Source organism: Bemisia tabaci, chromosome 4, assembly GCF_918797505.1.
Source record: "Bemisia tabaci chromosome 4, PGI_BMITA_v3".
NCBI classification, from domain to species: Eukaryota; Metazoa; Arthropoda; class Insecta; order Hemiptera; family Aleyrodidae; genus Bemisia; species Bemisia tabaci.
The window spans coordinates 16,469,277-16,613,455 of record NC_092796.1 but is presented as its reverse complement, the minus strand read 5'-3'; the positions used below and the strand labels follow the sequence as shown (position 1 = coordinate 16,613,455).

The 144,179-nt window shown below is 42.9% G+C and overlaps 1 long non-coding RNA gene across 1 annotated transcript; it reads left to right on the top strand.

Moving 5' to 3' along the window:
• The first annotated feature begins 44,242 nt into the window (after positions 1-44,242).
• On the top strand, positions 44,243-135,304 carry LOC109034290 (uncharacterized). The gene is made up of 3 exons (XR_011899712.1): positions 44,243-45,721; positions 122,999-123,049; positions 134,886-135,304. It is a non-coding gene; the product is annotated as an uncharacterized lncRNA (long non-coding RNA).
• Positions 135,305-144,179: the final 8,875 nt, after the last annotated feature.

The following is a 144,179-nucleotide window of genomic DNA, read 5'->3' as shown; positions in this document are numbered from 1 at the left end:
CTCTGTCATTTTGAATCACTTGCATGCAATGTTCGTCATTTTTTCTATCATCAGAGCTCCACGAAGCATAAGGTAAACGAACCAATTAGAAATGAATCCTTTTGTGATGATTCTCTCCTCATGAAGGTTCTCCACTTCACTCTTCTCTGCTTTTAGAGCATCATCCTGAAAACTCTTGCGCCACTATCTAGTTGCTGGCCGTTCACCGAGTTTCGCAATTTTTGTGACAAGCAACAAATTGTAGAGCGCATTATTCACAAAACAGCTGAACTTACAGCGACGAGGTGAATCTGACCCTCTGTCCGCGATTTCCTCACGTGTTTCGAGATGTTAAATCAATGTCCTTTTTTCCCTCTCAATTTTTCAGAATACATGGAACCAAACCAAAATGGTACCAAAATATCAACTTTTTTGCACTTTATACTATTTAAGCACTATTTTTTCTTTTTTTCTTTTTTTTAAAAAAAAAAAAAATTGGGAAATTAAGAATTATTTTTGTTTTTAATCAACGCATTGTTAAATTTTTGTGGCGAGTCGATATGGAAACAAGGCCTCACACATTTCGGAAAATGTTTGAAATTCCCGTCATAGTTGGACAACATCGGAAGGCTCCGCATTGTCGAGTCGTAATTGCACCCGCATGGGCCTGACGAGACTCGAGCACTGACAATGAGCATTGCTGGATTTTCATCGTTTAACGACGCAGGGAATTCCTCAAAAAGCTGTGTATCAAAGGTCCGAGCTTTTTAGCTCGGGCTCTCCGTCTCAAAATGGGGATTATTTCAAGCCAGACGTTACTGTTTCAAACATACACGTCACATGCGGGGATTCATCACTTGAAACATATCGACACGTTCAAAGCACTGAAGACAAAAATGAAATAAATTAAATTGAAGTTTAAAGTGGAAAAGTCGAGCTAAATTTTGAAAGCATTTTCTGCATATGAGCTAGGAAAGCACTTCTTTTCCAAAAATGGAAAGTTAATCATCAGTTCGGTATAATTAATGTAAAACATGCGAACTTGAAAAAGAAAATAGTGCTAGCGTTGAAATTGTGAATTGAAATTGAGAAGGATTCGCTTAAGTACTCGGGTTTAAAAGAGACATACTGCCCAGTGATGTCACAAAGAAGTCCATTTTCTAAACTGGGCGTATTTCTGCCTAACTATGTGCATTATGATGTGAGCCCTGTTATGCATATATTCTTATGGGTCTCAGGGCTCATGCTTTAATGCACATAGTTCTGTTTTGCAGAAATACGTCCAAATTTTAAGCAACTTAATCTCCTTGATCCGATGTCGGGAAAGAATTTTAAATTCAGACCATTTTATAATTATACATGAAGCAGTAAAATTTTAATGTGCCATCGACCCACCCTGCCAAGACCAACGAAAGAGCAGAATTTTTTCACCAAAAAACCCGACACCTTCAAGTTAAGCTCGGTCCAACCAGTCCACATCTTTTTACCGGAGTAAACCGGGGGTAATCAGGTACAAGCCGAGAGCAACCGAAAACTAATCGGACTTTATGCTGAAAGGAACTATGCTGCGCGCGAAACCCTATGCACATAGTTCCTTTCAGCATAAACACGTCTAATCGAAATCAGCGCGATGCACGATCATGCAACGTGACCCGGGCGTTATTTTACAACCATTAAGCACGCCATTTTATCAACGGCGTTGCAACCCCCCTCCCCGGCGAACGCCTGACATTCACCCCCTATCGAAGGCGAGTCCGGCAAGTTCTCTACCTCGACCGTGGCCGGGGCACTTAATTTAGATGTATGCAAATACTTGTGCAGCTACAACTTATTGTTCGGCCGGGCTCCGAGCTTGCTCAAATACTGCCGTGCTCGGCGGAAACCGCGTAAGCCCCGCAAGGCCCGCGTTGAAGATGCGGGGTTTTTGTTCGACCGGGCGGAATAATCGTGACTCTTTAATTAATACCACGGTGCATCGGCCGAGAACATGCACACTCGCACTTGGTTTTGTTCTCACTCGTGTGAAGCCGTTCTCAGCGGGACTAAGATCGGGAACGGTGTGAATTTTATCAGGTGGATTTTCGTCAACACCTTATCAGAGTCAACACAGTCTTAGTAAGTTTATGAACTATTTGCTCCTAAATGTTTTAGATATTAATCTGCATCACGGGGGAAAAAAGGTAAGGGTAATCCCCTAAAATTGGATTTTTCTCTGAAAAAATTTTTATAATCTTGATTTATTTTTCCGTGAAAATAATCATAGGCGGTTCTACGGGTGCCAGTGGGTGCCGGGCACCCCCAAGCAAAAATTACGTACGGTTATCGGAACCGTGAAATTACTGCTTTTAAAGATTCTGTATTCGCTCACACTGAGGAAAAATCCCAGCGATTGATTGAAAATGTTTTAAACAGAATTTTGATTGATTTTTTATTGATAGCCGTGTTTTACAAAGATTCTACTGTTTTTTTATGGTAAGATTGTAGTTTTGATGGAAAGTTTTGCTAACATTTTCTACATTGAATTTATAGGTATTTATGTAGAAAGGAAGGAAAGAAAAAGAGAAAGGAGGGTAGGAAAGGGATAAAACTTGAGGGCCGAAACTTAGACCTCCCCTAAGCGACTGTCCCCTTCGGGGCCGGTCTCCGACATTTTCCACCTCTGGGCACCCCCAAGCATGAAGGTCTAAGAACTGCCTATGAAAATAATTAGCATGCATGTATAACTTGGTTTGCTGCAAATTGTATTCAAAGTCGCACAATCTTAGCAGAATTGCAAGTCCTACACGCCCTTGCTCCAAAGATCTCCTCAATTCTGCTAATGGTGTGTATGAATCAAAGCTAAGAGCATTTTACAAACGAAAATAATTGCTGATTTGTTTGTCAAATTTTAGCCGTGTAACGTACTCTCTTTTTGTGACACTAATGGAATTTAATGTGAAAAATTCCCTCTGATAATCGCGGATTAAATTCCACACCTTCTAGAATGAACTATAACACTCCTACATCGCTCAAAAGGCTTGTGTCAAATTGAGTCCACAACACACTGCCTCTACGCCGAAAATGCATCGGACGGACCTGCAGAACCATTAGAATAGAGGAATGGAGGTGCTTCCATGCACTCCGACCATGGCGCTCACATCACTCTTACCCGGCCCCACTTCGCCGACAGAAATTCGCTCCAGGGTTTCTCCTGATCCCAGTGGTGTAGATTTCCAATCCGGCGAGACCCTGCTCACGGCCCTGAGGGTCCGAGTCGGCGGAGGATTTGACAACGGAGCCGTCCGGCGCAATCTCCTAGAAACACAGTGTTAATGATAATGTTCTTGTCGGGATAATCTGGAATCCAAAATAGAACAATAATCACTCATTCGTTAGGTTAGACTGCACGGGAGAGGATTAGCATCCAGGCGCGGAGGGGTGGGGGTGCGGGGGGCCGGAAGGGGAGCGAGGCTGTCAGGAGGGTGGTTAACGCCTAGCCGGTAACCAACCTGCACTCCCCCTCTCGACGATGTCACGTGGTACACTACGGAAAACAGCAGTAAGCGAATCGCAAGGTGAGCCTCGAAGCGCTTCAGCACGAGTGTTAATCAGGACCCACGCTCAAACGCAGTTACTGTTGTCTTCCCGTGTGAGCCCTCCTCGTTTAGTTACCGTTGATTTGCCCGCTCAACCTGGGCGAATAAAACCACGCATCTGCAATGGAAATGCTGGGTTGATGGGAGGTTTATGCCTTCGTGCGACGGCTCTTAGCGCGTATCCAACTTTTAATCATTCAAAGCCTCGACGCGGCGATCCTCTTTTTAACCTCCCCCTCCTCCCCCGTCCCCTCCTCGCCCCCCCTCCCCCACGACCCCGCCACGTGGAGCTCGGCGCTTTCATGCGTCCTTTTTTAGAATCCCACGCGGTCACTTTGTTTGATGCTTTAATCCTCTTCCGTGCATTTGCGTACACCTAACCGTTTCAGAGCGATTTGAGCGCAGGTTCAGAGATAGCGAATTGCGGGACGTTGCAGGGATGGCTTTTTTTAGCGGCAGTTAATACATGCCGGCGGTGAATCCAAGGGGACGGGTACGAAGCTCTCCCCTCCCCCGCTCTTCCTCTCGGGCTGAAAAAAGGGGATGGAAGGGAAGGACGAAACAGAGAAAAAAGCGAGAGACCCAGAGGAGGAGGAAGAAGACCATATTTAGAGAAAAAGAGGGTTTGCAACAAACATTTTAAGCTTCAAGATGTAAATTGATATGATCATAAGAGAAATTTGTTTCTGCCTTATTCGTTTTTGTATCATCATCTTTTGGTTGATAAACTTATCCTCAGCAAAATTAACATTTACGATCAAATTTTCGAGAGATGAGGGGACGGAATCGAAAGGGTCATTTTGGGATTGGAGCGAAATAGGGGAGGTAGAAACAATTTTTGGGGGGAGGAGGGAGGTGTAACAATTTTTTTTCTAGGGGGAGGGTATAGACAAATGAGAGGGAGGAGCAACACTCCACTACGCCACAGAGGAAAGTGCTGACTTCGACTTCCATCGATCATCATTAGGCAAATTATATGCTCAACCAATCGCTCACCAATCATCATTAGGCGAAAAAGAGCACTGAACTCGAAACTTACCTATTGCCTGACCCGATTAAACTGCTTAGATCGTTGATTTGGGCCTCAAAAACGTACATATTTGTGCAAACGCCCTTTTACCGAGAACCGCCCCTATTCCCTCATGACCTGTATTTGATGAAATCGCATAACCTCATTCGGACGCGGCGCGAGGTGACGGGACCGAGCCGGGCCGGGCATTGTAGCGAAAAGTCAACAAATTTTCCCGAACGGGTCGGTTAATCCGGGAGCCCCGAATCGGCGCACAGTGGATCGATTCAATTAGAGAGGTCGGACTTGACTAAAGCAGCAAATTTTGATGTTCATTTCGCCACATTGTACATTTCAAGGGGTGGTTTAGGTAGGAAATTTCACGAGGAAACTAATGGAACCACTTTTACAACCTTAAACTTTTGTAAAAACGGAGTTATAAGCGTTTCAAGTTTCCAAATTTCGTCCGAACTTTCCGATTGACTCGATCCACCGCGGCGGTGGCGGGAAACCGGGGGCAGGGTTACCAACCCGGGCGCTCGGCGTGGCTCGGCGCGGGCGTTTTCCGCGGGCTCCAGCGCGGCCGGACGGTGGTTAATGTTGCGTTTATGAATAATACGCCGAGGCCCGGGCCAACGAGCAGATTGGGCCGCAGTCGCGCTTGCATAATTAAGCCGCTAATTGCGCCCGCTCATTACTTACGGCTTCGGGCCCCGGGTCCCCCGCGCGGATCCGATTCGCAAATCAGCCGGATAAATCACTACATGCTTTTACCTTTTGTTCGCAGGTTTCCTTGCTGCTTTCCATGGAGCAGCCTCCGCAGACGGATGCAGAACTTTTTTGGTAAGTTTCGAATCTTTCATCTCCCGCTTGAAGCCTTTGGTGACTTTAGCGCTGCCATGATAGCGAAAAGAGCAGTAGGTGCATGCTGGAATGAGCCTCGAGACACGTAAAAGCATGTGCTAATCATGGCTTATACATCACGGAGAAAAAAACCTCCTGCGTGGGACCCCAAGTTTAGGTCATATGGATCTCTGAAGTTTTCGGATTGAGCATCTGAACACTTTAGGGCTAGCTGTCGATGTTCGGATCACACATCTGAAACTTCAATTCTTACATACATGAAGTACTTCAGATGTAAGAACTGAAGTTTCAGATGTGAAAACCGAAGTACTTCAGATGTAAGAACTGAAGTTTCAGATGTATGATCCAACCCTCAGCAGCTGGACCTAAAGTGTTCAGATGCTCAATCCGAAAACTTCAGAGATCCATATGACCTAAACTTCGGGTCCCACGCACGAGGTTTTTTTCTCCTGTACCTATGGTGTTGGTACAAGATTTTTGTGTAACACAACAACAAAAGTAGTTCAGGAGCCGTATTAATAGAGTCTTTTTTGCGTGATCCTCAAATGATAAATCGTACATCAAGACCTCCTAGAAATTATGCAATCGCGAGTTGAGAAACTGCCAGCATCCATCTTTTGTCTCTCAATTTTCACGTTGATATTTCGTAAGTTCAGCTGAAATATGGTAAATAGAAGTCTAATTGCCCGCCGAGCGTATTTACGAGGTGAGATAACTATTCGCCGGGTTAAATAGAGTGCACTCGGAATTATTTCCTTACAAAAGACTATATTTTACACTCCGCTTCCCCGAAATTCAAAATATGCAGGTTCATATCGTTAAATAAATTCCCAGACGTGAGGGGATCGAGGAAGTGCGCTTGAAGTTTTAACTGGGCTTACAAAAGTTCTCCAACTTATTCAACTTGTTTCAGTTGTCTTCAGTTAGGATGCAGAAAAGTTTGCAACATATTTCAACTTCGCACGTAGGTTTGGTGTTTTTACTGTTTTGCAAGCGACAGTGCTGCCAAAACTGAGCCGCGTTACACATTCTGCTCCGCACAGTGAAAACTTTAAGTTCGTTGCAGTCCTTTTGCCGCCGCAATTAATTCTCGTTGTCAAAGCCATGCCCGTTAGAAACTAAACTAATGCATCGATGGATGTTAAAACCCAATATGCTCGCTGTCTAATGAGCGCTCGATCGATCCGCTATCGAACGTTCCTGATCGATAAATTTCTTTCTTAGAAATGTTATTTAACGATTCGAACAATCCAGTCGCTCATGCTTTATCACAGAGAGACACATTATAATCTTCATTTAAAAAAAAAATCTTGATGAAGCGATATCTGTAGCGCCTTCAATTTTGCGTATATACACCACGCGCATCTCTCGGACACGAATAGTTGCATCAATGCGTTGCAATCATTGTTGCGTTGAGGTTTTAACATCGATTGTTCAAAACCTATTGGGTATAATGTCCGTTCACATATGCGGACTTTGTAGTCCGTAAGAATGCTCATATTTTAGGACTTACTACTTAGTTAAGCGACATGACGGGATTTATCATCGATTGGTTCAAATAATATGGGACGCGTGATGCTGAAAAAATCAAAGAATGAAGGAACGATAAAATTGGACAAGGTCCTTAAGATGATGAAAAAGTAGAGCAACTACCAAGTCCATCTAATCCTCAGTTCCATGCGTTCACAGTGCGTGAACACGTGTGACGACAGTTCATGTCTTCGAATAGTGTCACCCTTTCAATTCATAAGTCACATTCTCTTAATCCATACAGATTCCAATTTGGCCGTGTCTCGGTGCGGTAGCAACAACGTGCTGAAGAAAAACAGTTCATGTGCATTCGAATAGTGTAAATTCTTTACAATGATGTACAAATTGTCTTGAGTATTTATAGATATTTTTCTTTAAGATTCTTCGACATTATTTCTCACACTTCAATCTTTTATAGCAAAATTATTTGTAAATTGTTCTCACAAAAAAACACTTTTCTCGGAGGAATTTTACAACTTTCAAATTATGAAAACGCCGTATAAACTTTCATGCGTTGGCAAACTTCCTTTGATAAAACGAGAATTTTCTGGAAAGCTTGTGACTATTTTCCGTCCAATTTTTCAGATTCAGAGAATTTTCTACACAATGTAATCTTATGCATTTAAAAATTACAAGTGGGATTATTAATGATTTGTATCAAAAATTGACATTTTAAGAGGGGTTTGGCAACATGTGGCTTCATACGGCATTTTTCCATAGCAATAACAGAGGAGGTGTGCAATGCGCGGCCACCAACTCGTAAGAAGGGAGCCGGGTGCGGATGAGGCAGAAAGAACTTTAAGTAGAATGATTCAGCATTTCGGTGGCTCGGAGACAGTGGCATGGCGCGCTTTGCGATATATCGATTGATGCGTCATTTAAACCTATGGAAAAGGATCGATAAACATGGTTCACTTAAAAAATCGATTCCTTACCATAGTTTCAAATGGGAAAATATCGATAATCGAGAGAGGGATGCTGCTCGGAGAGGGAGGCGAAATAAAGGGCGAGGGAGGAAACTCTGGCGGGGCCTCGGGAAGTTGGCATTCCTTAAATATGTCACACTTGTTATCGGCTATCGGCTCGAGTAATCACATAAATTGTTTGTTTGAGTGTCATACGAAGGAGCGTACACGCTCGGCCGCCGAGCACTCGACTCGGGGCTGCGGCCGAGATACAAACGAGTCTTCCGCCATCCATACGTATGCAGCCCGCATAACAACTTACCTCCGTTCGGGTTTTTGTCATCGCTTTTCGAGAGGACCACCGATCCCCCGTTGCCGAACTTTTGCACATTTTTTAAAGAACGAACCGATTCGGCCGAATTCGGTGTTCTTGCCAGGGGCAATATGTCGTCACCATCCGGCCAAAGTGTCACATGCGCTATGCGACGTTTCAAAATTTTCGCCACTATTTTATTTTTTTTACAGAGAATTGTTGGTTGAATCTGTTTGAAAATTTCACTGAGTTTAATCGGCACCGCAAAAAAAATTCAGTGAAATTTTCGGACAGCCTCGTTGAACAATTTCTCTGTAAAAAAATTAAATGGCGGCGGAAATTTTTAAAAGTCGCATGATGCTTGTGATACTTTGGCCGGAAGATGACACGATATATTTTAGGGACCCGAGTTTGTTTCCTCCGCTGTAGTGAGTCTATGGTGTAGACGTTACCTTCGGAATGCTTGATGATGGCTGATTAGAAGTTTGTATAGCAAACCTAATTTGCGGAAACCTATGAGCAGCTTCATTTTCACCCCGACATTCACATGGCATCATCAGGCGAGTTACTCTTATATGCTCATGAATTATCAGCAGGCGAAAAATGGCTTGAGCTTAACATTCGCTTAATCCGACTTTGTTTGTGTTGACATTGTTTACGCTCTTAGTGCGGGGTCTGTAATATGCATTAGTAGATGAAAGTACATCGTAAGATTTGAAAAGCCGATGTTAAAACCTCACCGCAAACAACGCAAACAACGATGACAACGCCTTGATGCAACTATTCGTGTTCTAGAGATGCGCGTGATGTATATATGCAAAACCGAAGGCGCTAAAAATATCGCTTGATCAAAGAACACACCACCATGGAAGATTATAACATGTACCTCACGAGCGTGATTAGCCGTGAGAGCGATCGGATTGTTTGATCGGTATCGAACGAGCTTCATTGTTAGAGTGGGGTAAGTGGAGAAATATATTGTCAGTTTTTGCCGGAGACGATATTTATTTTAAAGACCCCGGATACTTCTATGATGGAATGGGGCGAGGTAAAAGTGAAGCTCAGGGGTCAACGCTATTTTTCGCCTGATGATGATTCAAGAGCAACTCATTGAGCATATGATTCGCCTAACAATGACTTGTGAACGTAGGGGTAAGCATTTAGTTGGGCGAGTTTTCGCTAATTAGGGTAGGTTTGCCATACTAATTTCTCATTTGATGGAGTCATCATCAGGCAAATCTGAATGTTTATTTATTGATATAAACTTCATTCAATAGGGAAGAAAGAGGTTGCGATCCCTAAAATCGATTAACTATGGTGCGTGAAATGGCGTTGTCTATGTATGTTACGTTACAAAAAAAGGTTCATAATTCAAACTTTGAATAAAGTGAACGCATCTACAATTAATACCCTTTTGACCAATAAATTTTCGAAATCGATCTATTAGACGGTTATAGCGATAACCATGACAACGTGTGATGGAGTCAAGTAAAATATGTCTGAAAGTGGGGGAAAATGACGAAACTATACCGCAACTTATGATGTGCTAATTCTGCTTCATCTGGTACAATGAACACTTAAAAATTTCAAACATTTATCTTTTCGTTTCAGTGCAAAGTTTAAGGAGGGAATTCGAGAAAAACGCTATTAAACCGTCAAAATTCCGGTTTGGTTTTGCTCTTTTGGGTGTTTTTCCGGTGAACGATTATATTTTAACACTTAAATTACCCCTTTACTTACTTGATGCAATACTATGCGCGCATTAATTCATCGAACTTTTCCCCTTATTCTTCGATTCCACCGAACAAGGGAGGATTAAAGGGGTGGGGGTTGTGTATTTATTTTAGAAGTTTGGCTACTCGGTTAAGGAGTTGAAGCAGCGACGACAAAGACGGGAAACGAAACGTGGAGTTAATACGTTATGCGGGTCATCTACCGATCCAGGAATCACGTACACTCTTCGCTCTCTACTTTTGACATCGGTTCTCGAGCTGAATTCAAAAGAGTCCTCTTGCCCCCGCTCACTCATCAAAAGTACATTTGTTTATTACTTTATTAATACCCTTCCCTGCGTGCTTCAATGACCCCGTGCCGTTATTTTCTGATTTCCCGTTTTCCTCGAGCTTTCTCTGCACTTCCTCGTGCTCTTGCTTTTATTCCAAAAACGAATTGCAGGAAAAGATTAAACTTACTCGTAATCTGTGATTTCTTATTGGGCCCCGAGGATGACCTAGTTTGGAGTTCAAATTTTGAATAAAGACAATCTATAAGTTTTCCGATTATATAACCGACAGAAAGGTCCTTTAGGTCACCAAGATATTTCGCTCTTAAAAAACCGCTTTTCAGGACATGTAATATTTTCTTTTCTTTATGAATGAAAAAACCATGAAAAAATTACCCTTGTCCAAAAAAGAAATTCCGTCCCGATAATACTCAGAAAAGGAAACATCCCTTGACTGAAAGGGAAGTATATCTCCTCGTGACGGATGCTCCAAACTGCAAGTCAACACTTGAAGGTGTTCGTAAATGTTCAGGTACTGAAATGATTTTTTTTCTTTTTCAAGTTATTTGAGGTATTTAATCCATTTGAGGATCTTGCAACCTACTAAAAAGATTTTCCAGTGAATATGAAAAATCTAGGCATTTTTTTACTCCACACGGTTTGATCCAAAAGTCCCACCCCATCCCTATAATCCCTAGGGTTCTTCCACCTTTTAAGAGGGATCTCCTTAATTTTTGAAAGAGGAGAGTCCCAAAAATCGTTTCCTTTGACCTTAGGGCACTCAAAAACTTTCAAGTCTCCTTCTCAATTTGTTCAAAAGTTACACGCGTGATGCCTGGTATTGGTGGTGTGGGACTTTGGATCACTCTGTACAGCTGGATTTGTCTTTATCTTTTGAGATTTTACTACTGGGAGAATAAAGATGTTGGGAGATAGTAATTTTCCCTTTTTTCTTTTTCTTTTTCGTTGCTGAAAAGAAAACTGAGGATTTTCCGGCGAGTTTTACATATAAGTTATGCTACGAAGAATCGCTCTTTTTTGGGGCGCATGATGGTTTGTCCCACGAAACTTCGGAGAATTGTTTTACCTGAAATATGTGGACTACCTTGAATCTACCCCTCCCCTTCCTAATGGGAAAGGAGAAAAATAAGGCAGTCTTGTCAGTTTTTTATTAGTTCGTAAAACCCCCCTCGGGAAACTTTTCTTTGACCTACTTTTCCGAGGGCCTGCTGCCTGATTACTATGAGAGATCTAGACCTCCCACGAAAGAACAAAATTTCGTAAAATTGACTAAGCGTTATAAATGTTTTAAGTTTCAGATCTTAAGTCCAACGCCAAAGCAGGTTAAAACTGTGCTGAATAAGTTTAGCGGGATCAGTTAATTCAGATTTATTTCTTGTGTTTCACGTACAGGAAAAAAGAACACAAATTGAAAAATAAATGAATAATTCGAGGGCTCTCGGCATTAGAAGGTTTTTAAACACCCAGCCCCAGAAATACATGTTCCATAATTTTCACACACACAACCTTGCAAAATTTCGTAAAGTCTCACGAAAATTCCTGACCTCTCATATTACATCCTTCCTTTCCAATCTTTTTGTTGGACACTATTGTGGATTAAAATCCTCCATTCCATTTATTTCTCTTTCGTTCAGACCAGTGCGCCTTAAATTTCACGATAGGCAATGTAAGCGGCTTGGGAGTAGTAGTAGTTACTTGCAGCCTTCAAGTTCACTTAATAGTTCACTTAAAGTTCGGCTTATTTAATAGCTGAAGGGGTTGAACGCAGCACTCTCAATTCAGCAACTTAGACTATTAATTTCTTTACAAAGAATATGAAAGATGGGTGCATATACAAAAATTCAGATGTTTAAATTAAGGGAGGCAAAAAGTTTCAGGAAACCAAGCTAGGATGCACGGTGTGCGCCGTGCAGCTATGCTGCTATGCTAGGGAAAAACGCAGTATGAGCCTTCAGGCGTTGCCAAATTTCCTCTGGTAAATCACAAATTTTCAGTGACATTTTTTAAACTTTCTCTGCCAATTTCTCAGATAATTTTGTTCGTAATTTGATCTAAAGTGTAGTGAAATTTCAAGGAATGATATTCATAATTTCCCTCAAAAATAAACATTTTATCTAAGGAAATGTGGCGACTCTTTAATGCTCATACGGTGCTCTTCCTGAGCACGGCAGTATGTGTCGCTGAGTAGGCTCGCGAGAGGAGCGGAGCATGTCTTAACTCGGAGCATCGCGGCACTCGAGTGTAGCCAAGTTACGCTGGCGGAGGATCTGGATGGCGGGAATTTAGCACTTGAGTCTTTTGACTCGGGACGGAGTTATTGTTGTTCCGCTGCAGCGATTTCTGCTCGAGAGGTGAAGCTCCCGCTGCCTCGTCCTCGTCGACTTCGTCGTCATCGTGGCCACCCTGTGCGACGTTGCCAAATTCCCGGTTTCTGAACCTCACTGGAAAAAAAACACATTGGATCTAGAGTCCAGGCTCTTGAAAACATTGACAAGAAAAAGGACTCTTGATTCAATGGGCCTGTTGCATGCAAGAGATACAGCCGTGCGAATAGACTTTTTAAAGGTTAAATGACACGAAAATTACGATGGTCACATTTAAAAAGTCTGAAATACACTCCTTAGTGCGCAATTTGTGTTGTTAGGAACGCGCTTTTTCAAATTTCCCGCGTCTGGGGGCAGTTTTCTAACGGAAACAATTAACGGCAACTCGCGGCTAGAGTCCCTTTATACTGAGAGTCAAGACAATTTGAATCCATTTCTGATTGGTTCCCGTATTTTAGGCCTCCACAGTGTCACAAACGGGAATAAAGATTACATTTTCACCAATTGCAAAGATTATAGTCTGGAATGGACCAGGGAATTACGGGTTCGGCAAGGAACAAACGGAATGAGAGGAGGAACGGAGAAAGGCATTTGAGAATGGGCCGATCAAAGATTACGAAAAACGTTCAATTTCTGTAATCGTTATTCCCGTTTGTGACATCCATGAGCCGAATTGTCTTGACTCTCAGTATAAAGGGACTCTACTCGCGGCTATTTCCGATCAACTAAAACTGACAACATAACCTAAAAATCGGAGCTCGTGACATCGTGAAATGAAATGTAGAAGGATTGCGTTGGATATTTAAAAGTTGATCGATTTGGTTACCGCATAAAGCGTATATGGACCACTATAGGAGATCAAGTTGGGTTTGTAAACAAACTGAAGGAAAAAATAACAACAACAACAACGACTCGGCATCTTCCGGAAATCACCGAGCCCGCCGTTTGCTCGTTTCCGGTGATTAGAAAACTGCCCCCAGACGCGGGAAATTTGAAAAAGCGCGTTCCTAACAACGCAAATTTCGCAGTAAGGAGTGTATTTCAGACTTTTTTAATGTGACCATCGTAATTTTCGTGTCATTTAACCTCTAAAAAGTCTATTCGCGCGGCTGTATCTCTTGCATGCAACAGGCCCATTAGATTTAAGCTTAAATCAAAAGGAAATCCGCTCAAATTAAGATGCTTAGTTCTTGATTTAAGCAAAAATCTGATTGAATCAAGAGTATTTTTTCTTGACGATGTTTTTAAGAGCCTGGACTCTAGATCCAATGTGTTTTTTTTTTCCAGTGCTCCTGCGAACGCATTACCGCCGTCCACAACAATAACGCCATAACGCCACTCAAAATTGTTTCCTTTTTTCAAGCACGTATCAGTGGCGTGGCGTGCTTTTGCGATATATCGATTGATCTGTCATTTAAACCTATGGAATAAGATCGATATACAGGGTGTTCGCAACGAACACCTTAATGATCGATTCTTCAGCATACCTTCAAATGGGAAAATATCGATAATATGATCGATCATTCACGCCACGCCACTGGCACGTACTACTCTATTACTAGAAATTTCAATGGCCGCAAGACTTCATATTTTCATTTTTAGTTCCTCATGGTGTGGCGGAGTTGTATTCGCCGCTGCGCCGCGCTGATCGCACTGCGATTGACGCAATGCGTGAAGTATTCCTGCAGTCTTGTAGGCGCTATACGTTTCACGCCAACCGCTCCTGACCGCACTGTATTTGCGCGCAACGGGTGAAGTATTCATGCAGTCTTGTAGGCGCTAATATGTGTTACATTCCGATCGCCGCGCCGAGGGCTTGTCTTTTTCATCTCAAGTCCTCGTCATCATTCCTTTCTGCGTTGAGCTCCAGGCCAAATTGCGTGTTCAGTTCCTCTCCTCACTCTACCAATTAAAGTTGCTGTTTCTTGTATCACCGAAAAACGACAAAATTAGAGATTACTATACTCTCAGGAAAGAGAGGTTTCGTCCCCTTTTCTCATTGATATTTTTTTTCTGAATCCGATTTTTTTTATACCTATACGTTTAAAAAAATTGCAAAATTTGCCGCCATGGGCCGCGGCCCATGTGGCCACCCCCTTAATACGGCCCTGTGTATCATCGTCGAAAGATCTTCATGGCCAAGTCGCTACTTTTTCAGCATGCTATTTATTGGTTGAGGCCATGTTCGCAGATTTTTTTACGCCAATCTAGTGGACTTGGTGGTCTCGGGAGAAGCGGCAGCGAGGATCTGGGTGGCGTGGGTTCACGGGCATGGACCAAGAGAATAAATAAGGATCCCCAACTCCGGTTAGCGCTGACATCAGCGCTCCCTGGCAGAGGGTGTAGTGAACTAAACCGACGATTGGGTCCTCCTGTTTATATTTCCATGCACCACCTATTTAGGCTTATCACTCAGTAGTGCTCATAGAAGTTTCTAGATCCTCGTATCCTCGTGGTCGCCCTGCAGTTTTGAAGAGTTTAGTGTGAAAAGTTTCCCATTTTCATTTCAATCTTCGTCAGTCTTCGGGTACATGAACTGGTAATAATGTGAAGTGTTTTTTCTAACCGTTTTACTCAGCAGCAACTGCTGTTGAGAAAGCCAAAGGAAGTGTGAGGGTGTGTGTGTGTGTGTGTGTGTGTGTGCAGTGTGCAGCAGGAATCAGGATTGTACTTTTAGCCGAAGGCGCAAGTGAAATCTTTTGATTGAGAAATAGTGTTGTACTGATAAAAATCAACTGAGTGTCACAAAATCAAAGATACTTGACTTCAAGCATTACCTTTAATTTGATTATTAGCAAGTCTCTTTGATTCTGCGTCAGAAGTTGACTGAATCATCTTTGCTCGTGTTTTGATAAGATACTTCAAATCAAAGTCTTTCGCATTGACCTCTGCAGAAGGTATGTATCTATACTATTTCATTAGTTTGCGAAAGTAAAATGTATTAAAGTATCTAAACATATAAATAAATCATAGATAAACAAAGAACATTGCATGGAATAACATACTATAGAGGTACGATCGTGGACCGCTGTGGCGTTAGTTCACCGCACCCTCTGCCAGGTTCGCTGCAAGCGCGCGGTAACGGTTTTTAACACAGGTTAGCATAGGGAGTTGGGAGTCCTTATTTATTCTCTTGGTCCATGTCACGGGTCCGCGCAATGAGTGCAATATGAGAACGACGAGGCACCACGCAAAAAACGCGCAACCTCCAATGGAAACAGAGTGCAGATTCGCTGTTTTTCGTCGGCTCAGCAGCGGAGATGAGACGCGATCTGAAGAGTCAAGTCGCGAAACACAGCGCGACCCCGCTGACTGCTGGCCCGGTTGCCGCTCGAAGCGTCGGTGACTGGTGAGCACCGAGCGACGAGCAGAAAACGCAATTACCGCCCGTCCCTGATTGGCTGAAACCGTTTTTGATCTCGCTGCGTGTGCGGTTTTGTCGCTCCTCCCGGGCGTTAAGTATGCAACCGAATGTGCACGCTTGACTAGCTCCAATCGAGGCTCCCTGCTCTGCTGAGTTTGACAGTGGAAGAGGAGACACGATCAGGACGTCTGCACCGCCGTGCTTAGGAGGAACGCCGTATGAACATTCAAGAGTTGCCAAATTTCCCTTGATACAACGTGTATTTTTGACAACATTCATGCATATTTTTCCTTGAAAGTTGCAGATATTTTAGATTAAATTGCGTACAAAATTGTCTAAAAATTTTGGCAAATAATATTCACATTTTCCGAGTAATTTCGGGTTTTATCGGAGGAAACTTAGCGACGTCTGAAGACTCATGTGGCGTTCTTCTTTAGCTCAGCAGTGTAGGGCTGGAGATCGAAAAAGTTGGGGGAAATTCCATTCAATAATGCCAAGAACACAGGATTCTTCCTAGATTTTTTTTTTTTTCAACGACCGGACCTTCCGAAAAAAGTTTTGTGATAATTGAAACTCTGAAAAAGAACACCAGGACTTTGCGGTTAAACGCTGAATCCCTTTTTTTGTATGTGCCAGTAGATTTTCAATTAATGAATTCCGGTAATTTTTCTTGCTTTGATGAGGGAATATCTATAAAGGGCAAGGAAACAGCTTCTTCGAAAGTTGAAATTCTGCATACATTGAAAACTTTAAAACATTAAAAACATTAAAAATCGCCGCCGATTACAGTATCTACGATGTAATCTTTCAAAGGTATGGTATATTGGTTTCTATACTCCTCTGTTTGAAAATTCCGCTGGAGATCCGTGGGATATTTTGCGGATCCGATCTCGTACGAAATCCAACACTTATTGAATTTGGAAAATATTTAACCGGACCTCTTTTCTGATTTGTCCTTTCATCCTAATAATTTAACACGGTGAACTTTTTAATGAGTTACTGAACCATGAACAAAATTTACTTGCGAAGACATGCGATAAGTGACGCGTAGAACACAACGGGCACATTAAAAACGCGAAAAAGCAACGGACAAACCGAGAAACACGCAACTTTAAAACGTCCCGGTTTCGCGCCGAACCAAATTATGTCATCCGGCACCAATCAGTTCGGGATTTTGGCCCAAAAAATACGGAATTAATCACCACTTAATCTACTCACTTTCTACTTTCAGAATATTAAATTAAATACACAAGGTTTAACCCAGCTTGATGGGGATTATATACATTTGTAAGGGATTAGGACCAAATAAAATGAGGAAGATAACTTGCAAAAGGTAAATATGCCATATACTAATTAAAAATATGCCATAATTTTTATCAATATCCGAAGTACGCACAATTATCGCGACAGATTGGCGAAAAAAACTCAGATTGGAGGCAGATCATTGTGTTTTTTGGTTTAAAAATTCATGCACGAAGCGATTAATGTAAACCCTCAATAAGATTAAATTAATCCCGTGTGTTTTTCAATCGCTAAATTTAAACTATACCCGTTAAAAGCGTATGAAATTATGAAAAATATGGCATCGCAGGCTGTTGGGATCTTAACAAAGTTGTAGCAAGCGTCGACGCTGCTAGAGAGAGGCAAATGGCCGCGAGAAGCGAGGGAGAAAGCGGCGGGGGAGGGGCGAGAGGGAGCGAGAGGAGAGGAGAGGAGAGAGAGAGCGAACCTGTAACCCAAAGAACGAAGAAGTCACAAAGCGTGTATTTACATCAAGGGAGTCCTTTGTGTTATCGGTCACGATGAGACCCACCTCATTACATTGACCTCTGGTGCCTGCCCCCCTTCCCGCGGCCGTGCCCCCTCTTCCTGCATCCGTGCCTCCCCCGCAAACCCCCCTGCTTAACCGTCCGTGTTAAGCAGACCAGGAAACCATTCGCCGTGCCCCCTCGAACCAGTTCGAGTCCTATCCGACTCCGACTGTCGGTTTGCTCCCGCGTCGCTCCCAGTGGCGTGGCGTGAATTACGATACATCGATTGTTATGCCATTTAAACTTATGGTAAAGAATCGATTATTCAGGTACACCCTATTTATCGATCCTTTTCCGTAGGTTTAAATGGCATACAATCGATGTATCGTAATTCACGCCACGCCACTGGTGGCTCCGTCTTTTGTTTATTATTCGTGAGTCAGGCTCTCATAATAAGGGCGTCCTTTAATTATTCGCAATTCGAGGTTTTCGTTCCTGTTTTTATGTTCGATTGTGCAAGCATGTCCCCCGCGGGTTCCGCGCCGTTGCTCCCGTGATAAGATGCAGCCGACGCGACGCTCGAGAGTCCCGGAAAATCGGCCCGATGCCCGCTCTCTGATCGCTGTGCCAACTGCCACAGCCATGCACCCGCGGTCGAAGGTGATGACTCGCACCGAACTTTGCCGAGCAACAGGCCGTCGGATGAGTTTTGAATCGAAAGACCATCGTGTTACTTATCATGAAAAAATTTGAAAATGAATCCTGCAATTGGCGGCTTTAGACCGCCAAGTTATTAGGAACCACTGGTAAAAAAAACCTCTTGGACCAATGCCACGGTGCATTGACTTAAGAGTGCAGTTTCTTGCCGCCGGATTTAAGAGTCTTGAACTCTTGTTTCAAGCGGATTTTGCATTGATTCGATTCAAAATCCGCTTGAAACAAGAGTCGAGACTCTTAAATCCGGCGACAAGAAACTGCACTCTTGAACCAAGAGGTTTTTTTTTACCAGTGACCCCATAATGAGTAAATAATGGCCTGAAATTGCAATGATGCTTCAAAAATGCGCTCAGAATTCTCTACGATAGCAGGTAACATTAGAGTAACTATACAGGGAGAGCACGGACTGGTAATTTTGAGTTCGTCATGGATCTTTCAGGGCCCTAAAGGGCAGTCAACCTATGAATTCAAATAATTTAGAGTGATCTATTATTACAATTCTTGCGATTTGTCATTGGTGAAGCACATACTTGACTTAGTTGCTAAAATTTACTCATCTAGGCCCTCTCTCCACGGGCCGTTCCATGGGATTTGTCTCAGGGAAAAATCTCATTTGCAAAGTTGGGAAAAATGTTGAGTTAGTCAAAACTAATCACAGTGCCAACTAAGAGGCCTTGTGGAGTCCCAGGAACGACTTAAAAAGAAGAAGAAGAAATTTTGTTGCGTTTTTTAACGAGAAAAAAGCCCAGCAGTTTCATCCCTGCGATTCGAACATGGGAAACATCCCGTGGAGACAACGTGTTTTGCAGAGGAACGGTGATTTATAAACTTTCTTGGCCATCCTTGTTTGATAATGGAATCTGAAGTTCGGCAGGGACATTTTCTGTGTAAGAAGGTTGGCTGCCCTTTAGGGCCCTACTCCATACTTCAACTTGTCCGTACTCTTACTGTCTTTATAATACTCGAGCAGGAAAAATGTGGATGATTTTGAAATTTCTCACGAGCGGCAACAGAGGTGGAGGCCGTAGGATCCATCGAGGATACCGAGTCGGTCTATATGGAGAGCAAGTGCGGGGCTCACGGTATCTTGTCGGTGTTTTGCTTTGAATGATAAGAGCGTATGATTTAATTAGTTTTCTCCGCCCCCCATCCCCCCTCGACCCCCCTCTCGAAGCCCGCCTCTCGCCTCGAGCGGGGTTGGAGGCGAAACCGAGCCACTTAGATACGAATTAATGCAAATTGACGGCTCCCTTCACAACCTCGTATCTTTTTACCGCTCGAGTCCGACGACAGGTGCGCTCGCTACCGAGTTGTTGATTCTCTCAAGTTGGCAATACTGCATCTCGTCCATTTAAATGTACGTAAAACAAATTAAACGTATTGAGCAGAGACAGTATATTTTAGAGGCCCCGCACTGCTAGAACGGTGCCTATAGTATGCAAGTTACTTCGGAAGGCAACGCTCAAATTCGCCTGGTGACTTCAACTGAAGAGTTGAGCATTTGGTTTAGCAATCAAACCTAATTTGCAAAAACTCGTCTAATAAAGTGCTCGCCGCGACATTCATCAGTCATCATTAGGATTAGCCGAATTTTAGCCTTACAGTTGACTTGTTGCTCTTCGAAAAAATAGGAAAAATAGACAAGACGTGGATGTTTTGAATCACCGCAATGAGGATACGCGGTGTCGCACTTTCGTCATCGATAGATTGTCTCAGATATCCAGACAGTCTCCTTGGTGGTCTTGTTGAAATTGATAGACAACGCGACAGACAAAGAAGACGTAGGGAGTATGGAGCGATCCTATTGGATGAAATTCGTGGTTCTTATGGAAGCGAGGAAGTATTAGTCTAAGTATGGAGTCTCTCGTAGGTTGCCGTTAGTTAGTCTATTACCTACCTCCTCTGTCCATTGCAACCACCCGCTTCCACCTGCAGGATCTCTCCATGTCCCTCTTGTCTTCTTTGTCTATAGCTTTGTCTATCAATTTCAACAACCAACCCGTAGTTCACCGCTCGAGCGGGGGATGTCGTCATATGCCGTCTTTTTTGAAGGACGATACCTCCGGGAAAATTTGACCCGGCGGGAACTTAGTGCTACAACAATTGGACGTATTTCTGCCAAACGGAACTAAGTGCATTAAGACACGAGCCCTGATACCCATAAGAATGTATGCACAACAGGGCTCACGTCGGAATTCACAAAGTTCCGTTTGGCAGGAATACGTCCAATTCTTATCATGATTAGTAGTCCTTCGCCAGTACAGATGCAGAGAACGCCATTGAACTTTGTGCCTTTGTGAGATCCTTTCGCTTCTGACGATGCGTCAAAATCGGAGCGACTCGTGAAAAAATAAGTCTGGTAAGAGGAAACGTGGCCCGAGATAATCGAGGGATGTTCCGAGTTATTTTCCGTCGGTGCATTCCCGAAAACGGATTGCGGAGCCGCGGGAGGATGGAGCAGAAATAAAAGCGCGGCGATGAGGAGACTTTTTTACGAGGCCTCGCAAGAGCAAGACAAAAAGACGAGACATAAAACAGGGCCGGAGCAAGAGCAGGCGGAGTGAAAATGAAGAAGAGCAAAGAGCGGAGCGGAAGGAGTCGGAGGAAATGAAGCCAAGAGTTGCCGCTCGGAGTAGTCGTGAAATCTTTTCGCGAGACGGCTCCAACGGAGACAATATCCCACTGTTGCCGCCGGGAAAAAACTCGCAAAACAAACTTCGGCCCAGGATTTATAGTGCTTAGGAGTCAACTTGCATGCTCTCCATATATAGTGTAGGGATGCACTGGGAAAAAAACACATTGGATCTAGAGTCCAGACTCTTGAATACATTGAAAGAAAAAATACTCTTGATTCAATCGGATTTTTGCTTAAATCAAGAACCAAGCCTCTTAATTTGAGCGGATTTTCCTTTTGATTTAAGCAAAAATCTGATTGAAATAAGAGTATTTTTTCTTGTCAATGTTTTCAAGAGTCTGCTGAAAAAAAGTACGGTCAGGAGAACCGCAGTGCGTTAGCACGTACCGCACAGTACGGCCGATATTGAACACCGAATGTTTCGGTTTACACTACAGTATATCCTCGGTAGCTACTACCAGACTTCTCGGTTCGGGGTACCGAGATTCCCGATTCAGGGTACCGAACTCTCGGTTCCTGCTACCGAACTGCGATTTGCACAACCGGGGTGGTGCGGTTTGCGTTACCGACGTTTTTAGGGGTGCGCCGGTAAGGGTAGGGCGATGTGACGTAGCTGCTGGGGCAGGAGGGGGGGGGGGGGGCTCCGGATGGCCCCCCCTCCAATGACTGAATTTTTCAGTATTAGTAACAGCTATCATAAATTTTCGCTGCAACTACAAAAATAAATAGTTTCTTCATTCAAAAGAGATGAAGTTACAATTTTTTGCTGCTGAAATGATTTAAATTTTAGAGGAAAAGATCCTATGTACCCTCTGGAAGAGATGCAAAAATCCCCGTTGGTCCTGCTAAGACCAACAGGGATTTTTGCATCCCTCCCAGAGGATACATGGGATATTGTCTTCTATTGAGGGGAATTTGGAATCATCTCTCCCCCCCCCCCCTTTCATTAAATCTCTCGACTTCATGTATTAATTTGCAATAATAAAGTCACATTGTTTATTTTAATACCTGAGAGAAATTTAAATGAAAAATGAAGAGACCTCCCTCGGTCACTATTTGAGGCTAAAAAAGACATTCGGACCTTCAAAAGCGGGGCTCTTGTGTCATAATTTTGAAAATATTTAGTCAGACAGCACAGCAAATTTTAATCAAAATCGATGCCATGAAGCCTAAAATTTAATTTGGAAAATGATCTGGTGTTCGGCATGAAAAACAGTGCAGGGAGAGAAAAAGCTGGTTATTAATTTTTCCTAATTTTCCTTAAATTCATTTTTTTTTTAAATTCCCAAGTAACTTCAGTTCCTCCCAATTTTGAATCGCTGATCGGTCGTTGTAGGTGCATATGTTGAAGGCAAATAGTCAAATCAGGCATTTGGTTGAATGCCTAGGCAAATGGTCAAATATTTTCACTTAGACTGAAATTCTGATTATTTTACTAACTGTAGACAAAATAATGCTCTGATCATGTGGGAAGGAATTCTCTGTAGAAATTTGCTTCATACAATGATAAATACCTGAGTTATTTCTAGTCCTAGATTGCACATTTATCTCAAAATACACAGCATTTAATAAAATAAACTTATTTCACAATTTGGACAGCTGAAGAAATGTGAGGAGCATTTTTGAATAGGAAAGGCAATAACAGTCTGTACTTTAATGGATTTTCACACTTTAAATATTGGAAATTCGAGAGGTCTCTGTGAAAACATAAGAAACCTCGCAACATCTGAAAATTTGACAATCCGCCTAGGTATTTGATAAAATGCCTAATTTGACTATTTGCCTTTGACACATACACATCTCTCTAAACAAGAATTAAGCACGATTGAAAAATAAAAAAAATACCTCATTAGGTCTAGGAGCAATGATTGGTTCATGCAAGGAACAGTATCTCTATTCAAGTCAGTGAGAAAACTTGCTTGAAGAGAACTGATTAAAGATCACTCTCATGAAATACAAATACAAATTCTGCATACACCATTTTAAAACTTAAGTATCAAGAAAGGTTTACAGAACTGCACAACTTATTATAATATCTAGTTCTTGTTAGAATATGAAGTTGGATGGGCATAAGACATTCAATGTAGGTATGCTAAAACTAATTCTCCCTGCAAAGAGCACTAGAGTCGTTAATAAAATAAAATGTGAGAATATCCTGATCGGTCACAATTGCAGAGAACATGGATGGTGTTGAAACGGAGAATAAAATAAAACACTGACTCACCAGACAATTTTTGCGATTGAATCAGAAGGTATGAATTTTCTGCAGAGTTGGATGTGAATCTCTTGAGTACACTACACTTTCTGGTTTGTTTTTTTTTCATTCGCCTTTCATTAAATAATAGATGCACCACTGATTTTCATTTCAAAAATTATAAGATGAAAGTCCATATGTAGAGGTAACATGCATTTAAGCAACAACTCACTGTGCGCGCACCTGACAATAATTGCACAATCTTTAAGGTAAGAGCGTAAGCTTAAGTAGTGAGGCTGCAACTATTGGGTGAAATAGATGAATCAACACTGCTAAATTTTCAAACAAATACTGAGACTGCAAGATGCAATCAGCTGAGTAATTTGTTTAAAAAGTCATACAGCTATCAATTACTCTTTAAGGAGGAAGATGTTTTGAGGTTATACCAATGGGCTCATGTATCTCTCTGAATCAGACTCCTATTAAATTCAGGAGAGCAGGTTCATCAAACAAGAAAACTAACTAAAAAGAACAAAGGGGATTACTGAAAACTGTAGGTGGGTACCTGAGAAACATATGTACTTCAATTGTTAGACAAAATCATTGGAACGAGACAAGCTGGATCTGTGACGTTCGGTTACGTGAGAAAAGCACACTCTGTAGAACTGATTCGGAAGAAGATAGTCTCCTTTTTGTATAGATACGTTAACATTCTCACTTCGTTACCATGGCTTTGGAAGAAATAGAAATCACAAATTACAACGAGTGCCGAACTTGATCCTGGAGGCACAAGGTTGATGAAACAGAGGTGCCTAAATGGACGTTCCTGAGTACTTTAAGTAACTGATAAGCCATGAGACACACAATTCAGAGTTTCAAATACAAAAACTCAGCACTGTTTTTTAATTATTCAGGGATATGAGAGTTGATTTGAGATAAAATGAAGCATTCGACACTGCACAAGCGTGGCTGATAACAAAGGAGGATGATCACAGAGAACAGAATTGATAGACGGTGCACATTTCTCACTCACCCAGCTCCAGCTGTCCAAATGTTGCCGGCTCGGACCACACGCGGCAAATTCAAATATCATTATACTTATATGCACTTGTGATTGAAATTATTCACTCCATTTCCACGATCGGATTCAAAGCCCACGCCATTCTCACGCGTGGAAAGCTGGCCGTACCCACTCACTTGCTCAAAGACGGTTAGAAACCGAACTTTAAATTTGTTCACCCGAACGTTTCCGATTTCACCCGAGTGAAAAGCCGAGATGTGCAGTAATGTGAACCGTACCACCGTGGAATTTTTTCCACGGAAGAACCTCGGTCAAGTAAGCCGCGGCCTCTCACGGCTCGGTTCGCACTCCCGCACCCTGCGGTTCACATGACCGAGAGTACGGTGCAGGTAACCGTATTACTGCGCACCGTGAACTCTGGATCCAATGTGTTTTTTTCCAGTGTGTGGAGAGTTCTTAACCGGAATGCGGCTACTTCAATAATCGATTTTATGGTTGAATCAGTGAGAACAAAAACACACCAACTCGGAAAAATGAAAGTAATCAAGACGCACACATAACTGCACTGTAGATGAAGAAATTAGTCTAAAAAAAGATTTTTGGTGCCGAAGTAGAAGCACTGAAGTCAACTTGCATGCTCTCCATAGTGTAGGGATGTGAAGAGTTCCTAACCGGAATGCGGCTACTTCAACACTCGATTTCTTAGTTGAATCAGTGAGAACGGAAACACACCAACTTAGAAAAATGAAAGTAATCAAGACGCACACATAACTGCACTGTAGATGAAGACATTTACAGGGTGTCTACAGGTCCCGAAAGTTCCGAAAGTCCGGAAAAAGTCCAGAATATGCATGACCGGTCCCGAAGTCACGAATAAGTCCGGAAATTTAACTCGAGGTCCCGAAAAATTTAAAATTCACAGTTTTCGCGAGTACAAGTGCAGTTATCACGTAGAAGAGTGTCCCCGATTATACATACATATCATGGATTCCTTATTTAGCCATCAGCAATTTTCATGAGGATGGACTCGATTTTTATTAAGATTAGCAGTAAGTGTAGACCCTGACTTGGCAAAAATAGCCCGAGGGTCCAAAAAAAGTTCTGAAAAGGTCCTGAAAAAGTCCTGAAATTGGTTTTCAAAAACCTGTAGACACCCTGAATTAGTCTTAAAAAAAGAATTTTAGTGCCGAAATATAAGCACTTAAGGACTTTTTAGAGGTCCAAGTTTGAACAGATGCGCTAACTTTCAATGACCTTTATAAAAGTTGACCGCCTCTAATGAAAATTGAGCATTTTCGAGTTGCAGAGTTGGTGTGTTTTCGATCTCACTGATTCAGTTTAGCTTGCGCGATTATTTTGTTCTGTAACATTTGAGAGACTTAAAGGACAAGGCCGGATTAAGGGGGTGGCAACATGAGCCGTGGCCCATGGCGGAAAATTTAGAGGGCGGCAAATTTTGCATTTTTTTTAAATGTAGGTATAAAAAAAATCGGATTCAGAAAAAAAATATCAATGAGAAAAGGAGACAAACTCTCTCTTTCCTGAGTGTAAAGTAAATTCTAATTTTGTCGTTTTTCGCTGATACAAGAGACACCATCTTTAATTAGTCGAGTTAAAAGAGGAACTAAACACGCAACTTGGCTTGGAGCTTAGCGCAGAGGGAATGCTAACGAGGACTTGAGATAAAAAGGACAAGCCCTCGGCGCGGCGCGGCGGTCGGCATGTAACACATATTAGCGCCTACAAGACACCATGAATACTTCACCCATTGCGCCTAATAACGCAGTGCGGTCAGGGGCTATTGGCGTAAAACGCATAGCGCCTACAAGACTCCATGAATACTTCACGCATTGTGCCAAACACAGTGCGATCAGCGCGGCGCAGCAGCGGAAGTTAAAATTAGTTTAACACATTTATGTTTGTTCTTTCATAATTTTTTGGTTCATTTCTTATCAATGGAGAACCTTGTCCACACAGAGACAGGTTTACGGAACTTAACTTTCGCGCAAAGTTCCGTGAAATTTTGCTAGTAGTGTTGACAGGGCTTTCGCAAAAATTGTATCCAACACGAGTAGGTTAACGCGTCTTATGCACCCCTCCCCCTCTGGCACGTTCACTTGATGGTTTTTATTGATGTTCCAAAACGAATGAGAAGGGGGCGGCAAAATACAGGCGGCTCATGGGCAGCAAGTAGGTAAATCTGGCCCTGTTGGAGGACATGGACCATAAGTGCAGTTTTTGAAAAAATGAAAACGTTGAAGTTTTCAAGTAAAACTTGTCCTCATGCATATTCTGTGGATTGAATCGAGAGTATTTTTTCTTGTCAATCTTTTGGACTCTAGATCCAAGCGACTTTTTTTCCAGTGCAGCGCTCTGTTGAGACATACCATAATATGGCAAATGCTGCCATGGAGCCCGGTTTTCACTACCATGCTCGTATCACTGTGTCAGAGTATGGTAAATATACTACACTTTTATTCAGTGAAGCTGTCAGTGACGCGGCCCCGAGTCTGAAACATCGCGGCTGAGTGCGATCTCGCGCGGCGCACGGAGCGGCAACGCGCGGCCCGGGTGTGAAATTACGACCCCCGAGGATGGTGGCTGAAAATAAAACCGAGTGCATAAGAAGAATCACTCCCGAAAACAGCCGTTGTTTTCATAGCGCCGCCACCGAACGAGGGCGACGCGCGACGTGGGGTTCGAGTTCGACGCGATGAAACCGGGGAAGATCTCCAGAGCCGCCGCGACGCGACGCGGCGCGACCCGCCCCAGCCTCGGGGCCTACTCCCGAACCCCCCCCCCCCCCCCCCCACGGTATCTCTTAAAATTGATTACTTACAAAATCTCCGTCTGTTATCTTTACATTGATTAAATTCACCTAACAAGTTGAATGTATCAATTAATGAGTCCCCCCCCCCCCCGCCTCGTTCGCTTATCGCCGTGTCCCGTGTCGTTATAACTCTCCGCGGAGCCTGTTTCACCTGAGCCGCCGCCGTTACGATCATCTCGTCGGTGTTGAACCGGTGATTGAAGGTTGTTCGACATCGGCAGGACACGAGGGTTAAATATTTTAAAGACCCCTTCCCCCCCCCCCACACACACGCGCGCGCTATAAAAAATAATCTTATTATACAGGGTGGTCCAGGGTTAAACGGCCAGACTCCAGGAACGTGTTCTATGGGTCAAAATAAGACTTTTTTATGTATCAAGTTTTTTCGAAAAGTGCCCCCAGTCAGAGCTAGGGTCCCCCGAAATTTCGTATAGTAAATTGTTGTTTCTGAATTCTGGCAACGGTTGTGAACCAAATCTCATGAAAATTTATAATTTCCTGTACTTTTATGCCCTGAATTCATAAATGATTGATGCATTGTGAAATGATTGAATCAGAAATGCTTTTTTTTTAAAAAAATTCGAAATCTCAATTTAAAGAGGGGTTTTGGGGGTGTTTCGGCTCCTGCAGTCTGGGGTTTAACCTTGGATCACCCTGTATACTAGTGTCAAGTAGTCAACTTTATGATGCTAGTTTTGAGTCGGAGACACGACTCGCAACTTCGAGCTCACAGTTTAATTGCAGCGAATATACTTATTGAAAAGTTTTTTATTTTTATCTATTTTTGAGAAAAAACGAGAAAAGACTTAACTACATCTATGGAACCCAAATGCTACAACTCATTATATGCAAATTCAAAACTGAGCTTAAATCTTAATGCAATACTTTTCAAGAATGAAATTTTCCACATCCAAACATTTTAAAGTATTTTACATGTTTGACCAATTTTAGGGCCAAAAACAGCCCGTTTTGGCACCACGTATCTTTTTCCGAAATTAACGAACAAGTCTGCTGAAACAGATTCCACTCGACCTTAAACCTTGACATTTTGAAAAACCTAGACCACAGATATGCCTGCGAGGTCTGCGGTGTCTAAGGACGATAAGTATTGTGTATAGTCGGCTGTAGGTTCCAAAGGTTCCAAACGGAATGTACACTATTAAAGCAGAAAAAAGGAAGAAGAAAAAAAAAGAAGCAGAAGAAGAAGAAAAAGAAAAACAAATGAAAAAACTTTTGCTTGAACCTCTTTAGCCGAGGAGAGTCACTCCGTTTGCGTGGAAAAATAAGTTCCCTTAAACCTGACATTTTGAAAAACCTAGACCGCAGATATGCCTGCTAGGTCTGTGGTGTCTAAGGACGATAAGTATTGTGTATAGTCGGCTGTAGCTGTTCCAAACGGAACGTACACTATTAAAGCAGAAAAAAGGAAGAAGAAGAAGAAGAAGAAGAAGAAGAAGAAAAACAAATGAAAAAACTTTTGCTTGAATCTCTTTAGCCGAGAAGATTCACTCGGTTTGCGTGGAAAAACAAGTTGTATATTGGGCGCAATACACTCGCTCGGCGAGGTTTTACCCTCGGCGGAACACACGAGGAGGCGAATGGCGGGGGAGGAAATAAATAAGGGTATTAAAATTGTGTTGCGGAGCGGGAAGTTTAAAGGTGCATAAACAGACGAGTTCCCGGTAGCCGACGCATCGGATTCGCGGGAGAGAGAAAGTTGGGAGCAATCGCTTTTGAGCATTTCAGCGGGGAGCCAAGACAAAAAGGCACTCGGCTCCCTTTGTCCGAATATCGGTCAGAACCGCGGAGAAGCTCCGACTCAGCATTGACATGCAAATTTCCGGCCAGAGATAGAATCTGCGTAGGAGCCCGAAGTTTAAAACTGACGTAATCTTCGGAGAAGTTTAACGGAGTACTTAGAGGACTTAAAACTTGGCCAACTAATGACCAGCTGAAATAAGCAGGGCCGGGCGGGCGAGGAGGGCAGGGGAGGGACTCCTTCCTTTTTCTGCCGGCAGAAGTGATCTATTTAAACAAAGTTCCCTCGATTTTTTCCCTCCTTTTGATTACGGAAAGTTCTTATCTATGTTCCGAGCGCGAGGCTCGGGGAGGACTTTGTTCTCGCGGAGATGATGAACTGTTTTTCAGCGCCGCTCAACGGTCAGAGCCACGAGGGTTTCCCAGACTTGGAGCCTTCATCGCAGAAAGTAGCCTTCTAATAACGCCGTTTCCCTCACGAGAGAACGTGTCTACATTCCAATTTTGTCAAATTTCCCTTCGCAATTTGAATTTTTACCGGGAGAATCTCGGACATTTCTAACGAAAAATTTTCTGGAGCTTCATAGCAGAAAGTAGCCCTCTGCTCTAATAACGTCCTCCTCCTTACGAAAAAACGCATATCCACATTCCAATTTTGTCAATTTCCCATCGCAATTTGAATTCTTATCGGGAGAACATTGGACATTTCTAACTAAAAATTTTACTAATTTTTCAGAACTCATCGGAAATCAAAGAAAAACGTGGCTACAAGTTGCTTGAGACCATTCTCGTAATAATTACTTTTTCGAGTGAATTTTGCAACCTTGGAATGGAATTACGTTCTTTCGTCTGGAAAACGACTTGTAGTCCTTTTCTTAGGCTTTTAGTTCTCGCACCCCTAAAATTCCAACTCAATAAAGTGTGTGCAGTGACCTTTTTATGAATTGAATGGTCAATTGAAGATAGAAGTATTTCAGACACACCGGGTACAACTTACAAAAAAACACATTATATTTTCCAGTAGTACATATTTCTTTTTCATCAGTTTAAAAGGGAATAATCCATGCAGAGAGTGCAAACATTTCAAAATCATGAGTTGAAAACGCTGACTCCGCGAGTTTAAATATTAGAGCCTAACACAGAGCGGAGCCGGAGCGGCGTGTTAGCAGCGCAGAACGCGCACTGGCGCCTACAAACCTAATGGGATACTTCACGCATTGCGCAACGCGTGAAGTATCCCGTTAGGTTTGTAGGCGCCAGTTCGCGTTCTGCGCTGCTAACACGCCGCGCCGCAACGCTTTAAGCAACTATTTCGCGTCAGAGGCGTTGCACAATATCCTACAAGATTGAAGGCGCACGAAATAACTAGTCAAAGAGGACTTTCAATTTTAACTGCATCTGTTACTGAAAAATGTTTAATTTGGCATTGGAGCGTTTCCTAGGCTCTCGCTTTGGTTTTCATCTTATCATATCCGCACACTGTACACCATGAACATATGTTTTTATCTGCTCTTAGAGTCTGTTCTCTTTCATGACTTGATTCATGAATGAAATGTTTTTAAGAATGAAGGTAGTAGTAGTATGCATTTATTTTTGAGGTGGTTCCTGTCATTTAAATGAGAAGAAAAAAATGTGGACATAACATGTCCACAATTTGGACAATTTTGGACATATTCATGGTTGGACATGAAATCATGTGGACTTAATAAAGACTGGACTTAACGTTTAGTGGACATAAATAACGGTGGACATTAATTTAATGGACGAAAGGTAGGTGGACATAAAGTCCTGGAAGCCCTGAGTGTCATTATGGTGTGGAGGAAAAGGTAAAAACCATAAAAAAATGAATCTTTCTCCGTCGTAGAGGATGGAATTTCAAGGTTTGTGAAATATTTTTCAACCCCTACGAAATTTCAAAAGGCGTTTCACTTCCCATCTCCGGGTCTGCCTCTGGCTGAGCAGCCTTGAAGGAACCTCTATGAACGCAGATCCATACTGCCATGCCAAGGAAGAACGCCGTATGAGCCTTCAGACGTTGCCAAGTTTCCCTCGATAAAAACCGTATTTACTGGGAAAATTGTGAATATTTTTTTCCAAAATGTTCAGACTATTTTGTACGCAATTCAATCTAAATATCTGAAGATCTCAAAGAAAAATGTGCGCAAATGTCGTCAAAAATTCATGTTTTATCAAGGGAGATTTGGCAACTCTCGAATGTTCATACGGCGTTCTTCCTTAGCTTGGCAGCATATGAGGACTAAGCTCATTGGCTGATATTATCGCGCTCATTTTCGGTCGGCAATAAGGGGATCCGGTGAAAAATAATCCGTGCGGTGTGAAAATTTGCTTAATGCAAGGAGCCAATATAAGCGCTGAATCCAGCTTACCGCCTCTCTCATCGCTCTTAGAGAGGCAGAAACGTCTTCTCCGCGCGACGTGAATGAAGGAGGTTGCACATTCTGCCTTTCCGGGGGCGAAAGCGCGGATCCGCGATGAAAATCGCCCGCAGATACGCGGTTTCTCCCGCGGAGGGTGCACATTGCACTCTGCATCCGAGCTCTTTTGTCGGGGGATAATACTTTTTCCGCTTAGCGTGGCTTTTCTCCGCGAACGAGCCCGTCGTATCTCCAGCAGGAGCTTTTCAGGAATTTTCCAATATCCCGGTTCCCCGCGCGCCAGTCAGTGGCGTCTCGTGCTTCGCGATGAGTCGATTAATTTCCCCTTTCATCCAGTGGAAAAGGATCGATTATCAGGGTGTCCTTTAATAATCGATTCTTTACCATAGCTTTACGTGGGAAATTGTCGATAGTCGATGATTCGTGCTTCGCTCCTGGCGCCACCTCGACTTTTAATATATCCGGCACCTCCGCTAGGACGTTCCTCCTTTCACTCTGCCCGAGTAGGGGCGCACCTTCTGCGAGCACCGTGCTTGTGCAGACCGGAATTTTGTCGTGGTAGGAAAGGAAAATGAGGCTCTACCGTGATAGTCTTCTATGCCTTTGCTCCAGTCCTCAAGGCCAAAGGGTTCGAATGGGAATAATTTTGCCAAAAGCTAATCAGCTCTTACTCGACGATGTATCAAATTTTCCATAAAAAAAGTATTATGAAGTGGTCAGTTATGAATGTGTACCTCGAACCATTTTTTATAGACGAACTATTTAATCGTTGGGTATCTTAATTTTTTTATTTTTTATTATTCATCTATTTTTTATTATTTATTTATTTATTTATTTGTTTAAATAAGAAAACACACCTGTGACTTTGGTACGAGAGTATGTATCAGCCTATGTTGGAACTAGCAGAAAACGGTACATATCGACCAACGTAGTTGATGAATCGCTCTATGGTGCGTTCATAAATTCCGTAACGCTCAGGAAGGGAGGAGGCATGAGCCTGCGTTACACTGCGTTACAAGGAAGGGAGGGGGTCAGTTCCAACGTTACTTGCGTCCCAGCTTCGCGTCGTTACAGCGTCCCTCTCTATTGGCAAAAACACACACAAAACCAAAATATACCATCCTCATTTTTTCGCCGTTTTGTATCTTACAAATATACTTCAAATTCTATCCAGCCATATATTCAACAGTTTCTCACAATTTTTGGATGCTTAAAGAGGTCTGCCAAGCGTTACGTAATTATTGAAGGGGGTTCCAATGTTACGTTACGAAGTGCCACAATTCGTCGCTCTCCTGACATAAGGACGTGATTACACTCTACAATGAATCCTGTCCTCCATACACTTCAATGCTTTTCCGGGCTCATCTCAATGTGTAGTTACGCCCTTATGTCAGCTAAGTTACGAATTGGGGGAATAGGGGTTCTAAAGTGCCGAGAAAGTGCGTAAGGTAATTTATGAGCCCTCCCCTATCACGGAGTCAACTTTTAGAGCTTTTTGTATGCTGAAGTGTTGATTTTAAAAATGATTGGTGACACAATCGTGCCTTTCCCGAAACTTTCGCCTAAAGATGCGCATCCTAAATAAAAAATGGACGTATTTATGCTACAAGGAACTATGTGCATAGGGATTGCGTGTGACATAGTTCCTTTTACCATAAATACGTTCATATCACCGGGTAATGCAACGAGGAAGACACTAACGACAGCTCACGCTTGTCACACCTATGCATCCATGACCTTCTCAGGATAAACGTCCAAACGACATTACGTCTTCAGAGCCATTTTTTAGCCTATTCGGACTCCCTGTGGCGTGAAGATCATTCAAAGTCAGTCATGCCCGTGACCATGACCGAATCGACCGGGTCGGAGAAAGTGTTCGGGCGACCGGGCCGCTAAATACAGTTTAATGAATTATAAATGTTGGAGTATGTTTGAGCTGCGGTTGGGAGCAGGCTTCAATTGAATTTAAGTGTTGAATGGTGTTGTTTATGGCAGCCGGGGTCCACGCTCGAGTTGAGGTCCCTGCTCCGTGCCCCCCCCCCCCCCCCCCCGACGCCTTGCTGAGCATGCCCCCTCGAGCTGCGACGTTGTCGGGAATCGATGGCGTATCGAGATTTATACGACCCGATCGGGTGGGAAATGACGATTTTCCGGGGAGTGTGGCAAGAGCGATCGATTCCACGAAGCCACGGTGCTCATAAAATAAACAATCCTCAATCGATATCCCTCGTGCTGGTTAGATAGATCGTGGTATGGTCTAAAAATGTTGTGCACTAATTTGACGTCATTTAGCACAGCGGCGAAGCGTTAATCGATTATCGATAAGTCCCCATTCGAAGCTACGGTAAAGAATCGATTATTAAGGTGTTCGTGACGAACACCCTGCTTATCGGTTCTTTTCCATAGGTTTAAATGACAGATCGATCGATTTATCGCAAAGCACGCCACGTCGCTGAAACAGTATGTATCTGAAAGTTTGTTTTTTGATGAAGTGCCTACTGTGGTAAACTTTTGGGAGTCTATAATATATTCGGATTACATATTTTGCAATGAGGAACCACTATTTCTGGCCCATTTGAGAAACAACATACATGCCATTGGTTTCCCTATGCAGATATGTGCTTTTATGGGAGAGCCAAAGATAGTGGTTCCTTTTTGCAAAATGTAATCCATCTGTGATTAGTGATCGAAAAATTTTACCTAATTAATTGACGACAGCACGGGGAAAAATATTGGATCATCAAACTAAGGACATAATATGACAGCAACACGTGAGAGTACGTTGTCAACAGTATGCTTTAAGACAAATTTGATATTGCGTAACTTGCTGGCAACATGTTGGTAGTAAATTGATAGTGTATTTCAACGTGTAATTCACTCATTCGTCTATTATTTTGAGCCATTTTACTACTTTACTATGAGAAAAATTAAAATGTGCACGTCTCTTCTGTATAGCTGCAGTATTGAACTTGCCGTATGCTTTCATGAGCTGGACGAAGTAAAATTTCGTCCAGATCAATAGGAACGTTCGATACGTATCTATTCTTATTGGCAAAGCTAAAATTCTTGTAGGCGTAGATTGATTCTAGCAGAAAGTACAAGAATTCCGGTTGTTCCCAAGAAAAGTCCAGGGAATATTTATCGGTCCCCTCCGGCGGTGACAAAAGCGGATTTTTCTCTCCGTATAACGGACGACGGGAGATGGAGATTCTGCAACAGCGTATCAAATTGAGCCGGGTCGAAGCATCTCACGAATGGAACATCTGCGGTTTAAGGTGAGCTCGATGCATTCCGGAACTTTTATGACGTCATTAATTGCACCTAGCGGGTTCGGTTGTGCACCAAGATCACCCGTGCTCTTCGTCCTACACGTTGTCATGAATCTTTGATGGAAATCCCACTTCTCGGAAGGGGTCTCAATGCCAGTTCCAACTCCGGCAGGATTCTAGAGTCTTCCACTCTGAAATGCTGCAATCTTGTCGAGAGATGGATTTTTTCCAGCATGGTGTGATATACTTTTGTCAGAGCACTCCTAAAAGAGTAAACTGCTAAGTTTTAGTTTGCTCTTTTACGCTGCTTCTTATTCCTTTTTTTGACCGATCATACACTTTAAAGTTTATGATTGCGTTTTGACCTACCAGTGAGCCGATCTTTGAAATTGTTACGCAAAGCGATGGACAAAGGAGACATAAGGAGTATGGAGCGCTCATATTCGTTGAAATGAGTGGTACTGATAGATAAAATGAGAAAATTATGGACTAACCATAGGGTTTCCCGTGGGTTGCCGTTTGTTAGTCTAATACCTACCTCCTTTGTCCATTACGACCACCCGCTTACACCAATAGGATCCCTCCGTATCCCTTTCGTTTTTTTTTGTCTATAGCTTTGTCTATCGAGTTCAGCAATCAGCCCGCAGAAGCCAAAATTTTAGGACACAATGGACTACTAGACAAGGTACGACTTCAAGCATTCTGATATATGTGTCGTCTTCATAATTCCACGTAGAACATGATTCGTGCAATGAAAATGACTGAAATTAAGTTCAAGCCAAGATAATGACGACTTCATAAAGCACTGGTTACGAAAAATTTGAATTTCCCGCTCACAAAAAAAACCTTGAGTCAACTAAAAGCAAATCGTGCACTACCACGGTTTTTTAGGCTTCTCGATAAAACAGAGTCCCTTCCCTGCCATTAGTTCTTCGAAGTGCAAAAACCCTGCAACAGCTGATAAAATATGTACAATGAGGAAATAAAATATGTCTAGTCTAAAAGTCTCCTCGTTCCTCCGAGTTTGCATGATCGTCGAAAAATACGATTTCAAGCTCTCGAAATCGCTAGATAACACCATCGCCACACACTGGACTGAGTGAATAGGAGAAGTCGGACAAAATCTGGAAACTTAAAAAGCTTTTATTTTCGAAAATATGAAACAATGAAGGTTTAAGAGTGGCTCCGTGAAATTTCAGGGACACCCTTGAAAATTGAATGGGTGACGAAATAAACATAAAAATTTGAAATTTTCGCCAAAAATTTCGTGTCCAATCTCTTGTATAGTTCGTTCCACTATGCGGCAGTCCCAACTTGGTTTCCGTCCGCCTCTCGACACTGGGATCGTCAGAAAAGTTGAGATTTTCGAAAGTAATTGATGAACAATGGCTTGGAATGGTCATTCGACACTGATGGGAGAACCGCGGGATAAGATTCGATTTAAAAGTAAATGAGCTCTGGCCCTTGGTTGTTGCACTGAGGCAGAAAATGACCCGCCTAAACGGACCTAACGTCGCTTCTCTGGCGTTAAGGCGTTTCTCCGTACCCACATGAGCCGCGGAAAGCATGGCATTATAAGGAGAACAGGGCTCACAATGAAAACGAGGTACGCCCTTAAGTCAGAGGAGCGACGATAATAGAACAAGTATCCGCGGACTGAGTGCTCGAGTCACGCCTCGAAATGAATCGGGCGCTATTAAAACACACTATGTCCGTTTCCTTGCGAGCTCTGAAATATTTGTGTTCTTACGGACATCGCGGGTCATCGAAAAATGGACTTGAGAGGTTTTAAGACAAAGACAGAGGTTCAAATTCTCTGCATCATTATGGGCACAGCATCGAAGGCGCTCGGCTTAAATTACCCTCATGATCGCAACGGAGATCAGTATGGTAACGTCCAAGATCCGTGCGTTTCCAAATGAAACGAGCCAACCCGCTCCATCTATAGGGTGTTCTAGGGTTCGGCCCGGATATTCCCTCGGTTCAAAATAATATTACTTTGCGATCAGTGTTTTGAGTAAGTTGGCAACGTGATCGGAGTGAAAACGTTCAAAGTTGCATTAGTTTTTGTTTGTAAAATTAACATCCTCCAAAATGTAAAATTAACATCCTCCAGAATGTAAAATTAGCATCCTCCAAAATGAGTTCCTCTTTTTTTTATTAAAAAAGTAATCTTCGATCGTTAATTATTTGATCTGATTCATGAAGGGTCACAAAATTGAAAGGAGGGAGTGAGGATTTGTATCCTTGCTGAGATCTAAGGATAGGGACCGTAGCTTTCAGGGGCAGCGGTTTTTGGGCGGTTTTAATCCTCAAAATAGTAATTCTTTTGACGCCGAGAATTGATTCCTGAGTCACCCTGTACAGCTTGAATCATTCGGAAACATGAGACTCGCTCCGGTCTGGGCGACCGGGAAAGAGGACGAGAACTGAGTAAATGAAACACCAGAAAATAAACCGCACTGGCGGAAAGAGGGGGAAATGGAGAAAAAATGAAGCCACAAGTCAAGAAACTTATTTCGAAGAGGTTTAGCGGGCACGGAGACGGGGCTGAGAGTGACTGAGTCATTCAATAATTCGAGGATAAACGGATTGAATAAGAACATTTTCATTATAATTCCTCCCCGAGAGCAGCCGGATCTGTCTCAGCCAGCGGATGATGCAATAAATTTAACTGGAATTTAAGACAGCTACTTGATATCAATTTCAATCTTTTTCTAATATTTCCTTCCTCTCCCATGTTTACTGACGTCTGCTCTGATCGATTTCGAGCTCTCGCAGTTTGCGGCCCCTAACCCCGCCCCGCCCCATCCTACACCCAGCACGGATTCCGCACGCTAGAAGCCGGGGTCCGACTCGTCTTTGCCAGGTGGTCCCTCAGACCAGTATACGAGGACAGTGAAATAAACGAATAGAATCAATATTGGTCTTTACATTTTGTTCATAAAAGAACATGAGTTACAGTATTTTCATGATGGCAACGAGGTAATTATAGTGTAAAAATAATGAAATGTCGGCCCTACATTGCAGGCATCATAAAAACGGTGCTACAACTTCACGGAAAAAAAGAGGGTAGTCGACACAACCAGCCGCTGGTTGTGTCGACTACCCTCTTTTCTTCCGTATCCACAAAATTACCTCAATTCTAACCCAAAAATAAGGCCTTGTCCTTCGAGGCTTTCACCTCAAAAGGTCAGTGCGGTAGAAACCTTTTTGCTTGGGGAAGATGATCTCAAAAGTTTTCCTCATAAGTACGCTAGCAAACTTACTCTCTGGGACTCAACATTTTCGCAAGGGCAACACAGCTTTTCTAGCCCTTTTTTGCGTGTTGAGCTGCTTGTTGGATCACAGCTTATTGCGTTTACAAAAAAATGGCTTTTGCGTCAAATTAAATGCTCAGCATGTCAGCCAACACTCAACAGTCAGCTAGCAAATCATTCAAGTGCTGAGTACAAAGTGATTAAGCTCCGAAAGAAGATGTCTCCGCTCGTCACCGAGAAACTGGAAGAGGGTTTCTATTTTTCTAGGACAGACACACACTCACGCCCATGTCCAACAGCCAAAAGTTTTGGTCCAAACCTCATACACAGAGAACTGCGATATTCAATGTAATGAATGAGGAAGCTAATTACGTGCATTTTTTACCTTAGTGACACTACTTGCTAGTACGTGAAGAGTTTATAAAAAAAATGGAATACTTATACATTCCTATTCTCCTCCAGTGTCTGTCAAATTGCTTACGGATTTAAACCGTAAGTTTCCCATAAATCTCCAAAGTTTAGATTCTTCGAAAATGTCTAATGCCATCTGCAAGTTCCTCAAAACCGCAACAAAATCTCAAAAAATCTCCAATTCCCCTCCTTTTAAGCGCACAGCCTATAGGGAGCGCTTTCTTATATCGACCTGCCCGTAGAATTCTAGTATACCAGGGGCAATATTTTCAAATAGCGCACCGGCTCAACAACAAAATGGCGGATAGGGACCTCACATATTTAAAATGGATTTATCTTTTATACCTTTATTTAATGCGTCTGATATCAAAGAGCGCAGGACGATAATCGTTTTTCTTTAATTTATTTTTTCTTTTACGGTAGTATACTTTTCTCAAAATTTAGAGTTGAAATTTTGGTTAGGCGAGTTCCAGTTCTTTCACTCAACGTTGCTCATCCTCATCGGGGAACTTAAAAATGCGCCTACGTATGAGAAAAACTGTTCTCTAATACGAACATTTTAGCGATTCCCCGCTTGTGTTCATTGTTCTGAACTTTCCCGATTTTAGCAAAATCATTATGCGCTTGGTTCTTTCCGATTATCTGACATTCCATCGAGTTGAGTGGATTTCTAAGTTAAGCACACCGACCAACTGCCAATTTGCCAATCACCCCGAGTTCCAAATCCTCGAGTAAACACAATACAGCAACGTGTGCTTACTCAGGGATCAAAATGGGTTTGAGCGTCGATCGAGTGAAACTGGCGGTTGAGGCGACGCACAATGGATTGAGTCAATTTGAGAAGTTGGACATGAAATTTTCAACTAAAATTTCAAATTTTGATGTCTTTTTCTTTATAAATTCAATTTTAAGGGGCGTTTCTGAATGGAAATTTCATAGACAAACCAATGGAACCACTCTTAAACTTCCTGTCCTCATATTTTCGATGATAGAAGCTTTCAAAGTTGCTCGATTTTGTCCGACCTCTCCTATTGACTCGGTCCTCCGTGCGACGTCGCGTCGCGTCGCGTCGCCTCGCGTCGCGTCGCCTCGCGTCGCATGGATGTCGCGTCGGTTGCGGCCGGGCTAGCCGCGAGCAAGGCTGATGCAACCGGGTGATGTGGCAGGCTCGGAGGACGGTCCCGAAACGGGTTATGAAAGCAAGATCAATTGTTTCATTAAACGCAATTCCTCGCTACGTACGCTCCGGCCCACTACGTGGTACTTGCAACGTTGCCTTATTCTTATTCTGCGCGGGTCAACAAGGTCTCAGCTCACTGGGAAATACTGGGTCATCGGGCGGCGGCGGGGGCGGGTGGCAGAGGGCATTACCCCTTCAGTCCCTTCACGCGGGCAACGTGATGTAAACATTTCTTCGGCCAGTTTTGGCACCAGACAGAAATGCGGATCTCTCATTCCGTTTGTTCCTTGCCGTTCCCCCAAATCCCCGGTTCATTCCAGTACGTTCATAATCTTTGCAATCTGTGAAAATGTAATCTTTTTTCCCATTTGTGACACTGTGGAGACCTAAAGTACGGGAACCAATCAGAAATGGATTCGTAGCGTCTTTACTCTCAGTATAAAGGGATTGTACATACGGATATTCTACCCGTGAAAAGCAGGCAGGAAGCGATATTTTTGGATGGTGAATCTGAAAGGGAGAGAGAGCCGTTTTCTGGAGTGGGCACTCAGAAAGGCTAGCCACTCAAAAGCTCCATGATTTAACCTCAAAATTACAGACATGTTCCTACTTACAGCATTTACCCATGGAAAGCAGGCAGAAATCGATATTTTTGAATGGTGAATCTAAGAGGGAGAGAGGGCCGTTTTCTGGAGCGGGCACTTTAGAAAGACTAGGCACTCAAAAGCTCCATGACCTAACCTCAAACTCACAAACATGTTCCTACATATAGGTTTGTCTCTGCATGGAAAGCAGGCAGAAAGCGATATTTTTGGATGGTGAATCTGAGAGGGAGAGAGAGTCGTTTTCTGGAGCGGCACTTAGAAAGACTAGCCACTCGAAAGGACCCTCGAGCTTTGGTTTTAAATTTCGTGCGGCGTGGCATCCAGGGGCCGGGGCCCGGGGCGCAGGCACTCGACCCTGCGCGATCCCACTCAGCCCACATTGCACTCGGCTGCTCCCGCAATGATACCAATATCCCACTTCTTCCTCATTCATTAACCCTATTAGTCCTGTCCTCCTTTTTGAAACAACCGACTCGACGCGACGCCACGACCGCCCGTCCACGATCCCCAGCAGAAACTGCAGCCTCTTCTCGCCTCCCGAATCACAGGGCCAGTCGTGAAGCGCCAACCATCGACTATTGATAATTTGCCATTTTAAACAAGGGCCGGATTAAGAGGGCGGCAACATGGGCCGCGGCCCATGGCGGCAAATCTAGGGGGCGGCAAATTTTGACTTTCAGGGTGTCTACAAGTCCGAAATTTACGGAAAGTCCAGAAATAGTACTGATTTTTTAAGGGTGATCTGGAAGTACTGAAAAAGTGCGAAAATTCTGCCAGAACGTCCTGAATTTTTATTAATTAAGTATGGATGGAACTGGTAAATTATCTTAGTGCATATGGGCTCTACCGATGAGCAAAGTATCCTTACTAGCCTTGCAGTCCACCAGGCGGCGGCTGCGTCTCCCGAAAGAGTCACTACGTCTGAAAGTTTCAAATCTGCATGTTCCCCGGTGTTTTTTGTTGACGAGCCGAGTCAAGCGTTGTGCGATGAATGGTTCCCGGCCCGGCTGCGGCCGCACAGTGGATCGAGTCGATGCGAGAGATCGGACAAAATTTGGAAACTTTAAGAGCTTGTAATTCCGTTCATACAAAACTTTGAGGTCTTAAAAGTGGGTCCATTGGTTTCCTCGTGGAACGTTCTTCCAGGAACACCCCTTTAAATTTAAAATGTGACGAATGGAGATGTTGCATGTGTGAGGAATTTGCGATTTGACTATCGACTCTTATGTGAAAGTTCGCGAGAAACACGATGGTGCCACTGGTTTCCTCTGAAATCAACTCCCAAGCTCAAAAAAAAGCTCTCAGGTTGAGGCTAAAATAGAGGGGATATCCCAACGCTATCCTGAGAGTCCACGTCTACATCAAGACAAACTCTCCTTGCAAAGATAGGGAGCAAATACATTGACAGGACTACCACTTTATTTGGGGACTCTAAAACTGAAAACACGGCATCACTGCTAATGCATTTGCTCCCTATCTTTGCATGGAGGGTTTGTCTTGATGTAGAGGTGGACTCTCAAGATAGCGTGGGATATCCCCTCCAATTTGGCCTCAACTGGAGAGCTTTTTTTGAGCTTGGAAGTTGATTTCAGAGAAAACCAAGGCACCATCGTGTTTCTCGCGAACTTTTACATAAGAATCAACAGTCAAATCGCAAACTCCTCGCACATGCAACATCTCCATTATCGCACCCATTCAAACATTTTCAAAGGGTGATATTTCCGTTAGTGGACGTACTACGTTTCATACCACCTGACCGACCGAGACCGACTGCTATGCGTTGGACGCAAAGCGAGAAGTATTCATGCAGTCTTGTAGGCGCTAATATGCGTGTCACGCCGATCGCACTGTTTAGCGCAATGCGAGAAGTATTCCCACAGTCTTGCAGGCGCTAATATGAGTTTAACGCAGCGCCGCGCCGGCCGCACTGTGTTCGGCGCGATTATTCGAACTTGCGTTGAAATAATCGCGGCATCCAATAATGGGGCTTCAAAGGCCCATGTTGTGTTTCGACGCCGTATGAGCATTCCTATGTTGCCTCGTTTCTCCCGATGATATATTTTTTTACATAAGAATCAACCAGAGACAAGAGACCCTCCACTGGCCTCCTAGCGACAGGTGGAAGCTTTTACTTTTGGGGTTTCAACAATTCCTTACGGACAATTACTAGGGAGCAACAGTCATCACCCTAGTTTCGGCTGTTGACTTACCTACGTGGTCGATGATGAGCTTCGGATGACGTCATGAGCCAAAAAAGTTTCCCAAACGTCGGCCATTTTCGGCTTGGTTGCTAAACGAAACTGCCAACACGTCGTTGAACATCAAGCATGTAGGTAAGTCAACAGTAGAATGCTGAAGTCCCGAAAGTAAAAGCTTCCACAATGGCCAAGATACTAGTGGAGGGTCTCTTGTCTCTGGAATCAACAGTCAAATCGATAATTCCTCACACATACAACATCTCCATTATTTGACATCAGAATTTGCAGTTTTAGTCAAAAATTTCTTGTCCGACCTCTCTGATTGACTTAGTCCACTGTGTGCCGGTTCGCTCGGAGCCGGGGCTCAGCCGTGCGGAACCGGTACCATCGTTGCGTTATCCGGCTGCGGCTCGATTTCAATTCAGATCCGGAGTGGGCATCCTCGCCCGATCGTCCCGACAAACACCGATTTTCCCGCCCTAACCAAACGCGAAGCATACGAATTTTATCAGAGCTGCAACATTGGGAGCGGCGGAGATTACAGCGTTGTCTCCCGTTTGAAATCCCCGCCCTGGACCGCAAAGCCGAGTGCGCTACAATGCAATAGCACCGTGCTAAGGAAAAACGCCGTATGATCCATCCAGGCGTTGCCAAATTTCCTCCAATAAAAACCGAAATTACTGGGAAAATCGTGAGTGTTATTTTCCCAAATTTTCAGATAATTTTGTACGCAATTTAATCTAAAATATCTGAATTTTCCAACGAAAAATATGCATGAATGTTAAAAAAAATACATGTTTTATCGAGGGAAATTTGGCAACGTCTGAGGGTTCATACGGCGTTTTTCCTTAGCGCGGGAGAATAGCACCCCGCTACATTAAACGCCACCGCAGAGCACAGTCCACCACATCCAGTCTCCACTCGTCAGTATTTAGTATCCGATGCACGGTTTACAGGATACGGGCGGGAGTGTCGTTCGGGAGGAAGTGTGGGTGTGGGTGTGGATGGTTCCTTCCTCTTACCTTGACTCGGTATTGGGTCATTTTTGTGTGCTACGAAATCTTGTCGTGTTGGTTGAATCATTAAAACGAGGAAAACTCTGTGAAATCTGTCGAAATTTATGTTAAAATGCTTCGTTCTTTGCAACACTGAAAAAAAAGTTACGGGCTATTATTTAGACTCACCGTTCTTTCCGGGCCTAGAGGCCGAAAGTTCTGGATGCTGGAGCCGTAGCTTCGATAGCTCCGGGTGCTACGCCTGGAACTTTCGTCCTCTGAGCTCAGACGCTGACGGTATGTCTATATAGCGCTAGGTGACTGTGAAGTGTGTCTCCAACAGTCTGCAGGCGCTAATGTGAGTTTTTTTAGGAAGAGCGCCTGTCGCCAAATGCCGAACTGTCTTCTGGCGCGATTATTCAGTAACTTGCGTTGGAATAATCGCGGAGGTCCTGAATGAATGGGCTCTAAAATGGCGCATGTTGATGTGTGAGGATTGCGATTGACTACTGATTTTATGTAGAAGTTCGCGAGAACACGATGGTGCCACTGGTTTTCTCTGAATATCATATATTTCTCCCAAGCTCAAAAAAGCTCTCAAGTTGAGCCAAATGGAGGGATATCCCACACTATCCTAGAGTCCACTCTACATCAGACAATTCTCCATGCAAGATAGGAGCAAATACATTACAGGATGCGTGTTTTCATTTTGAGTCCCATAATAAAGTGGCAGCCCTGTCAATGTATTTGTCCCTATCTTTGCATGGAGAGTTGTCTTGATGTAGAACTCGGTAGGTGGGATATCCCTCATTTTGGCTCAACTTGAGCTTTTTTGAGCTTGGAGTTAATTTCAGAGAAAACCAGTGGCATATCGTGTTTCTCGCGAACTTTTACATAAGTAATCGTCAAATCGCAATTCCTCACACATGCAACATCTCCATTTGCGGCTCGGTACTTGGGGTTTGAAATCCTTTTTTTTTTTTTTTTGAGGGGAGAGCTTTACCCTTCGAAGCTCTCGCGAAGCCAAGACCGACGACGGCCCTAGGAGTCGGTGCGGGTCCGCTGGGCGATCGGAGCGCCACACGTCGGCGCGGCGGTGGGGCGCGCGCAGCCCGGGCGGGTGGGTTCCCCCGGTTCCCAGTCGCCAGTCGCCGACTCGGAGCGCGCCTCCTCACGACCAGTGCCTTCCTGGACTCCCGCGCCGACCGTCGTGCCTCGCCCGGACCCGCCCGCGCCGCGCCCCGAAACCCCCGGTCTCGCCCAAGTTCCGTGCTCCCTCGAAATTTCGGAAAATCCCCCGGAGGAACTTTCGTCGATCGCTGTGAGCCGTGTTTGAATAGGAAACAGTATCGAATTTTTGACTTGGATTTTCGTGTTTCGTTTCAGTTTTTATATGACGCGTTCAAATTTTGGAAAATGTTATTCCGCTAGACTGCTACCTTGGCTTCGGCCGTACGGGTGTGAACCGTTCTAGAAATAAAACATTATTGCATTTTTGACTGGAATTTGTGTGCGCATACTTGGATTTTTTTTTTTTTTTTCTGTCAAGAAAACTTTTAGCTTCCACTTGTGGTCAGTGTTTTTTTCTAAATTTAGTTGTTAATGCAAAAACTACTCCCGACATGGTTAAAATTAAATTTTTCATATAATTTATGAAAATTCTGTTTTGCCTAGAAAATCCTTCTGGATTCGTGTTGCTAAAATTTGCCTTCGTCCCGGGAAAATTTCTTGGATTTCAATTTTTGGGTGTGGCAATCTCTCATTCTTCGGAAAATTTGATAAAAAAACCGGATTTACCCATTTAAATTTTCATTTTATCAAGAGAGTATTAAATTTATACTGGCCCTTCATTTACGTATAGAGAGAAATATATCACTCTAATTTGCCGTCTTGACTTAACATACATCAGTGTGAACCATGCCCTAAAAACGAAGAAGTATTGATTTATTGAAATTTTCAGGTTTTTTTTTTTGAGAATAGAATAATTAATCTTGTTAATTTTCGTGGAATAAAAAAAGAAAAATGCGTCATTCTAACCACTTAGGCCTTTCGGTGACGGAGAAAATAAACTGTTAAAAGGCAAATAAAAATTTCAACATGAAAACCGTGCGAGATCGGTCTGGCTTGACCTTTTCCCTCCGCTTAATCGCAACGCCCATCCGGTTTATGATCTGACTACTGTGCGAAACCAGAGCAAGCAACGTTTAGTAAAATTAGTGTGTCAAATTTGGCAGAAATCCATTTTGCTCCTAATAAAATTGGCCGGAAAATAAAGACTTGCATACATATATTGGAAGTAAACCACCATGACCTAATATTTTCTGCATTGTGTAACGAGGGCAAAAAACCTTTGATCCAACCAGTTCACAGATTTTTCGTGTGAATAATTTACGCTTCAAACGAACAAACAGTTTCATCGAAAATGAAAAGTGCTACTTCGCTTTCCTAAAGAATTGTGATTCATGACTGTATGCATTATTCATTTTTATATTTGAAAGTAAAAATATGGTATCCATTTCATATGTGCAGATTGTGTTCGGAATTTTGGATTTTAGTCCCAAAGCAACGCGCAATTGAAGTTTTTCAACATTCATTCGCTCTGAGGAACTACTAAGGTGAGTCTTATTTTAATCCTCCCTTACCATATGGTTTTTAATTATCAAATCATGAATGAATTTTTCATAAAAGAACTTCCCATAAAAGTGGAGATTTTTCCAAATTGTAAAAGATATTTTTTTTCCCGGTGGTTCCGGGGATATCCGGTTTCATTTTGCCGTAAATTAAAAGGTTTAATGTCGATTATAGCTCCCATATTTATTTATTTATTAGTTACTTTCGTAAATTCGCAAGCACCTAATTTTTCAAATTGACCTTTTTAAGTCAAAGGGTTCCGCGGTTAATCGCCCATCGCACATTATTGCAAGAGCGAGGAAGTTTTTGAAGTTTCAATAACGTTTAAACTTCCTCAAAATCTTTTATTTGTCGACACCGCATATTTAGTGCACTTTTGCCATTTTCTTGGTTTTTTATATCGCAAAAAAAGTATCTTCCTCCTCCTCCATTTACCTCCTCCAACAATACTCCAAGATAACATGTCATAATGCTACGTTATTTCATCATCCCTTCATAATTTCATCACGGTTTCGGGCCCTCTGGAGGTACTGTGACCTTATTATTTTTACCCTTCAAATCACTCCAACAACTTCCTTTTCAACGTCGCTTCCTAACAGAGCAAGGAAAAAATCGGATTTTGAATAACTAATTACTCGTATCTGAGAAGCATGTGAAAAATTGTATACTTCATCTAAGGAAACCGGGCGAGGTCACTTGAAGGTTGTTCTGTATGAGGGTTGAAACTAGTGCCTGAGAGGGTGAAAGAACTTGCTTGCTGAGAATAGCCTTTTCAGTATTTAAACATTACATGCAATCTTGAGCACAGTTTACTTATAAAATTTTTTACCGGAAACTGGCTATTACTAAATCTCATTCCTTCGGTAACATATGGAATAAATGGAGGTATTCCCGTGCCCTAAGTTTCACTTTGTAGGATTTAAATTTTAATTCGGATTTAGGTTTGTCTCCGTCTTCCGTGCAAACTGAATACGAATATTTAAATCAAAACTGTAGGAGACGTTATCAGCGAACACCTTGACCCAAAATAAAATTGAAGGTACTTCGAGCACATGAGGAGCTCTTGTGAAGATTTGAAGTGAATATGCTCAAGTACCTAGCGTCCTAGCGTCTTATAATTTTGGCCTCATGAAGAGGACACTTACTCGTCTTAAGAGCACTACGGAATTTTGAGGTCTGAGTGTTTGGTTAGGTTACCCAACCGAACTTTGAAACACTGAACTTTGAAAGTTCCGTGATGTCACTCGTTCAATTTTCCTCAATAGTCCATAATGCCATTCTTTTCAACTTTTTATTCGGAAATTTTTAATATTTTTCATTCGAATTTCTGTTTCAAGTAGTTTTTTTTAAAATTCCCTTTAGTATCCCATATGTTACCCATTGAGATTCTCGTGGCCGCTCTAGCATATGTCACTCATCCAAATGCCTTCGACAATTCCTGATGTGACCAACCTGAAATCCTTTGGAAGCTCTTGGCATTTCTCATTCGATTTTCTTCGTCTTCCTCGCAATGTCACTTACTTTAGTTCCTTTAAAAGTCCTCGGTGTCACTCGTCATTTTTTGGAAATCTTCAATATTACCTATTCATTCGAATTTCCTTTGCAATTATAGTTTTTCAAACATGACCTTTAAAAAGTTTCTCGCGTTGGCCATTGGAATGTCTTTAGATGTTCTTGATGTCACTCATCCAAATGCCTTCGACAACTCCTAATATGGAATGCATTTTGCAATTAGGAACTGCAATTTCTGGCTCAATTTCGAAATAACGTATGTACTATTGGTTTCGCTATGCATATAAGTGTTTTTACAGATATTTGTATGTCAGAAATTATAGTTCCAAATTTCAAAATCTAGTCCATATGACCCAATACTCCCATCCCATGTCCGTCAAAAGTTCCGGGATTTGGAACTTGTTCCAATTTTTCCAACTCCCTGACCTTCATAAGTTCCGGGATTCCTTCTAGATTTTTCCAAAGTTCCAGGAATCTTCCGGAAAATGCAAAAGATCCGGAATATTTCGGGAAGCTCAAAATTTCATAATTCGGAACTTGTTCCAATTTTTCCAACTCCCTGGCCCTCATAAGTTCCGGGATTCCTTCTAGATTTTTCCAAAGTCCCAGGAATGTTTCGGAAAATGCAGAAGATCCGGAATATTTCGGGAAGCTCAAAATTTCAGAATTCGGAACTAGTCCCGGGAAATGGGCGCACTGGTGTGACCCATCTGAAAACCTTTGGAAGTTCTCGACAATCATTTATAGATTTCCTTCGATAATCTTTAGTGCCATTTAAATTAGTTCTTTCGAAAGCCCTCTTTCACACTCCTCTAAAAGTCCCTGATTTTGGTTTCTGAAAGCTCAAGGGGCCGGGGAATGGTGTGCCTGAAAACGACACCTCTCGTTGCGAATACGACGAGCCGGGACGCAAGAAATCGGCCGTTCCCCGGTTGAAAGGTGGATTAATTAGCGAAGAGTAATCGTCTTTGTTAATGGTCGGAGGTAATTCCTGTTAGGCGTGGCCCCGGCTCCGAACGACTAATTCTGTTTTACGCGCTCATCCGGCCCGTATGGTCGTGCCGCGAGTTCTTATCAAACGCCGTAGAAAATTCCTCGCGCTTACTCATCTTTCATTTATCTCCTCGGCCTTCGCCGGTCTGTGCTTCCGTGCTCGGAAAGTACGCCGTATGAGCCCTCAGACGCTGCCCAGTTTCCTCCGATAAAAATCGAATTTCCTTGGAAAATTGTGAATGTTATTTGGCAAAATTTTTAGATAAATTTTTACGCAATTTAATCTAAAATATCTGAAATTTTCAAGGGAAAATATGCATGAAAGTTGTCAAAAATACATGTTTGTGTGACTTTTTTTGTACTTTTCGTTTTTTTTTTTAATTACTTTCGCAGCGAAACGTTCAGTAACTTTCATTCGATTCTCCCTACAGAAAAATATTTTGATGTTGACATGGAGATAAGTTGCAAAAGCTATAATATGTATAGCCGCGCTCCGCGCTCATATCGGAAGGATTGAAAACGGGAGTAAGAAACCGAGTTCGCCTTCAACTCGATGGACGCAATTTGAGCGGCTCAGGAGTTGATAAAGTTGTATCACGCGTTTGAGTTTAGAGTGATGTCCGACGGACTCGTGACTTTCGTTGTCAAAAATACATGTTTTATCTAGGGAAATTTGGCAACACTCGAATGTCCATACGACGTTCTTCTATAGCACGGCAGTATGTTTCCGTGCTCGGGAAGAACGCCGTATGAGCCCTCAGACGTTGCCCAGTTTCCTCCGATAAGAACCGAATTTACTCGGAAAATTGCGAATATTATTTGGCAAAATTTTCAGATAATTTTTACGCAATTTAATCGAAAATATCTGAAATTTTCAAGGGAAAATATGCATGAAAGTTGTCAAAAATACATGTTTTATCTAGGGAAATTTGGCAACTCTCGAATACGGACATACGGCGTTCTTCTATAGCACGGCAGTATGCTTCCGTACTCGGGAAGAACGCCGTCTGAGCAGTCCTATGTTGTAGAAATATCCTCTATATGTAAATATAATCTAAAATATGGTTGGTTGGTAGATACGTTTATTTGGTGCTTTTAACAATTCAGCCATTAACACCTTAGAGGAAGTATGTACTTTTAAGGAAAGCTGTGGAAATGTGTCTTCGAAATTTTTCAGATACATTAGAATTAACCACGAGTGAAATTCCTCGAAAGCAGCTGACAAGGAAATCCACGATTTTGCTAGAAAATGTATGATTTATTGGGAGAAGGTTGGCAACATCCGAAAGTTCTTATGGTGTTTTCCTTGCCTCGGCAGTATAGCGCTATAGTGGTTTTCGTTCGCTTATTTAATGACTGGGATTGACGTCGAATGACTGGCTGGCTGGTAATTTTAAGCATTTCAATGGCTGTTCAAAAGAACCACGTACCTCAATTGAACAGTTCAATTATCTTTTAAAGATCGGCTGTCAAAGTTTCCCAAAACATTTAGGACGCGAGAAAATTGCTCTAAAGTTTAAGTGATACATACAGAAAAGAACCGCGGTGAAACTGCGGCGTTGTAAACTTAGTTGAAACCAGTAGTATAAATGGGCTACGTTTTGCAATAAGGAACTAATATACCAGCCCCACCTATCAAAGTACACATCCAATTTGTCGCATATGTTGTTTCGAAAACGCGAGTCAGAATTACTAGCTTATATTGCAAAGTTCAGTCCAAATGATTCTCCTTAGAGGAATGATTAAAACATTTCTTAGAAAAGGCGACCATAGTAGCCGCAACATCATTTCTATTTGAAAATTACTCAAAACTCCTTTCCGAGAATTGCGTCACTAATTTGCGCATTGATTCACGACTAATTCGTCGAAATACCTCGAAGGTTTTCTCAGAGAGTCCTGTCTACAGTTTTTCCATGGTCCCTGTTTCCTCTTTTCTTCATACTCTTACGTAAAAATTGTGTGGGTATATATCGCGATACTGTCTACAAGTTGGGAAAATTCCAACGGCGTCCTCATGTCATTCATACTTCCTCCACGCAACATCATAATTCAACGCACGTCCAAGGCGGTGCCGGAGATCCACGCAATGTGTATAATTTCTTTTGTTTATGATCATTTGTTATTTTTATGTTTTATGGTTACATCTCAAAGTGATGCTATGAGAGCGAAAAAACCAGGATGTCCTCATTATTTCTCTTTCCTCTGCTTTTGATCCCAGAAAATTCCGTAATTTAAGGAGACAATTAAGTTAGTCAGTCATTCAATCATATTACATGAGTTTCATTTGCTATTTTAAGATGGGAATCAGTATCGTTTAAGCCCTTAAACAAGGACGCGATACTCAGATTTTATCGAATTCTTAAGCCAATAAAAGAATTCGAAGTTTTTTCCCCACACATATTGTGCCAAAGCTGACATCTAAACCTTTGCCGTAATTTTCCTCCCTAAAACTGTCTTGCAAAACACTCTTCTTTTAGCGCGATGTCCGAAGGATGTGTGACTTTGGTTGTACTTTTCGTTTTTTTAATGACTTCCGCAGCGAAACGTTCAGTAACTTTCATTCAGAAAAATATTTTGATGTTTACATGGAGATAAGTTGCAAAAGCTATAATATAGCCGCGCTCCGTGCTCATATCGGAATAATTGAAAACGGGAGTAAGAAACCGAGTTCGCCTTCAACTCGATGGACGCAATTTGAGCGGCTCAGGAGTTGATAAAGTTGTATCACGCGTTTGAGGTTAGAGTGATGTCCGACGGACTCGTGACTTTCGTTGTAATTTTCGTGTTTTTAAAAATGACCATCGCAGCGAAACGTCGTGTAACTTTCACTCGATTTTCCGAGCAGGTAAATATCACCTTGACATTGAGATAAGTTGCAAAAGCTGGAATATACATTGAAGTAAAGACTCCGGCCGTGGAAGGCGTACTTACAAGCTATATAGACAAACCGTCCGTTCCGGGCTCGTAGGCCGAAAGTTTCGTGCGGAGCACCCGGAGCAGTTGAAACTATGACTCCAGCACCGGAACTTTCGGCCTCTGAGCCTGGAACGGAAGGTATGTCTATATGAATCGGTCAGTTACAAAAGGACTCAAGCGCCAGATATTAATGTACGAAGAAAACAGTAAAAACTGTATGAACCAACCGTTTTAAATTGCAGATTCATTAATAATGTGATTAAGTAATTCCTCGTTTTAACATTTTAGAGCTCTGAGATTTATAAGGGTTCAATCAAAACGGTTATTAGGTACCATTCACTGGGAAAAAAACACATTGGATCTAGAGTCCAGACTGTTAAAAACATCGACAAGAAGAAGAGTACTCTTGATTGAATCAGAATCTAGCTTAAATCAAGAACCAAGCCTCTTAATTTAAGCGGATTTCGTTTTGATTCAAGCAAAAATCCGATTGAATCAAGAGTTTTTTTTCTTGTCCATGTTTTCAAGAGTCTGGAATCTAGATCCAATGTGTTTTTTTTTCCCCAGCGTTTTTTTCGAATTCTCATTTTTGGCACTTTTGTAACTGACCGATTCGTAACTTGTTTCTCAGTGTAGCCCCGCCCTCGCGCTTGTATCTGAATAAAAATCAACTGGAGAGCTCGTGGGAGACGGCCACCGGAAAGCCGTAAAAAATGGGGGGGCTCTCCGATAAAAGTTTTACATGGCCCGGCGAAGCGTTCCGTCGGGTCGGGGAGCCCTTTAAAATTTGTGCGGGGCCGGCGAGAGCTCGCGGGGAGATATCCGCTGGTCTTTGAATGCTTAATGACCGAGTTAAATGCTAAATGAGATGTTCTCGGGCGTTAGCGGCGAAAATGAGGAATGAACTTTCGAGAGAGAGGGGAATTCTCCGAGTGACACCGGGATGCCTTCGATCTAATTGCAGTTCTTGGCATTGCTCCGCCGCGTGGCTCGCATGCTCGCGCGGACTGCCAGAGGAAAAGTATTTAACCTCTCGCGCGCCTCAGCACACACTCCGACGGCTCCCGAATTAAAGTCAATCCGCCTCGAACAGTGGTGTTTTCCCACTGAAAAACCAGATATAGCAGAATTAGTTCTAAGGGGCTCTGGAAGGAACCCATTTCGCTTTTTCGCCTTCAATTTTTCAGGTAGGCCAGAAGACATCATCCAGTTACAGTAACTACCCTCTGTAACCCTCAGTAACTGATAGTGCTTTTAACTGAAAATTTAGAGGCAGCAGAATGAATACAAAGGGATATGGTGGTAACCCATTTTGCTAATTTGCCCTCAATTTTTCAGATAGGCCAGAAAGCATCATCCAAGTAAAGTAAATCTGTACTAATGGTAAGGCTAAGTAATGGTGGTGCTTTTTGACTAAAAATTTAGAGGCGTCAGAATGAGTGTAAAGGGATATGGCGGAAACGGTAATATTTCCGATAAGCCAGGAAAACTCATCCAATTAAATTAAATTTGCACCCACCTCGAACAGTTGTGTTTTCGTAATGAAAATTCAGATTTAGCAGCACTCATACTAAGGGGCCATGGAGGGAACCCATTTCGCTATTTCTCCTTCAATTTTTCGGGTAAGCCAGAAAACTTCTCCAACTATAGTATATCTGCCCCAAGTGGTGGTTGGGGATAATGCTGCAGCCCATTTCGCTATTTTGCCTTCAATTTTTCCGGTAGGCCAGAAAACACCCTCCAATTAAAGTAAATCTGCCCCTAATAATGGTACTTTCTGACGGAATGTGTACGATACCTGCTCGGAATGTCACAACCAGAACCGTCCTTTCCTGGTCCGTTCGCCTCGGAACGAAGGCGACCGGGAGGACGGTAGGCCCACGAAAGGGGGGGGGGGGGGCACCTGAAAGCACTCCAATTTCTCCGACGGAACCTGCCGCTCGCGGAGACAGTGAGTCGACAGGACGGCAGGAGACTTCGCCGCCAGCGTGGGAACAAAGCCGATGACAAATGATTCCCGTAATCTATTTATCTCGCATCATAATTTCCGCCGCGTCCGCGTTGCTTCCCGGAGACGAACGGCGGCGCGAACGGTCGCTCGGGACGCGCAATTAAAATGCAAATGCTTTTCGGATGACCTATATCTTGAATATTTTAACGGGGCCCGGAGCCGGCTAAACGCTCACGTAGCTCCGGCGTCTAAATGGCCTCTCGCAATCGCGACGAGGAGCCGAATCCATTCCAGCCTCCCCGAGTCCCGAACGAACGCGGGTGCAATGTGCCCGGGCCCAGGACGGCTTTCGAGCTTCCGACCAACCCCCTCCTCCCCCGCCACCGCCGAACTCACTGTGCCTCCCACGCTCCCGTATACAGTGGGCCGCTTGTCGTCTAAATTTTGCCGTCCAGCAGGCCGATTATTGAAACTGATAGACAAAGCTATAGACATAGACGACAAAAGGGATTTGGGGGGATCCTATTGGTGGAAGCGGGTGGTGGCAATGAATGGACATAGGAGGTAGGTATGTAATGAACTAACTAACGGCAACCCACCAAAAACCCGACAGGTAGTCCATCATTTGCTTCCTTAGTCTATAAGAACCAACCATGTCAACCAATAGGATCGCTCTATACTCTCTATGTCTTCTTTGTCTACCGCTTTGTCTATCAGTTTCAATAATCGGTCCGCAGGCGTACTGCCGTGCTAAGTAAGAACCAGGGTTGCCACAGTCAGGGAATACCGGGAAATGTCAGGGAATTTTAAAAATTCAGGGAAAATCTGGAAATATCCGAGAAATTCATAAAAGTGTACGTGAAAAATTGGTAATTCGCCTTTATTTGCTTTCTAGAGTGTTTTTGACGTTTTGAACGACAAATGCCTGAAGACTACCTATTTCAAATTATGTCTTTTGAACCATCTGACATGTTTTCAACCGTTAAGGTATTTTACTCAAATGTGTCAGGGAATTTAATTTTCTAACTTCTGTGGCAACCCTGGTAAAAACACCGTATGAGCTTGGACATTGCCATATTTCCTGCAATAAAAACATAATTTACAAGACAAATTTTCAATATTTGACTTCAATTTTTTCAGACACTTTTGTTCGCAATTTTATCTAAAACGTCTGAAAATTTCAAGAAAAAATGCTCATAATTTTTTCCAAAAATACATGTTTTATCCGGGCAATTCGGCAACTCTCCAATACTCATAACGCGTTCTTCCATAGCACGGCAGTATTGGGGCTGTTCATCGGGGTTTTCGACCCTCTCTCTCACCCCTCTGCGTACCTGCGCACCTGCACCTGTCGCGTAGGTGAGGACTCCCCTGGTAAATTACATCACTCGAACTTAGAGGTCCTATTCCTCCCTTCGCAGTGATCAGGAAAATTTCATGTGTAAAACGCTAAGGGATGTTGAACTCAAGGAAACATACCTACAAATGAGGTGCTTAGAGGTGCGCCGGACACGTTTGTTTCATTCAGCTGTATCAACGCAACTTGATTCAATTTAAATGTAGTTTTTCTCATCAAACGGATGTCATGTAGAGTTGGACCCCGTCCATAGTCATTTCTGGAAATGTGCCCCGAACAGTGACGTTTTCAACGCTGAATGAAGCAAATAATTGATGCGACGGGGGTGTATAATACAGGGAATGTGCGTATTGCTATTTTGCACTTACAAACAGTATTAAAGATAGGCTGGAGAATGTTCCGCTGCAAAAGTCATCCGACAGAGACTTTGTATCTTGTGTCGTTCACAAATGCCGCGCGGTAAATAATATGCCTAACTTTTCCTGACAATTTTGGTTGACGCTACCTCTGCTTTCCTATTCTCTCTTTCCTTTCTGATTGAAAAGAAGTACACAATACACAGGGTGGTCCAAACCAAACCGTCCCGCACCTCCAGTACTAGGACTCCTGAAACTTTTGAACAAATTAAGATTGAGCCTCGAACTTTCGTGAGTGCTCCTAAGCCAAAAAAAAACAACGAATTTTCGGACCCCTGATATTTTTAGGGGACCATTCTAATAATTGGAAAAAAGTCCAAGGGTTATAGGGGTGGTGCGAGACTTTTTGATTACCCTGTATAAATCACAATCAACCTCTATGATCTTGGGAAAGCAATGTTTCAGGCAGTATTCAAAGTCGGATTCCCAGTTTTTAAAATCTGGGAACACTAGCTGCAAACCCCGATTCGAGAATCGGTGCACCCGTTCACTGTGCGACCTCGAGCCCGGAATTGTATCCGAATTAGTGAGCGGGGGCGGGGAGAGGGGGCAATTATTTAAAACAATATGCATTGAATGAATTTCCAACGCTTCAGTGACTTCGGCTGGGAGTGCATGACGCAGACCGTAATTTTAATACTCCCGAGTCGTATTTTTCCCCGATGGAAATTGGTGGTGGTGGGTCGGCCCTTGCGCCGCGCTGCTCTAAAAATACCCGTCGGGATCTTCGCAGTGTTGACCAGACCGCTTCTCCATTTCCGCTAATTAAAACACTGAGAAAGGACAACTAGCACACCTCTGTTTCTCTATACTGTCCTACAAACTCTCGGAAGCTGCCGATTGCCCCCAATAAAATGGTTATTTCTAAGGATCCTTAAGAATATTTTCCCTTGACATTTCCACATGCTTTAGATTAAATTATGCCTCTCAAAAATTTGAAGAAAAAAAATGGAAATAGTCTCCTTGAAAGTTCATATTTTATCTAAGGGCAGTTGTACACGGAGAAAAAAAAATCTCGTGCGTGGGATCCGAAGTTTAGGTCATATGGATCTCTGAAGTTTTCGGATTGAGCATCTGAAAACTTTCGGTCTAGCTGTCGAGGTTTCGATCACACATCTGAAACTTCAGTTCTTACATCTGAAGTACTTCGGACGTGAGAACCGAAGTTTTTCGGATGTGAAAACCGAAGTACTTCAGATGTAAGAGCTGAAGTTTCAGATGTGTGATCCAAACCTCAGCAGCTGGACCTTAAGTGTTCGGATGCTCAATCCGAAAACTTCAGAGATCCATATGACCTAAAATTTGGGTCCCACGCACGAAGTTTTTTTCTCTGTGCACCTTGTTTGAGAAAACTGTGTATGAATTTCTTTAAAAGATTTTAAGGGAAATATCCACAAGTTCGCCAAAATAATCGTAACACTAGGAGAATTTTGGCAACGTCGAAATTCTCGTGCCGTTTTTTCCCAGCACGACAGTACGTATCGCCGTGCTGGTGATGCGCATCCTCTGTTTTTTAAACGTTTCTCTTTATTATGGCATTCCGTTGCCTTAATCCCGGCGCAATTTGCATTCGGTGACAGAACCGGCAGGTGCAGGTTTATTTGCTCACGTTTCCTCATTTTCGCGAGTACTGAACTCGTTTTCGATAACTGTCGAATGGGGAAAAACTATTTAAATCGACGGTTTGAATGCTTTAAAGTGGTGGGAACAAAATAATTTTAAAATTCCCGTCCAAGTGGAAACAGACCTAATTCCTGAAGGCAATTTTTTTGGAAGAACGACTTTTATCACGTCAAGTCGAAAACTGTGCAACCGTGTCTTTAAAAAAAACACTTTAATATCCAGAAAAACTAATTGTGCGGTCATCAATTTAAACCAAAAAATGACTTTAAATTTCATTTTGAAACCCGAACAAATCTAATCAAATCTGAGGAGAAATTTTTGAAATTTTCGTTTGAAAGCTTGAGCAATTTATACAGTCTCCCACCTCAGTTCCGTACTGGTACGCATTAGAGTTCAAAAAAACTTAATTTTGACTCTAATTATAATTTTTGGAACTTCTTGGCTTTGTTTTCCCCGCGAAACGGGTGTGGACCCAGCATCATTCCTCCACCTTGTTTATACACAGATATGCATTTCATAAATGATCTAAACCACCTTTGAGTACTCGCAAGTGATAACTCGCGACCATCAAAAGATGCTGAACACGAAACCTTTCGGAGGATTTTCGTCTAAAATACATTTTAGGCGTTGATTTTCACTTTATGTGGGTAACTCCATCAAAACAGCCTGTTTTTCTTCCGGCTCCGTCTGTTTTTCTCTGGAAACAGCCCTTTTTTTCTCTCTTAAGACAGGTTGATTTTCTTTTCTCTTCTTCTCTCGTTTCAAAACGGTCTGAAAGCGTGGTCTTTAGGCGTTGATTTTCACTTCTTGTGGGTAACTCCATCAAAACAGCCTGTTTTTCTTCCGGCTCCGTCTGTTTTTCTCTGGAAACAGCCCCTTTTCCCCTCTCAAGACAGGCTGATTTTCTTTTCTCCTCTTCTCTCGTTTCAAAACGGTCTCAGAGCGTGAAATTATCCACATCTGGCAAAAGTTCGCGAGAGGCCCATCTCTTAAACATGACAACTGCGCCGGGCTGCTCTGAGCTTCATCTTTTGACGGAGAGCAGTAGCGAGACAAGATTTAATATCAAGATCCGAGTAGGAAACTCGAGACTCGAGAGCGTTAGTTTAAATCACACGAAACACTTGGGGCTGTCCGCAGTGAGCTCTACCAGAACCGGGCCCAGCGCCCCTGCGTCCGTCAGAAAAACGACTCGGAGCCACAATCCATGTCGCAACGCCAAGTCCGACACCAACTTGCACATTTCTTGCACGGAGCCCCTCAAGTTTAAGTGTATCTCGGTGTCTGAGTGCAAATTGCCTTAATTTCGCAAACCGACCTTCTCGGTCCTCGCGAGGACATTTCTCGTTACTTAGTTCATGCTTCGCAGTCCGCGGCTCGAGGAAGCGACGCATGACAGCACCTGATACCTCCAGTTCTGTCCTTCCATTCCCACATTCACGGATGAAGGATTAAAGTGGTGTTTTTCGGAATCCTGGAAAACTAAGCTTCAACGCTGCATAATTTCATCGAAAAGAGGTTGTCCATAGAGAACATTCTCTTTGAGGTCGTTGGGAAGGGTTGGTCCAACAGATGGGGAGTAGATGGTAAATGGCAAGATGCGTAACAAAATGAATAAATCACTGGGAATCGTTTCTCGTAAAGACTTTAATCGTTTTCTTAAAATCGCCAAAAAAGTTGAACTTTCACGCAAGGACAAATGGTCCAATGAAGATCTGTCCAAGTCCATTGGATCTGGTCCATCTGTACGGGATCGTAGTTTCGACGGCTGCGAGGTTCTCCAAATCTACATGAAAAAGAAGGAAGCAAATACTCCATTAAAATCGGCAGCGCATCCCTAGTTTTTGACGAGCACAAAAATGGGGGGTCCTCAGATATGAATCCATATTTTTACAAATTGGATGGGACTTGTCCATTATTCGATGAGTCATAGATTCCATAAGAATACATGGACTTTATTTTGCAGCAAGGAACCTTTACTCTCAGCTTGTCAAAAGCACATTTTTGAATATGTAAACAGATTTGCCGTTTTTCAAATGAAGCAGGGATCGTATTTCCTAATCGCAAAATGTAGCCCACATCCAACTCCAGGCTCATCGGAAAATGGCCATGTTCCCTGAGTGAAAATATAGACTCATATTTGGACTGCATTTTGAAATTTGGAACTAAAAATTCTGGCCCGGTTTAAAAACAACGTATGAGCCATTAGTTTCCCTAAGCACATAAGTATTTTTTCAGATGAGCCAGAATTTATAGTTCCAAATTTCAAAATGCAGTCCATTTCGTCTCTGGGAGCGGCAACGGTGCCCACGTGTGTGAGTGAGGCTGGAGCTTCTGTATGGGTGAGCTGCGGATGGCTCGGTGGAGTGACTAATGAGAAACCCCCTAAGTGAGCAATCAGTCGCGGCGCACCATTCATCAAACGGACCCCGGCCCCGGAGCCAACCCGAAAACCCAGTCGTGTTTGACGTCACACCCGGAGGCCTTATAAAAACACGAGGGTCTCCGGATTCCTCCTCGCGTAGCCTCCGGCGCGCCTTCCCCTCTTTCAGCGTTCCCCACGCGGCGCCCGTCGCTTTTGAGAGAATTCCACGGATGACGTCAAATTTGGTGTTTCTTACGGACGAGCTTCAAACCAAACCTCAGCTCTCTCAACACAACGACTTGCACGGAGAAAAAACTTTGACAACATGAACAGAACCTCGGTTCGCATGAACATCAGAGTTTTCGTAGTTTTTTGGTCTGAGAACCCGAATCAAGAAACCGCAAAATCATCGATTGAAAAAAAAAAATACAAATCTCAGCATGGCATATAAAAACTTCGGTCACCTGGACGAAGTTCGACTTCAATAGCCAAAACTTTAACGTTCCATTTTGGTAAAAGGCCTTTTGCTCCATGCAGGATGTCTAAAATAGGAATGCAGATGTTTCGAGTTCTCTTAATATGCAGAGATTGTTATATGATATTACCCTAAACCCAGGCACAAGCGCTAAAATTTAACGCAAAGTCATCCGGTAAATAAATCAGCTTTTTTCAGGGCCCCCCAAAGGGATATTGAGGGATCGTATTGGTGGGAGCAGGTGGTTGCAATGGATAAAGAGGGTAGATAATAACGAACGGCAACCCACGAGAGACCCTATGGCACCATTTTCATTCCCTAGTCTGTAGAAACAAACCATTTCATCCTATAAGGATCGCTTCATACTTCCCATGTCTTCTTTGTCTATCGATTTCAACAATCAGCCCTCAGGAGCTTGAGCTTAGGGGCTTGATAGGTATTATCCCATTTTAGCGATGTCTTTCGATGAAGGTCATTCGACAAGGATACAACAACCAACCTGCAGTCTGGCGATTATTCATTGGAGGTTCCTATCGATCCGACCGGAAATTTCTCTCCGTGTCGCCAATTTTTTTCTTTTTTTTATTTCGGTTTCCCCACTGATATTCGTCCATTTGGCCATCTAATCCAGCTCCGGGGCGCTTTTCCGTGGCTGTGAATGATCCTTACTCGAATTCGGAAATGCCCGCTCCCGTTGGATCCGGGATCCGGCACAAGCGCGCGCTTAATCATTACAACGTTTGTCCATTAAGCGCGAGTAAGGTTTGCATTTGTCACGAGCGCGGGTAGGTACGAGTTCGACGCAGGTTCCGAATTCAGCAATCGATCGTAACTCAGACCGCTCGGCGAAACCGCCTAAGTGCCCGTCGACCGCTGGTCGCGGCGGCCGTTATCATCTGGTCCTCCCGCGGTTCACGAGTTGTTCTTCCCGTACGCGGTTTCAGACGAGACGCTGCCATTTGACTAGTTTGAATTCAATTAGGCGTGGCCTTTTGATTGATTAAATCTCCCCCCGTTTTCTCCGTCACCCTTGTTTTTTTTTGGCGCGGACCCGGGAGTTTATCGGGGAGGTCGATGACGAAGCTCTCAAGTTGGTAACACTGTTTTTCCTCCGTTTGAATCCATCATACATGATTGATCCTAGCCGAGTCAGCATACTTCGATTAATTCCGATTATTTTACACGCCTTTGAATGGACGAAGCTCGCTTTAGTCGACTTGCAAGACTCGCCAGCAACCGAGGACTAACGGAAAATATCATGTGGCGCCTTTCGCGGAATAAGGATCATATCATGAAAAAAACTCGAAATTGAGATCTACTGCTACCGAGAGGAGCGTTTTTAAAACACTTCAGCGCCCCCTCCCCCTCCCAAAAAAACTACCCTTAATGTAAGACCAGACCAGAGAGCTGATTGTTGAAATTGTTAGACAAAGGGTAGACAAAGAAGACATAGGGAGTATAGCGATCCTATTGGTTGAAATGGGTGGTTCCTCTAGACTATGAGAGGAAATGATGGACTAACTACTAGCGGGTCACCCGTGGGTTGTCGTTAGTTAGTCTATTACCTACCTCTTTTGTCCATTGCAACCACCCGCTACCATCAATAGGACCCCTTCACGTTCCTGTCTATACCAATTTGAGCAATCAGCCCGCTGGTATACATGCCTCTTTGAAGTTTACACAGCCTAGAAAGTCGAGAAAAACTTTTTAAAGTTATTACCCGCCATGTTCAGGGTTCAAATTTGTTTACTCTTTATGCAAATTTACAGACTCTGTCGGCTACACTGGAAAAAAAAACACATTGGGTCTAGAGTCTAGACTCTTGAAAACATTGCCAAGAAAAAGGACTCTTGATTCAATCAGATTTAAGCTTCAATCAAAAGAAAATCCGCTCAAATTAAAAGGCTCGGTTCTTGATTTAAGCTTAAATCTGATTGAATCAAGAGTATTTTTTCTTGTCGATGTTTTTAAGAGTCTGGACTCTAGATCCAATGTGTTTTTTTTTTTCCAGTGCAGTAATTGAAGTAAATTGTTAGAAACATTTTTTGGGATACTAAAAATAATTTTCTGTCGAAAACTGATATTCTTATTTTAAAACCCATTTTGTTAGGAAAACTCGCCTCTTTTCCCGCGGACGGCGGACGGTCGTACATACAGTTTCAAAAAAAGGGCATCGTTGCTCCCTTTTTGCGGGAACAATACGGGACGAGCTTATTCTAATAGCTCACCGTTGTCGCTAAGCTTATTCAAGCGCTAACCATTGAGCGAGGTGAGTCCATTGTTGAGCAACAGGCGAGAGGTGCGTGCGCTCATTGTCTATGAGGTGCTTCCATATTCCCGTTGTCGATGACATTCCAGACGTCCAAATTAAGCGTCCATTGCTCAATTTGGACCCCTTTGAGCAGAACCGAACGGCTTACCCTAAAAAGGGCGTAAGTCCTATTAGGTCCATATGACGCTTACACTATACTGTCTGGCTCGAAGATAGCAACACTCAGCTGCCGAACTCTCCTCGCAATGCGATTATTTTGCTCTAATTTGCGCCTGAATCGCCACCACAGAGACCTTTGAATAATACCTTTGATGACGTCATAATCTGCGGTAGTGCAATACCATAGACACAATCTTGGCTTTATCAGCGTGTGACGCACAAACTCGAACTGGGCTTCACGTATGGCACTGATGAGACCAACATGAAAGAAATTGTAGTGTCCATTACTGAAATGTACGACGTGATCAATCCTGCAGGTTAATTGTTAAAATTGATAGACAAAGCTATAGCTAAAGAAAGCACAGGGTGTTTGGAGCAATCCTATCGGTTAATATGGTTGGTTCCTATCGAATAAGGGAGAAAATGATGGACTTACTAAAGGGTGTCTCGTGGGTTCCCGTTGGTTCGTCTATTATCTACCTCCTTTGTCCATTGCAACCACCCGTTTCCACCAATAGCATCATTCCGTATCCATTTAGTCTTCTTCGTCTATAGCTCTGTTTATCTATTTCAACAATCAGTCCGCTGTTCTTTGAAAGATCACAGCTCCGTCCGTATTGATCATTAGGACCAGAGTAGAGCTTATTGCTTCTTGCTAGCCTAAAAAATTAATTCTGTGACTTCATCATCAAACCCAGACCGAACATTATGCACGTATGTAGTGCAACTTAGTAGAAAATAAGATGCACTTGCTTCTCTGTTCTCGGCTACGAAAAGCCACGAGATGCACTTGTGGTTTTCTCATCTTCCTCGAAAAGTCGCTTTTTGCATTTGCTACTCTATTGCTGAACACAGTAGTTTTCTACCGCGCTAAGGAAGAACGCCGTATGAACATTCAAGAGTTGCCAAACTTCCCTCGATAAAACATGTATTTTTGAAAACATTCACGCATATTTTTCTTTGAAATTTTCAGATATTTTGAATTAAATTGCGTACAAAATTGTCTGGAAATTTTGGGGGAAAATTTCACAATTTTCCCAGTAAATTCGGTTTTTATCGAAGGACCCTCGGCAACGTCTGAAAGCTCATACGACGTTCTTCCTTAGCCCGGCAGTATCGCTGAGTGCTGACCCCAACGCAACGGGTGACGCGGCAAGGCTGCTGCCGACGAATCGGGCGTCGCTACGGGTCGGTCGCGCTCAATTGGACAGAGGCTGTCAAAACAGCGCCATCCACAACTCATCATGGGCCCTGATATCGGTGTATTCTTAACCCATCAAGGGCCCACGTCGAAACGTAGATGGCACCCTTTCGCCCATCGCTGTCCAATTGATGAATTAAAGCGCAACTACAATAGTCGGCGGGGAGCGCGAATTGTTCAATGCTAAATCATTGATTCAGCTCCCGACGGCGCGGCGACGAGCAGCAAGATTGTCGGATCGTGTCGTCGAAGTCGCACGCTTTTTACAGGGTAATTAGGATGAAAGTGGTTATTTTCATCACGATTTGGCAACCATTAGCCTGCAAGGTTGTCAGATTCTATTTGAAGCTTGCATACTCATTTAGGTTTACCTACGACACGGAAAAAAGTGGTAGGGGTTAAGACTTTGCTTAGGAAGCTTAAAATTGAGGAGCTTTCCGGAAAAGGGGCCCATATAAAAAAATCACGTTTGAGAAAAGTGCATTTTAAGTTTCAATCGTTACTTTCTGGCCACTGACTGGTAATTTTTGTTGCGGCTGAGACTCCCGATATTGAACGTAAGTCACAGTCAGTGGCCATAGCGTGATAATAGAAACTTCAAATGCATTTTTTCCAAACGCGATTTTATGGTATGTGCCCCTTTTCCAGAAAGCTCCTCAATTGTGGTAGTTCCCCAAAAAATTAGGGTACTAACCCAAATGGTTTTGTACTACCACAATTAATTGAAAATGCCCCTTTCATATATCATCCGGAAAAATGGGATGGTACCACAATTTTAGGGGATTACCCTCAACACTTTTTCCCCCTTCAAAATACCTTGTTGATTCTTACCGAAATGTGGGTTCACTCGTAAAGTTACTAGATTGTGTGATAGAGTTGCACATTTTTCATCGAGTTCCACGGGGAAGTCCTGATTTGCGGAACGTGAGGTAATCATTCCCATGAAGATTGCATATTTTACACTGAGTTGTATGGAAAAAAATGCTGATTTTCAACCACAATGTTGCGACCATGAGAAGCACACAGCTAATAGTTAACACCGCTTGTGTAATGGGGAGATGCAAAAGCTCCATGCTGGGGGCGGGTGCGAGGAGGGGACGCGGTAGAATTCTAGGCACGGCCACCACACCATAGGCCTCTATATTTACCTCCTAACTCCATATTCGTTTTCGTTTGTGTCTGCCATGTGGGCCGATTCAGAATCGGAATCGATGACGCCACTACATTTTCAGGGTTGGCTAGATCAGGTAAAACCACCGAGGATGGTCAAATATAGGGACATTTAGAGAAGTTTGCATGTTTGGTAGTGTTTCTATAGACACTGCGATCTGTTACTCTATATTTATGGTGATCATTGGCTTTAAATGAAAGGGGAAAGGTCTCTTCTTCTAAATTCAGGGCAAAAGTGAAATTTTGACGGAAACCAAAAATCACACACCATGAACAAAAGTAACATGCGATTTGACATAGATCGGAATTCATTTCTGATCGCGTGTTTAAAAATTGCCTTCAAAACTTTGAGTATGCAACGCCACATGACAGCCATGTTCGAATAGTTGCTGCGCAAAAATACACGACGAACGATGGTGAAACAAAACACGTGACTCAATTGCGATGTTTGAAAACTTCTGCTTGCCGTGTTATGCTTTCAAAGAAGTACTAGCTGACACTTTTTGTGAATTTTTCCGTGAGTATACTCTTTGAAAGGCATACAATTTCCGCAAAAATCTCTTTGCAACAATTTCGATCCCACATCCGTAAAGGTATTTTCATAATGTGACAGCAGGTGGAACCGCACATTTTTAAATACAAGCTTTCATAAATCTGAAAAAATCATGTCACCGTTAAACTACTGCGCTCTTTTTTCATTCAACAAGGGACTTGCACGCGTAGCGTTCAAACTTAGCATGTCTGGGATAATTTCTAACGCACACAAACTAACTTAAATATTTTGTTTTGTTTTTTGCAGGTGAGTTGAACATCTCTCCCGATCTGAAATCGCGCTTTCGTCGCGTAAGTAATTCGGATTTTTACCTCTTTTTTTAATATTATTATAAAATCGGTTTGTTTCCAGTCTCCATGTGTATTAAACTGGCACTTCCTCATCCTTCCCCTCGCGAAAATTCAACCGAGTGAGATAAATTGACATAATTTGACTCGTGATGCTAAAACGTCACTCCCTATCACGGGTCTCTTAGCATGTGCAGGAAGACCGACGAGGGTGGCGCGATGCTCATTGACGTCAGTGCTGAAGCGGCGCCTCACAGTGGGGAAAACGACCAATCTAGCCGCTCAAAAGTCGTAATTTCAAGTGTTTGGTAGAAAGCTACCAGAGGTTGCATTTCATTCTCAGATATCCACTGACACCAAATCAGTGATTAAATTCACCAGAATCTTGTTTGTTATCAAAAAATTGATGATGAACCGTGAGCGTTTAAACAGGTAAGACTGGAAGCCCAGATGGAAGACGCACCAAATGCGTTCCGTACTGATGGTGTTCACGCAACAGGTTATGCAATTGATGATTTTCTAGCATGGCAGAGCCCCTGAGAAGTAAATCAAATCATTTATTTTATTTCCTCATCATTTTTTCTTATATTTTCTATTTCTTTAACACCTGCTCTGAAAAATCTGTGTTTTTAAACTTCAGAGGATTGGAATGTATCAAATACCGGCGAATACCAATATCAGACTTGTACTAGGTGACGCAGAATTTCATGTAGTTTCATAATCTGTAGAGATATCTTGCGGTTTTTTGCGGTTCAGAGAGATAAACGAAGATTAATGGCCCGGCGTCGAGGCGTTTTTGATGCACTAGGCGCGGCGCACATTAGTTCCAGAGCCAGATCTAGGCGGCATTAATTAGAGTATCACCTTTGTTGGCATGCAATACATGTTTTTATATGTTTTTTGGGTCGCTGATCACGAATCTGAAGTCAGTTGTACTCCATCGTTAACTAAAACATGGTAAATTTGCGAAAAATAGCAAATTCACGCTCAAATACCGGAATAATTATTTGACAATTTGGCTTGGAGCTTGAGGTATAATACATGTGACTAATTTAATGATTAATCATCCAAAACGACCAACGATTTTACTATTCTTCATTTTTGGATGGTTATTTGAGAAGGGAGGAAGGGGGGGTTGCCACGTTGAATAACTGAACGAAGTATACCTGCATGCAATTAACACGATCTGTTTTCGGAATATCTACTTCCATAATTTTGAGGTATAAGAAATGGCAGGATGAAAATAAAGTAAAAAGCGTCCTAATAATTCTATTGGACAGGGAGAAAAGGCATTGAACGTGTCGGACACTGGTCCGTTGTTTTTTTAAATTAAAGAGGTTGTAATGTATTTTTTTTTTTTTTTTTTTTTTTTTCTTTTTTCTTTTTTCTTTTTTTGAAGTACCTACGAATAATCAAGAAGAGCAAGAGTCAGTTTTCGTCCGAAATTCAAGAAATATATTCAAATTCAAAATTAATGTATATTAAAATGTACAACAACTAAATCTCTTATAATTTGATGAATAATTAACATCATGAACACATTTAGCAATCAAAATAAGAGTCACAAAAAATTACATTGAAAGAAAAATTTCACTGGCTACGAGAGGTGGTGAATATTCTTGCGGGTAATTATCACATTTTATAGATTCAGACAATGGTATGCCAAAAAAAGTAGGTAAAAGTCGCAGCTTTTGTGATTTAGTCGCAGCTTTGTTGCATTTATATTTTTTTCTTTTATTCCTTTTCATTGTTATAATTATTGTTTAAGTTATTCTTAAATTATTCTTATTTGTTGTTTATTGTTATTTGTTGTTTATAAAATTATTTAGTTATAATGCTATAATTTCTATCTTTTCTTTCTTTTTTCTCCATTAATTTTTCGATTCTTCTTTATTTCTTTTTTCCTCTTCTTTTCTCATGCTGTTTCAGTGTTTGATTTCATTGTCTTTTCACAATTCAAAAAGTATCTTAGTATTAAAAAAACGCCTGTATCGATGAAAATAAATGTTATTGTCTTGTAAACTGAATAGATCTACTAATTTTTAATTTCACATTTTTACTGTACGTAACATTCAATTTTTCAGTGTACAATGCCATTAAGAAGTGATGTTATAATTGATTAGATTGTTTTGAAAGAAGTGTAACGCAACGCGTAATTAAGAAAATTCACGTAAAGTGAACCAAAAGTAGGTGTAAAAAGATGGTCCACCAAGCTCTTTGGATTGGGCCATTGTGCGGTGAAAATATAGCCCAAGGGGGGTTGACAAAATATTTTCTTGCCTCAATTTGGGTCCCCCTATCCTTTGGCTACATTTTTAACCCAAGAAACACGAATAAAAATCAAGAGCGTTGACACAGGGACTTTTGAGCGGCTAGATTGGCGTTTTTCCCCACTGTGCGCCTGGCCTGGTTGGCTTTTTAGACGAAGCAGAATTTCAAATGAGGAAATATTGCTTAGCGCAGTTTGTTTTTGCCTCCTTCAGCTCCTCCTCCCCCTCGTCTCCTGTTCCTTATTCCATTCATTTTATACGCGAAACCCGAGCCAGCGAATAAAAGCCATTCCGAACCACGGAATAGCTACATTTCTTGTTTCTATGAAACCTAATGACGTCAGTTACTTTTTTTCATAACGTCTCTCGATGAAGCTGGATCTCGGAGGTTTGCAAATTACCCACTTGCACCGCACCTTTTGACACAGAACCAGCGGCTGTAGGCGGAGTGGCTCAGAGAAAGTTTGCAGAGGTGAAATCCCATCCCTTGATCATGAGAATGGCCCAGTGCATAAAACGCACGCATCATTTGCAATGGTGTAAAAGCTTCCTTTAGGATTGTTTTTTTTTATTTTGTGCATCATCATTGCCTTTTTGGTTTTTTTTTAAAAGGAAGTGAAATATCTCAGAAACCGCACACTTTATATCAGTGTAAAGGACGGATAAGGAGTGTATTTAGTTTCAAAAAGTTTCCTTATTTTCAAACCATAATAAAGGACGTGAAGTTTTTTTATGCCCCTTAGTGACACACAAAAACTTCAAGCCGCTTTTCCTCGAGAACACTTTTTGTAAATTGGAAAGACGCATCATGACCTCCGTTTAGACTGACATTTTGAGGCTTTTCTTGCGGCAAAGTGTTGGCAAAACATTCTGCTCGGAGAGGCACTAACAGCCCTTTTTTAAGGTTTTCATTACCAGCCTTTCTTTTCCTGCGGGTATCTCCATGACACCCAGAAATTCTTTTGGATTTAAACGTTAGTAAGATTTTTTCACGCAAACTTGACGCAACAAGTTTCTTTACTGATTCATTCATAAAGAACACATCCACTCAAGCGCTTCCACGCATAGAATCGCGCTTGCCCGATGCAAATATGCGTGTCTATCGATGCAAATAGATCACGTTTATTGAACGACGTCCAAGTAATTTTCCGGATGGAGGATCTGCAGAATCTTGGACGGCGCACAGTAGAACAAACCATTGGGAGGGATTTTACATGGAATTTTACGTATACTACAACCGCAAATTTTGATGTTCATTTCGTTACATTTCACATTCTGAGGGGTGCTCCTTCAAGAAAATCATGTGAGAGAATGAATAAAACTACTTTTAAACTTCTACCTTTCATATTAACGAAGATGTAAGCTTCTGAAGTTTTCACAAGACGTCAAACTTCTCTTATATTGTTTGTTCCGCTCAGAGTCCCTTTCTTGAGAGAGTCGAAACAACGCGGCTTATGGATGTCACAAACGGGAATAAAAATTACACAAATCGGACGTTTTTTGTAATCTTGATCAAGCCATTCCCGAATTCCTACCTCCGTTTCCTCTCTCATTCCATTTGTTTCTTGCCGTTCCCCCAATTCCCCGGTTTATACATACATAAAGTCGCGATTATAGCGCCGCCTCGCGCTCTGCGACGCCCAATCGCCATTGCCCCCTATCCTCCCAGAGATCATCAGGCAATTGGCACCTTCTGATCTCCTCCTCCACCCCTTGTCGCCAACCTTTCACAGGACGTCCACGCCGTCGCCTTCCGGGAGGAACCCAATCGAAGACCTGCTTGGGCATTCCCCGGTTTATTCTAGTTCATAATCTTTGCAATTGGTGAAAATGTATAATCTTTATTCCCGTTTGTGACACTCACTGGAAAAAAAAAACACATTGGATCTACAGTCCAGACTCTTAAAAACAGTGGCAAGAAAAAGTACTCTTGATTCAATCAGAATCTAGCTTAAATCAAGAACCAAGCCTCTTAATTTAAGCGGATTTCGTTTTGATTCAAGCAAAAATCCGACTGAATCAAGAGTATTTTTTCTTGTCAATGTTTTCAAGAGTCTAGACCCTAGATCCAATGTGTTTTTTTTCCAGTGCTGTGGAGGCCTAAAATATGGGAGCCAATCAAAAATGGATTTGCATTGTCTTTACTCTCAGTATAAAGGGACTCTTGTTCCACTGTGCGGCATTAAAGCTGACTCAGTGTTGGGTATGACCTCATCCGAGCGAAATACTGAGACCGGACGTTTGTAAACCCGCCGATACGGCAACGGCGCGGACAATAAAATTGCCGAACGGAAACTGGCAAGAGAACGACTGATTTCACAATTGCGATTGCTGATTATCCATCTCCCGAGTGCAGCAGCGTAGCGTTGAGTGTCGTTGATGACTCTGTGCTCTCGGGCTAACGGGCACAAATGCTTTGTATCAGCATCGTTGTCAGTGGCGAGGCGTGGATGATCGATCATCGATATATCTCCAGTTGGAGCTAGGGTAAAGAATCGATTATTATCGAACACCCTAGGTATCGATCCCTTTTCATAGATTGGAATGGCAGACCAATCGATCCATCGCAAATGACGCCACGCCACTGATCGTCGTGGGCACGGTTCCGTGGTTCGCAAATATAGTGTATTTAGGAAAAATTCCTTTTATGACAACAGGAACTTCCATCGAACATTTCCCGCTTGAAAGTGACATAAAAATGGTGCTCGTTACCAGATTTCTTGAGGATCATCGTATACGGTTGCTGGTTTTTTGCAATTCTCTAGTGATAAACACATGAATGCATGATTCTAAAATAACGATCATTGAAACAAATGCTGAGTATTTTGCCCGAGTAGAAATAAACGCCTCTTCTATTCGAGTGTGTGGTAGCTGCTTGCACATCTGTTCGTGCGTAGTGATTCTATCTTGAAATTATTTCGGATGGGGCCGGATAGGCATCTAAACTAACTGCATGGCAAGGCGTAAAGTATCAAACGGAAATGAAGGCGCTCTGGGTCAGTTTCGTGCTTTTAAAGTCCTTCATTGATGAAGCTTTTCATTTTCTCGGCATAAATTTATCCGTACGATTTAATGAGGTAACTCACTAATTACGCGTGACTTACACAAACTCTCTGACCCCCTTTTACATTTTTCTCATTCTAGACATCTACTGAGCCGAATTCCAGGATTTTGGCGGGTATCGGCAGGGAATGACCTATCAATGAGCCTACTCAAATGTTTGATGTATAACTCAGGACTTTCAATATTACCTGATGAAGTCGTAAAAGTTCCAATTTAAATAATGTAAAAGCACGTTTAGATGTGGAAACGACAACCGAGAACAATCCCACAAGTTCCATTCCTGCGATTCGAACTTGGGACAAATCCCATGAAAACGTCCCGTGGAGATAAGACCTTAAAATGTGAAAAAAGTGGACGAGACGTCCCTTCTGATGGAAAGAGAAATGTTTCTCGGTGCAGCGAGTCGGCTGTATCTCCTGTGGAAGAGATCCATCGTGGGTTTGAGGGCGGGGGCGGAGGCCCCGGGGCTGAGTATGAAAATCAGCTCTGTTACGGGTGAGTTGTGACAAGCCTGCCTGGGTCGAGCCGGCCGGGGCCGCGGACAGCGCAGCGGAGCGGCACGGCCAGCGCGTCGTTCCGCAAGGTCAGCGCGGATGTAGGTGGGCTTGTTTTAATCAGTAACCACAGGCATAAGTGTCGCTCCCCCCTTCTACAATGCTTCTCAACGTTGTTCCCCAGACAACAGCCGTCTCTGAAACACAGAGACATGAGACCCTCTACAGGCCTCTTGGCGACAGGTGGAAACTTCTACTTTCGGGGATTCAACACTGCCTTACGGACAATTGGACCGCGTCAAGCAGAAAAGGAACCAAGCCACATCGGCTATGCCAAATTTAACCGGGGAATTTCATTTTTTACGAGAGAATGTTTGTCCGGATTCCTTTGAAAATTTCAAGGAATTTGCTTCGCACTATGCAGAAAATTCACTGAGATCTGCACTAAAATCCGCACGACCGTTTTCATGTTAAAAAGTAAATTGCCTATATAGTTAAATTTGGCAATATCTGATGTGGCTTGGTTCCTTCTTGCTTAACGCGGTCCAATTACAAAGGAGCAATAGTTATCACCTTTCGGCTGTTAATCCACCTTCTAGGTGGATGATGAGCTTCGGGTGACGTCATGAGCCAAACGAGTTTCCCAAACTTTGGTCTGTTTGCAAAACGAAACTCCCATCACGTTGTTAACCATCGACTTAGTAGGCAAGTCAACAGTTGAATGCCGGAGTCCTAAAAGTTAAAAGTTTCCACCATCGCCATGATACCAATGGAGGGTCTCTTGTCTCTACTAAAACAGCACCGACTATAACCCCACGACGGTGGCTTTTTAAAATCCTTCAGGTACACGTATCATTAATGTAAAACCAAAATTTAGAGAAAAATCTCCATAAAGATTTAATGAAGCGGAGGCGTTTAGGCTCTCACGGTGAGGAACTACATGCGCAAACACAGCAACGTTGATGGAGCTTGATAGGGTTTGGAGCCACGCAAAGGCTGGCGTTTTTTGACTGTATTATGCATTTCTTCGAACTCTCTCGATATCTCATCAAGCCGGCTGAGACACAAATCTTTGGGAGAAACGCCACGAAGCGGCCAGTTTGGAGCCCCCTACGAACGTGAAAAGATGAATTTACAAGAAAATATGTTCTAATAGTAAGGGATAATTTTCGTCAATAAATAATAATAATTCGTCAATAATTCCTTATTTTTTGACCCATCTTAAAATACATGCCTCATCCGGCTGAGGTATACTTTTTATGGATAACTACTTGATGTCCTGAAGAAAAATCATGTGTTATTTTCGTCCCTGAGTTTTATGAGGGAAAGAGGTGAAAGAAAAACTGCGATGCTCATCTTTCCTCATTTTTTCATTTCGTTCATTTTGAAGGAAAAACGTTTGTTTCACTCAATTTGTATCATGCTCTCATCGACTCTTAAATACCTTACTCATCTTTGCTGAGCTCGCATCTTCATTGTTTTACGTTCACAATAACCTTACGCCTACCAATGTCAGGAAAAAATACCTAGCTTACTCATAGCAATCGAGAAAACAAGAATTTCCTCAAGGTAATCAAGGTAAAACTTACATGCATTAGTGTATACGCTGCTCACCTCTATGGCTTTGCGGCATTAATTTGTATGACTGCACTTATCTTGAGCGACAGAGAAAATACGGATTTGTCGAAAGAATTTAAATTTGAAATTTTATGCAGTAGTATTCGCGTGTTGCAAGATGTAGAAAATAAGGAGGGAAGATATGACGTCAGCTAGAGGGCAAAAATGAACAATTCAAAAATTTTGGATCAACTTTCAAATCTGTTCTGTCCAACTGGCCATGGTATAGAAAATAAAAAGTACTAACATAAGTTTCATCCTCTAACTGGTCACATTTCGATAAATATGAAAAGTTTAATTGACTTAGCATGGCTCGAATCCCACAAAAGCAACGGAAAATTAATACGATCAGTATATTTTTTTTCAAGACTGGAGAAAAATCTAATTTTCCCGCAAGGACTCCAAGAGAAATTAAGATGGATTTCGAATTTTCATTAGGAACTATCCTCCAAAAATCAGGCAAAAATCAAGGAATGAGAAAACTCAAGGATTCCAGACATTACGGATGCACCAATCGATCCTAACAGAATTTTTCTCCGAAGATTTTTACGGAATTTCCGATGGAGCTAGCTTTGGATAAAGTCCCTCTACAGAGGAAGTATAGTATGACCACTGGAGGTTTCCATTTCTGTTTAATGAAGGAAATAGAACCGAGGTTAATTCTATAATTATAATTATATTATTAATGATGGCGTAAGTCGAAAGGTACTATAGTTATCATAGAATTTTAACCACAACACCTTGCTTCTGTTTATCACTCTCATTAAAAGATGGTGTTGTTCAAGTGGAACTCTATAAACTGTGATTGACTCTGATTGGCTCAGCCATCTTAGGCTGAATGGAGCCCTTAGGACCCAAAAATGGCGGACGCCATAAATTAATGTAATGCAAAATGACTCCAAATGTAGTTTTCTTTGCTTATCGTAACGAGAAATTTACCCAAATGCACTATTGCGACTTCTTTACGTATTATTAAGGCTAATCGTGTGCAATTTTTGAGAAAAATTATCTTAGATGTAGTAAGGTTGGCAGCAAGTGCCGTTGGTGAAAAGCCTCAAAAGTTGGCAATGACCCCCCTCCCTTCCACAAAAACCAAAACAACGCACCGCCATTTTTGGGTCCTAAGCCTCTCCATGGGGCCCAGTGGCCATACTCTCTCAATATAGGTACTCTACTTCATGGGAGTGTCTGTACCCTCTCTATAAAGGTGCTCGACGTCTGGGAACCCCTGAGCTTATGCAAAGCAAGTCGGGTTGTCTTTTTTCCGTGGAAGCGGATGAATTTTTTCCCGCTCACCTTACAATGTGGCCGTCGCGGGCATAACAATAACGAAACAATGCGCGACGATGAAAAGCCGGTACATTATAAATTCCTCGCGAGTATCGAGTAATTCCCGTCAATTATTACAATTATTCATTCGTATTAATGACCGTTGTTTTCCGACTTGTTGCGGCTCGCGTCCAGGCGTGGCTGCCTCCGCGGAGATGCCACTCACTCCGCGGCCTTTGCGCAAAAGCCGCGCGACCGACGGAGGAGCCTTAAAAGGTTTAATATGCATTATTCCACCGTGACTTGTCCCAGGTCCGCGCCGTGAAAGCTCAGGCGTGACGGCATAGCCGCGCCCGATCGCATAGGCGTGCGGGGAAACACACCTTTCGCGCCGAACAACCTTTTCGTGGACTGTTAACCCGTCGTCTTACCGAAGAGCAGTCCATAAATCATACGGAATAAAAGGAGGTGGTGGCGTTTCTGATCTGTTTACGCACCGCGAAGTAGGTGGGTATTGAGCATGATGTCGATATTCTCGCTAAACGTGGTGTTCGATGCATGGAAAACGAACCTTAACGCGCGTTGCAATGCAGCGCAACGAATAATTTAGACCAAGCTCTGAATCAGGGCTTTCTTCTGTAATCCACACCATTTTTGAGAAAATTGATGACAGAAATGACTGCACGTACTTACGTCATCGACGTGCTGCCAAAATATCCAGAATGCAAACACCTTTTTCTCATCTTCGTAAATGAATGGAATAAAATAAAATTTCCATAAAAAGGGGTTAGTATAATGTCAGAGCAGAAATTTGTATTTAGCAAACTCATAGATTGTCAAAATTCTTCCGGAAAATACACGAAAATTGTTCGGGTGATGTAAAACTTGATAAATTTTAAGCTCAAACGCAAAGATTAGTGCCTCTTATTAAAATTCGGTACTTAATTACGCCAGACAGCAATCAACTATGCAAGTAATCACACTTGCATGGCCATGTATCAAAATAATAACTAACTGCTGATTTGAACTGTGAAATCCAACAGAGAGTGTCAATTTGCGCAAAGACAGCAGTATTTACTGCTCTCTCTCTCTCTCTCGCAGAGAGATGTGAACTTTCTGCTGTTTTGATGGAAATCTAGAGAATTCTCTCGCAGTTACCACTCCTTTGAATATCACATTACTTTGGGAACAAGGAGAATTCTACACTTTAGGTGGAAAATTCGTTTAAATTAAATTTCATTCGAACTCGATCTTGAAAATTTAGTCAATATTGCCCTTTTCAGTAACGTTCAGGCGTAATTTCCTCGAAAATGATCTTTTCTGCAACATGTCCCAAGTATTTGAAAGTTTAAAAGCTCGTGTTCCGCATGTCAAAAGACAGTTCAGTAATTTATTGCATTTTTGCACTTTGCATCTTCTCTATACGACTAATAATAATTGAGCCTAGATGTAGTATAAAAATACATCTTTTACATCTTCCCTGCATGAGTAACAACAACAATGGAAACAATTGAGTCCTCCCATGCTCATGAAAAAGTTCACAGGGATACCAGTCGTTCCCGTTTCGTGGATCATTCCAGTCGATCATTTCCCATCTCAACCTCTTTCCCTCCATACTTCGCAGAAACGCGTAATTACAGTCGAGAACCCAGTATGAAAGATGGAAGCGGAGGGGTGGGGGGGGGGGGGGGGTCGGGAGATGAATGGGCTCCGTTACCCGGTTTGGGCGCCCGGCATTCAGCCGAGGCTCAGCCGGGAGCCCGGACGGAAAGAAATGGAAACTGGCAAATGATGCCACTGAACGCTGTGCTTTTGAGAGGGCGGAACTTTCGTCCGGGGTCCGTGGCCGCGGCGGGGATGGGGCTGGGGCTGAGGGCGCTCTATTAATAACGTGTATTTTGGTTTGTTAGCGAGCCGCCGGGACTCCTATTCTAATCTCTTAAGGGTGTCGAAGATATTGATTTTCCTCCCGAGTCGTTCCGTCCCTTCTCCCGAGCCATCCGACACCCCGTGAACGCTTCCTCTTTGTCTCCCTATCTACATCTGTACACCGCAGGCTCCCCCCCCCACCCCACCTCACCCTTGGCTCCCTCGTCCCCCCCGCACAGTGGATTCTCCCCGACGTGAAATTCAACAATGGAGGGGCTCTAACCTGAAAACCTGATTACTTTTTTCCTGGTCTACTCTTTCTTTCATCATCTTCATCATTTTCTACTTCTTTTCACGCTCCTTCTCCTTTCGGCAGCTCCTTCTTCTTTTCGATCTGTTCCCATTTACTCTTACATAATCTCCTCCCTCTCGTACTTTTCACTTTTTCTTTCTGCTTCTTCACCTCCTCCTCCTCCTCCCATTTCGTCCCTCCTTTTCTTCTTCTTTCCCCTCCTCTTCTACTTTTCTTTGCATCTCTCCGGTGAAAAACGTAAATTTCATCGGTTACTCAAAAAAAAAAGGGGGGGGGGGGCAATCTTTGAGTTGAAAATTTGTAACCGCGTCAATAATTAGACGGGAACCGCCGTTATCAAACCTAGATTCCATTGGTGATCGTCCAATTCGCTGGCCATTTGTAAGCATAGAGTGGAATGGACGTATTTATGCTAAAAGGAACTATTTGCATAGATTTTACATGCAGCATAGTTCATTTTAGCATAAAAACGTTCAAATAATAGTATATCGGTTCAGCAGGACACTTCCTTCATCCCAGGTATCTGAGAGTAACCTATGGTTCCGGTCGATTTAACCGAAAATGTTATCCATCAACGAAGTTTTTTGGTCGATCTGACCTACAAAGAAGTAACTCAAAGTAACCATGAACACGGAAATTCGTAACTGTGCAGGCACTTGATGCTCTCGCATGATAAAGCTGCGACCAAATCGTCGCTCCTCTCCCATAAGGGTGTATCTCAATTTCCACGTGAGCTCTACTTTACATACGAATCTATGCTCTTCGGGGCTCATGAACAAATCGAGATACGCCCTTATTTCAGAAGGGCGGCGATGTCCGTGCGTACCCCACCCCTGGTTCCAGTGTGCGGTCGCCCACGCTTCCTCGACATCTCCTTAATCATTCCGTCATATCCCCCCCCCCCCCCCCTCGGCCGCTCCGCTCCGCGCCGTTTCGACTGGACAGTAATTACAACTTCTCCTTTGCCCACTCCGACCGCCAAAATTAGGCCCTTTCGCCGGGGGACGTCTTCCCGGGGAGCGTGACGCGGTCGTATTAGTGGACACGCCATCTTGGGTCCGGATCCACGGCACACGTCCACCCGTCCCCTCCCCGCCTCCGAAAGGGATGTTCCGTCCGCTGCCCCGCGAGTTTTCGAGGGCCGTTGAGCATTTCAACCCGTCCGCGTGAAAATGGACCGCGATGAGCCTCGGGATGCTTGTATCCTTGTGTATTTTGGGGTTCTTCTCCGAATGGGCTCGTTCGCGTCAACGGCCGCCGTTAGTACAACGAGGGGGTTGTGCGGAAAATGATTACCATTTTGTCGTTTGGTGAAGGCCTTGTTGAGGGCTGCGCGTGCTCATGCACTCGGTCTTAGTTTACAATACACTTTGATGACTATTTACGAATCCGTCCTAAGGACTTAAAAATAATGTCTTTTTTGAAGTTTGTTTGATAGGGGATGTCTTCAGTGAACACAATTTGCCACAATTTGCATTAAAGTTTTGTAAGCATGGTGACCTTGTTTGAAAAAAGTATTCGCTCGCAATCAATTTTCCATCGAAATTTAAAACGGTTAAGTTCAGCAGAGAAAAAGGAAGTCACGTTTAATTGAAATGGGGGAAAAGAAGTTTAAACGTTTCCTCTTCTCTGAGGTTAAAAATGAACAATTAACTTCAAACCTTCTTTTGAGTGGACGCTTTTAAGTGGGGCTTGGTGACGTGATCTGGAGATAATATTAGGTTAAAAGGCGATTTTCTTACATTTTTCCCGGAAATAGGGCTTAATTTTGTTCCGTTAAAATATTCCACATCCTGCGTGTATGTTCTCTTCTTATTCTTTGTTTCCTTATGTTTCTCGCAGAAAAAGTATTGGCGTACCTCCAATGTTTATCGTAGACGAAAAAAATTAGCATTCTCAAATCTCAACAATAATCATGAGCTGTCTCTAGAAATCAATATCATCAAGTGGTAATTATCATATTAAGGACTCGATTAGCTATAACTTTATCACGGCAATTAAAAGAAGAAGAAGAGAAAAAACTTTTTCCTGCGTAGCAATTTGTGAAACAAGAGGGGGGAAACTAACCTGCGGGTTACAAGGGGGATTTCTGTTGGATAACCGAGCGTTCACGAAGTTTCCTTTTCGAGATTTCTCTACGCGCCCCCGGTTTCCTTCATTGAAGTCGGATCAGAGCTGACCAACGAACCTTATAAGGAGGACTAAAAATGGTCTGAATCGATTTGATTAATGGTAGTAGCGAGAATAGTAGCAAACTCACATGTGCGCACGCGATAGGGAAGAGCGTCAGAGGTTCTAATTTATTAAGTTCATGTGCGGATTATACCGGGTGTTACGAAGTGAATTTGACTTACTGTTCATTTGTTTAGGCGTTGCTGTGCGATCACAAGAACTTTTAATTAAAACGGTTGCGACACGTTCTTAATAATTTCATTAACAGCACCGTAACCGTGAGATTAATTGGGTATCGAAGGCCGGGATCTACTTTACAGTGTGCAATCAACGAGGTTTCCAAATGATCACTATACCTCTGCGGGAGAGAAACTAATCGCCTCCTCATATCGAAGGCTTTTTGCATGAATGCTATGCTAATTTTAAATTATTTTTTAGTATCTGCGTAAGAGACTGAAAGGGGGCGATTTTTCTCAATTTGGGTCAAAAATACTGATCGGGATCCAATATTTCGATGGAGAGTCTCTTTATTGCCCCGACGAATTTCAAGGGTTGAGTGGTGCAACAAGTAAAGCTTTGAAACTGGAGGTTTCCACCCATGAGATTGGTGTAGGGTCGCCTCATTTAATTGTGGTATCGATGAATGAGTGACTCGCCATTGACCGCAACGTCAACACGCAACTATTCTCGCTCTGCGGCTGACTGTGTTGCATACTCTCAAAAATGAAGGCGCGCCGACTTTTTCAATGGCTATGACTGGATGCAACGGTAGCTGCTCTACAGCCCTCGATCTGCTTACATACTTCGAAGCAGAGGCACAACATCCTTCCCAGTGGCAAATGTTCCTACCTTTGGGCCCTGCTTGTTGGATACACGTAAAAATAAAGGCGCAACGGTTTATCTACGAGCAACTTCGGGTTGCAGCTATTCTTCTTTTGCGTCCCTCTAAGTTGCATACACGAAAAACAGAGGCGCAACGACTCTCTTAACGGCGATTTTGAGGAGCAACCAATCCTGCCCTAGCTGCGGCCGTCTTAAGCACCAGATATCCTTGCTCGCTAGAAGCGCGTCTAGACGCGAAAAGTAGGATCCGATCCTAATACGCGCGAGTTGCGGGCGGCGAGCTGCAGCCTGATTGGCTACGGAGATTTCTGAACTCGGCCGAAGGTCTACTCGTCGCTGAAGACGCGCGCCTAGCTCGCAGGTGTTAATCCGTGTTGCAATTGTTGCATTCGCTCAGGCCTGAAGGCGCGTCTTTCCTCCGCATCGGCGACGATGTTCAGCCGTTGAGGGACACCGTGTAGCCAGGCGGTGGATCTGAATATCGGCTCTAATCGCTATGCGCGGCGCGGCGGACCCCGAGTCCCGGGCCCGCTACCGAATTGCGAATTGCGGGGCGCGTTCGCCGTTCGCACCGATGATATACTCGCCGGGCGCGGCGCGGCCTGCATCGGTATCGGCCCGGGCGGCGCGGCCTCGTGCAGCCTCCACTTGTTGCTGCTCCGGCGAATATCGATTTGTGAGCGCGTCCGCGAACACACGCTTCGCACTTGCACCGCGCCGAACCGTAATTTATGTTTTTTTTTCGTTTTCGTTCCGTCTGCTTTTCCGCAACCCCCCGCCATCGAGCACCTTGGGTCGGCACCCTGTTGCCGTCGCTGATAACGCATAAGCTGCACAACTTGCTTATTGCACTCGCGACTTCCTTTGTATCAGGCGAGAACACTAATACTAGGCCTGCGGGGCGATTATTGAAATGCTATCGACTGTATGTCGCCGCTTTGTCGTGTCGCGCCATCGACTAAGCCTATACTTAGTCGATGGCGCGACACGACAAAGCGGCGACATACAGTCGATATCATTTCAATAATCGCCCCGCTGGTCCTCCAGACCTTGCCGTGGTTCGCCGAACGGCGCCGTTCCATCGAGCTCACTGGAAAAAGTTACGGGCTATACAGACATCATATCGTCCGTTCCGGGCTCAGGGGCCGAAAGTGCCGGGTACTGAAGCCGTAACTTCGATTGCTCCGGGTGCTACGCCCGGAACTTTTGGCTTTTGAGTCCGGAACGCGGACGGTATGTCTATATAGCCCGTAAGTGCGGCTTCCACGGCCGGAGTTCTTTTTTTCAGTGTAGTTTTATAGTTGGGTAAAACAGTGGCGTGGCCTGAATTGCGATATATCGATTGTTGTGCCATTTAAACCTATGAAAAAAGATCGATTATCGGGGTGTTCGCAGCGAACACCTTGGTAATCGATTCTTTACCATAGCTTCAAATGGCGAGATATCGATAATCAATTATTCACGCCACGCCACTGGGGTAAAATCTATAATTCGTGGAAGAAGTTTCACGATAGTTCACGAACGGACGGTGCGTCTATATAGCTTTTGTTTTCAGCGCAGAGTCGGTTTTTCGTTGATTTTTGGGCCCTGAGCTCTCCGATGTTGCCTGAAATGACAATGACAAACGGCGGTCACAGTGTCCGCACTCTTATCTATTGAGGTCCTCGAGGGCGGCGCGTTACGGCGTTACGGCGTTATGGCGTTATGGCGTTATGGCAAAGGAGATCGGGGTCGGGAAGCAGGAACGGGGGCCGATGGTGGAAGCTCTGCAACCGGGTCTGGATCCTGATCCCGGTCGTCGGTCGTCGGTCGACGGTCGTGGCCCCGATTTAATAGCGCATGCGCATGCGATTACCATTAGACGCCGATTCTCCATCACGCATGACCCCCCGGCCCCCCGCCGACATTGCCAAACGCTCAAACAAACCCTCGTCACACTCCCAGGCCGTGTGCACACCTCTCTCTCCAGCTAACGTAGGAGATGGCCCCGTCAGAGGCATTTTATTTTCAAAGCCCATGTCACACGATCGAACCGTGTTATCAATATATCAAGGTCAAATGCTGTGATTGGTCCAAGTCATCGAACTAGCCAATCACAGCATCTGACCGCGATGTATTGATAGCACAATTTGATCGTGTGACATTACCTATAGACCGCGCTGATATCCTCCCTGCATCCTTCACTGTATAAAACGATAAGTTTTGAAGGCAACGCTATTTTTTGAGGACTCTGTTAAGAGAGTCTTGCCCACGAGTGAAACCAAAAAAAAAAAACAAAAACAAAAAAACGGCATACCAAAATTTTTGATTCCGATAAATAGATCACAGAAAAAAAAGAAAGTTTTGGTCATGAAAAATCACAGGTGTAAAGAGGTGAGGTCTGTCAGTTTTGATGTCAGTTCAAATATTTCACAAATTTTAAACTGAGACTGCTTCAAATTCGATCCGGGAGGGGTTCTATTGAGAAATTTTCCGAGGGATGCCCCGCGGACCCCCCCCCCCCCCACCATATGCTTTCAAAGGTGTCCCCTCGACATCGCCAAATGCCCCCCCCCCCCTCAGGCTGTCTCTAGGTCCGCCGCTACTCCGCACATACTGTTGTCTTCCGGACAGAATCACGTCTTAAGTTTGACCGTGCGGCAAATATCCGCGAGTGAAGAGCGAGCCGGCAGCAGAGCGGGGCGACGCGAAAGTGTAGCATTACGGTGCGCCGGTGCGGTGCGGCGTCCCCGCTCGCTTTTGTGATTTAAATTCCGAGGGCGCCCTCAAACCCACGATGATTGAGATATTTCCCGATATCTGGCCGGAATATCCTATAAAATATTCCCAAGCCCGGCCGATCCCGATCTTGGCCGCCGCCGTAATCTCCCCGCTGCAGGTGTAACACGTTGCGCCTCGTGTGTCGTGAACCACCTATGAGCGGGAGGAGGGACCGAGGGGGGGGGGGGGGGTCGTTTTACGGGCACGGTTTGAGGCGAGCGTGGAGGCGGAGGCCGTTTTGTACCGTTTTGGCGTCCGCGGATACCGGATTGAGATCCGCCGCAGTGGCGTGGCGTGAATTGCGATACATCGATCGATCTGCCATTTAAACCTATGGAAAAAGATCGATAAATAGGGTGTTCGCAGCGAACACCTTAATAATCGATTCTTTACCATAGGTTTAAATGGCATAACAATCGATGTATCGCAATTCACGCCACGCCACTGATCCGCCGTCCTCGGGAACAACGCCGTATGAGCACTCCTGAGTGCCAAATTTCCCCCGGATAGCCTGTATGATTCTCAGAAAGGATATCAGAGGCAATATTTTTTAGGTATAGATACACCGTACTCACTACTAGTTTCTCTACACTGGAAAAAAAAACTCATTGGATCTAGAGCCCAGGCTCATAAAAATATCGACAAGAAAAAGAACTCTTTATTCAATCAGAATCTAGCTTAAATCAAGAACCAAGCCTCTTAATTTAAGCGGATTTCGTTTTGATTCAAGCAAAAAGCCGATCGAATCAAGAGTATTTTTTCTTGTCAATGTTTTTGAGAGTCTGAACTCTGGATTCAATGTGTTTTTTTTCCCAGTGTATGGCGTAAAAGTTACAGTCGGAAGTTAACGCCCAAAGTCACCTGATGATGATGATGATGACAGATGACCCAAGAGTCGAGAGTTCGTCAGGTCGTCACCTTCCGATCAAAGTATCACAAGCGCCATGCGACGTTTCAAAATTGCCGCCGCCATTTTTTTATTTTTTTACAGAGAAATTGTTGGTTGAATCTGTTTGAAAATTTCTCGAAATTTTATCGGCTGCACTAAAAATTCAGTGAAATTTTCGAATACCTTCGTTGAACAGTTTCTCTATGGAAAAATAAAATTGCGGCGAAAATTTTTATACGTCGCCTAGCGCGCTTGCGATACTTTGGCCGGAAGGTGACGAGGTAGCTTTGAGCTATGACAGGCTTGTGGGTGAAATTCCTGCGAGTGGTCCGGGTATTTTATTTTCTTTTTTTTCTCCCAATGTAGAGGAAGTAGCCTATGAAACCCTCTCATAATTTGCAGTAAAAATGCTCAAGTACGTCAGTATTTGTGTTTTTCTAGGAAAATTTGACAACGTTTGAATGCTCTTACGGTGCTCTTTCCTAGCACGCTGAGATAGCGTCTAAAATTCGTGCGCCGCGCCGTTGTGTTCACTCGTTGGACCCGTACTGCCGCACTGGTCGAAGCCTCACATGATATGAACCATTTATTTACAAGGGAGCCTTACTGAAAAAAACCTGTTGAGTCTTAGTTTTCCTTATCCGTCGTAGCTCTCAAGGTTCTTAAGTTTTTGGCGCTGAAGTACTTCTGAAGGTAAACGGATCGTTTAAGAAAAGGTTTTTAGTAAGATCTTCCTTTCATAGCCCATGCGGTGAAAATTGAGGTGAATGGAGTGCATAATCAATGCATCATGATGATAGCCTTAGGCGTGTAGCACTCAAGCTGCTTGGAATTTGAAAAAAAAAAAATTTAAAATTTAAAAATGTTGGTAAAATAAACCAAATGAGTATCGTACCTAGGGCGACCTTTAATAGAGATGCGACTTGATCTTCTCAGATGTCATATCACCAAGCAGACTGGTAGCCACCGTCGAGGTTCACAATGCCAAATTTATTGCAGCCTTTCGGACGTCTATCACGAATATGATAAGCATTTATAGTCTAAAGTAATCCTCGAATGGCCAGGTTTCATGATATTGTATTTCATTTGGCTCAAAATGGTGCAAAAGTCACGTGGACCATGTCCTAGCTCTATGGTTATAGGTTGATTTTAATTGCGTCAGACTTGAAACCTACCTTGCTAAACCTACCTATAATACCTATTAATTATTTATCTCTTAACTAGTGCGTAATATCTACTTAACCGATTTTTTTCTTTTTGTTGCAGGTAAGAAGATATTCATTAGATAGAAGATATTACTTTCATTTACAGCGTCTTTAGAATGTAAGTTTTTCCTTATTCCAATCTCCATCCACTTTGAGCAATATTTTCGTATCGCTTTTTCAAGGAAGTTAAAGATCTGTCATAAGTGCATTTGAAGTCGACAGATTGAAAGGCGAGGAAAAAATTGAAGGAATTGGAAAACGTCTCTGATCATCGTTGCAACTCGTAAAAAAAATGACAGGAAATTTTCACCGTCTCAAACCGAGATGCACATTATTTTCACACTCGATTTGCGCTGGGATTTAATTTAGCATTTGCAGACCGACCTGATGCTTGGCGAGTTGAAATGAATTCTCGTAATGTGTCCCTCGATATATTAGCGGGCGAGTCGGTGAGTTTTTTACGCTTTCGCATTCCCATTTCGAACCTCTGCGAGAGTGGGAACAGAGCGGTTTCCCACAGTCCCACCGCGGAAACTTCGCAACTGAAAATTAAAAAGCGCCCGACTGAACTCGGCGCGAAGGTCGCACACTGGACTTTTGACCTAAAAACCTGGTCAAAACTCCAGTACCAGGACATTTCCATAAAAAATGCAGTGGCGTGGTGTGCTTTACGATACATCGATTTATCTGTCATTTAAACCTACGGAAAAGGATCGATATACAGGGTGTTCGCAACGAACACCATTATAATTGATTCTTTACCATAGCTTCAAACGAAGAAATATCGATAATCCATCATTCACGCCTCACCGCACTGAAAAAATGATGCAATTTTTGGAATTTGCACTGGTCTCTAGAGTCTAGATGACGATATAATCAACATACCGATTATAAGGCAGGTGAGCTTTACCTCCCGTCGACGGCTCGGATACCTGTTTAACCTGGATTATTTAAATTCTGTTTTGGAGAGCCATTTGTTTATCTGGTTTAATTGTTTGTCTGTGTGACCTTGTTGGTAAACTCTGTGACATTAGTAGCTGAAAGCTATTTGAAATTCTATAACGTACGTATTTCAACATGGCTTTTTAGTGGTTTTTAAAGCACTACGAAAAACCACGCAAAAATGATTTATTTAATAGATGTGTTTCAAAGTTTTTTTTTAGTTTTTTCCCCCTGAAAAAAACATGGCCGGATTTGCCTACTTGCCGCCCATGGGCCGCCTGTATTTTGCCGCCCTCTTCTCATTCATTTTGAAACATCAATAAAAACCATCAAGTGAACGTGTCGGAGGGAGAAGGGTGCATAGGGTGCAAGGGTTCACTCGTGTTGGACACATTTTTTGCGTAAGCCCTGTCAACACTACTAGCAAAAATAAACGGAACTTCGCGCGAAAGTTCAGTTCCGTAAACCTATCTCTGTGTGGACAAGGCCTTTCATTCGTAAGAAATGAACAACAAAATTAAGAAAGAACAAACATAAATGTGGTTTAATAATTTTAACTTCCGCCGCCGTGCCGCTTTGACCACACTGTGTTTGGCGCAATGCGTGAAGTATTCAAGTAGTCTTGTAGGCACTGTGCTTTTCACGCCGCGCCGACCGCTGTTGACCGTACTGTGTTTGACGCAATGCGTGAAGTATTCATGCTGTCTCGTAGGCGCTAATATGTGTTACATGCCGATCGCCGTGCCGAGGGCCTCTCCTTTTCATCTCTGTGCCGCGCCGCTCCAGGCCAAATTACGTGTTTGGTTTCTCTCTTAACTCAACTAATTAAAGGTGCGCAATCTTTTGTATCACCGAAATACGACACAATTAGAAATTAATGAACTCTCTGGAAATGAGAGATTTTTCCACCTTTTCTTGTTTGTAATTTTATTCTGAATCCGATTTTTTTGTACCTGTATTTAAAAAAATTTCAAAATTTGCCGCCCCATAATTTTGCCGCCATGGGCCGCGACCCATACCCCTTAATCCGGCCCTGAAAAAAAAGTGATCAGATCAATTTTAATCAAGCGTCCCAAAAGAGAAGTTTAATTGTCTAGACCACATGCTTTTGAGTCTGAAAACAAAAATTGGGGGAGATAAAAAACAAGCAGTGAACTCCAACACAATGTGTTGATAAGGCGCGTCGTTAACTCGCACATATCAACCCCTTTAGTTTTCATTTACAGAGATTTCAAAAAAGGCAAGCAGCACAACAGGAGAATTCACGATCCAACACTGCAAGGTCAACGACGCACCTTGACGAGACCGTGTATTGTGAATCTAGAAAGCTATTCGAACAAATTTAAGTTTTTTGATCCGCCTCAAGCAAAATCTTATCAGATTCTTGAGGAAAAGTGCTACGGAAAAATTTAAGCGAAGAAAGGAAAAATTCTGTCGAATTCCTAGAAGATAAAGTCGATTTAAAGGTATTTTGGGGTTAAAATACCCAAATCACCGGTATTATAAATCCCGTTATATTATTGAAAAGAAATTGACTCGATATAAATGCAATTGTATTAAATATGTCTTGATTTTGTTATTTTAAACGTCTTTTCATGCAAAGAAGCTCAACCATGTCCATGCTTTATTCATTCATGAATTGAAAGTAAGCAATCCACATCCCGAAAATCTACCGATTTGCCGTAAAAAATCGCAGAAACTTGATATACCAGGTCGATGTACCCACTCTTTGAATTTACCAATCAATTTAGTGAGTGCACGTAGGTATGTGAAAGTCAAAATGCTATAGTCATTTTGGGTGCATTCATTTTTCATGAAACAATTGTAAGTAATTTCAATCCCGAAAAACCATAAATTTTCCGTATAAAATCGAAAAAATCAAAATATGTCGACTCCCTGACGTGAAAATTGAATTCTACGTGTGAAAATACTTATGTATCGATATGCTGAACAAAATGCCCGCCTCTCCTCGTAATGTACAAACCGTTCCTATACTCATCTTAAAATTGTTCTCAGAGCTTTGTGTTATTATCAGCTTCCATTTAAACCCCGGTTTGATGGCCGAATCGGCTGCCCAAAAAGCAAGCCATTTTTGAAGGGCTCTATGAGAAATTCGTGATATTATCAGCTCTCAGGAAATCACCTCATGGGTAAAATTGCTGATATAAATCGAGTGCTTAAAATAATCGTATTCAAGAAACTAAGGCATTAAACTATGGAGTCAATTTCGTTTTAATAATATAATGGGATTTACTTGTCTTCAGGTCAAAACTCATACAAGGAAGCCCCTTGCAAGAGGCTAATTTTTTGTAATTTCACTCAATTTTTTCTCCTTTTTATAATTGAATTGCTTGTCACATTCTGAGGTCAATCATATTAAATTGTAATTTATACATTTCCCCCCCCCCCCTTCATTTTATTTTTTGTTTGGAGAAGTTTTGTTGATTTCTTCGGATTTCGAATACTGTAACTTCTCTTCTATTTGGCCGATTTTTATGAATGAGACCTCTTTTAATTCGTGTTTTAACGGAGAGTAAGGAAAAAATTGCTAAAAACTCGCGAAACAATTTTTTTTTGAAAATTGGACGAATCCTAGCGTGACGGTGAAATGGTTAATGAAGCGTAAGTAATTTTGCGAGGGGCTGAGGATCCCGGCATCGCTTGGCAACCGTCATAAGCTATTGTTCGTCGAGACGCCGACGCAGTGAGCAGGAGCGTGGGAAAGAGAGGGGTAAGTGGATTCCTGTATGAGCCACGTTTAGCTAATGGTCTATTGAGTCTCGAGGCTCATCACATATTGCACTTACACAGATTGCACTATCAGAGCACGGGTACCAACTTTTGGAAATTATAACCGAGGTTACAGATCTGTCAAAGCAACGTTTTGAACAAAACGGAGGAGTTAAATTCTCATTTCGAGAGTGCCGACCTGCTCAGCCATCCTCGAATCAATTCGCTTGATTCTGCTTATATATGCATAATTTAAATCAGCGCGTCGCATTCTTAGGCTTTTTTTGAAAAAACCAAGTAACGTAGACTCTTGGTATTCACTGCACATAAACTAATGAGCCCCAGAATGAGAAACAACTTTAAATCATAATTATTGATGGATAAATAAACTTTTTACACGCTTTGGAAAATCTCAGAAGTTCGCGGTAGTCACTTTTCGGTAAGGAACTAAGGGACTCGGTTATTGTATCGAGCAGGTTCGAAACGATCGCAAAGGCGGTATACTACGTATACGCGCCAAAATCAAACTTGTTAAAAAACTTGGAGAAAAATGGACGTTAGAATCAAATGATGTGTCGAAAGTTCGTGGTTTTAAAGGCAGATCCAGGGAGGGAGCGTACGCCTTCCGCATTTGCCCGAAAAAAGGAATTAAGGAACGGAGGAAAGAGGAGGACTCTTACATTTGGTAATTATTCAAGATGAAATTGACTCACACTGCATACTAGATGCTTCAAAATTTCGTAAATTTTCTGGGAGGAGCCACCTGCACCCCCTTTGCGTCTCTTTTCCCCGTTTGAAGTATCTAGCTACGCCTCTGCCTCGTTTTTGCTTATAACCTTTCTCGCCCTTCTTAAAATGTACTCTCCATTGAATTTAGCTGTTATAACTGCTGAATAGTTTAAACCAGATCGTGAGATCAAATTTCATAGTGTGCGACGGAATCTGGCCGAGTGCAGTCTGAAATTGGCCGCTTTCAGCTGGGTCATGCAGTGCACTGAGGCTGTAGAGTGAGGTTTTTTTATGGAAATTGTAGTCTCTTGTCCTATCAAGGGAATGCCTCCGAGGTTTGGGTTTGTTAAGCCCAGTCACGGGATTTACCTTTCTCTCTAAAAAAAAAAAAAAAAAAAAAAAGGTGAACTTAAAAACTTGGAAAAAAGTGGCCGCCCGCGGGATTAGGACCTTAGTCCTCAGCGGAAATTTTCAAGAGAGAGAGATTTTTATCACGCGAGGTTTGTCACAGCGGCAACGACAGTTCAGTTTTTTCCCCCTTACAAACAAGGGATGTAGAGTTGGTCTTTTATCTACTGGTTTCAAGCCTGAGGCGCCGGTCATAGTATATTAAACCTTTAAATATCATTTCTCCGAACTGTTTGTACAGCTTTTGAACTGCGAGTATCGAAGCTGTGTAACTAAGGTTCAATTTGAAATTTCTGGGTTATAAATTTTTTTTTTTTTTTTTTTTTTTAATTTTTGAGTCTATACATGGCATGGGAGTTAAATTTCCACTGAAGTGAAAACTTGGACGTTTTCCCTTTAATAAACCACCAAATTTCGATATCCTTAAGTTAAGGCTCTGAAATTGAATCGGTTGTTTCTGAAAGCGCTCAACTCAAGAAAAAACTCGGAAAACGATAAAAGTTTAATTCAGCCAAAAAATGTTGCTTGTTGCAGCCAAAGCTTGTTGAATGGAAACATGTTTCTGTCGCTTGTTATCCAGTTCCTAAAAGAAGCCACAAATATTAAGCTTTTCGGGCCTTTAATGATTCAACATAACCTTTCTCAAACCCTGGAGTTGGGCTCTTTTCGAAGAAGACCAAAACTCGCGCCTGTCCTCTCAATGAAAAATTGCAAAAATAAAAAATATACGTGAAATTAAAATCGATTTTTCCGCTTGGAAACGGAATTTTAATTTTTCCTCGTCGAGCAGTTTTCAAAGGAAGATACTCAATTACTGATTGATCGAGTATACGATACAAACTGAATACCGCAGCAGCACCCCTGGGGCCGAATTCTGTCGTTTTTTTTCACATAGAAGTGCAACATCCATCGATGAGTCCAAACTGCACGACCGGCCAATCAGAAGCGCTGAGCCGGACTTAAGTGCTATTGAACCTCGTCCTAAGTATATTTAAGTGCGGCGGAAGGGCCACCAAAATTCGGCCCCTGGTTTTTCCTCCGTTTTTAGATTTCGAGTATTTTCTGGCAACATCCTTAAGAAGTGCATTAATTACATGCATCGTCCCGTAGTTGCTATGTCTCCACTGTTGCCGCACATCAACGGACACCTCTTCAACATGACGGAGAGAGAAATAGAGAGATTTACGAGTAGCGGAGGCAACGATTGCGTTCGCTTCACGTCTGTTGCCTTGTGTGGGCTCTGCGCGAACGTTTTTACGGTGGAAGGCGATGTTTTGTGGCCTCTGTGGGAGTTTGTGGCGGAAGTTTATCCCTCATCGCCGAGCGAATAGTTCACGGTGCTTACACTTCGCGATTCTCCAGTTTTTCAGCTGCGTCTAAGCCCTGAGCCCGAGACCTCATTTTCCCGGTCAAATGAGAATTTCATGGCTCCCATCAGGATACATTTCTTTATTAGCCCAGTTGCCGTTCCTCTTGCAGAACGCCAGGAAAATCGCTTGAGCCCCCGAGCTGTGCTCCTATTTCCCGGCACTTCTGAGATTTTCATGAATTTTCCCCGGAACTTTCAAAATTCCCAAAGATGTTCCGGATCTTTTGCATTTTCCGGAACTTTCTCCGACTTGTTCCGAAGTTCCGGAGTTCCGAATCCCGGAAGTTTTGACGGACATGTAATGGGAGCATTGTCCCCGAGTGGGAACGAAAAAAGGACTGCATTTTGCAATTTGGAGCTATAAATTCTGGCTCATCTGAAAAAACACTTATGTGCGTGGGGAAACTAATGGCACATACGTCGTTTTTAAACCGGCTAGAATTTATAGTTCCAAATTGCAAAATGCAGTCCAAAAGATAAGCTGCGCTAGTCACGTGACGAGTGGAAATCAGTGGCGTGGCGTGCTTTGCGATGTATCGATTGATCAGCCATTTAAAGCCATGGAAAATGATCGACAAACAGGGTGCTCGAACGGACACCTTAATAATAGATTCTTTACCACAGCTTCAAATGGGGGTATATCGATAATCGCTCATTCACACCTCGCCACTGGTGAAATGTAAAATCTGTACGATAAAAAAAAAATCAGTGAAACATAGATTTTTTCGATTTTCGATCGAAATAATGAAAAATCGCCAATGTGGCATCACCGCCGTCACTAAATTTTCATAATCTGGATCAAAGTTCAACGGGTATTTTATTTTTTAATCGTTTGCTGATTACAACGCCCACCTGCACAAAAGTCGATTCCGATTTTATATCGACTCCAAAAAATCGACATCTTGAAGCAATCGATTTGAAATCGCCAACCCTACGGAGGTATCGTCGTGTTAGTGCCTCGAGCCGTAAGTGCGCCTTTATCGCCCTACACGGCGCAGCGCCGCGGGTTTCTCGAGAGCAAATCTGATGGCGGAAAAAACAAGGAAAGCAACAAAAACGCCAATGTCGGGGCGCAAAAAGCGAAAAGGAGCGGAGGAGCCCATTATTATTTCGCGCACAAGTCCTCGAAACGTGCCGTTGCGCCGTTAATAAGCGGGGAATATTAGGTTTATTGTCGTCGCGCCACGAATTCGATTTCTCGTGATAAAAGATAACTTGCGTCTTCCCTGCCCCCCTACCCCTTCCCTTCCCCTCTCCGTATTCTTTTCGTGGGGACTAAACGCCACACGTCGCGTAGCTTTCCTAACGAAAGGTCGTAACTCCTTCACGCGAGCCCGGGAATTCGTGGATTCGTGCGATCGGCGGGGCTCCTCTCGAAGTGGAGTTAGGTGCTTTCGACAGAAGAACGACATCCTCTATCGACAACAGCCCTTCAATTTTTTACTCGGAGTTCGTTAGACTCATAGGAGTACGATGCCGGGAACTATGGTTTCGCTTATCTGATGCCCGGTCGGTTCCGAGGGCTGCCAAGTCTCCTCGCGAAAGCTTATAATTACACTTCTTCTAATATATTAACATCTAGTAACGTTCTATTGATTTTGAGAGAGGCGCGGTTGGAGTTAAACAATAGACCATTAGCGGGAAAAGTGTTGAAATTGGTAGACAAAGCGATGGACAAAGAAAACAAAAGGGATATGGAGGGTCCTATTGGTGGAAGCGGGTGATTGCAATGGACAAAAGAGGTAGGTAATAGACTAATTAATGGCAAACTCACGAGATACCCTATAGTTAGTCCAGCATTTTCTCTCGGAGACTATGGGAGGCACCATTTCAACTAATAGGATTGCTGCATACTTTCAATGTTTTCTTTGTCCATAGCTTTGTCTATCGATTTCAATAATCGGTCCGCTGGGTGGATCAACCGTCCACCGTGCGACGGAAGAAGAGGGATGAGCGGTACCCTATTGGGAACTCAAATCTCTCTGTTACTTTCGAAGCCACCTTGCAAGGTCGCACTGTGCACGGAGAAAAAAACTTCGTGCATGGGACATGAAGTTGAGGTCATATGAATCTCTGAAGTTTTCGGATCACGTATCTAAAAACTTGAGGTCCAGCTGCCGAAGTTCGGGTCAGACATCGAATCACTTCGGTATGTGCCGGAGTACTTCAGATGTGTGACCCGAACCCTTCGGTATATATCGAAGTACTTCAGATGTCTGACCCGAACTTCGGCAGCTGGACTTCAAGTTTTTAGATATGTGATCCGAAAACTTCAGAGATCCATATGACCTCAACTTCGAGTCCACGCACGAAGTTTTTTTTCTCCGTGTGAGAGGTACTTTTTTATCGATGAGCTTCAAGTGGACGTCAACGCGGAACTATAGACGAGTAAGAAAGATGGGATGTGCTCTAGAAAGCTGCATAAGAAACAATGTAAAAGTGGGTGTGGGAAAGTCGAAAAGGGGATTTTACATTAAATCTATAACAGAACTAAGTGCCATCCGTATGCGGCACTTATCAGCCGTGGGCTTATGACAAGAGCATTGTAAACAGGGCTCATGAGTTAATGCAGCATTATTGAGCCCGGTCGTCGCCGCTGACGTCACTGGCGCTTTATAACTCCAAATCATTCTTACAGCCCTCAACTAACGAGTACACGCCTTCTTTTCCACCTATCTCTGGCTCCATTGAGCATAAGTACATCCAAATTTCATTAATATGACGGCTGAGTTTACTATTATTGTTTTTTCATCCTTTAGCAATTGCAAAACATCTTCAGATTAAACTAAAAAAACTACTAAAGTTTAAAGCCTAAAGTTAAGGTTCTGTTGTACTCCGAACAGTGGAATTAATCTATTATCATATTGAATTAAACTGGGAAAACGGGCGTGACTCTGCCAATGTGGCAACATGGAGGGGGGCTAGAGGTGCCCGCCGTGGCATGGCTCGAGAAGAAAAGAAAAAGTTCAAACGATTGCGCACGCATGTTATTTGGATAAAGCTGAGACGGGGCGCCTTTTGTTGAGCGGCCGCTGGGGGATTCGTCCGATGTTGCCGAATTTACCGAGAGCTAATGACCTCAGTAGGTCCAAAAATCAATGAATCTTTAGCGAGTGCAAGAAATTAAATACCTAAAGGCGTTTTTTTTTTTCGTCGAAAAGAACACGTTGTATACCTACATCAAAGAAACCCCTCGCCAAGAAACCTTAACCCCTATTTTAAATCAAGCCTGTCATAGAATGAATTTCAGCGTGTCTTGCAATACTAATATTTTTCCAACGTGCTAAATGTTTCACAACGCAGAAGTAGCGGGTAGTGAGAGAAGCAAAATAACTTCATGAGATCAATTTGCCGGACATATTTGTTTGGTTGCAACGACCGATTCAACTTAAGATGATTTCCTTTTTCCCACTCTTATTTTTCAAGCGGGAAGTCTAAATTTACTGATTTTAATGCGACAAATTGGAGATGTATGTCAGTATTCAAATTCACAGGCGCCAACGCGCCAAATGCGCCTCAGAATCGGTCATAGCGCCTAAAAAATGAAGGCTGTACGCCTACGTGGGCCCTAAAAATTGCCCTTCTTCTCAAAAAAAAAAAAAAATCCTAATATTTCTTTTTGGTGTTTTTTTTGCAATTTCGACGCACGACACCGGATTCTAACTTTTCACTAAATGCACCGTGATTAATAGGCAAAAAGTCAGTTCGGCCCCTAAAATATCTTCAATGACCCCTGAAAATCGAGTTTGATGGGCCACATGGTTCCTGAAACTCAACACCAAAAAAAAGTGAAGCTGATTTAACATTCTGGAGGTAAAAAAAAGTGTGCGAGAACTTTGAAATGCTGAATTACCAGCCACGTCAGTTAGTTTCACATCTTGGCATTGCTAAAGTTACTGGTGTAAAAGGTGATTTAGCATTTTATAAGTTCTCGCACAAGTTTTTTACATCCAGGATGTTAAATCAACATCACCTTTTTTTGGGTGAAAGGTGAGTTTCGAACACTGTGTATGATGTACGAGGAGCAAATTCGTGTATCACAAATTGATGACCTCAAGGTAGGAGCAACAACGGAATCCGAACAAGTATGGCAGCGAGGCGAGAGTCCCCTTTTGTGGAGTCCAGCGTCGGCCTCAACGGAATAATGAACGCACGTCGTATTTCAAAATAGTAATGAATTGTTACAGTGCCCGGGTGTGTGGTTAGGACTCAATGAGTCGCGCGAGAAAGCTCCGACTCCCAGACCGGCTCCGTTTGTCAGGGCCGTGAAGGACAACCCGGGACGGACGTCGAAAAATTCGAAGTTAAAGAGCACCAGCGTTCGCACCCCGCTCAAAAGAGGCAATGGACGTCGTCGTTTGTTTTGAACTTTTCTTTGAGCGATGGGAGCTGTAGGTGTAAACTGTTCAAAAGCTCGACAAGGGGACATCTCGACTCGCTTATGAAAGGTGAGCGCGGTGTACTTGGACGGGAGAAGGGTGGGAGGGGCTCACATGCAAGCGTTAATACTCCAAGAAAAATGGTTTTTTTGAATGTTATGGGCAGAGAAAAATGCTTATGATGATGAAGATAAAAAAACGCACAACTTCATGAGCTGCAATAGCCTAAAATTTTACATTGAATTTGTGTGTAATTTTATGAAATTTTTATCGATGGACGCTGGCCGAGGCCATCTAACGCTGTGGAAAAGTGGGAGGGCCTACATGCAAGCGTTCATACTTCATGAAAAATGATTTTTTGAATGTTCCAGGCGGAGAAAAATACTTATGATGAAAGTAAAAAAAAAAAAAAAAAAAAAAAAAAAAAACGCACTAACTTTAATACTCGTAGCCTAAAGTTTTACTATGAGTTTGTGTGTCACTTTGTAAAATTTTTGTGAATTTTTCAATTTTTATCGATAGACTCTGGTTGACGCCATTAAAACGCCATGGAATAGTGGAGACTCAGTTTTAAAATAATGGGAAAAAAGTAACGTGAATCGAACCGCAGAATTTTCATCAAATTCTTTCATTGGAAAAAGTATGGTACATTTTTTCATAAGTCCATTTGATTTAATACAGTGATACTACTGAGATTCACCATGGGGAGCGCTACCATGGTTATGGTATATGCTTTCATTTTTTGTTTTGATCACTGTACTCTTATTATAATTTATCGAAATCGACAAATCTTTTCAATGCGCTTATCTTTGAGGAGTTGCACGACTAGCCTCTGAAAATTTAATGAAATCATAGAGCTTACTCCTGCCACAAGTAGTTTCATAAAATCGCACGTGAGATCTCATGAGCTTTCACTTTGCATTCTGCAAGGCATTTTGCAATAACATTTTTCCTCAACAGCAGGCTGATTATTGAAATTGATAGACAAGGCTGTAGACAAAGAAAACATAGGGAGTTTAGAGCGATTCTTTTGGTTGAAATGGGTTCTTTCTGTAAACTAAGAGAGAAAATGATGTGAGAAACTATAGGGTCTCTAGTGAGTTACCTTTAGTTAGTCTATTACCTACCTCCTTTATCCATTCCAACCACCCGCGTCCACTAATAGGATCCCTCCGTATCCCTTTTGTCTACAGGTTTGTCTATCAAGTTCAATAATCGGCCTGGAGAGCGGAAAGCCGCACTGTCGGAGGATGTGACACGCCCGGAGAAGGTCAAAGAGTGGGATGCGGGACAGAGCGGGGGATGTGAGTGCAATTAATCGTGAGGGATTTCCGAGATATCGCGCAGGGACCGAAATAGGACTGGAAGGGAGGCCCAGAGGCCCGTGACCACGGCAGGTCGAGAAAATTAAAACTGGCGGTGCTAACTGCGAACCGCGAAGGGGAGGTGAGTTCTTGGCGCGGTCTGAAAAATCCCAAGGCAGAAACTACAACTACTGACCCATAAACGTCTGCCTTAGTTTATTTATGCCCTCGGCTCGAACAGGGCGGCGCAAATGGCTAAATCTCATCGTTGCCGCGCCACCATTGAGAGTAATCCACTCCACGTACAAAAAAGATGAGCACCCTCAACGGATGTAATACAAGTTCATGAGAAAGAAACTTTGGTTCATATTGCTCACCAAAGTTTTTGATTTCAGAAACCGTACTTCGGCTTAGAAAACCGGAGTTTTCTACAGCTCGAAGTTTTGCGCGCTCGCGCAAGGTTATGAAATTTCGAACTCTTGCAGCTTTTGAGGTGATTACCTTTTTCTGTCTGTGTTCAAAGTAGCTTGTTAGCTTTAGCGTTTCGCATTCTCGATCTACATATGGATTATGTCAGATGATCATCTGCAGGTTGGTAACTTCGGAAAAATGGAAATGCAAGTTTCATTTCGATTAGGTATCATAATCGACAGCTATGCATAATAATTGTCTAAAAATTGAAAACAGAGTTTGGAAACTTCTTCTAAGGCTCCATTGAAAAAAAAATGATTGACACAATTGATTTTGGCGCCAGATATAAGACTAAATGCACCAGCTAGAGGTATGGTTGATCCAATCACACTTTCGGCAGACTCAACCGTACCTCTGCCTGGTGCAACTACTCTTATACCTGGCGCCAAAATTAACCAGGAGATAGTTAAATCAGTGAGAACGAAAACGCACCAACTCGGTAAGTCGGAAATGCTCAATTTACATTTAAGACACTTAACTTACATTAAGGTTTTTGAAGTTAGCAAATCTGTTTCAGCTTGGACCTTTTAAGTGTCCATAATTACTTGTCTCTCGGCAGCAAAAATTTTTTCCTGAAACTAATTTCTTCACCTATACGTGCAGTTTTGTGTGTGTCTTGATTAGTTCCATTTTTCCGAGTTGGTGTGTTTTCCTTCTCACCGATTCAGGTTGGGATGGTGATACTTTTCTTCCATGTGAAGGGCTGATTTTTTTGAGTCGCAAATGGATTCCTCCCAAAGAATTCCGTCATTCCTAAAATTTTTAATACATGGAAATAGGGGCATACTGAACATCGGGAATACACCTCAGATATAAATAAATATGAAAATTTCGCTCGACTTCGCAACGGCCTCGCATGTGCAAGTCTTCGGAAGTGATAACAGGAAGGGGTCCCGAGTTAATTTATATTACTCGTGTCATTGCGACTCTCCTTCCCCCTCCCTTCGGCCCCCGGGTCCCTTTCCACCCCCCTCCTCGCCACCTTCCCGTCGCATCCTCATCCACACCTGATTTCTATCCGGGCATCGTCTTGCCGTTAATTACCGGCCCGTGCCCGTATATCTTTCGGACGGCCCTGACGCCGGAACGGCACGAAATTAATCGCTTCTATGCGGTATGGCCTTAGGAAATAGGCTGATTTTAGTGTGATTTTGGCAACCCTGTTCGCGGCCCGGCCTGCCGTGCCACCCGCCGCTTTGCTGATTGAATCCAGACGTAGTGTTACATGAGAGGAATTGCGCGGGGGGCCCTCTATACGTGGATGGGACCTTTTTCGAGTGTTTGATGTGGTGGAGACTAAAGTTTCTCAGCTTTTCCGAGGAAGGAAATTCGGATCGTCACAGTGGCATAGAGGATTTATATCTTTGTAGGTCTTTTCTCCTTTTTTGTCACTTATTCGGGGATAAAAATTCCAGAAAGCTAGAGTGGCCACAGTTAGACAAGCGAAAACCGTTAGAAATCCTAGGAAAATAAATAAGGGACTAGAGAAATGGGGAAAAGTCAGAGAGAGGAAACGTAATGATCCAATGGCCACTATCTTCACAATTCATCGTTTCCTTAATAAGGGAACATTACACCATTGCAAGGTTGCAAAATTGACTTGAACAATCTAATTTTTTATCAGAATGCGTTCGTTCAATTTTTGGCCAAAATTTTCCTGATTTTTGCATGAGATCACAAGAAAAATCAGTGAAATTTTCAGTTAAAAATCCCGAAGATTTTCTCAGAAGAAATGCAATTTGTGAGAGGAGACATAGCAATATTGAAATGTTGTTACGTTCTTTCGTGGAGATGAGGGGCGGGGGCGAATTGGTAATTGCAAAATTTCAGCAAATTTGTTACCCTGTTATCACCAGAGAGGGAACAATCACACAACGGGAAAAGCGTGGGCATCCTGAGCCGTTGATACACTGAATGAAGAAAACGCTCCGGTCCTGGAAGCCGTACTTACGGGCTACGCTACATAGACATACCGTCCGCGTTTCGGGTCCAGGGGCCGGAAGTTCCGGGCGTAGCACCCGAAGCTATCGGAGTTACGGCTCTAGCACCCGTAACTTTCGGCCTCTGAGCCTGGAACGGATAGTTTGTCTATATAACTCGTAACTCTTTTTTTCAGTGCTATGACGCTGCAGCCGGCGGAAAAATCGTTTTCATAAAAAGTAGCTAGGATCGATGGTTACCGCATAAAATAAAGGCGCAATTAAAGGGGACCGTCACGCATTAGGGGGACCGTCACGCTCGTCGCAGCCGCTTTGCATTCCACCTGCGCGCCCGACGCTCGGCCGGGCTTTTAAAATGCAGGCCGTTTCAAAATTTCCCGGCTTTATGACACGGCCACATTGTCAGCGGGGTATAAAAAACCCGAGCGCCGATAAAAATAATACTCGAGCCCCCAGCCCCCTATTCAACCTGAGAGTCAGTTCCTTCGCCGGGGATGAATATCTACCCCTATTCAGCCGTGCCGCGGAAAAACGCCCCACCGACAACCCCGAGTTGCCAAGTTTCCATTGATAAGTTCGAAAGCTCTCCGAAAGTTTGAGAGGTTTCCTCGGAATTGATTACCCATCGAACATTTTGCAGTAAAATCCGGAGTGCCTTTATTTCCGGCGCAAATTTTGCTCCCAGATAACCTGAATGACGTGAGTCCGAAGCAAAATCAACCCATTTTTGTAGGATGCACTCTGTTCTTATAGAGCAGATTCCATTTTTCTATTTAAATCACTCGGGATTTTTGGGAAGAAAATACGGTTTGTTTTCATTGATTTCTCCGAGGTCTCTAGTTTTGGAGACCTGGTGCCATTACTCGGGCTTCACACAGAATTTTTAGACGTGGCCTTAGCCTTGAACAACGATCACGTCGACAGTATACAATTTACTTAGTAAATATGTGAAATAACCGAAGATAAAATCGTCCCTTTAGATATTGGTTTAGACATAGTGATTTATAATAAACGAGGAATTGTTCGGAAATCCATATAATCAAAAAGAAACAAGTTCACTAGATGTGCAACGTTGCAAAAATCTTGTAAAGATTTTGAAACGAAAAATAATAAAAATATGAGAAAGTATAAAAGAAAGTAAAATTTGTAAGAAAAATATAAAAACACAATAATAAATAACACAAATTATTCATCTGAACTTTTATTGATTTAGCTTCCATCCATGCAAAGAACACTGTGGAGATTACAAACAACAAATTTTCTCCGTTTCACGAGAAAAAGCAAAATAATAAATGAAACAACGGAGGAACTTTCTTTAAAAAAACTTCGAGCACATTTTGTTGGTTTTACAGAATTGAAGTATTTTCAAGTACAGCAATGGAGATTAGTATGACAAAGCATTCGCATACACTGGAAAAAAAAAACACATTGGATCTAGAGTTCAGACTCTTGAAATCATTGAAAAGAAAAAGGACCCTTGATTCAATCAGATTTAAGCTTAAATCAAAAGGAAATCCGCTCAAATTAAGAGGCTTTGTTCTGGATCTAAGCAAAAATCCGATTGAATCAAGAGTATTTTTTCTTGTCGATGTTTTTAAGAGTCTGGACTCTAGATCCAATGTGTTTTTTTTTTCCAGTGTATCACCAGATTTACGGAGTTTGAAACTCGGCAACATTGGAGAGTGGATACGCGGTTTTTTCTCAGGGCGGCGGTATCCTCCCTCTTCTGCATATCTCTTTGTTAGCGTGTTCCGCTTTTTGGGCCGAAAGAGGGGGGGCAAGCTCTTAGAAAAATAAACGATTTTCCGAAGAAGATAAATGATGGTGCGCGGCTCCCGGATGCGGCTCCTCTCCGGAATTAAAGCTGTAAAACGGGGAACAATGAGATCGGGGGCGGTGTCATATTTCATCGGAGCCCCAGTGTATTAAAATATAGGTGCCACGACTACGAGCTTTATTTTCCCGCGAGTCCTAAGTGTTTTATATGCGCTCATAAGCGTTTTATATAGTCATAAATCAGCGAGATTAATTGACAAATTTTATGGCTCTGCCCTGATGCTCCTGCGCTTACGTTTCGCGCTGCCGCTGCGCTGCGTGCCAACGGGCCCGCGGCGCGAACCATCCAGAAGCGACCACTTTGGCACAAAACGCGTGCACCGCCGGGGAAAGGCTTGTTGACTGCTCCCGGTCATTTGCATTTCTATTTTTAGCTCTCGCTCTCGCCAGAAGAGCCTTTCTTCAGATTTAGATGGTCGGAAATGCACTGAAAAAAAATTCTCGGCGTTTTTACCAAGGTCCGTTGGTACCTTTACCATCTCACTTTTTTTACCAATGATTGGTAATTTTACCAAGACAGACTGGTAAACTTACCTAAAAACCGGTATTTTTACTGTTTTTTAGGTAAGAATACCACTCTCATTGGTAATCAATTCCCGTTAACTGTGCCATTTTATCTCGGTAATTCTACCACAGTCGATAAAAAATATTGGCGTTTTTACCGGGGATTAGTAAAATTACAGAGAGAGTCAATAATTTTACCGAGATTTCTCGGTAAAATTACCAATTCCATAAATGGTAGTTTTACCAAGAAAAAACTGGGATCAAATAGAACCCTGAATTCTTGGTAATTTTACCCTTTTCTTGGTAAATACACCGAGATTTTTTTTCCAGTGTGTGCTGGAGTGCAGAGCTCCGGTTTTGTATGACTTAAGCTGCTGGAAAATCCTTGGTGGGTGAACCCTTGGTAGCGTTATCGATAGACGTGAAGTTACATCTCAGTTCGGAGCAAAAAAGTTAGTGCTAACATTTTCGGAAAACTCAGGTTATCTTGCTCTTTCGATATGCCTCGGAGGGGCTCCTCGTGAGCAAAATGTAGTCCACATGATCACGACATTGCATCGCTGAGCAACGAGAGGCCTAGACGTAAAAGTTGTTTCACTTGAATGTTTCTACTTAGAATTATTTATAAAAATATGTAATTAATGAGGAGAAGAAAATTAGTTGGGTTTTACGTAATATTTTACCATTTGAAATGACAATAATTCCAACAAACGGTGCAAAAACTTCAAAATCATATAAGTTGAAAGCCGCTGACACTGCAAGTTTGAATAATCGCGTCAAACACAGTGCGGCCGGCGCGGGACTGGCGCGCACGGCGCTAAACGCATAGTAGCGCCTTACAATACCGCAGGATACTTCATGCATTGCGCGTACAGCACGGTACGCGCGGCGCGCATAGTAGCGCCTTACAAGTCCGCAGGAAACTTCATACATTGCGCGTATACTACGGTGCGCGCTCAAGTAGAAAGCGTAGCAGTGATGACCACTCTTTTAGTTCCGCACCCATGCTCATGGGAAATAAATTCCCAAATGGTGTAATTGTTGAATAAGGAGTGCTTTGAAAGGTAATCCTCAGCCAGTTCTTATGAATTTCCATTAAAATGCAACAAAATAAATTTGAAAATCGGGAAGTATGAAGGAGGAAACTTTAAGCAAATATCTGAGTAATAAACACGCACCAGGAAGTTAATACAAACTCTATATATTTTAGTTTAAATAACAAGTCCAAGTATAATATGTACAATAATACTCCAATATTTTTTACTGAAGCCAAACTGACAGAGAGGTAAAGCCATCGCTTCGCACACGGTGTGCGGCACACCTCGTTTTCCTGCTTTCTTCCTCGCGCAATCGTGACATCTGAGAGTGATACACTGAAAAAATTAATATGCTGTTTCAGCACCTAGGATGTCCAGAATGTGTCTGGTGATCCCAAGATGATGCCTTTACTGCCCTCGCAGTTAACTTTACATCCTATGAATGCATATTCAACTGCGTGGGCAATCAAGGCAGCATCTTTAGATCACGAGACATATTTTTTGACATCCTGGATGCTAAAACAGCATATCATTTTTTTCAGTGTACATTTTCACTTTTTCAGCCTTATATCGCCACTGAAACTTGACACATATCAAGAATCCACTCCACCTCCTTTTGTAAATAAATTCGGTGACATCTCATCCGATGGAAGTTCGATCGTGTGAACTGGACTCGAACACCTTTCCTCTCTCTCTCTCTCTTTTGAAGCGGCGTCGCTATCCGTGGATCGGCGAGTCGCGGGCATTTCCTGCACCGGGGAGCGGCGTCCCCCTGCAGCCGGAAACTAATTCGTTGGAAGCTCAATCCTCTTGTCGGAATTAAATCAAAAGCGACGTTGCCACCTCGTGCGCGGGTTCCCGAGTCTCAACCCGGGGATCTCGGACGTGCGGAGCCGAGACACGGACGTGGCGGCGAGTGTTTGCGAGGGGCGTTAGCCATTTCCTTTCGTTGCTCGAGACGCGAAAATTCCATTCATTAGAGTGTCAGCGGAGGTCCCGGGCCCTGACAGCGACATTTCCGATCCGCGCCGAGGAAACCCCCGGCGCAGGAATCGACCGTGATTTTTTCCTCCGCGCTATCTTAAATCGCGTGCAATTAATTACCGACGCTGCCGGCTCGCCGCGCGGACCCGCGGAGCCGCGTCCGCGAAACCCCCGTTTCCCGCGAATTCTGACGTCCGCCCCGATTATTATGCCCCCCGCTCTCGTCGTGTGCAGTTGACGACACCGCTGCAGCGGCAATTTTTGCCCGGCTGCTTCTTTCTCCCAGGCGCCGGTTCATGCTCGATGATTTTTTTCTTTTTTTTTTCGGTTTACCCTACATTTTTTTTCTCTCTCTCTGCGGCTAAGCTCGAGCATCACGCGAGCCGTGCCCTCTCCGATGGAAAAATGATTCGTGGTTACCCGCACGATTATAGACCTATTTGAACCAGACCACAGTGGATCGAGTCAATAGGAGAGGTCAGACAAAATTTTGAAACTTCAGAAGCTTCTCACTCCGTTTTTACAACATTTTGAGGTCTAATGGTTCCATTGGTTCCCTCGTGAAATTTTCTTCCAACAGTATCCCTTAAAATTTAAAATGTAACGAATTAACATCAAAATTTACTGTGCGGACGCCACCAGGCAGTGCGGAACTATCCGTATTGGGCGTTTTTAAAGCTCATATCTATTCAAAATATGCATTTGATATGAGGGCCAATTTGGAAGCGTTCGAGTACTTACATCTGAATAATCTGCGGTTAAAAAAGCGAGAGGCATTCGGATGGAAAGAACGTTTTTCCTTTAGAATGTTTTTTGAACTAGCCCATTCTGCTGATTGGTTAAGATGGATTATTACATTTAGCAGAATGAGCATACCTACAAGAGATTAAAAACATGTAAGTGACCTAAGAATTAAATGAAGCCGTCAGTGCCTCCTGCTCCCTGTTCATACGCTCTTCTGACGAGAGCAAAATTTTAGTATCTGGTCAGCAGTGCAGCCCACGCCATAGCGCGGCATTCAAACTTGCTCGATCCTTTGGGTAGGCATCGAGAGATGAAGAGTAAAATTAGTCAAAGTATACCCGTAGAGGCGGATTGAAGTTTCTCGCCAAACGGAGCTGACCGCGCGCTGAAACAAAATCGTGCGACGATGAATAGTAGTGCCCGCGAACAATGAAGCTAATTTCGGAAGTTGGGTACCACTATAAACGGCGTCTCGACTCGGGCTGGAAATTGAGTTAAAGTAGTTAAGCTTACTGTTCCGAATGGCTCGGAACTTCCCACTTCCTCCGTTTTTGTCCGTACTCCGCTCCGTAACAAAGTAGACTTGGTCAAAGATCGTCGATCCATCTTGGAGCGGTGTCACCGAGAAGGAATAGTTTTTCCGGTTATGATATTAATCTCTTCGATGCACTTGCCTGTCTCAAAGCGGCCACTGCTCATACTCCTCGGGACTTCTGAACGTTGAGCTCCTGAACTTTCCGCACTGGTTCCGTTCTTCGCGGAAATTTATCCAGGGACTCAAGTACCCATAAACTTGCGATAGGTTTTTAGCTGCGTTTTCTCAGAAAATCGGATCCTTGCACTGAAAAAAAGTCACGGGCTGTATATAGACGTACCAGCCGTTCATGGCGCAGAGGCTGAAAGTTGCGGGTGCGGGAGCCGTAGCTTCGATTGTTCCGGGTGCTACGCCCGGAACTTTCGGCTTTTGAGCCCGGAACGCTGACGTTATGTCTATATAGCCCGTAAGCACGGCTTCCAAGGGCCGGAGTTTTTTTTCGGTAGGAAATATTGAGCGTTTACTCTATTTTTACTCCTAACAATTGTATAAAAATTAAAATTCAAGTAATAAAATAAAGCAACTAAGGAAGCTTGAAAGGTGGATCACAGCTCAAATAATTAAGTATATGAATCCTGATGAGATGAAAACTTGAAACTGATTAAGTTAGCCAATGAAGTATAATAAGTAGCGAAGTACAAATAACTCAGCCCTCCAACCAGTGGCGTGGTGTGCTTTGCAACATTTCGATGTATTTGCCATTTAAACCTATGGAAAAGGATCGGTCTATAAAAACTGGAATATTGGTACACTGTTTAATTTGACTACATTTTGCGAGAAAGAACTAAAATTCCTAGCTCATTTCAGAAACAACATGATATGTGGAATGATGTGTGCGTAACTTTTAAGAGAGCCAAAAATCGTAGTTTCTTAGTGCAAATTATAATTCAAATATTCTGACAGCATACTTGAGGAAAAATCAGGAAGTTAAAGTTCATTTTTTCATCTCAATATTTAAGTCGAAAGGTCATCCGCGTCATTAGCCTCCTCGTAACCATTCACCTTTCAACGCGTTTCTCGCGCAATCACAAAAACGTTACACTATCCCGTAATTCGTATTACCTCTCAGTCGTCGCACAGCCCCAATAAAACCACCCCCGATTCCTTTATAGACCCTCCTCGCCGCGTCAAAGGAATTCACAGCGAATCGCATTTAATTTCTCGCACGGAATGTTTCTCAACAACATTATACTATCGACCGCTCGGCTCAGACATGAGCGCCCGGCAACCGCGCGGATAGGGGGAAAACCCCCTGAGTTTGCAATATTTTTACGGCCGGAGTCGCACCTAAGTACTATTTATGGGCTCCGTTGAGGGGCCAACTTGAAGGGCAAAACCCCTCGTGCTCAACCTAAGCGAGACCAGTAGCGTGGCGTGAATTGCGATGTATCGATTGTTATGTCATTTAAACCTACAGTAAAGAATCGGTTATTAATGTGTTCGCTGCGAACACCCTCTCTATCGATTCTTTACCATAGGTTTAAATTACATGTCAATCGATAAATCGCAATTCACGCCACGCCACTGAGACGGAAGAGGAGACTTTCTCGCCCCAATCCTTTTTACACGAATAACGCGTCTGCCCCGTGATCGATCGCAACCCTCTTTTTAGGATTCAAGAACAGGGTTAAAATCCTCCGGGGAACCAAGTAAAAGTGAGTAGCGAATTTCGCGGAAAATGAGTTCAAAGCGTAAAGATCGCATACGGTCTTTTGGCTCGTAAAAATTGGAGTGGTTTCGACTTATTTTAACTATCACCAAAAAAAAAAAAAGGATTCTGATTTAACATTCTGGGTGTAAAAGAAGTGTGTGGCAACTCACAAAACGCTGAATTAACCACCACAGGAGTTGGTTTTTCATCTTGACATTGCTGAAGTAGCTCTAGTGGCGGTTAATTCAGCGTTTTGTTAGTTGTCGTACACTTTTTTACATCCAGAATGTTAAATCAGCAGCCTTTTTTTCGGCGACTTACCTAAAATCATCATATTCGTCACATTTTGCAACTTGGTGTAGTTTGCATCTTATTTGGAGATTTTCTCAGGATTTCAGATCTCCGTCAAGATCACAGACCATTATCACCATGAATTTGATTCGTAAAACTTTGAAAACCTCGCGAATCATAGTTTCCTCGGACGCTTAAATCACATTTTATGATTTTGAAAATTTTGTATTCTACCAGACGAATATTATACATACATGTAATTGAAATCTACAGAATATGGCAGATGTAGTGTGGTTTGTGATTTTAGGAACCTCCACACTGAGATTTTTTCTGTTGCCAAAATTGGAATACTGCTCAAAATGATAATTTTTATACTAATGAAATCTACTGTGTTTATACTAAACTTATGCTGAGGGGGTTTTTTATCTTGTTTCTTCAATCCAAAAAGTTAACACGATCGTTGATTTTCTGTTGCAGGTGAATTGAATTTTATCAAACTTCCGTTCATTCCTCATGAGAATTTTTCGTAAGTCTAAACAAATATTTTATTCGATGACTGTTGATCCTAAATAAATCCTCAGTTTGCGAGTATAAGCATTTCATATATTTGAAGAAGGTTTACGTCGACATTGCAAGCTATCGAGAACACGTAAAGAATGACTCATTGTATTCTTTGTCACAGTTGGCCCGAACATTTGGGCGTATTTCTGCCAAATAAATCAATGTGCACTATGACGTGAGCCCTATTATGCATGTATTTTTATAGGTCTCGGGGCTCATGTCCTAATGCACAAAGTTCCATTTGGCAGAAATACGTCCATATAGAGTCCGAGTGGACCTATTAAGCTCCTCTGAGTCTAATGAGTAAAAAACACATCAAGGTAGTCTAGGATTTCAAAATTAAACCAAAAGGTGAGTGCCTCAGGAGCTTTATGCAAAAACTTGAATCACAAAATCGGACACAAAATGAAGATGAATCACCAGTCAAACATTGGCGAGTGCACTCCATAGCCCAGAACGTACTCTTACAGAATACGGAAAGCGAGGAGACTTTCGATACCCCTTGGTAAAGCTCACGCGTCGAAGTTCAAAGCTGAAGACACAAGTGCTTGAACCGTGATTATGGCTCGGTCTCCTGAGTATAGTTGCCAATTATTTTTGAACTCATCACTTCCCCAGTTGGAATGATTTAGGGTCTCTTATTTTCAACGCGGGGTCCTGCAACCTTGTTTTTATGATACTGCGATCCTTATCCACAACTAGTACACTCGTTTTCACAACGCTGAGGGGCGCGGTGTCCTCCACCTCATCTTGGTCCCTAGCCACCCTCGTATGTCACGTTGCACTGGAGAGTTTTCACCCCCAACCCCCCGCCCAGGACTCTATTATCAATCTTGTACTCCACGCTCTGTTTTAATAATGGTCCCATATCCACCACTTGATCCTTAAGCCACTTTACAATTTATAAGAAAGAGTATCAAAACGATATAGTGTAAGCGCAAACAGTGGTCTAATTTTCAGTGTATGACGTATATACTAGACATTTAACTGGACCGCGTTTAGCAGAAAGGAACCAAGCCACATCAGCTGTTGCCGAATTTAATTGGGCCTTTTAATTTTTTGCATGAAAACAGCCAAACGGATTTTCTTTTTGCAAATATCAGTGAATTTTGTGCGTAGGAGGAAGCAAATTCCTCAAAATTTTCAGAAGAATCCGCACAAACGCTGTCTTGTGAAAATTTAAATTGCCCAGTTAAATTTGGCATTAGCCAGTGTGGCTTGGTTCCATCCTGTTATGTGCTGGTTACACGCTCAAATCCTCATCAATTTCCGATCAAATGGTGACTGGTGCACACCATATACCATCAAATTTCTGCGGCCTGCAAAAATTTGATGGTAGATGATGGAACTATGGGGCTCATCCTTCATCTGATTTCCCCACAACCGTGCTTATTTCATGCTTATTTCAATCAACACGCTGTTTTAATTAATTTTACTCATCGATCTAGATAACTCTCGACCGCCATCTTGGTCATCATTTTGATCGGAATTTGACGGAAATTTGAGCGTGTAACCAGGCCACTAAACGCGGTCGAATCAACACTATCGGACACCCCTTCCCAATACCCCCATGACGCACCCCATCCCCACCCCCATCACTGAAAAAAAGAGAAACAAAGAATGGGCAGCGATTTCGCAATGTCGAAAAACAGCTTGTTCCCCGAGCCAAGCCATTGATATCCGCTATATAAAATATCTCCTCCAAGAGGAGGGAACAGCACAATTTGATGGAAAACATTGTCTAAATGAGATCGGAGGAAGACTAATGTGCGACTGTCCAGGGATCGGGCGGGGACGGAGAGGGGTCCGGGGGGGCGGGAGGGGGCTCGGGTTGTCTGGAACAGGGTCAGGGCAGGAGGGATTATTGCTTGCATGGTGGGAAAGGAGTTGAGCCGAGGAGATATTTGTGCCGGAACCATTAGAGAAATAAGAAAATCCCAGCCGGAGCGGAAAAGACGCGAGGAGCGGAATAAGAAAAATGCATTATGGTAATTTTAATTTTCCGCCCTGCGAGGCTCGTGCGCGGGGCTCAAAGCTGCTCCCGCGATTTGAATAGCTCCGGGCCGGAAAAAGCATTAAATCAAACTTTGACTCGAATAATAAGCCGGCTGAAAAGTATACCTAAACGCAAATGCGACTCAGTTGCGCACAGAGGAGTCGCGGGTGCCCTCCTCCCCTCCCCGCCCCCGCCCGCCGCCCGCCCGGAAATAAATCATTGAGTGCGACTTTATTTGCGAGCTTAAAAAGATTGAAAAATTGAGCACATAAACGTACGACATGCCATGCGTGGAAATCAAATAAAAAGCCGAGCGATATCCAGGACAAATTTGACGGAGCGATGCAGTGCTTCTTGTTTGCTCCTCCTTCCTTTTCGGCTCGTTCCCTTCTTCGATTGTTGAATCGATATCGAGCGCTTCTGATCGATAGAGCTCTATCTTATCAATGCTTTTTATCGATCAAGGTTCGATCAAGGTTCAGGATCGAACGATTCTGATCGATAAAGCTCTATCTTATCAATGCTTTTTATCGATCAAGGTTCGATCAGGATCAGGATCGAACGATTCGATCGATAAAGCTCTATCTTATCAATGGACGTTTGATCGATTGAAGTTTCCGCTCAACGCGCGCCGACCGATTTTCGCGCGCAAAAAAGTCGGATTTGACTGTTATTAGATCAGATTGACTGTTCAAACTGAGCGAAATGCATTATTAGGGACTCTTGAGGGTCGCTGAGTTCAGAAATTACAGATACTTCCAAAAAATTCACGTTTTTAAAATTACAGCTCTGTAGCGCTATTTTAGAGGCCCACTGAGCGCCGACCGGTCGCTCAGTGGTCCTGTACGGAGCTGTAATTTTAAAAACGTGAATTTTTTGGAAGTATCTGTAATTTCTGAACTCAGCGACCCTCAAGAGTCCCTAATAATGCATTTCGCTCAGTTTGAACAGTCAATCTGATTTAATAACAGTCAAATCCGACTTTTTTGCGCGCGAAAATCGGTCGGCGCGCGTTGAGCGGAAACTTCAATCGATCATAACTCCGGAACCGTTTGGTTCCCCAGCTTAATGGACCACTCGTTGGATGCGGAAAAAGACGAACAATTTAAAAAACTGGTTTTGGTTCAAATAAAAAATTGAGATCTTTGTAAATTTTTCGTTTAAAAGAAATCATCTAGACCTAAAAACTGGAAAAAAGCACATATGTTGACTTAAAAATGCGATATCGGGATTTCGACCTTTAGAATCTTAGAGTATGCAATTTTAGACGATTTTTCGTCCAAACCGGACCTCGATTCTTTCTTCGTAGCAGTCGTACGACTGCGGTTTTCAAATGCATCCGCGTTGAACAGATTTCGTGCTCGGAACAAGAGTTTTTCTTAAACCGACACCGAGCATATTTCAATTTTGTTTTACCAGAATGGAGGAGATCTTATAGATTTTCGGAAATAGTCTTTTTGAACTTCTTTTTTTAAAACACTGTAATCACGCTGGTTTCTTTTTGCTAAATGCGATCCATGTTAGAATTCGAAAAAGACGATTTCCGAAAATCTAGATTTTCGGTTTCGATTTAGAGCTGAGTAAATTTTTGCAGGAATCTATGCTTTCAACCATAGTCTTCCAATCTATATACTCATCAATATATACCGAAGTGACGTCACAAGCAGTCCATTTCCGTCAATATTCTAAACTTCACGTCATGTATGGTTTTCTTGACAGTAGGTTGATGGTGCGATCACTGCTTTGGCTGAATGCAAAACTGGTGAGTTACTCTCAAGAGGATCGTCGAGTTATCTGTTGACTCAACGTTTTGCCATCGTTGAGATGTCGTTGAACGAGCGTTGGTTGAGCTTTTAGCATGATCAAAGCTCTTGAAGCACCAGGGTCAGGGTGGCAAAATTTCATGGAAAATATAATCTTGTAATTTCGCGTGAAATATTTCATAAAATTTCAGACATTTCTGAAAGATACTGAAAAATACCGGTTCCTTTTCATGTTACGCAAAATGAAAAAATTGTGACTTTCCTCTATTTTTGTGTGTTTGAGTGCGGGTTGTACACTCTAGCCCCTGAAAAAAATGAAACATTTCACAGCCTCGTGAAATTCCATGAAATATTTCACCGAAATTGCCAATCTCTCATTTCTTCCTTACGTTTCATGCCGCCCTGACCAGAGCATCCTCATTGAGGCAGAACATAGTTCCGAGGGTGGGAATCGTCCGTCGAGTTGATGTTGAGCCAGCGCTGCCCGGAGCTTTGGCCGTGTGTGGGAGCCTGAACTTTGGCTGGCAACCCGGCGCGGCGTCGTCGTCGCTCGGTTCCACGAATTGCGGCTATTAGAAATAAATTAGTTTGCTGCCGGCCGGGCTGTAACGCTGTAAAATCCGGACCTGTCGGTACCGGTCACGATTTTCCTCGAGTGCCCTGGGAGGGGGGGGGGGGGGTGCTGGTCATTGGCTGGGCCCGGGACTGCGACTGCCGCCACTCGGCCGATCGGAACCCCGGGACCCGGGAAGTGGGGCAGGGACCCTGGCCGCCGCACGGCAATGACTCCGCCGACCCAACGGCGGTGGTGGCCTGAGAACCGAGAGCTTTCCGACCCGAGTGACACGCTTTTACGTGGACTTTGATTAGGTCCTCGATCTCGTTTCCGCTGCATTCCCACACCCGGCTCCGGGGCGGTGGACGCGAGGATAACCGTAAAAGAACCCGGCACACCTGGACTTCATCTTGGTGAATAATCTGGGTGATCTGAAATAAATCGAACCGGGGGGGGGGGGGGGGGGGTTCAGTGAGTTTCCTTGGTGCTTAGGGACGTCGGTTCAGGACGCGCAATATTCTGTTGTGCAATTTTTGTCGAAAGAACCGGGCAACACCTGGACTTCATGTTGAAAGGAATCTAGGGATCTTAAATAAATCGAACTTTTTTCGGCGGGAGGAGGGGACGGGTTTTCAGTGAATTTTCGTGGTGCAGAGGGACCTCGGTCTAGGGCGCGCAACATTCTGTTGTGCAATTTTCGTCGACTTGGGCGGAAAAATTGGATTTTGAGGTGTCGACGAAGAATTCTCTAGTTTTTTTTAGAATAATTTGTTAGAGATCTATTTCATTTCGAGCCAATACTGGGCGCAATTTTTCATTGTTATCGGTAAACCGTGATGCTTGAATGTGGTAAATTTCAAATGGTTTCTCTCTCCCTAAACTATGTATATTGATCTGCAAACTTCAAACCGACGTCGAACCGGCGGTTTAAAAATTGTAGTAAGCTCAGGGCTTGAATTCTTTGGATCAAAACGTAACGTTCGATTACGCCCTGCATTGACTTGGGTCGCACCCTGGCCGAAAAGCCTAGTTTTAGGAACCAAAAGTAACTTCTTGCACGTGCATCATCGCACGTGAAATTGCGGGTTCGAAAAAATCGACGGGATGAAACAACTTTTTTAAACGTCAGGATGACCTTGCGGGCTGATTGTTGAAATTGATGGACAAAGCTATAGACGAAGGAGTCAACAGGGATATGGAGGGATCCTATTAGTGGGAGTGGGTGGTTGCAATGGACATAGGAGGTAGGTAGTAGACTAACCAACGGCAACCCACGAAAGACCCTGTAGTTAGTCCATCATTAACACCCATGGTCTATAAGAACCACGAATTTCAACCAATAGGATCGCACCCACGAGAGACCCTGCAGTTAGTCCATTATCAACCCCCATGGTCTATAAGAACCACGAATTTCAACCAATAGGATCGCACCCACGAGAGACCCTGTAGTTAGTCCATCATCAACCCCCATGGTCTATAAGAACCACGAATTTCAACCAATAGGATCGCACCCACGAGAGACCCTGTAGTTAGTCCATCATTAACCCCCATGGTCTATAAGCACCACGAATTTCAACCAATAGGATCGCACCCACAAGAGACCCTGTAGTTAGTCCATTATTTACCCTATTAGTCTATAAGAGCCACCCATTTCAACCAATAGGATTGCTCTATACTCCCTATGTCCTTTTTGTTTGTCGATTTGTCTACAGATTTGTCTATCAATTTCAACAATTAGCCCACAGCTTCCTCAATTTTAAGCGTATTCGGCGAATGGCGTCTGGGAAGGCAAAACACTGCTAGCTCCATTCGGTTGATACTCGCGGTCAGAGAGAAGAGCGGAGATCCGAGGAGAAAAGCGGCAAGGGTGTTCGGGGACGATGCGATGCGACGCGGTCTACGGAACGGACGATCGGGGCTGAGCCGCCCGGGCTCGGACGTTAATGCGGACGCTGACGTATCGGACGTGGAGTGAGTGGGGGCGGGGGGGGGGGGGGGGGGGGGCGGAAAACAATCGGCACGGATCGGCGGATCACGGATTACAGATGTTCGCCTCGGAATCGGGTTCGGCATCAGCATCGACTCACGAATCAACTTAATAGGATTTCCCCGTGCCCGCGCCGCGCCGCACGGCCGCCGCCATCACACCGGCCCACAGTGGAACTAGTCCATGGCACCAGTCGGCTGACTATTGAAATTGATAGACAAAGCTATGGACAAAGACAGGGTTGCCACAGTTGAGGAATGCCGGGAAAACCGGGAAATGTAAGGGTATTCTGAATTCAGGGAAAACCTGGAAATTTTAGAGGAAATGACGAAAGTGTCAGGAAAAACTTTGAAATTTTAGGGAATTTGACGAAAAGTTTCTAGGAAAACCTAGAAATTTTAGGGGAAATGACGAGAGTGTCAGGGAAAACCTGGAAATTTCGGGGAAAATGACAAAAGTGTCTGGGAAAACCTGATAATTCCAAAAAAATAACCAAAGTGTCAGGAAAAACCTGGTTTCAGGGAAAATAACGAAAATGTGAGGGATAAACAGTTAAGCCACCCTTATTTGCTACCTAGAATGGTCTTAACGTTTCGAACAACAAATTTCGCTCGAAAATTACTTAAAATTATGTATTTTTGACCATCTGGCATATCTTCAACTGTTAAGGTATCTCACCAATATGTGGCAGGGAAATCAGGGAAATGTCAGGGAAAGTCATAAAGTCAGGGAAAACCTGACAATGTCAGGATAATGACGAAAATGTCAGGAAAAAATAGTTAAGCCAAAATGTTTCAGAGAAATGTCAGGGAAATTCAGTCTCTGAATTCTGTGACAATCCTACAAAGAAGAGATAAAGAGTATGAATTGATGCGATTAGTTGAAACGGGTGGTTCTTACAGGTGAAGGAAGGGGGAAAATAATGGACTGACTGGAGGGTCTCCTTTCAGTTGCCGTCAGTTATTCTAATACTTACCTCCTTTATCCGTTGCAACCATTCACTTCCACCAATGAGATCGCTTTATTCGCCCCATGTCTTCTCTGTCTATCGCTTTGTCTATCAATTTCAATAATCAACCCGCCCGCAGACGTCGAGATTCTAAACGTTCACCTCTTCGGTAGTGACGAACGTAGAGGTTTAAAAGTGTCGCCGTTAGTTTTCTCGTAAAATTTCCTGTAAGCATCACCCCTTGAAATCGAGATTGTGACGACCTAGACATCAAAATTTGCAAACGTTGTAAACAATTTCGTGTCCAACATTTCCCGATGGCGCGTTCCACTGTGCGCCCCAGCCACGACCCCGGCCAACGTACAATGTCGTGGCCTCCATTCGTAGAGAATCTCCCTTCTTTTTTCCACCGATGGATCGATTCGGCGGCGATGTCATTCGCAGGTTGGCGCGATTTCCTATTTGAAATCGTAAAATTCCTTGAAGCATATTTTCAGAGATTCAGAAATTTTATCAAAAATAGTAAAAATTAGACTGTATTTAGTATTTGAGTACATTTTTGATGAGCATGTACATATTTGTGAACAAAGGTATATATATAGTACATAGGTATATAGTAGGTACATATTAGAACAGGAACATATTAGTGGTGCTTAATTTTAAACCCCGTCAAGTGATCCATTTTAAAATTTTGCAATACACATTTCTGGAAATTATTGAAGTGAAACATAATACAACGAAAAATGTATTTAAAAATACGAATCGCCAGCTTGCAGTGGTGGTAAATGATTAAAGTTTTAAGATGACTTGAACGCGCGAATGAGGGAATGTTTTCTCAAAGGATATTTTCCACTCAATCACACGACGTCAAATTGAGACAGTCTTAAAGTGCCTAAAGTTAATTTAAATACAGAAAGAAAGAAAAAAGTAATATCCACTGAGACTCCCCTATCAGTTGACTCATCTGTTAAAAAAACTTAACTGGGTTGTCTGATTGACGGAAAAATCAAATTTTTCGTTTCTTAAGTTAGTCACAAAATGCACGAAAGCAAATAGATCAGTTTGGGGATCTGTTCTCTTACAACCTGGAGGAATATAAGCTGAAGAACGTAGCTGCATTGCAAAGTTTGAAAGTTGCGCTCGACTATATGTTAGTTCTCTTATTGTTCTAATTCATTCAGAGGGGTGTTTTCCGTAGTAAATTGTAGAGAAATCTTAACAATTAGGAATTTTCTTAAAAATTTACAATAAACATCGTTCTGAAATTTAAAAATATTGTTACTCTAATTCTTTAATTCCAATAATTACTGGCATTGGAATTAATAATACAATTTTTATTCATGAAAATTCCCAAGTTTTTAGTTACACCGATGAAGATACACAAGTTGTATGATTACTCACGTTTAATTTTATTTTTATGATTTATTAATTCAGATTTGTGTAAAATTCAATTACCTAATCGACTCCATTTTTAGAAAGCAATCATCTTATAAAACTGAATTTTTTACAATGAAGGTTCAATTTAAAGTAAACGCACTTACAGAATCGGGAAGTTTCTGATTCAGAACATTGTTATGTCAAGGGTGAAATGAGGAAATTTTAAAATTCATGGAAACTTGTCACCCTGTTTATGAGGAAAAGCTACCCCTAGAACGAGGGCGAGAAAATCCGACGATGCGCCGCCCCTATGCCGAGCCGGTGCCGGGGCTGGGGCAGTTTTTCTGCTTTAATCATGGCGCCCCCTCCCCCCGCCCCCTCTCCCAATTTTCCAGGTCCCTCTGTCGTTTTCCCAGAACTTAGGCTCGCCAGCCGGGCTGCCTCGGCAGTGTCGGAGTAAACGCTGAAACTGTTAATGGTTCCTCGTTTAATTATGCCATTTACAGCTGCAGTGTCTAATTTAGAGGAAACTCATGCCAGCCTTTATGTATGCAAAATGGCCCGGGTGCCCCGAGAGGTTGCCATGCCCCTGCTGAAAGAAAAAAATCATGACCGAGCAAATCATATAGCGAGTTTCTCTGATCGATTCTGTTGCATTAGACACTGATTCATCTGGATACCAAGCAACTGAAAACAACTCGAAAATACGACTCGATCGAGAAAAGTTCGACCTCAAAAAAGAAGGTCCTAATTAGCAATATAATTTGGTGAGTGCAGTGTTTTTTTTTTTCTTTTTTTCTTTTTTTGACGGAAGAGGAATCTGCTTACTCACGATTAGATTGCGAGAGAGGACACAGCGCGCTAACCTCCCTTTAGCGCGCTCCAGGGAAGGATTTCAATCCTACTCCTGGGATCCATAAGTACTAGTCTCTGTGCTTGATGGATTTTTTACCGATTCTTGATGAGAAGGAGTATAGTAAGAAAGAAAAGCCTATCTTGATGTGAGGGGTATAGGTAGAATAGAAGAAAAATAAAGCCTATCTCGAAATAAATTCTCCGTATCTACTTATTCTTTTCTTTTTTGAATTAATTGAAAATGATTTTGTTTTCGGTGTTTTCGGTATCTTTTTTTGTTGAGGTTGGGTTGTGTTGGTTGATTTCCAAGTTCCCGAAAATTTGTCCGGAAATATTGATTTTTATTTTTCTTTTATTTGTTTTTTTTTCCCTATGTATTTACAGAGGGAGAAAGTTTGGAGAATAAGTTGTAAGTTTAGGAAAGAGCATGGGAAATGAAAAAGGAAAAGGGAGATGGGTAAGGAGAATTAAAAAAGGTTTTAAAAAATAAGGGAGAAAGGGAAATAAAAGTAGAAAGTTTTAATTATTATTTCATATTTAAAATAAATTGAGGGTTTTCTTTTTTATTTTTTTTTTGTTTTAAAATGGACGCCGCGAAGGTACGCGCGTTACCGCCTTTCACCACTCTCATCCGTATTGGTGGGGGGCGAATTTTAGGGAGGCGGGGGAGTTGGGCGACGCGTTGGGAGAGGTTAGGCGTAGGGTAAGTGGGGTGGTGTGGGGGCAACCAACCACTAAAAAACCCGGCCAGTGAAGTATAGGGGGGAGGTGGGTGAATAGAGAGTCCGCCGAAGGATAAGATGTACGGAGGGCGAGTACGACGAACGGGCAGAAAGGGGTTTGTGCTGTCAGAAAACAGCGAAAGGAGGAAGAGTGAGAAGTAGAAACACAGCCGCGTAAAGCCGTATCCCAGTGCAACAGAGTCCCAAAAGAGGAACGTTGACGTAGTACACGGGGACCAAGTTGTGACGCGGCAGGTCAACTGTGGGGGGGCGTTTGGGGGAGGTAGCGCGATTGTGCGGTTAGGGAAAGGGCGTCGGGTGTTGGCGCGTGGCAAGAGAGAGAAGGGTGGATCAGGGCCGAACCACGAGCTAGTGGGGGTTACAGGAGGGTTTGGTGAGAAGCAGGGGTAGGGCGGGGTTGCCGACGTTGCGGTAGTAAGCGACGCGAAGGCAGGGACAAACACGTCCGCCAGCCAACTTCGCAAGTTGCGCGTTATGGGGTCGAGGTAGTGTTAGCGACGAGAGAACCCAAGAGGAGTAAAGGAGGGGTAACCGCAACCAGTCCAGTCGCCGAGTTGCGTCACGCTCCAACGGCAAATTCGGTTCAGTCAGAGGAACGAACAAGGGTGTGACCGGGGGTGTAACACCGCGTAGCGCACGCGGCGTCGATTAAGGGACCCACGGCCCGGCGAAACACAAGACACTCTCAACCAACGCGGTCAGGACACGCGACAAGAAGGGCCGTGTTAAGACGGGCCGTAGACAAACGTAAAAGAGTGAACAACGCAAGGAGTTCACGTGCGTGAACAACCTCGACACGTTTTCCGAAGGCCAGGGGAACTACCGAACGCCCGTACCCCAGAAAAACGTTGACACAGGCAAACGGCAGAACGCTAGAGGCCGAGCGGGGGAAAGTACGGGTGACACGGGACGATAGAGGGCTCAGAACCGCGTAAGAGAGAACGTCGTAGTAACTCGGGAGCAGTTAGGGGGGGAAGGGGGGGGGAGGGATGAGCTGGCGGTTTCGACGGAACCGTACGGACAGTTAAAGCGTTTGGGGAGAGTTCTCGACCACCCGGCGGCACTCCGCCCCAGGGAAAAGGAAGGAGGAGAAACAGACCAAGCACAGAAAGCATAAAACGAAGGAAGTAGTTAGGGGAAGTTTGGGAGGGAAAGGAGGAGTGCATAGGGTTTGGGAGAATGGAGTGAATAGTTGGTGTGTAGAAAGGTGGTGTTGCGCGGGGTACGTTCGGTGATTGTGGGCGTGCGGGGGGGGAAAGGCGTGCGAGGCGTGCACGGAGAGGCAGGTTTGGAGGTGTGGGGGGTGCAGCAAAACGGCGGAAAGGGGCGAAGCGCCGTGTTAGGGACAACAAAGTGACGCCGGTTACACGGTTGAGACGGCGAACCACCAGAAACAGAGAAGTACGGCCAAACAGTCGACCTGTTAGGAAGAGCGATACCGTGACAAACGACGTTTGGGGGGCGGGGCTGTGCAGCAAAGTCGTACCAGAAGAGAGAGAACGAAGGGCAAACGTATACAGTAAACAAGTTTGGGCAGTGAGAAACAGTAAGAGCGCAAAACACAGCACCCGTTAAGGAGGGACGTTAAGAAGAGCCGTTTTTCGGGTGAGGGGAAGGGGTAAACCGTCGAGTAGAGAGTCCAAAGAAGCGCGAGAGTTCGGGATTTTGGGCAGTTAAAGTTGGGGGAACAGGAGGAAGTTGAAGTTAATGGAAGAGAGACGGGTACAGGGCAAGTGCGAGAAGTTCGTTTTGGTGGCGGGGTACGCCAAACGGAAAAAGTTAGGCCGCAGTCAACAAAATAACACCGACGGAACCGCGTAAGAGAGGGACAAAACGTGCAGAGGGGGGTCGAAGTCAGGGAAAAGGTACACAGGTTTGGGGGGAGTGGGAGTCTCAAAACCAAACCCCCCACCCCGACGCGGCAGAAAAGAGAGTTTTAACACGAACACCGTGAGCGGACGTTTGCACCACAGCAGTGGAAGTAACAGTTTGGGAAACGAGATTTGGGAGGACGGGAAGAAATAACAGAGAGTGGGTGAGGAGCAAAGAAAGTAAATCACAGGAGAGGAGTTCTCGTGAGAACCAAGCCGACCAGAGAAGAGCAGAGTAGAAGACAAGAAAAGTCAAAGGTTTAAGAGAACAAAGTTTTGACTGACCAAATATAAAACCGTCCGGCTGTTGTGAGGAAAATAGGTCATAAGAACGTAAAGCCTAGGTAGAGAAGGAATGGGGAGTTGGGGAGAACCCACTCGGAAGTTCGGTAGTAGAGAAAAGAGAGGGTGTACAGTAGGTCAAATTGAGTTGGAAGTTGAGGGGAGAGCGAAAGAGTACCAAACACAGTACGAGTTTACGTAACGCTAAGAGAGAAGGAGCGGCCGGTTCGTTCAGGTACTCGTGGAGAAGAAATCGGCGTTTCAGAGGTTTTGTTAGAAGTTAGAATAGGGAGTTTGGGTGGCGTGAGTTGAGTCAAGAGAGAAGGAGAAGAACAAGGCCAAAGGAGCAGGTGCACTAGCGAGAAAGAAGGAAAGAAAAGTAAAAGAAAGAAGGGTGTTGATAGGCGTCAAAAGGAAGTTTGGGGAGGGAGGAGCGGGGCAGGGAGGGGGGAAGCGGGGTGGTGTAGGAACAGGGGGTAGCCTGTTCGCGCGTGGTTCAGCAAGAACACGCCCCACGAACGCGAGATTTACGAACACGAGCTGATGACCGCCGGAGAAGTTTTATGTAAGAAGCAGAGACACTCACCATAAAAGCCAGAACAGACGGCAAGCCAAAAGCGGGGAGTGTTGTTGTACACAAGGGCGTTACACCGAAAGAGTAGGTTAGGATTTGGCAGACAGGGTGGCGGTTTCAAGGGGTAGAGCCACCGCCGGTGAGGTTTGCGTGATCGTTGTTGACGCGCGACGACGAGGAGGGCGCCGGTGTTCGCCGTTTGGGTTGGGGGCGGGGAGGGTGGGGCGTGGCAGGGTGGGAGAAGCAAACGAACTACAACGGGAAAGGTTTTAAGCGGCGGCAGTGGAAGTTTGGGGGCAGTGGTTTTACGAGGAAGTTGACAGGGAGGTCGGAGATGAGTAAAGTGTAACACGGGCCGTATATTGTTTGTGGAAGCAAAAAGACGAGATGGTTGGGAAGTCAACGGTGCACGCGACGGCGTCCACCCCAGTGGACCGCCGTGGACAGATGGGGGTGGTTTTAGTATTTGGATGATTTGCCCGGGAGGTTTAGTCCCGTGGTCAGGTCGCCACCCCCCCCAAGTGCCGGGGGGCGCATCCCCTGTGTGTTTAAAAAATTTATTCGTTATAATCTTTATTTCTAAAGTGTCTGTTGTGTAGGTACCTTTTCCAGAATGTCGCCATTCTCAGAGTAAGGGGGGAAATGCGGAAGAAGAAGAATTGGAAGTAGGGGAAAATGGAAAGAATCCGACGAATTTTCAGTGTTTTTTACACTAGCCTTCAATTCAACAGGAAAAAAAAAAACAAAAAAAAAAAAAAAAAACTACATTGGATTAGAGTCCCAGACTCTTGGAAAAAACATTGACAAAGAAAAAAAATACTCTTGATTCAAATCGGATTTTTGCTTTTTGATTTGCTTCTTTTGAATGTGAATCAAAACGGAAATTCCGCTTTCCTTCCTTTTTTCTTTAAAATTCTTCTTCTTCTTTTTCTTCTTAAATTAAATTTTTTCTTAACTTTTTTTGTTTTTCTTTCTCTTTTCTTTCCTTATTTTTTCCCTTTTCTTCTTCTCTTTTCTTTAAAATTAAAAAAGACGCTTGGTGGCTTGGGTTCTTGATTTATGCTGATTTTTAAGCTTAGATTCTGATTTGAATTGATTGATTGGAATCCAGAGTAAAGAAGTAAGTACTTTTTCTTTTTTTTGTGATGTTTTTTTTTTTTTTTTTTTTTTTTTTTTTTTTTTTCTTTGTCGATTTCTGTTTTTTTTTTTAAGAAAGACCAGGTCTGGGTAACTCTAGCTATACCTTGGGAACTCTAGATCCAATGTGGTTTTTTTCCCAGTTGCAGTTGTTTTTTTTTTTGTGTTTATTATTTTTCTTTGTTGTTTTTTTTTTTAAGGGTTTTTTTACCCATTTGGTTTTTTATTCTTTTTTTTTAATCAACGGTGGACCGCAATGAGATGAAAATTTTAGATGAGTTTGTGAGACGGTTTAGGCAACCAAAACCGGGGGCAAAATAAAAAATAATAGACAACGAGGATAATCATTAGCCCGGGGCGAGCGCCGCGGATTTATTTATTTTGGCGCGGATGATTCGATTGGCCCGCGATTTGATTTATTTATTATTTACGATTTTGTTTCGATTATGTCATCCATGGAATGAAAAAAAAGGAAAATGCTTTTCTTTCTTTTTATATATATTAATATGAAAGTATAAGCTACGAACGAAACGTTTTAGAGAAGATTTAAGTTAGTTTTAGTTAAGTTTGATAGAGATTAGATAGTAGATAGTAGATTTATGACCCCCCGTCACCTTGGTGTTTTTTTTTTTTTTGTTTTTTTTATTTTTTTTTTTTTTATTAATTTATGTTTTTTTTTTTTTTTTTTTTTAATTTTTTTTTTATGGTTTTTTTTTTTTTTTTTTTTTTTTTTTTTGTTTTTTTTTTTTTTTGTTTTATTTTTTGTTTTTTTTTTGTCTTTTTTGTGTTTTTGTTTTTTATTCTGTTTTTTTTTTTTTTTTTTTTTTTTTTTTTTTTTTTTTTTTTTTTTTTTTGTTTTGTTTTTTTTTTATTTTTTTTTTTTTTTTTTAACGTCAATTTCGTCGACGAACGAAACTCGAATCTCCGACGAGCGACGAACTAACGCGGCGCCGCGAAACTTATGTTTTGATCAAGTTTGATGCGTCCATGCTGTCACGATAGCCTGGGCTGAGTAAATTCTCTAATAAAACACGTATTTTATGTTTTCTTCCTCTTTTCCCTATCTCATGTTTTCCGCGCAAGCCTCTATATCTGTTAAACATGTACGAAACACGAATTCGGGGCAATTTCACATCTAAGACTTCCTCATTGCTAACTTCCTGCACGCTTACATCAGGAACAGTTATTTTAATGCCCAGAATACGCTGGAATATTTGCAGACACTGGACAACCTCTATGCAATGCGCTCCGAAGGACCAACTATCTTGCATTCTCGAGTAATGTGCCCCTGCATAAGGCGAGACAAAGATTGCATAACGATTTAATCCCTTCTTTTTCGCGCCACCCCTCGCGTTGCGCTCGTAATCACATGAACAAAAAGCTAATTGCCTTTTTGTTCCGACACTTTTTCAAGGTTTCTTTTCGTCTCGGTGAGTTTTAACATACTTTCAACGACTAATTGTGCTCCGAGAGTAGTTTCAGACACCTTTACAAATCACACTAAACCCTTGAAAAAATGAATTTGACGTGAAAGCAACCAACTAGCATCAACAGACTGAGTACAGGAATGAAAGCGAGTCTATGCATCAGGTCTCCATTATCAAATTTCAAAAATCAGAGGAAGCCAAATAACCCTCTCACACAAGAATCATAAAAAAATTAAATACTTTAGGAATACACTGCCGTGCTTAGGAAAAGCGCCGTATGAGCCTTCGGACGTCGCCAAGTTTCCACCAATAAAATCCGAATTCACTGAGCAAATTTTGAATATTATTTTCCACAATTTTTAGACAATTTTGTACACGATTTCATCTAAAATATCTGAAAATTTCAAGGAAAAATATGCATGACTGTTGTCAAAAATACATGTTTCCTTAAGGGAAATTTGGCAACTCTCGAATGTTCATACGGCTTTCTTCCCTAGCACGGCAGTACATATGACTTACATAGGAATTACCGAGGATGAAGGATCCGGTTCGCACACCACAATCATTAATATGGTCGCCAATGAATTATTATTTGCTATCATGCTATTTTAACCCACAAGAGGTCCGCGAAGCGCCCTCGGGGGGCTGGGCCGCGTAGCGGTTAGGGGACGTACCCCCAAGTAAGTCAAAAATCTCAAAAAATGTAAAACGAAAATTGATCAAAATTCCTCCATTTTAAGGTCAAATTTCCAACGCAGGGAGGCCAACACTCCCGTCCCCATTTCCTAATAGCGCGGTTCCCTTGTGCTCTAATGAACCGTAATTTAGATTTAATATCAACGATTCAAAAAATTCGTCGGATAGTGCTGAAAAGTTGCGCGCTTCTCCTTAAGGCCATTTTCCTCGGTAATGACGCATCTGCAGGAGGAAACAGAACTGAAGAACTTGCGCTCGTCCCCCCCCCCCCCCCCCCATGATGGTATCTAATTCCTGGCTGACGGTCGGCGATGAATTTTTTAAACGCAATTAATTTAAAACTTTATTTGGGAAATCCTCGGTGACGAAAGTCAGGAGTTCAACCTGAAAACACGGCTCCTCCGAGCTGCAAACATAAACATTACTTTCAAGAAGTTTGAAGTTTCTGCAATTTTTAATTTCGAAAAAATACTCTCGAGTCTCATAAAATTCTCGTTCTCCCTCCCGAGTCTTCCCGACGAGTTTTTTAACGAAACTTTGTTCTCTTTTTTTTTTGCAGGAACGGAGCGCGGATAACATTCGTTTCTGCCCGTGATTTTACACTCGCTTTGTAAGTACTGATTAATTTATCATAATTAAAACGACTCTTTTTACCGAACCCGCAAATATCCCACCTTTGCCAGCTCTCTCGACACTTCGTTTGATCGAAGTATACAGGGTGATTCAGGATCAGTGTCACTTCTGCCAGGTTGCAGACTACGTATTTTCCCTCATTTATGCATGAAACAATCGATCTGTACTGGAGGACACTGCGTCATCGAAAATCGATTGTAACATTCGTTATGCCTACCTACTTCATCCGGGTATCGCCTATAGGCACTATTCACTATTATTAAGTTTGATGTACCTACAGTCGATTGTTATAGAGGTTTTGTACGGCGTGGCGTTTTCCAAGATTCCAAAATCATAATAACGTTGAGAATTATGACACTTTACAATATAGTCATATTAATGTCAGTAGTAAAATACACATCAGAGGGATTGACTGGCTGACTGGTTTTGAGAAAAATTGAAATTAGCTATCGGGTTTGCTGTGGTGATTCAAATCCGCGCTCCTATTTCATTTATTTTTTCATTTTATTTTTTGAAGAGAAATGAGGCAATTGCGTCACTCAAAATATTTACAAAATAATCTCAAACCCGAGAAGAAAAATTGAGAAAAGCTCTGAGAAATGATTCCGATTAGTTTTTCAATCTAAATCCACGAATTAAAAGATTTATCAACGGCACATCCCCGAGTCTAGCCGTAGATGTCGCCTCTACTCGAAAAAAAAAAGAGAAGATGAGGAGAGAGAGAGAAAAAAAACTGAGGTTCGCATGGCACACCGAACTCCCAAAGTTTTTGATCCAAATATGTAATCTAACTCCTCGGTTATAAAAACCAAACTTTCATTCGGGCATCCAAAATTTTTGTCGGCCAGTCATACAAAGATACGTACTTTTTACCGAAAACTTCGGTGCACCGTATGAGCCAAAACTCGGTCCTTATGACCGTAGATGCTTCCTCGTGTGCTCCTGAAATCCTCAATATTAATCGCGAATCACTCTGTACAGTATAAAGTCCATCCCATACAACAAGGCAACCGAGCTGATTTCTTTCGCCTCCCCCCCCCCCCCCCCCGCCCTCCGCGAAACAATTTAACTTTGAGCTCTCGGCGAGGGGCCTCAAGTTTACTCAAAAATTAGCGGCCGCACCGAAGCGACCAATTAAGAATGTTTTTGTGCAGGGATGCTTCAATTATTGTCCCCTCTCCGCGAGGCTCGACCCTCATATCGGATAGAAATTTCATTATTAAAGACGCTACAAAAGGATGCCGGGCGCGGCCTTTGACTGCTTTTACTTACGGCTTGATTTCTTTTCCCGTCTTTTTCTGTCGTTTTTATACCCTCCTCCCCCTCTCCCGCGTCTTCGCCCTCGTTAAGGATACTAATTAACAAAATAATGTATATTTAATTCAGTCGCAGCCGAGGCCGGCACTAATTGAATCTCTTTTTAATCCCTTCCACACCCTCCCCCCGCCCACCAAACTCAATGATTCCGCTTTCCTTTGCATTTCACAGGGCTTTGCGTGTTGGAAGTGCCAATTTAGAGACAGGTATCGATGGCTTTGAGCTCGAATTTAATATCCTGCGCGTTAAATTGACTTTGTAGAGAAAAATTTATGGCATAGTTCACATCGTCATCCTTGCGTTTCGACGTAAGCATTTTTAATTTTTAAGTACACGATGCGAGCTCAGAATGGGTCCATGGATATTTTTTCTAGCTACGTAGAAAAATTACATTTTTTGATCAAAGTTTCATTTTTCGACAAAAGTTTCAATTTTTGTTAAAAAAAAAAACTTTTTTTTTTTACTTTTTCTATAAAGGACTTTGTAAGCTTGGTTGATCCCCACGAAACAATGCATATTTTAAAGCTCCTTAGATTTTTCTACGCGTCCCTCTCTCCAGATTCAAATTTTTGTCTCCATTTCTCGACTTTCTATTTTTTTGAAAATCTTCTAAATCGATTCCAGAATCGTCAGATAACTTGCTTTAATGTCTCTCTGTTAAAAATCTGAGCCGCACCAATCATTAGAATATCCTGGATACCAACAAATCTGCGAATGCCTCAACCCGATTATCAAAATGTTGACGTAACCTTCATATTCTTAGCAGTGGCGTGGCGTGCTTTGCGATACATCGATTAAGCTGCAATTTAAACCCATGGCAAAAGATCGATATACAGGGTGTTCGCAACGAACACCTTAATAATCGATTCTTCACTATACCTTCTAATGGGGAAATATTGATAATCGATCATTCACGTCATGCCACTGATTCTTAGATCGCCTCACTTTTTAATATTTAAACGCTAAAAAGCGCTATTAAAACTTTCGAAGCATCCTGTATTCGGTATTTTTCCCTCTCTGAGAATTTCCGAAGGTTTTCCGCGAAGAGGACGAGCCAACGTCGTCGTCGTAAGGCAAGGACCGACCCGCTTCGAACGCAGGCATGACCGTCATTTCGTCACCTTTTCACTCCGGCTCTCGAAACGTGCCATCGAGTCACATAGCGGGCATACTTGAGGCGCTCGAAATTAATTACGTTCGTTGCGGTTATCGATCAAACTTCCCGGAGCAATACGACAATTAACGGGGAACTTCTGAACTTACCGCAACTATAACGATAAGTGGCTGTTCTGAAATGTGCCCACAACACAGACGGCTCCCCCTCTCGGAAGGGGGTGGGGACGTTTAATTGACGGATACTGCTCCTGTTATTTCGGGAAGATTTCTGAGAGTTCCGTCGCGGTGACGCAACCAGAAGTGCACGTGTCTCGAATGCGTTGCCTAAAAATTTCCGCCCGTTTTTTAGTTGCTACTTAAGGGTACGCCCTCCACCGCTTTACGCCCCCCTCCCCGGAAGTGCTTCGTGCATCAGGCGTTTGGCGTTACTCTCGTGATTTTATAAATTAGAGTATGAATTTTAGAGAATTGACTCTTTATAATTGGACGTATTTTCGTCAAAAGGAAGTATGTGCATAGGATTTGCGTGAGGCACAGTTTCTTTCAGCATAAATACGTCCAATTGAAGATGGCCCGTATATATCGTAGCTGAAAAATGATTTAAGTCTCTGATTTAATTCACTTCTACGTCGTGAAATAAAGGATATGTAAATTTTCTAATAATTTCTTATGTTTGGGTGAGAAAAATCAATGATCTCTCTTCTTTTTTATTTTTAATCTAGAATAGTAGATGAAAACTTAAAATCTTAAATTTTCTATTTAGGTCCATTATTTCACGTTTGTGCATGTCCTGGGTCAGGAAACATGGGAAATTCGCCAACTTTTTTCCCCTCGATAAAGTGCATAGCTGAAATAACGAAGGGGAACGAAAATTGAGAATAGGAAAATTTCCCAGAACTTGTTTTTGGTCATTTAAAAAAAAAAAAAAAAAAAAAAAAAAAAAAAAAAAAAAAAAAAAAAAAAAAAAAAAAAAATTAATCCGTTGCGCATGTCGTAGAATCGTAATTCTATAGTCACTAATTATGGAGTAGGAGTTGGGAAAAAAGATTAGATCTAAACGCTAAGTTTCCAGGTCGAATATTACTAAAAGCATCGGCTTCAAATAGCACCTTAAAACGTGATTAACCGCAACCACATATAAACGTATAGACTGTCCACACGTTCACACCATTGTTTCTCTCCTTTTCAATTTGTCAATCAGTGATTGCAGCACCAGTTACTGTAACCGATGAACCTAAGATTGAAGGAATTATGTCCATGGCCGGATTTACCTACTTGCCGCCCATGGGCCGCCTGTATTTTGCCGCCCTCTCCTCATTCATTTTGAAACATCAATAAAAACCATCAAGTGAACGTGCCAGAGAGAGAAGGGTGCATAAGACGCGTTCACTCGTGTTGGACACATTTTTTGCGTAAGCCCTGTCAACACTACTAGCAAAAGTTCACGGAACTTCGCGCGAAAGATCAGTTCCGTAAACCTATGTCTGTGGAGACAAGGCCTTTCATTTGTAAGAAATGAACTACAAAATTAAGAAAGAACAAACATAAATGTGGTTTAATAATTTTAACTTCCGCCGCCGTGCCGCGCTGACCACACAGTATTTGGCGCAATGCGTGAAGTATTCATGTAGTCGCCGACCGCTGTTGACCGTGCTGTGTTTGACGCAATGCGTGAAGTATTCATGCAGTCTCGTAGGCGTTAATGTGTGTTACATGCCGACCGCCGCGTCGAGGGTTTCTCCTTCTCATCTCAAGTCCTCGTCATAATTTCTCTTTGCGCCGCGCCGCTCCAGGCCAAATTACGTGTTTGGTTCTCTGTTAACTCAACTTATTAAAGGTGTGCAGTCTCTTGTATCACCAAAATACGACAAAATTAGAAATTAATGAACTCTCATTAAATGAGAGGTTTTGTCACATTTTCTTGTTTGTAATTTTTTTCTGAATCCGATTTTTTTGTACCCGCATTTAAAAAAATATGCCGCCCCCTAATCTTACCGCCATGGGCCGCGGCCCATGTGGCCACCCCCTTAATCCGGCCCTGATTATGTCATTTATCATTGATAAAATCATACAACGTGTTTTGCAAGGCGAAACCTTCGTTAAAATTGGACATTGGGACAGATTTCATTTGCCGCTTCACCATCGAGCCACGATTCTCGAATTCAAACACCTCGGATTGGAATCGTTACATCAAGATCCTGCGGAAGTTTTTGATGAAAACAATTCTTTGCAATCCTGTTTTATCCTTCCCAGTGTCGTTAATAAAGTTGGATAAAAATAATTATTGTTTCTCTTTTCAACTTAAACAGAGATTGAATGAGAACTTTCACAGTGTGGTGCTTTCCGCCACACCGACGATCGTTAATGGCAATTAACAAAAGAATCAACTTCTGAGACATGAAAGGAGAAGAGCTTATTTCCCCTCGAATCTAAAGGTAATATTTTCCGAGGTCCCCAGGGACCCGGTCGCGTCTCGCCGGTGCGATTATACGGAGACCCGCTCGCTCGAAAACACTAGTGCCTGCTCAACACTGTTGGCAAAGTGTGTTCGAATTTTCTGTTCCTTCCTTCCGAAAAATGGGGATACACGCCTGTCCTGGCAACAGTCTGATCATAAAAGCATTCGCTGGATACATTTTTCTCCGGCTAAGCTAAACATCAATAATTTACACGCTCAAAGCAATCCAACGGTGAATAATTACAGACTCCGAAATCCAAGCAGTTTGGCCGCCTGCGATGTCGGATTTGCCAATTGCTCACACGGAAAAAAATGAAATTGCTGATTTAACGAAATTGTAGTTAAAAAAGTGTCCGGCGTATTTCAATGTAGATTTTACAATAATAAAATGCTAATACCCCACTCGTGGTTAAATTAGCTTTCCACTATTGTAAAATGTACATTTGCGACATGTCGGACTTATTTTTTAACGATTGAATGGCAAAAATAGCATAATTGGCACACGTTGGCGAAAGTGCCCAGTCTGGAGACGAGGCAACTGTTTTGTCCTATCCGTAGACAGATCACCCCCTGGTCCAGTCCGCGAAAAAGCCGATGTTCTTACCCATTGTAGACATCCAATCCGTGGACTAGCCGGTCAAAAGTCTGAAAATTACGGCAAAAAACCGGTCGTTGATTTTAAATCCAATCCATATCCTGACAAATGTCCCCCGCCGACTGACTTTGAATTATTCGCCAGACTTTAATAAAATTTAAAAGTATCAAAATAATTTACAAGTTATATAATTACATTTCACCGACAATTTTTTCTTTTTAATTTTTCTCCGCAAAAGTTGTAAGTAAAGATTTACGAGTTTTTTTTTAAATTTTGCTTATATTTCCAGTATCTTGAATGTGCGTGTTGTATATTCACAAAATTTAAGGCACCTCCGCTTCACGAGGACTAGACCGACCATTAATTGACTAAGGCGCCTTGATGCAACTATTCGTGTTACACGGATGTGCGTGTTGCATGTTCAAAATTAAAGGGGTTTTTAGCCAAGTTTTTGCGAAGCAGCCCTCGAATAATCCATGATTGATCGTTGAGTTTAAGCACCTTTAAGTTATCGTTGAGTGATCGTTGAGTTAGCGGTGGCGGTGTTCTCACCAGTTTGACTACCCAGGACCGGGACGGTGGATTTAAGGATTAATTGAAGGTCTTATCATCCAAGTTTTTGTGAAGTAGCCTTCGAGTAATCCATGATTGATCGTTGAGTTTATGCACCTTTAAATTATCGTTGAGTATCCGTTGAGTGATCGTTGAGTTAGCGGTGGCGGTGTTCTCACCAGTTTGACTACCCAGGACCGGGACGGTGGATTTAAGGATTAATTGAAGGTCTTTTCATCCAAGTTTTTGTGAAGTAGCCTTCGAGTAATCCATGATTGATCGTTGAGTTTATGCACCTTTAAATTATCGTTGAGTATCCGCTGAGTGATCGTTGAGTTATCGGTCTCGGTGTTCTCACCAGTTTGACTACCCAGGATCGGGACGGTGGATTTAAGGATGCGCGAGACCGGAGATGAGCAGCCAGTTGCAGCGGAGGGCGAGAGAGCTTTTAATAAATGCGCTATAAATCTGCTGTTAATTCATTGTAATTAGTTAAATACTCAGATCGGTTTTATTTCGCCTCCCCGCGCCGCCGCCGCGTCCCTTTGAGCCGAGCTGTAGCGGCGAGCTCGCCGCATCGGGTTCGGTTTAAGTCGACCGATAAGTTATCTTGTAAAGCGCACATTTTGCGGGCAGGGCTTAAATGCGTAGAAAGCCCCCTGTTGCCAAAGGGACACGTCTCTGGTATATTTGAGACTTCGCGGAAGGATGGAAAGAAGAATATATTTTATGAAAAGAGTACCAGCTTATCAATCATTTTGAGGTTGGACCATGGAGCTTTTAGGGCCCAAAATGGCAGCCAACCTATGAATTCAAATCATTCTACGACGTCGAATGCGATCACTTGGGAAGCGGTGTGGGTTCGATCCCCGAACCACGATATCCTAAAAGTCATCTGACTATTATTGATCATTGTTTTACTGCAATATTCCATCAAGCAGACATTCCAAAACGCGCCCTTTTAATTTTAAAGTTATTTTAAGTAAATTTTAAAATTAAAGTATACCTCATATTGTAATTTTTTAGGGGAAAAATAAAACTAACACTGATAGGAGGGTAAAAATAGGGCCGCTGAAGCGGCCCATCGATGGCGCGGAGCGCCTTCAGGGGGTTGGGCCGCGTAGCGGCCAGGGGGCGTAGCCCCCTAGTAATACCTATGGATGGGGAAGGAGCTGATTTGATTTCACGAGGGGGGTGCAAAATGTCGATTTTCGGGGGTGTTCCGTTAGTTTTGGTTAAAAATTGGAAAAATAAATCACAATGTTATATGTGCGCAAAAAGGGAGGGGGAGTTGTATTATGACTAATGTATATATCCTCTATATCTTGATTTTCATAGGGAGCATGTGATACAAGTCTTCTCAAAATGTGTATGTCTGTAAGTTGTAAAACTGTCATTTTAGAGTTAATTTAGCGCTCAATCTGTTTTAAGAATGTAAATAAACAAACAAAGAAACACTGGAAAAAAACACATTGGATCTAGAGTCCAGACTCTTGAAAACATTGATAAGAAAAAGGACTCTTGATTCAATCAGATTTAAGCTTACATCAAAAGGAAATCCGCTCAAATTAAGAGGCTTATGGTTCTTGATTTAAGCTTAAATCTGATTGAATCGAGAATATTTTTCTTGTCGATGTTTTAAGAGTCTGGACTCTAGATCCAATGCGTTTTTTTCCAGTAAACAAACAAACAAACAGGCAAAAATTATCTTAAATTGCAATTTAATTTAATGGAATGAATTGAGCTACATGAAGACTACAAATTACAAAATCACAGCTGAACTTTGTACCTCTGTTTTGTCCCTACATGCGAGAATAGTTATCTCTAAATCAAGAAAAAAGCAGAGCGGGGGGTTGTATACATGAAGAACATGGGCTGCCAGGAGAAACGGGGGAGCATTACTGAAAAATATTAGTGCCTCCACCCCGCGTGCACGGATCCCGGCCGAGAAAAAATCACGAACAATGCTCCGTTCTTTTGAGAGAGGTAATAAAACGAAAACAAGAGGTAATCAGTCCCCAGGACCGTGCGGGAAACGGAAATGAAGGACGCAGAAGACCGGAAACAATCATAAACCCGGGTTCGTTTCGTGTGATTGGTTTTTAAATGCTCTCTTTTCCAATCTCTGGCAGGATATCTGAATCATATTTCATCCGAGGAAGGAAGAAAGGGGAAAAGACCTCGACCGTCTATTTTTTGTCCGGGAAAACGCTCCGGAGCTTCTGCGCGCCCTAATTGCCTCGTTTGTCTGACAATGTAAGCAACGTGTGCCGTAAATAGACCCTGCTTACGCAACCTAATTACCCGAGCTGTTATCACGGTCCTCCGTTATACTTACGGGGCTTTACGTGATGTCGTGGAATCTTGACGCAGACAAGGTCGAGGAAATTATAACTAATTTGTTATTTGGAGACTGGTGGTCGGTGCCGCCGTTCATGAACTGTATACATAACTATACATACATTAACCAGGACCATACTAACTACATCGTAGGTTGCCGAATTTTCTTAAGTGTACAATTTTGTTTATCAAAAACTGAGCACTAAAACGTTTTAATTCTATGATTTTCCCTAGAACTAGAGAACAATTTTTTCAAGGCAGAACGTTGCTTGATTTTTATGTAAAAAAGTGAATTATGGGAAGAAATTAGGTAATGCCTAATGTAGTGACGCTGATTCTGTTTAGTTCTTTGGGATTTATTCTGGTCCAAGTGTGATAACCGTCCAAAGGAAAGAGACCTGCTCAGCATTGACAAACTGGACACTGTCACTGGTCACTTTTTGTTCTCTTTACGAAGGAACGGAACTAAATTGTAATATTGCATAATTTCTCTGAATTTTCGACCCATATTAACAAAAATGGCTTTCCTGAAAACTTACCCCGGCGGATTAAGGTTTCTTGCCTACTAAAGGGTCAACTAGTATGATCCAAGAATCTGGGTGACACCCTCGTAAAAATGGACGTCTTTCTCGATCATGGTTTTTTCTCATTGTTCCAGATTAAACTGAAAGATCCCATGCAAAGTTCAGTCAATTTAACTGAGAAGAAAATTCGATAATAGCCTTGAAGTTGGTGAGTCGCGAGGACCGCCCATGAAGGCATGAAGAAAACGAAAATTAGTGATGAGGCCTATTAGATACGAAAGTTAAGGCACGGCTTTGGAAGGAGACAGTGGCGTGGCGTGCTTTACGATATATCGATTGATCTGTCATTTAAACCTATGGGAATGGATCGATGAACAGAGTGTTCGCAGCGATCACCTCAATAATCGATTCTTTACCATAGGTTTAAACGGTATAACAATCGATACATTCACGCAACGCCACTGGAGTGCTGAGCCGGGAGGTCTAGGTGCTTCAAATTCTCGTCTCAGTAACCGACAAATCTGATAAGAATATTAAGTAGGTGGTGCTGCAAACTTTTCAAAGCTCCCTCGCTACTTAAGCGCATCAAGGGATGAAGGAGGCTAAGGCTCCCGGTGCGTGGGCGTACGGTGAGTCCGCACTGGAAGCGCACCGAAAGAGGAATACGAGATAAAATGATAAGAGCCACCATTGTGACTCGGGATTTAAAAATTAGAGATAGAAAATTTCGTGAGACCGCGTTTTTTTTCGTGCATCGAGTGAGGCTCCGCCTGCCAAGTTTCGGAGGAAATCACGGAAGCCGCGTTTAAACTAAGCGTTTATTATTTTTTTTTTTTTTTTTAAAAAAAAACGGAGAGTTATCAGGAAGTAGTAAGTGCGTAAAGCTTACGTCGTTTTCGCCAAAGCTGTCATAAATCTACATTATTCCCCTTGAAAGCTGTAGTAACTTCTGTCTGGAGTGAATAATACCGTTCTCCGTCAATTTCTAACCATGAAATATGTTTACTGTCGTTTGTAAAACACGTAACTACACGAGCAAGCAGAAAACAGCACACGTACTACCGTCTTGCCGAACATAAAATTAATGAGGCTCTTTTCAATTGAACAATTTGTATCATTTTTTTGGGATGATGATTAACAATTTACGGAGAATGAAGGATTCTTTCAATAGAATTTTCTGCTCTGACGTCATCAGGCCCATATTCTCTAAATTAAATTTCTGTACTCACTTGTCTCTTCTACTTATCTTTACACGTTTAAGTCCTGCAAACCTTCAAGAAAAATCGCCGTTAAAGCATTTTTGAAATTTGCCAAATTTCTCCGAAAAAAATTTTCCATTTTCAGAAAATATAATCGTATCTAAGCATAGGGCATATCGACGGTGAAACTACCAAACCGTGTACCGTATCTCGTTTGCGGTGTTTAAAAATCTACGCTCGCATTTTATTTTTTTGAAGTCGACCAAATCAATATCCTTCCTTGAAATTTTCACAGAATTTTCTCCGCACAAAGAGGAAAAATCACAGAAATTTTCAAGACTAGACGTTAAGAAGTTTTTCATTTAAAAAATAATGTATGACAGGAAGTCTGCGACGTCGCAAACCGAGATACGTGGTTTGGTAGTTTCACCGTCGATATGTAATGCCACATACGACGATTCGAAAACTCTGAAATTCAGCGCTATCCTAAGTTTATGAACGGCTTGAAAATTGATTTATCTATCACTAGTCATTAAGAGTAGTTGAACTCACAATCAGTATTTGTATTATCAAATTGTTTTCTTATAGGTTTTTTTTTTGGCGTAACTTATGTTATGTCTTTTTTTCCTTATTAATGTTTCGGGCTTGGAACACATTTTGTTACCAACTTATTTTTAATCTCTGACCTGTATTCTTGATGATCTGCCCTAATATTTTCATTTCTGTGAGTCCATGGCAGGTGAATTGTATTAACTTTAAGTCCCCTTTGCCATGTTTGCACTCATGTACTTTTGACGAATGAATTATCTATCTACTTAAAATTTAGTCTTCTTTCCCTCTATTTTCGCTGCCGAAGACAATCCTTTTCTAACGCTCAAATTAGTAACCATGGATCAGACTCATCAGTGTGGCACTGTCACTCGATTACCTCAGCGTATAGATATAAGGTGGAGAAGATGGAGGAGTGCGCGGCTAGGGGATGAGTCGGTGAGTGTCATCCGCAGGCACGGTGCGAGAAGTGGAGATGCTTGATCTTCCTCGATTAACGCTTCTCATCCGTGCTCTTGTATTTACTATGTCACATGGACGTGCAAGCAAGCAAGGATCCCGTCCAACCAGGAAGTTAATGCATTCCGTCTATGCCAATTTTCATTTTAGGCGGATATTGAACTACTTCTCACCAATTTTTAGTAACTAACTAGTGAAGTAAAACACGATTTTATGACATTGCGTACAACTGCCGGCTGATCGTTGAAATTGATAGACAAAGCGATAGACAAAGAAGACCAAGAGGGTATGGAGCGATCCTATTGGTTGAAATAGGTGGCCTAACTACTGTGTCTCTCATGGGTTGCCGTTAGTTAGTCTATTACCTCCCTCTCTTGTTCTTTCCGACCACCTAGTGTCACCAATGAGATCTCTCCTTATTCCTTTTGTCTATAGCGTTGTCTATCAATTTCAATAATTAGCCCGCTGGGGTCATTTTCGCCTCAACCATAGCGCCGCGCCGCGCCAGGGTAGGCCTGAAACAGACTTCAGTCGGAGGCCAGTTTACTGAATTCTACGCGGAGGAAGCCTCAAAGATTCAAATTTTCACTAGAATGCAGTTCCTGTAAGTGTCTAGAATTGCCAATTCAACCAAGTAAAATTCACGCAAAATACGATTGTGGATAACAAATCAAAACTAAAGTGTGTTTTCTCTTTTGTTACAGAAAGAAAACCTGTTGCATAGCTGTATCTTTTTGGTAAGTCACGTCTCTTTCTCTTGTCATTATTTTGTTTTAAAATTCGGATAGTCGAGGTGTATTCAAATTGACCCGACGCTTGCTAAAAAGCCCGCGGCCCCGCGGGTTGTATTGGACCGGTAAATACGAGCTCTATGGAGGTCTGCAAACTTACCTAATTTATAATCAGACTTAGTGTTGAAAAAAAAGAGGAAAAAGTTGAGTGGCAACACAGCCGAGGATAGGAGAGACGTATTTGGGCGTCGTTTTTTTTAAAACCTTTCTCCCGAATCTGAGCGACAGCTTATACGCGCAGCCAAGAGCGGAGCATTGCGACTTCACTCCTCACGCCATCGCGCCTTCAATTTTGTAGATACAACACGGACATCCATCAAGCTCGAATAGTTGTATGTCTGCGCCGTCATCGACACGCATCCTTTCCCTTGCTCTGTTTGCATGTTGTGTTGGTTCGTTTGTCTTACTTTTAGTGATGCTTCAAGGGCTCCGTGAGCAACAAAGCCGGAGATAGGACAGACGTATTAGGGCCTCGTTTGTTAAACTTTTCTCCCGAATCCGAGCGAGAGCTTTTTCGCGCAGCCAAGAGCGGAGCATTGCGAGTTCACTCCTCACGCCATCGCGCCTTCAATTTTCTAGATACAACACGGACATCCATCAAGCACGAATAGTTGTATGTCTGCGCCGTCATCGACGCGCAACCTTACTGTTGCTCTGTTCGCATGTTGTGTTGGTTCGTTTGTCTTATACTTTTAATGTTGCTTCAAGGACTTCGTGAGCCACTCAGCCGGAATTAGGACAGGCATAATCGAGCCTCGTTTTTTAACTTTTCTCCTGAATCTGAGCAACACTTTATTGGCAGCATAGAGTGGAGCATTGCGAGTTCACTCCTTACGCCATCGCGCCTTCAATTTTGTCGATACAACACGGACATCCATCAAGCACGAATAGTTGTACGTCTGCGCCGTCATCAACGCGCATCCTTTTCCTTGCTCTATATTTTCATGTTGTGTTGGTTCCGTTTATCATACTTGTCTTGTTGCTTCGAGGGGTACGTGAGAAACACAACCACAGATAAGAGAACCGTAATCTTGCTTTGTTTCTTTAAAACTTTTCTCCCGAATTATAATTCAAAAACTATCAAAATCAATGTATTTAAATATGTGCTAATTTGCTCGACTGTGGATTTGGCGCATAAAAAAGTCTTGGATATTCGAGTGAAGGGTCAAAGTTTATTTTGTAATGCAGTGCAAGTTGGAGTCTCCGTTTTTCAGCTCATTGCATTATCTTTGCCGAACGCGGCAACGTCGAAGGAAGACGCGCTTAATTGGAAGAAAATAAACTGCGCCTTCACATCGTCGACGGCAAACCGGCGAACACACTCGTCGGAGGCAGGCGAGAAAATATTGCCTCGCAGGGTCCGGGGTGGAGTGCGGGGGGTAGAGGAAGACGTTACCCACCTACCCCTAGGCCCGGAGGCAACGGAGGCTAAGTAAGAACCCCTCAACTTCCTGGGAAAGCCGGCGGAGATTCGCGGTTCTTGCCCGGGCTAACAGGGAGGGGATTTTAAGAGTGACGGGAGGATATGATGAAGTCTCAAAGGCGCCGAGAGATTACGTTTTCTTGATGTGTGACTCGATTTTTTCGCGAAACGAGCTCGGAGCGAGTTTGTGCCCGGCCCCGGCCCCGGTCCCGGCTGGGAGTCGCGCCACGTACGCCGGGCATTTGTCAACAACCCGGCCTCGAATCAGATACGGATGCCTCCCCGCGGCACGTTGTCAATCCTCAGATTTTTCGTCGTCTGCCTCTGACAGTGAGCCAGCAACGAACACCTGTTCTGGAGCTCGAGCTCTATCTTCAGTGCTAGTCTCGGAGAATATCTTCACGTTGCACCGCTATAATCTGATTTCGAAATCTGCGTTTAGGAACGGGGAAAAAATTGTTATGGGTTATCCCCAAAAATTGTAGCTCTACCCAAATTTGTCGGATGATATGGACATTTCCGATTCATTTTGGGGGTACCGTAACTCAAGTTGGGGTAACACTGCGACTTTTGTGTTGGTAACCTTATTTATTGGGGTACTACCACTATCAATTGGAATTGCCCCATTGGGACCGAATCTCCACCCCTTTTTTCCGTGGGGGCTATAAAATTCAACACTCTGGGTCAATGAGGGTTGAATCAAGGAGATCGTTACACTGTTTTGTGTTTACATATTACAGTATATCGACGGTGAAACTGCACAAGTGCGTATCTCGATTGCAGCGTTCCGAAATCTCTACGACTATTTTAATTTTTGAAAGGGGACCTAATCAACATCATGCTTGAATTTTTTCAGAATATTCTTCAGAAACAGAGGAAAAATCATTGAAATTTTCAAAAAATGACGTCCGGTTGTTTTAGAAAATGAACTATGACAGGAAGTCTGCAACGCCACTAACCGGAATACGCATCTCATACAGTTTCGTCATCGATATGGACCTTCCCACGGTGAATCGAGTCAATGACTGAGGTCGGACATGTTTTAAAAACTTCAAAAGCGTAAATCTTGATGACCATGAAATTCAGACGTTTTTAAAGTGGTTTCATCGATTTTCTCGTAAAATTTTCTATAAAAATCATCACTTAAAATTAAAATTTTGACGAGATAAACGTAAAATTTTACAATTTTTGTCTCAAATTTCATATCCGATTTCTCTCAAAGACTCGTTCCACGGTGCTACGCCACAAAAAGTGACCGAAAAATCCGAAATTTAGCGTAGCGTATTTCTTGATGTACGGAACACAAACGGAGTCGGAACGGAACCCGTCAAGACTTTTTTTCCTACCTGGCAGTGATGTCAAGTTCTATCATGGCGAGATCAATTCACATGCAAGTCTGTTAACAGACGGACGTGATTTTCGACTCGGCCCCGGAGCCTCAGACGTGTTTATATGACGTCACACTTACGCTCGAACAACGGGTCCTGTATTTCACACCAGCTGGTGGCCGCCCGGTCGCGGTCGTCCTCCTCAGAACTAACCGCCAGCGAAAATCAGCCGGCCGTGCGTGGCGCGACGCGCTTGCCAGTTCAGGACACGCAGCAAGAGGTTTGACTCATCTTCAGGCCTTCGACCCGACGCGACGGCGACGGGTCGCACACTTTTTTATCGGCCGAGACGGTCGTGACGTCATCTTAGTCGTTGTGGGAAGAAATTTTGAATAAGCATTCGAATTTTACCGATTTTCTGTGTTGAAATTTTGTGAAAATGTTTATTTTAGTAATCTATCAATTTTAATTAAAATTTAAACTAAAGTTTATCTGAAAATCTTAATGGCAAAAATACTTGTCCTTCTTCAAAAATGAATAATATGCCGAAGGGTATAGGGAGAATTTTAGCTCTTTTCTGATGATCTCACGGTGTTCTTTCTTCGTAGTAGGTACAACGGATTACCGGATTTTTTCTTCGTTTCTTTTCTTATAGTTTCAGTTGCGCTGAGTGCAATTTTGATCAGTTTGACGAAAATGTTAATCGTAAAATACCTCCTGAAATTTCATGGAAGGTATGGCCGATGTGAGTAAGTGCAAAAAAGGAATTAAGGTATTTGAGTGTGGCTTGCGTACTGGGCCCCTCATTGAAATTTCATTTTTCAACTTGAAAGATTTCCTCAAAAAACTGGTTGTGTTAGACGGTTCTTGCGGTTATTCGAATGTCTGCGAATGATTGGAAAAACTTCGACTATATCTCTACCTTTTTTTTTATAATATCAACCGCATCCAAGAATTTGGTAACACCGGGTTTCTTCCATTTAAAACTATGGAAATTTATCGATTCTGTGGGGGCGGGGGCGGGTGCTCCGAAAAGAATCGATTATTTAGCATAGGTTTAAATGGAGGAAATCCGGTGTTGCTAAAATTGCCGGATCCGCCTCTGATCAACCGGTTTCATGTAAGCCCTCCAAGATACTTGCTGTAAAAATTATCAAGGCCAATGTTTACCTTTGATCGCGTTTATAGCCCCCTCGATTAGTCAAGACGGGCCTATTTTCCTCATGAGCGAGCGTCGTAACAATTTAAGGTGTCGCCGAGTCGATGAACCGAACAGGAAAAGCTGCACCGTGCGCATGCGCACTGACCACCTGCCGAAAACTAATAAATTACCGAGGAAAAGACTCCCGGTTCACCCTATCGGATCGAATCGATAGCGTAAGTCAAATTCAGGACATAAAAGCGTACGGTGTAGGATTAAACGAGTGATAAATATTATTTTAAGGACTGTTTTCCTGCTTCGGGGCTTTTGAAACAACACCAGGCATGACTCATTCTCAGAAGAACTTTAGGAACCTTCGAGGCACTCTCCAAATCAGTAGTCGAAATCGGAATTCCAAATATTAAACTCCTCTCATCGTGATGAATGAGTTGTAGTTTAAATTAAATCAAACCACTCGTCGGAGCATTTTCGTGTACATTTTAAGAATCAAGAATACATTTTTAGGAGCCTCTGTCTGTAAGTTTTTCCGCATTCAACACGATCTACCTTGTATTTGTATGTGTCGTGTGAGATACTAAAGAGTTTGTTGTTCTGTGCCCTGTTCATAAATATCTCAAACAAAAATTCATCAGGTGCATTTATCTTAAAGTTATATGTGAGGTATTTTTTTAACCTGCCGGTGTAATGTATTCAACCTGCTTTATCAAGTAAAGTAAGAGAAACATTGATATGAATAAATACAAATATTCTGATAAAATTATAGCTTGCAAGGCCAAATAAAGTTTTACGGATGACTGATCGGAGATTCGATAGTCACATTCGGTCTTCAATCCGTCTTAAACTTTGATACCACTATTTTAACTTCTAGGAATATTTGTTGCATACCTGCCTGAGTGAAGGAGAACTTGGCTTGCCGTCGATATTTTCAATGGCCAAGAATCACCTGCCGTAAAACAAATAATTACAAGTATATCGACGACAGCTTGTTTGCAAAATGTATCTATTTTATTCACCAACTCATTTAAGTTATAGGCACTGAAGGAATTTAAAAATAAATAACTTAAATTCTAAATCAGCTATAACATTGCAATGGAACACAATCTTTGTTATCTTCAATTATGATTGCTCCACTAATAATTTTCACTTTAATTTTACATTTTCCAGGAAATTTTGAAAAGTCGCACAGTTTCAGATAGCTTGTTTAAGTTTCAAATGATAATCTTTACAATATCCGAAGACGTTTTGTCGTGGCGAGGATACTTTCGTCGGCACAGTTAAAATTTGACTTGACGTAATTAATGGAGCTATTTTTCCCTCGTGTCTCCAGAAACTATCCCGGAAAGCTACTTTTCCTCGATAATGAATTCGATTTCTCTCAGTGCAATGTTTCTGACGCAATAGCCGAGTTCAGAACTCGTCCGTCAGCCTGAAAACGGATTGTGCAGGGCTTTCTTCAATCTTTGATGAATTTCCATGGAATAATTGTAGAGTCTGAAGAAAGTTGAGGAGTTATTCTCGAGCGACTGTGTTTTCGGAGAATCATGGGAGCCCGCGGATGAGTCTGTGTCCGAAGTATAATTTAGAACTTTTCCGGGACTTGTTCTTGAACCGGGGATCAGCTGAGGGGGAAACCTTCGGAAAGGCTGAAGAAACTTGATGCACTCGGCGACGCCGACGACTGCTCCGCGCTCGCAAAGTTCGAGGCAGATGCTCGAAGCCGAGTCTGCGGTGAACCTGAACGTTTGCGGTCAATTTGACTATCTGTAACGTTGACAATTCATCATAACGGAATCGATTAAGCTCCGTCTCCGCGATAGACGGGGCTCGCCGAATCCGAGGCGAGGAGGAGGCTGCTCACAGTTGCCGAATTATAGCCGAAAAACGGGTGTGTCAAGCTCCATGGCATAGTGTTACTTATTGGTAACAACGTATTTTTTGGTTTTTAAACATTGAATTACTCCTCTATGATATTATGTGGCAATTTTTTTGCTTTGAAGAAATAAATACCAACATTTTGCAATTTTAAGAAAAAACAAGAAGAAAAAATCCAACATGAGTATGTTGGAAAAGCGTGCCGAATAACTGAAATGTTGGACAAATACCTCTTATTTTCACGTCTTTGCTTTTTGCATCAATTGGTACTTTTTGCTAAATTTGGGAGAAAATATTGATTCATGAACGTTGAATGTAAATTAATTTTAAAGATTCCGTCCAATTATCTTGATTTTAAGCTGATATGCGGCATTTGCGCACGACCGTGATTTGGGCGAACTGCCGTGCATCGAAATCGCGTTCAGTTAATCTCTTTGGATTTCGAACTGTAACTTCTCTCCTATTCGGCCGATTTGTACAAATGAGGTCTCTTTTTATTTGTACTTCAACGGAAAGTAAAGAAAAACTCGCTAAATAGACGGAAAACAATTTTTGAGAAAATTTGGTGGATCCTGGCATCACGGTGAATGGTTAATCGGTTAATCGCCTCGCCGTCTTTTATTGCCTTGCTCGAAACCGGACACCCAAAGCTATATCGCGAGATAACTGTAGTGGTTTAAGTGGATTTCGGCAGGGGCCATGGTTAGTACATAGTATAATGAGTCACGAGGCTCATCACAGATTGCACTTACAGTGCAAGACGCTCATTGGCTATAGAGTTTTGGCGGGAAAGAAGGTTCTAGAGTTGAGTCCTCCGAGCGTAAGAAAGCTCCTATGAGGTTTCTGTCAAATTGAATAATACGGTTTTGACAGAAAAATGTTCTCAAGGGTTTCCAATTAGCAGTTCATTAGATTTTTTGGTAAAAGACCATCAGGGCTTGACAGTGTAATGGTTCAAAGACAAAGAAACGGGTGCGAGGAAAAAAGTATTTGGACGACCCGTTGAATAGCATTGGTTGATCTGTGTGCTGTACTATGGTACATCCGAGTGATTTCAAAAAGCGAGCCCTACTGGCACGCTTAAAATGGGACATGTTATTACGAAAATTACATAATAGATTTGTGTGCCCCAGAATCCAAGAGTTAATTCATGCCATGAAGGGGGTAAGGCTATGTCGATGAAAATGATAAAATTTGGCCTCCCATTCGGTTACCCAAAGCTAAGACTTTGGCGTTAGCGCTGGGATAAAGACTTAGCCACAGCGTCCCAACGTGGAGCACGGGGTGGGATGCAATTGGACCTATATCTGCTAAACGGAACTATAGACGAGTGGGAAAGATGGGGTGTGCCATAGAAAGCTGCTTAAGAAACAATGTAAAATTGGGTATGATTCCCTTTAGAGAAATGGAAAAGCGGGATTTTATATTCTCCAAACGAAACTCAGCGCCAACTGTATGCAGCACTCATGAGCCGAGGGCATGAGAAAAGGGTGTTGTGGACAGGGCTCATGAGTTAATGCATTGGCGGATCGTCGCGCGTCGGCTCCGTCGCCGCTGACGTCACTGGCGCTTTATAATTCCCATTCATTCTTACGGCCCTCGACCAACGAGCACACCCCTTCTTCCCCACCTTTCTCTGGTTCCGTTTAGCAGGAATACGTCCAACTTAGCCGCGGCATCTCTACGTACAGTGGAACGATTCTATGGGAGAAGTCGTGCAAACATTTGGAAACTTCGAAAGCTCGTATCTATGTAATACGGAACGTGCAGGTTTTAAAAATGGTTTCGTAGGGTTTTACGCAAAATTTCCTACAGAAAGCACTCCACACAATATAAATTATGACAAAATTAGCATCAAAATAAGTAGTTTTAGTCAGAAATTTCATGTCCGACCTTTTAATACGCTCGTTCCATTGTGCGACGTGCAGCACGAGTAGGAGCACCGGGGGGGGGGGGGGGGGGGGTCCGATACGAATTTTGGAAATGCGGCAACGCAGAGTTCCGGATTCATTTGTCTCCTTCAATCTGCCTCCCGGACAGGGGGGCGTGGGGGGGGGGGGGGGCGGGGGAGACACGGGCCGGAGTGGATGCTTCAAAACAGCAGGTAGCCGATGTAATTATTAATTGGGTCTTGCTCATTCTGTCGTCGCTCACAGCTAAGGCCGCCGCGCCGCCCACCGTTGCGTGCTCGGAGAAAAAAACCCACTCTTCCTCCGATGTGCTGAGATCGGGGTTTTCTAGGGGAAAGTCTGGAAAACAGGGTGAGAAAAGTCAAGGAGAACACAGGGAATTTGTGAGGAAAACTTCGGAAATTGTAGACTTTACTGTGAAGATAGCTCTCAAGGAAAACGCAGGGAATTTGTGGGGAAAACTTGGGAAATTTAAGACTATACTGGAATGATGACCCTCAAGAAAAACACAAGGAATTTGAGGGAAAAACTTGGAAAACTTTAGACTATACTGTAAAGATAGCTCTCAAGAAAAACACAGGGAATTTGAGGGAAAAACTTGGGAAGTTTTAGACTTTATACTGTAAAAGATAGCTCTCAGTTCCGTGTATAGGAAAGTGATGAACTCTACGTCGTTTCTAAACTGAGCCGGATATTGTAGTTCCAAATTGCAAAATTTACTCCAAACTTTGTGGTGCTATATATTTTGACGTGTCTAATAGCAGTTAAGTTGGCGTCTCGTTGTCCACACTGTCGCACACAGGATCGAGTCAATAGAAGAGGTCGGACAAAATTTGGAAACTTCAAACGCTTATAACTCCGTTCATACAAAACTTTGAGATTCTAAAAGTAGTTCCATTGGTTTCCTTGTAAAATTTTCTTCGAGCGACACACTTTGCAGTTTGAAAATCGACGAAATAAACGTTAAAATTCCCCGTTTCAGTCAAAAATTTCTTGTCCGACCTCTCGAATTGACTCGATCCACTATATGTCGTTTCGCACTTACTGTGCTTTTGCCGAGGACGGGAGCCCGGCCGAAGATGTTGATCCGCGGCTAGGCACGGGGCCACGACCGAGCGGCGAGGGAGGAGGGGGGGGGCTGGCGGTGCATATAACGACGGCCCGTCCGAAATACCACGCTCCGCAGTGCTGCCAGGCCAGACGACCGAACTTTCCCGAAAACCCGGCCGGCTCGTGCCCCTGCTCATCGATCTATCGGGATTCGTCGGGGCCCGGCGATCGGCTCGCCATTTGGCACAAAGCTCCGAGCCACCGGGGAGGGGGTCGGTGGGAGGGGGGCTCGGGAGTTAGCGGGGGCGGAGGCTGAGCGAACGGAAGTCGGAGCATTATGATAATGATGCTGTTATTAATGGTGCACGCCGGGTCACATCTCGGATCTCGCCGGCGCAGCGGTGCAAGATTCACGGTGCTAACGAGCGGCCACGATTATCGGAGGCTCGCTGTACTGGATTT